This window comes from Schistocerca gregaria, chromosome 7, assembly GCF_023897955.1.
Source record: "Schistocerca gregaria isolate iqSchGreg1 chromosome 7, iqSchGreg1.2, whole genome shotgun sequence".
In the NCBI taxonomy this organism is placed as follows: domain Eukaryota; kingdom Metazoa; phylum Arthropoda; class Insecta; order Orthoptera; family Acrididae; genus Schistocerca; species Schistocerca gregaria.
Genome location: NC_064926.1, coordinates 347,094,827 through 347,205,653, shown reverse-complemented (window position 1 = coordinate 347,205,653; position 110,827 = coordinate 347,094,827). Strand labels below are relative to the sequence as shown.

The 110,827-nt window shown below is 38.7% G+C and overlaps 2 protein-coding genes and 1 long non-coding RNA gene across 3 annotated transcripts in view; 2 read left to right on the top strand and 1 right to left on the bottom strand.

Annotated features, from left to right (window-relative positions):
- LOC126281402 (ethanolamine kinase 1) overlaps positions 1-1,416 on the bottom strand; it is a 150,680-nt gene extending 149,264 nt beyond the window's left edge. The window contains exon 1 of the mRNA XM_049980335.1: positions 876-1,416. Within this exon, the coding sequence (XP_049836292.1) occupies positions 876-1,001 (126 nt within the window). The 5' untranslated portion in view covers positions 1,002-1,416. The remainder of the gene's footprint in view (positions 1-875) is intronic.
- A 115-nt stretch (positions 1,417-1,531) lies between these two features.
- LOC126281413 (uncharacterized) lies at positions 1,532-4,746 on the top strand. Its single transcript, XR_007551262.1, has 2 exons — positions 1,532-1,921; positions 4,377-4,746. It is a non-coding gene; the product is annotated as an uncharacterized LOC126281413 (long non-coding RNA).
- Positions 4,747-15,700: 10,954 nt separating this feature from the next.
- On the top strand, positions 15,701-93,241 carry LOC126281403 (nischarin). The gene is made up of 6 exons (XM_049980338.1): positions 15,701-16,390; positions 30,282-30,500; positions 43,342-43,550; positions 53,840-54,159; positions 62,693-62,925; positions 91,734-93,241. The coding sequence occupies exons 1-5, from the start codon at positions 15,950-15,952 to the stop codon at positions 62,899-62,901; spliced, it is 1,398 nt and encodes a 465-aa protein (XP_049836295.1). The 5' UTR covers positions 15,701-15,949; the 3' UTR covers positions 62,902-62,925; positions 91,734-93,241.
- The last annotated feature ends 17,586 nt before the right edge of the window (positions 93,242-110,827 follow it).

Genomic DNA, 110,827 nt, shown 5'->3' with positions numbered 1-110,827 from the left:
GTAATCAGTAAAATAGTGTATCATACGAGGGATCACCAGTTTAATATTGGAGGCAAGCGTGGAGGGTAAAAAATCACAAAAGGAAACCAAGAGGTGAATACGCTAGGTAGATTCAGATGGATGGTGGTTGCACTACTTAAAGATGATGAGGCTTGCACAGGATATAGTAGCATGGTGAGCTGCAGCAAACCAGTCTTTGGACTGAAGACAACAAAACAACATGCAGTAGAAAAATTTAATTTAAGAGGTACGCTTCAGCAGTTCAGACATAGTTCACACAGCCTAAATAATAGGTTTCTACAACTGAAATCTAGAGGGGCTTCGGATAATCCAGCAGTTTGCATTTGGAAATGGCAATGAAAAGAACGTTATTTTCAGGTAAAAAATGCTAAGCCAGAACAGAAAAAAATTATGATTAACGACCACTTACAGCCATTACGTGCCTCTAGTATTTGTTTCAGTAACCCAGTGGCTCGTTTCAGTCATGCACACAACAATACTCCAAAAATTCAAATACTAGAGTGGCCCATGGGCGTGTAAATAGTGGTAGAATGCGATTGCGAAGTAAAACCAAACCGCTCATGTTGTATTTAACGGATTAAACAAAATTTCAAATGTCTTCGTATAGCACTGTACAGTTTGTGAGTTCGGAAGCTCGGCAGGAGCATCATACCCGCAACAGGCGTCGATAATTTCAAACACCAAGAGTATGTAGCTCCATCAATGAATTCCGTGATTCATAATGGATCAGATGAAATTAAATATGCGATTGAGGACGAAACAAGAGCTTATATAACTCCGAAAAAAAAGCGAAGAAAATGTATAAACTATGCTATGAAAGGGACTTTGGATAAAAACAGGAATAGTGTAAGTACCTTGAACTTTGTTTTGTCTCTGCTCCATGATGAACGAATATGTTGCAGCACGGAGAATGCTCCATCGATGAGATGATCCTCGTCAATCGTGATGGGGATTACCAGGGAATTTTGTTCGAAGGACATCTCGAGCTGTCCCTTCACGCACCGGCAACTTAGTGTAACTGGTGGGGCTCTTGCGCCGATCGCAGCTTATATACTGCAGCACGACCCCCAATAACCACCACTCCTCTTCGTTCGAAGTTGCAACATAAAATATAGAATTAGGGCAGATTTCATTTCTGCACACTTTCAGTTCCCGGTCATAAGAAAACAGAAGACTCGTCGTAAACTGCTAATGTGAAATTAAACACTTTCAACATTATGTGAAATCAAACGCTGAATTACATTTAATAAGATCTATAATTTCAAGCGTTTCATTCTAACACAGAGATAAACACACGAACGTTCTAGATACGCCACTATACGTCAAAAATTCTCTCTCGATACTAAAACAGCTGAACCATCAACCCGGCAGTTTCACCGTATTGACTTGACAAGCGGTTGAAGCCGGCGGAAGTTTATGGTCGACGAGGAAGTAATCGACACAAGCCTATCGAAAAATGAGTGGCGATAAATCGTATGAAACTCCCCAAATAATCAAATATCCATATTCTGAATTTCTCAAGCGCAAGCGCAGCTGTGGAATTGTGACAGCGTTTGCTCGAATGTCGGTTATAAGGGATGTCCTCGCTGCATGGGAGAAAACAACTATTTATTTTACATACTACAAAGACTGTTCTTTTTTCGTTGGTGAATGAAATATATTTTCGGAATAAATATTTGCCCACGATGACAATTAAACAGCCCGATTCCTTAGTATATTTGGCTGTTCGTCAATGGGCTAGTGTGCCATAGAGCCGCTCCCTCTCCCCCTCTACTTCCTTACAGCTCTTGGTTATAATCACAAGACTGATCTGTAGCGTAGCCTATGGTCTGGGTTAGATGGGAAGATGATATTGGTTCCTGGCGAAGCCAACGAATGTGAACGAGAAATAAAGACTGTGGTAAGAGATTGAGGTCTAGAATGGCCTGTTATCTATGTAAATGTCATAATTAGTGTACCCCGAATATTTCACACTTTTTTTTTACTAGTACCGAAACGTAAACACAGAAAATCCGCATTGCATATGGACATTTCCTCGACGAATTTTTTGATGCATTATACCATGAAAATTGCAAGGGGTCACACTAGATAGCTTTTCCCATCTCTGACATACCTGTGAATTATTTATTTGTTTAAATACCTCAAGTATGAAAGTTTTACAAAAAATGAAATTATTACTACATAGAACACCAACTTCATAGACGAATGCCTTTGTAGAAAGTATATATCCAGTTGGGTTGCATGTATTAAGATTTTGTAATCATACAGTTGAGCAAATAGCCAACTTGAAACCATTTGAGAGAAAAATGAATTTATCCCTAACCTAGTGATACATTCCTCCTGATGTTCCAAAAAAGTTTTTATGAGATATCAAATATATTTTTTTTTGATGGCACACTTTCTTCAAAAATAAAAATTTATCAGAGTAATGGTAAAAGGGTGCCACATTACAATAAGTATTTTTGTTTTCACTCTCATTACAGTGACTTATGTAACATTAACAACTTATCATTCCAAAAGTGGGTATAGAATCCATCTTCACTGAAGGAGACCTTTCATATCGTAATTGAGTTTCTTCTTGTCACATTACCGATAAAGTCAGATTCCAGCCCCTCTTGTAAGATTTTTGTCAAGAAATGAGGCCTGTTTGCATTAATTACATCATAGAAGTACCCGTGATCTAACAATGATTCTAATCCAATGGGAAAAGAAACAGCTCATACCGATGGTGTGACAGGGGTGAATTAGATTGGCCACACCAAAAGTAGGTTATCAGGTTTCTTACATCTATAGCAATCAATATTTGCAGAAAACATAAAATTAGCAATATGGAAGCCAAAAAGATGTTTTAGAGCACAAAAGAGTTATAAATTCTCCACCAGTCTATTGTGGTAGAAGTAACATAAGACACCTTGCAGAATACTTTTGGTAGTGATCAGTAATTTGACAAATACTGGTACTTTAAGTTTAATTTTGGCCCAAGATCATGTGGTAGTTTATTCATCCAGAGACAATGTACATTGCATGGATTTCGTCAAATATATATATATATATATATATATATATATATATATAAAACAGAAAGAAACTTCCACATGGGAAAAATATATTAAAAACAAAGATTCCAAGACTTACCAAGGGGGAAAGCGCCGGCAGACAGGCACATGAACAAAACACACAAACACACACACAGAATTACGAGCTTTCGCAACTGGCAGTTGCTTCGTCAGGAAAGAGGGAGGGAGAGGGAAAAATGAAAGGATGTGGGTTTTATGTCTGCTTGTGTCTGTGTATGTGCGGATGGATATATGTGTGTGTGTGTGTGTGTGCGCGAGTGTACACCTGTCCTTTTTTTCCCCTAAGGGAAGTCTTTCCGCTCCCGGGATTGGAATGACTCCTTACCCTCTCCCTTAAAACCCACATCCTTTCATTTTTCCCTCTCCTTCCCTCTTTCCTGACGAAGCAACTGCCAGTTGCGAAAGCTCGTAATTCTGTGTGTGTGTTTGTGTGTTTTGTTCATGTACCTGTCTGCCGGCGCTTTCCCGCTTGGTAAGTCTTGGAATCTTTCTTTTTAATATATATATATATATATATATATATATATATAGGGTGAACAATACTATTCAAAATACAGATGTGCATAGTAGACTACATAACATCAGAGCACATTGTAATAGTATGTACAACTTTGATTATTTACATTGATGTATGAGAAAGACTTTTTGCATGGAATACACAGTTGATATTTAGGTATAACACATACAATTCTAGCACTTTTGTACATATTATTTATCTAGATCATAGCAACAGTCGGATACAAATTACTATTGGCACAGAGTACATAAATATAATTGTTTAGTATAAAGCTATTCCAGGTATTCTTTTACACTATAATAGCAGTTGGTCATTAAAAATTTGAATACTGCTTCTTTAAATGAAGACAATTTTTTTATTTCTTTTATCTTTACCGGTAGTTTGTTATACAATCTGCTTCCTTGAATGTTTGTTTGTTTCTGGTGTTAAGCAAGCTTGACAACCATCCATTCTACAATATAAGAACTGGAGATTATGTCATAATCATGACGGAGAAGGTGCCTCAAGAATTTTCTACAGTCCAGAGGAAACATTGTTTTGTGCCTCAATCAAATGTTCAGTAAATAACTGCTGAGAGTGAAATAGTCAAGTGTACACATGATATATAATGTCATTAACTTGTCAGTATTACATGCTGGTTCCATGTAAATCACACAGAAGTACAAAAACGTAGAAAACACACAGTATTTTTTCAGAAGTACTGCATTCTAAACAATGGTACTCTGGTCTCCTTGTGTCATTTAAACTTAAATGTGTTCCAGGGTAAAGTCAAGTGCCATCATACTGTTTGGGAATGCTAGAGCAGAGAGGGCTGTGAAGAACACATCAACCAACTGCACATGGACCAGCCCCTCTCTAGGATGACAACCTGACAGCAGCAGCCTCAACATGAAGAGGACGTAAATGCCACACCACACCACCTGGCAATGGCCCAGTTAAAGACTAGCCAATTCTATGAGTTCTACACCAGTGAATTCAAGCATAACACCGAGACTAATCATTTTGCTTCTACTATGCAGCATACTGAAGGGATTTCTATTTTGTCTGTCACTTTTTGCCTGTGACACATTTGTATTTCACAAAGTTAAGTATTGTAATCATTTCCTTTGGTAATAAACTCCATTAATACAATTTGCTTGAATTGTTGTCTAGCGATCCGAGACAGCAGGTTTCCTAGGAACCCCATATTTGACGAGTGGAAAGGAGACAACAAAATGTAACCTCCAGTTTGAAAGACTAAGTGAGGTGATGCAAAGTCACTTTTGGGAGGACAATGGTTCAAATCCGCATCTGGCCATCCAAAATTAGGTTTCCCTTGATTTCTCTAAATTGCCTTAGGCAAATAGCAGAATGGTTCCTTGGAAAGGGCACTGCTGATTTCCTTTCCTGTCCTTGAAACAGCCAGAGTGTGTGCTCCATCTCCAATAACGTTTTGTTGATGGGACATTCAACACTAATTTTCTTTCCTTCCTGTTTGAGAGTAATATGGAGATTGCTGTTGTGAGAGTTTAAAAGCTTCGAAACATGTTATTGTGACACTGTTTACCACAGGGCCTGCAATAAGAGAACCATTGGTGAAATGGAGGCAGGTCCTACTAAAAGTGCTATCAGAGATCTTAAATGTAGTTCATGGGCTGTGGCAGAAATTTCCAATAAAAGGTTGTGACGTTCTTCACCTGTACTGATGAACACTTTGATACATGTCGAACTTTGGTAAATAGAAAAAATACAAGAATCTCCAACTGCGTAATGGATAAAAATCCTAATCTTTAGTTTGATAGTGTAAAGCTGGGGTGAAAGTTCACAGGTTAACTTCTTATGTGTTTATTTCATGACCAAATGTCACAGTTGCATTGCAAGACAGCATGATAAACTAGTTGTCAACCTAAACTTACAAATAAAAATCATCTTGCAGACAGCAATAGCAACCCAGATCTGGTTTATGTGAAAGCTCAGCAACTTTACCAACAGTTATGACACGTAACAATGATTAATGGCTGATGTCATCAATAGGGTTATATCACTGAGTACAGTGTGCTGAAGGCTTAGAAGAGGTGGCACATAAGCAAAGGGTGGCCACATGTGTATGTTGTGTAACAGTAAGCAGCATTTTCTGCAGGAACCCTAATTAATACTTATACAGGACTGTCTATAGTGAAGGACTATCCTTTTTACAGATGATTCCTGGTTTTAGCTTGAGAAGTGGAAAAAAAATGTGTTTCAGATTGAGGAGAGGGCAAAATGCATTATCAGCCTTCAAACGTCTGTAAAAGTTATAACTTGAGACGTGACAGTGCCTATGTCTGGTGTGCTGTATTCTTAGGCAAACATGTTCCAAGTGGTAAAGTAACAGTTATACAGAGATGACGTCCTTGAAGTTTATCCCTGTCCTTATGCTGGTGCAAATGTGATTAGTTACATTGTTATAACAGTTGATCTTGCAGGACTCATTTTGTGAATGAATATCTTCAGCAGAAAAAGTTTCAATGCATGTAATGGCTGGTTCACTCATCCTACCTGAATCCCAGAGAGCATTTCTGGGATGCTTCTAGAAAGCATGTTTCTACTCAATATACACATCCTCAGACCATTGATATCCTGGGAACACCTCTGCAAGAAAAGTGGCATTCACTTCCTAAGGAGCTCCCATATATGCCCTTAAAGACACCCCACACCACTGGATGTGGTGCACTGCTGCTTGTGATATCTTACCCTGTTTATGTTAATTTTCAACACCAAAATGACACATTTGTGTGCTGTCTATGTTTCTGAGTTACAACATAACTCACCATATAGCATTGGCCTACAAGGCCTTTATCAAAAATACACTCACACATACACACGAGATCACAGTCTCTGGCAGCTGATGCCAGACTGCCAGTCTTGCTTCAGCTACCAGAGACTGATCTCGTGTATGTGAGTTGCATTAGCATGAGATAGAGAGTATCCATTCTGGATTTTCCATTGTTTGATTTTACAACATAACTCTTTATATGATCTTTGTTTTTATATTTTGTTTAGCCTATATGTGCATTCTGTATGTTGGATATGTTTTATCACATGTTCCACACGATTTGTCAGTTATATTTATATTTGGATTTTTCCTTGATTTATAAAACCCAGTGTTAATATCATTGTTGGGCCCCCAATGAAACAGATAGAAGGCTGCTTAAAAAGCTAATTAGGTCTATTGAAAACATTAAATGTGACAACAGTAAGTACCCTCAAACATCTGCAGTTTTGAACACCTGCATAAAGCTTTCTCTCTGTTAGAAGAAAGGCAAAGTTAAAGTATAAATGGAAGACTGAGTACAGTTGACACTTTAGACTACAAAACATAATATTGGTGACTTATCATGCTTATGTAAATCAACCATACTTTTAGAATACGTACGCCACTAGCCATTAGAAATGCAACACCAGGAAGGATAGCACATCATGAAATTTTACTTATTCCATGTATAAGTACAGTAGAAAGAATATATGATTAAATTTGTTGGTAATTTAAGAGTATATAGGTGCAAAATTCAGTAGAATAGGCCAGCCACATCTGGAAGCAACAGTGGCTCTGACCTGTCTTTGATGACAGGTATGGGTGCGTAATTCCATGTTGCTTCAAATCAATGATGGAATGCATCAACTGCAATGGGTGGCAGTAGTGGCATGCCAGTTTCTTGGCAATCCATACTCAGTTGTCTTCAATGTGTTGGCCAAAGCAACAGTCAGACATCCTTTGTATTTACTTAGGCGAGGACATCATGTGTTACCTTGTTGACAGAAAAGATCTCAGAGACCTCAAAAATAGGTTGCATCTGCCATTATTAATGTCAAACTGCAATGGGTGCTGTTAAAACTATTGGCTGTGCAAACAGATATGATCATGTGGTTCTTGAAGTTTTTCTGGCATACTTGCCTCTGTCTAGCCAAAGTATTGTGGCGAGAAGTCAACATGTTCTGACATCAATCCCTGAATTTAATAGAATAGAGATGGTTATGTTCTGCAGCCAGTGGCACTCCATACTGTCATGCACCCAGTGCTGGGCCAGGTCATTGTTACAGTGAGGAATGCAGCCTGGCAACATTCACTCTCCTGAGAGCCTCCCCATACAGATATGACCATTTTGAACTTATCTGAAAGGACAATATGGCGTCACTTCTGTTTCCAGTATAGTTGCTATGTTGACAGTCTATGGTGCTCCAGATGTCTGTACAGAAATTTGTCTCTTTGCAAACAAGTCCATTTTTGGATATAAGACAGATGATGTGGCTGTATGGCCAGCATAGCAAGTGAACAATATGCCTCTCCTCTCCGGTGTTAGTCACTTGGGGATGTTGAGATCCTGCATGGTACTGATTGTGACCCTCCTGAACCCTTTGATACAGTCTCGTGACAGTTGTTTATCCTAATCAAAACAAGCAGGAATATTGTGGAATGATAAATCACAGCCATGACAGGCTTATGATCCCGCCATTATTAAATTCTGGTGTGCTGGTAGATGTTTCTCCTTCTTACATAAAATGACACTGCCTTCTAACAAACCAACAGCATTCAAATGCGATTTCTGAATGAGTAACCCATGGCATAATCTTTCCTTACATACAGAATGTAGAGATCATTACTCTTAACTACATTGTACAATTGTGGTAAAATTCTTATCATTTGTATATCCAAGCATATTGTACATGTCATGTCATTTCAACATTTGTTGCATGTCATTCAAGGTATTGCAATTTTAATGGCCAGAAGTTAAATACTGATATTAAAGTCTTAAATAAGTGGAGTAAGTCTGACTTTGTCTCATGAGAAATATATGTGATTTGATAGATGATCCACATACATAATTGTACATGTACCTTAACAAGGAAATTAACAGTTATGCCTCAATGCAAGAATGTAGGAACTTTAGGTAAAGGAAGGTAACAAAAAGCACAAAACTTGCAAGAGAAAGGCTGATAGAAAAATATGTATCAGAGAGGTTACATGTGTGTACTGCTAATACCATGAGATACAGGCATAAAATATATTACTGCCACTATATCACATAGATGATTTGCAAATGTATATGTCATCTTCAATGAAAACTGCATACAAATTAAAAGACTGCATGTAGAATGTTATAAGCTTCTAGACCTTGCTTTCACTGAATCAACTTTAAAAAATAACTGACAATTCAAACATATATAATTTATATCCAGTACTTTGCTCATCAATGCAATGAATTATGGAAAAAAATCTGTTTATAGGCATTACAATTTGCAGTGCACTTCTGGAAAACACCACAGTATTCCGTGTGCACACAGAATATTTTAATATTATCCGATAAAGAGTTCTGTACATCAGTTTCAGTTGGTTATTGTCTGATGATTGTCCTGTAATCTGAAAACTGGATCAAAAATAAACAAATATTGAAGAACATCAACAATTTGTTTTTCATTGTTAATACCCTGTCACTTGGAAATTATGCGTTTACAAATGATAAAGGAAATCTCTGTGAATCTCTGTTAGATATTTTAGATAATCTGCAACCATACCAGTGAAAAGAAATTTTTCAGTTAAATGAAATGTGTCATAAATTTTGGTTTACTTTGAGATAACACTATGATATCAATTGCACCTTAGGAGAGACTAAAACCAACACAAATACAATGAAATAGGGTAATGTGTAACCTTTGGCTGTGTAATGTTATAAGAAGTTGTGTTGTACTAAAGAATAGCAGATCAAATGAATGGCTTATTTCAATAGTGGTACAAGTCCATTACCTCCACTTTTCTGCCTATAATGCATCTGAAGTCAATGATCCAAACAAACAGAAAGAAAAGTTCATCTCTAGCAAGAAGCTGTATGCTTGAATATTTCCAGTATCCCAACAGCAGATTTTTCAGTGCTCATTTAACTTTAGGACTCTGTATCTCACAATGAACAAAAATGGACGTGTATCACTATTGAAATGTGCCCTTCAAATAAGAAACTGAAAAAGTTTAGAATATTATAAAAATGAAATAAAATATGCAAAGCATGCACAGAATATTTAATTTGCTCTTTGACCTTTGAGTCCATCAGTACAAGACATCTCAGAGACATTATGTATATAATTTGTAAATACCATAGTGATGACATGTTAAGTTGCAGACAGGCTCAATTAAAAGAATTTACACATACGCTTTCAGGCACAGTCTTTGTCACAAAAAGAGGAACACACACCATTCATTCACACAAACAAGTACACATCATGCAAATATGACTGCCAACTCCGGCAGCTCGGGCCAGAATCCCGCTATCCTGTGGGATGAAAGCAGCAATCTGGAGGGGGCAGAGGGGGGGAAGGGTTGATATTGGGTGGAGGGAGAAGTGTTATCTGGTGGAGCGTGCAGGGATTAGAATGCCAACTGGAGGTTGGAGCAAAACACAGGATTGGGAAAAGAAAGGCTGGTGCATTGGCAGAGTGTGGCAAACAAAGAGGGTGAGAATTGGAAGGAGGTGACAGGACAGAGGGGTGGAAACTGTTGGGTGGAGAGTGTCGACAGTATGTTACCATAGGCTGAGGCCAGAATAATTACGGAAGTGAAGAATGTATTATAAGGCTAAAGCTCATCTGCGTGGTTCAGAAAAGCTGGTGGTGGAGGGGAGGATCCACATGACTCTGGTAGTGAAGCAGCCATTGAAATCAAGTTCAGCTGCATTTTGCCCCAAAAGGTGGTCTACTTTGCTTTTGGCTAAAGTTTTACAGTGGCTGTTCATCCTGGTGGACATCTGGTTGGTAGTCATACCACTATAAAAAACTTTGCATTGATTGCAGCAGAGCTGGCAAATGGCATGACTGCTTTCACAGGTGACCCGGCCCGGATGGGATAGGATAAACCTTTGACAGGACTGGAATATGAAGTGCTGGGTGTGTGGAAGGGGCAGGTCTTGTACCAAGGTTTTCAACAGGGATGTGATTCTTGTGGCAAAGCATTGTGATTTGGAGTGGCATAGGGATGGACTTGATGTTGTAGAGGTTCGATGGGCAATGGAACACCACTTTAGGAGGGGTGGTAAGGATCTTAGGTAGGATTTCCCTCATTTCAGGGCATGATAATAGGTAACCAAAGCCTTGGTGAAGGATGTGGTTCAGTTGTTCAAGTCCTTTACAAATGTCTGCTTGTGACCGTGTATGTGCGGATGGATATGTGTGTGTGTGCGCACGCTCGCGAGTGTATACCTGTCCTTTTTTCCCCGTAAGGTAAGTCTTTCCGCTCCCGGGATTGGAATGACTCCTTACCCCCTCGCTTAAAATCCACATCCTTTCGTCTTTCCCTCTCCTTCCCTCTTTCCTGATGAAGCAACTGTTGGTTGCAAAAGCTTGAATTTTGTGTGTATGTTTGTGTTTGTGTGTCTATTAACCTGCCAGCGCTTTCGTTTGGTTAGTCACATCATCTTTGTTTTTAGATATATTTTTCCCACGTGGAATGTTTCCCTCTATTATATTCTTATCATAAAGTAGTAGTTGTATGCATATTTATGCTGATTTGTTTTTGTATTATAATGCTTGAGTAATCTTAACCCGTAACACTGATACAGTCTATTCAGTCTTGATTGGTGAATAACATAGCTATGGTAATAATTCCAGACTTTAACCTTAAGTCACGACATCTAATGTTTTATTGCAAAACTTCAAGCAATCTATTATGATAAAATGGCTTGCCTAAATCTCTTGACAAACAAATCAGTTCTTTCATATTAATAAACTGTAACTGCTTACCATGAAGCATTCTTCGTGAAAAATTAACCAATTATCTAACAAAGCTACTTTGTATTCCATTAACAGCAACTAAGTATTTGCTAATATTGTTACACTATTTCAAACATTGAGCCCCAAATGTTGTAACATTGAATGGTGTTTTCAAAATCTGTGACAGACATTATCTATGTCATTCAAGGCGGCACTGTAGAGAATCATTATACTCCGCTCTATCAGAGACAGAGCTTGAAACAAAATTTATCTCTGTGTAATGATTTAATGCTTTTGATTGTATCGTTTTACCTCTTTATTTTATTTTATTTCTTTTTTTAAGAAAAAGTGAAGAATTATAAGTCTTCTTCTTTCCACTGTCATTGTTCTGATTCAGACCACCATGCTTTATCTTCTGTAATCTTACTTGAATAATAATGAATACAAGTTTAACTATGTTTTTATTCTCTAGTAATATGATTGATCCTTTTTACTACTATTGTATAAAAATTGTGTAAATGGTTCAACACTATCAGCATGTTATCGTTATGAAGTTTCATTTCTACAAGTCAACTCTGTAGTTTAATATTATTTACAAAGTACAGTTATCACTGTTATTTTCATGCAAATCATTTCATTGCATTGAAACTAAACTTAAAGACGGTTTTGTGTCACCAAACTTTTCTGCTCTCCAACAGTGACTTCTGGGTCTAATGGATCATTGATAAGAAGATAATAGCTATTTAATCCATTAACAGAATTAGACAAAGCAGAAGAACTTGAGTATAGTTCATTAATTCTGAAAGTTAGGTTTTCAAGACTTATGCTATCAATGTGGTGCAGCCTTGTTTCACAATCTTTTTACTTCTAATACCAAAACCTGTTTAAAAAATCCTCATTGGTTGAAACAAAGCTAATGTTGCAAATGCTTTTTTCTAGTAAACATCTTCTGTCTGGATTTTGGAGCATCCAACATACTTCAAAATACTGGAAGGATGGCTGGAGTCATGGTGATAGCTCAGATTGGGATATGAATAGTAACTGCATTTGTAATGGTGTGTTGTGGAATGTTGTCAGGATTTTATAAGATGGACTTGTGGCTTTCAAGTAGGATACTAGTGTGGATCTGGACATGATGAACATTCTAATTTGTGTGGAAATAGTCTGGATTGGTCTGACGTGTAGTATCAAATCTGGAGAAAGACAGGTATTGTGTGTTAAATGTAAGTTTGTTGATTTCAGTAAGGTTGAGTGAGGGGCAGAGGAAGCAAGCATGACCCAATATAGACCACAATTGGGTGAGGATCCATGCGCAGAGAACAAGCCATGCTGCTGGAATCCTAAACTGCACTTTTTGCTCCTGCGAAAGTAGAAGTCACACACGGAAATAAAAATAGCTTAAATGTTGTTCATAAATGAAACTGTCTCATATATTGGCATGTTTAATATAGATCTTAATCGCAGCAATTAAAAGCACTTTGGAAGAAAAGGGAACAGTACTAAGTACAATGAAGTACAACAAAGTAATACTGCAGTCAACATGACTACCTCACACAGTACTGTCAGTTAAGTAACTTGGCTGTAGCCAAAAACAATTGCCTACTGGCCGTATCCTTCAGGTGTCTACCAACTTCTACTGATTCAGAATGAAGGAGCAGAATGGCCAACTTGTAGCTGATCACTCCCTGTTGGAACCAGGATCTCTACCGTAGTTTGCCTCGCAAGATTTGGGGAAGCATTAATGGTGTCAGCAATTGTATCTGTGCCATATCATGTGAAAGCAGGGTCAAGGATACCCATATGAAAGTTTGAAGGGAGAGGGGGCTGGACCTGGTGGTATGGAGTATTTTTGTATTTTAGAAAATGAATGATGACTTGTAAATAGCCACAAGAAAGTTCCAGTTCTGAATCTTAAAAACATATGTAATACTGACTTTTAAATAATTTTCTTGAAAGAGAAACACTTGACTATACCATGATTTTTCCTTTCCCTAGGAGTGGGAAACGGGGGGGCCGGGGTTGGGAAGAACTTTAACCGAGGTATGGCCAGGGGTGCAGATTTCATGGCCATTGAGGATGTCAATAAAAATGATGCCACTACTGTTCTGCTGTTTTTCAGATTGGCTGGTTAGAGTGCATGTAGATAGTGGCAGGGTTAAAGTGTATTCTGGAAAAAAGTTGGTGAAGATGAGGTGCTCAGTTGGATTATTTGGAAGGGGTAGGTGGGTAGAAGAAAGAATCATTTCAAAGATGACAATAATAACTCTGCAGAGGCTTTGTGATTGTCAATACAGTGTAAGGTGTAAGGAAAACACATATGGCAAGAAGTGATTGGGAGGAAGGCATTGGTAAGGAGGAATAGCCTATATGGATTTCTTCTTTTCTGAGGGTATGAGTAAGGAAGCATTATTTAAGTGGACGGAACATTTTGGTACATCTGCTGCACCATTTCAGTGTGTTAGATGCTAGAGGTTATATTTGAATGAGTACTGTATTTAGACCGTAAAAGAAGTGGGCTTGACTTTCTCATAGGTGACGTGTGTATTAAGATGGAAGATGTGCAGGCACCAAGGGTTTTTGTTGTACGAACTGATTGTTTCAAATGAGTTAATATTTCAGAGTACTAAGGTGACAAAACGGATGATATCTTCGATTATAGGTAGCTGACACAGAGAGTTAGGGTATTTAGTAACTTATCAACAGTTTGTATGGGGTCAGTGAGACATGGATTTTGTGAGGGCGTGGTTATTGCTAGTCTCCTAGCCTGCCAATCAGGAAATTTAATCAGAAATTGTCAAGTGGCAGGTCGATGTTGTATACTACACTAAAGTGCCAAAGAAACTGGTATAGGCATGCATATTCAAATACAGGGATATGTTAACAGGCAGAATATGGCACTATGATTGGCAGCTACTATATAAGACCACAAGTGTGTGGCGCAGTTGTTAAATTGGTTACTGCTGTTACAATGGCAGGCTATCAAGATTTAAGTGAGTTTGAACGTGATGTTATAGTTGGCGCATGAGTGCAGAATATATGAGGTAGTGATATGGTGGGGACTTTCCCATACAACCATTTCACAAGTGTATCGTGAATATCAGGAATCTGGTAAAACATCAAATCTCTGAAATCACTGTGGCTGGAAAAAAAACCTCCAAAAACGGGACCAATGACAACTGAAGAGAACTGTTCAACATGACCAAAGTGCAAGCCTTCTGTAAATTGCTGCAGATTTCATTGCTGGGCCATCAACAAGTGTCAGCATGTGAACCATTCAACGAAACATCATTGATATGTGCTTTTGGAGCTGGACACCCACGTGTGTATCCTTGATGACTGCATGACAGAAAGCTTCATGCTTTGCCCAGGCCCACCTACACTGACATTGGACTGTTAATGACAGTAAACATGTTGTCTGCTCAGATGAATCTGTTTTAAATTGTATCGAGGAGATGGACATGTATGAGTGTGGAGACAACCTCACGAGTCCATGGACCCTGCATGTCAGCAGGGGACTGTCCAAGCTGGTGGAGGCTTTGTAATGGTGTGGGGCGTGTGCAGTTGGGATGATGTTGGACCCATGATATGCCTAGATACGACTCTTTTTTACTGGTGACGTATGTAAGCATCCATTCACGTCTATTGTGCATTCCGATGGACATGGGCAATTCCACATTTGCTACAGAGTGGCTCCAGGGACACTCTCCTGAGATCCAACACTTCTGCTGGCCACAAACCTCCCCAGACGTGAATATTATTTAGCCTTGCAGCGTGCTGTTCAGAAGAGATCTCCACCCCCTCGTACTCTAACGGATTTATGGACAGCCCTGTAGAGTTCATGGTGTCAGTCTCCTCCAGCATTACTTTGGACATTAGTCGAGCCCATGCCACGTCGAGTTGCGGAACTTTTGCGTGCTCGCGGGGGCCCCACACAATATTTGGCAGGTGTACCAGTTTCTTTGGCTCTTCAGTGTATATGTAGAAAGATTATTGATGCGGACTGCTTCAAATTCCTTTGTTAAAGAGGTCCTGCTGGGGACGATGACGTGGGGTGGAACTGGAAATATCTTTAAAGTGATGTAGTCTACGGAAAATGACTGATCCCTCCAGGGATACTAATCGGAAAATAGTGTGTTACCACTCTAGTGTGCGGAGTTACGAATGCAAAATCTCACTGAATCGATCATTGTAAATAAATTGAAAAAAATTGCATGCAAAGTGATGAAATTTTAGTTAAAACGATTCTTTTTTGAAAATAAATTTCAGTTGTATTCAAAGGATAATTTTGTCATTCGAATGATGTGAAATCACGGATAACTCATTACGCTGCATGGTTGCCCACATCTGAAAGCGCACCTGCAAAGAACTCCGAGTGTATTAACATCCTAGAGTTGGCGATCGTGTCAAAACAAGTGATGACGTTTGCTCTGATGTGAGCGTAAACAACTTTCCTGTTGATGTGCAAATGTCAGAGCAATACATATAAGCTATGTTGAATATGACAGTGGATGTCCAGAAGAGTTGTAATCGTATGTTAAGTGAAAGACTGTAATTTTGCCCTTCGTGGTATTGCAACGCTGTTGTAACGAATGAAATCTGTGATTACGATAAAGTATCTAGGATGGCTTGTTTTCTATTGAATGGTTGCAAAACAACTGTAAAGATCCCGTATGTTGAGCAGACAGAGAATTACACTGTTTACCACATTAATATCAAAGTAGGGGACATTGAGTGGAAAGTTCAACACAGATACAACGATTTTGTGGAATTGCATGAAAAGCTTGTTACAGACAACGGGGTAGCGAAGGACATTTTGCCACCGAAGAAAGTAATTGGGAATAGAGACCCAGCTTTTATAGAAAAGAGGAGAGATGGCCTAGAGAAATACTTAACAACAGTTATTCATTTTCTACAGAAAGCAATGCCCAGGGAACTTGCTTTGTTTCTTGATTTTCATCTTTATGACATTTTATTTCTTCTCCAGAACATGGCCTTACAGTTTTTCATTGAAGGAGACACATTACTGCAGAATTCGAGGCATTACACCTTCTCACCTTTACAGGTAAAAAAATAATGCAACACTCCATTTATTTCATTATAAAGCAGAGGTTTACGAAAATATAAATTGCGTATTTTAAATATGGGGAAATACAGACCGAAATTGCATTGTTAAGTGCTGCAGTGCCGAAACCTCTCAGTACTACTGTCTATTAAGTATTGAACCTGTCTATTGCTTGCTATAAATCGAATAGGCCTAACCTCATTGTGATGATTAACATCAAGTATGCTCAAATAGTTCATTGTTGTATGTTCTCGCCAACTTTACTAATAAAAAGGTGGACACCAATTATTTTTGACAAAGACACATTCTTTTTAGCATTACAGTGGCAAAAATTCCGATAATTTTATATGAAACTGTAACCTACGTCCAGGTTTTTCCATTGTTTGTCGTAGCCCACCTATGATACATTACAGGTATCTTTTCATACATGTTCAAAATTTACAAAGTGGAGTTGGATTGGACAGGAGTTATGCACGGGAAATCAGCTGTGGACTTCACACTGCAACAGTCACAATTTGAACCTTTAGCAATTAAAGAACTACAGAAAACTGATGACTGGATGGATGGACTTAGTTTGGAACCCCATTCCTTTAAAAGTAGAGTCCAGTGCTTAATACTGAGCCATCTGACATGGCATTGTTTTTGGAAAAAAAAGCAGCAAATGATGTCACACATATCAGAAGACTACAAACAGCCTTCATTACGCACAAGATTTATTTTCGTGGAACACCTTAACTTTATTCTATTGTGCTTCCAAACATATACACATGAACTCCAGACAACAATACTTAAGTAATAACACTTTACTACTTTTCTTATATGAGATCCATTTTGTTGTGTTAATGCATATGCAGTTGCATCTGGAAAACACACACACACACACACACACACACACACACACACACACACACACACGTGTCTTGATAAGCTGACACATTCACTTAAACTGAGTAAACATTTCTGACATAGATATATTTTTGTTTATGGAAGTTGAGTGTGAGCAAGGCAGTGGCAGAGGAGATGAGTTTGACACCCACACTGTGTGACATCATACTGGAAGGAGAGCAGATTGAATGTGTGAATACTTTTAGTTTTCTGGGTATTGTCATATCAAGTTATGGAAGTGCCTAACTGGAAATTTTAAACAGAGTAGCGAAAGAATCCATCTTCTTTCACCAAGTATGAAACAGAATCTGGGACAAGGGAGTCCCTATAAGAGCTAAATAGACCACATATAAAATCTATCTCCTGCCAATGTCATATAGTCTTAGGCCTGTGTAATAAATAAGAGAGAATAGAGTCAAATACAAGTATGCGAAATGAAGTTCCTTAGATCGGCTTTACGTAAAACCAGTAGAGACGAGTCGGGATTAAGTATGTAGGGAGAGACTTGCACCTGACCGTGACCATGGAGGAAAGACTGAATGCTGTGAGACTGAAGTGTTTAGGTCATGTGAAGCAAAGGCATCTAACTCAAACTCCACGTCAGTATTTGGAGAGGGAGGTACCAGGAAAAAGATCGATTGGGTGGCCTAGGAAGAGGTGGGCAGACAAAGGTCTCAAAAGGAGGGAAGTAATGTGAAATGCAGTGGAGAGATGAAAGCTATTCCAGGACAGAAATCAATGGAGGCTTATTGTTCGCAAAGTTCTTACCTAGGACACTGGACAAAATCCTGGTGATGATGATGACGACAACAACAAACCACATCTCCAGGAGTATAGAAAGAATGGAAAACATGAAAAAAATTACAAAAATTATTAAAAGGTTTTTAACACTGCTGTAAAGCTTTTTTTCCTCCTTCAACCGCTTGATGTATGCTGACAATGCATTATAAAATATGACATTGCGTGGCTCATATGTCATGGGTTTTAGTTGTTCTTGCTTGCTCTGTGTGAGGGGATGCAGTTGTGTGTCGTGTAGTTATGATAGTTGCTGTGAGTTTGTAGATCATCAAGTTGAAATCTGATCATCAATACATATTTGTTTACATATAGAAATATCTGGTGTGCCCTTGTAGAGCTGTGTGACATGACTCGAATAGCACTATTGTGTTATGTATAAATTTTGTTGAAGCAACTATTAGTTTTATCCCAGAATACTATTGTATACTGTACGGTGGACTGGAAGTACTCAAACTGTACAGCTTTGCATATCATGAAATGATTGCCATGGCAAAATCTGCTGAATTGGGTATCCGGAAAAGTTTCATTACTTGGTCTTAAAATTTCTAATTTGATCCCTAACAGTTTTGTAGATTGTACGTTTCTTGTTTCTGTGCCCCCAACACCCCATCACCAGTTTAAGATGTTGATATTAATTCATTTTCCATAGAATAGCCTACAATTTTTTCCCTTGCATTTTCAACTTGTTACTAGTGTGCTGTGAATGTATGGACGTGAACAGTAAATATAAACATCAAAGATTCCTTTGCACTGCTCACTATAATCCTGGTCATCTGTGAAGTGCATGATCATAGCTGCCATGTCTGAAGTCTGTAGGTAATTTATGTATTGGGATACATGAGGGGACCTACCACACTACCTTTTGGTGCACCTACTTTGGCTTCCTGTATTTCAGATGCCGGTGCCTTTAAATTAAATCAGTTGATGTCAGTCCACGATACATGCTTTTGTGGCTATGATTTGAACCACATTATTTTTCTACCCATCAAATACTTCCACTTTGTCTAAAAGAATTGTTACTAACAGAATCAAAAACTTAGAAAGATATAAGATGATCCCTACAGTACTTTTGTTATATTCTGGGTTTCAAATTATTAAATCTGTATAGGACACAATTACTGTCTCTGTGCTTGTACTTGTTTGAAAACCATGTTTTCTACTATTGAGTAATTTGTGGCTGTTTATGTTTTGGTGACTTCCTTTTTCATTAATCTCTTACAGAAGACTTCAAAGCATGCTGAGAAGAGTCAGTAGTTTTCAGCCGAGTACCTGTTGGTGCTCTTGAATTATACTATAACTTTTGAAATATGTACTCTCTGAGAAAACAGTACATCAGTAAACTGTAGATTAACAATGTGTACCAAAGGTTTTTGTGACCTGTAAAGCAAATTTGGTTCTAAGTGACAGCAGTACTAGTTTTAAGCCTGGTGACATTTTACATTTGGACATGTGCTGCTTCCTGTACACTACCTGGAATTATCCCCAAACTACAAACTGGTCTTGAATTAATCTATGCTATCAACATACCCAATGTGGCCTATTATAATTAGCAGGTTGTCTCCATTCTGACCCTCACAGTAATAAAGATGACATCTATGATGGTTTTTGTGCAGCCTCATGTAAATGTAGTGTTCAAATGTGATTTCCATTCAGTGCTAAGTTTCTTGGCAGTTTTTTATCTGTGAAACATGGTGATACTTCGAAAATCTGCTCCAATCAACAAATTTTGTAGGTGGTTTTTGCCTATTTAATCTTGAACTATACTTCACACCAAGTAAAGTAAACCTGAAGATTGTCTTGAACACAATAGTTCTTTATAGTGTGTTGGACTATTGAAGTGGGTGTACCCTTGTTATCCTCTATAATGAGAAGCTGCTTACATAGACAGTGAAAATGGAAATACTGTTTAACTTTGTGAAGGATAGGCATCATTGTATCCTGCCACACATGTAATCACTTGGAAGGGGCATTGATCACTGTTGCTAACCACACGTTTTTCTCAGTTTACTACTCAGGGGCGGTAGTTCTCTCAACTAATCAATTAACTGTTGACTAAAGTTTCACTAGATTGCATGAGAATCACTGTGCAGTACTTTTGCCATGTGTTTACAACACAAGCAGATATTTCATGTATTATCTGTGTTGTTCATGGAAGTGTCATGCATTTCTCTCTATAGCTCTTCTTCATACAGCTGTTGTTGAAAGTATTTGTTTATATTTATGTGTTGACCTTCCATAAATCTACACATGACATTACTTTTTATTCAAATAGAATTTCTGTGCATCACAGGTGATTTCTGACACCAACCATTACCCTTCTTCTCCATCTAGAATGCCTTGCCGAAAAGAATAACAGAGGAAGAATGTTATCAAATATTATTTGATGAAATTCTTTCTAGTAACAACAGTGTTGACAGTGATAAAAGTAATGACAAAGACACAACATTCACCTTTGCGTCAATCCATATGAAGTGGTGCAGTGATGGTTGCTTGAACATTTTCAATAGTGTAATTTTTTATATGTGATTGCCCTATATTTGAGAAGTTCAAAACAGTTTTATAAAATAATTTATCTTGCACCTTTACTGGATGGCGGCCATTTTTATTTGTAGGCGCATAACAATTTTTCAGTCTGGAGACATTGGTGAAAATTTGAATACCTCTGCTCTGGGTTAAGTTACAACATTGCAATTGACATGATTGTTTTTAGAAAAGCGCCCTCTACAACACAGTCTGCTATGCAAAATACCCTAAATTCATAAATAACCAGTCAAAATGAACTCCGAAGTTTGGTATCCAAATCTCTAAAAATCCACTTTTTAGGCCAAAAAATAACAAACAAGGAGTGATTTATGGCAGTCTATTTTTTCCCTATAGTTAGATATCATACACTACTAGCCTCATATAGAGCAAGAACACTTACAAATGTTTCCTTAATTTTTTGTGAATTTATGAAATTTGAAACTTTTCATTTTTTCTAAAGTTTGGGGTTAGTTATGTCATGTGGGACTGAAAAATATGATTTTTGCACAGTTTTTACACCTATATGACAGCAACATACTGTAAAAATTTCAACATTGATATCTGACTGTGAACAAAAATATGAATCTTTGGAAGTGAGGAGATAATGCACATTACTCTAGAACTGACCTTATGGCTGTTGCATATTCATGTGAGATATTGGCAACATTACTGAAATTAACATTTATATTATTTTGAAATACTCAAAATAAATATTTTCAATTAACATTCTTCGAGATGCGACTGTTCCTAAACCTGGTGGTGAATGTTAAGAACACATTTCTTCAGACAGCCTCTGTCATAAATAATAAGACCTCCAGTTGCTGTGGCAAGTTCAAGCACTGAAAGTTTCCTTAAAACATTTTTTATTGGTATCCAAACTTTGTCACTAGTGGATTTCTTGAATGATGTTCTTGGGGCAGCAGGGTAGTAAAAATGCACAAAAACATCATTGTTTTCAAAATATATTCTTTCAACCTCTGCAAACCACCTCTGTGCTTCATACACACATGCCACTATGTCATTCAACGTTAAAGACAGAAATGTAATTTTACTGACACAATGATTCTAATAAATTTCGGTTTCTGATGTTACGTAGCATCAAACTAAGTTTTCTGCAATGCCAAGGAATTTGGGGAAACACCATGTTCCTTTTATTGCTTTACAGTTTTCAAGTGTTTTGAAGTGGTGTTATCATATAGAGAATCACTTCTTCTTTCTTGAACAGAAATTTTATAATTTTTATTCAGTAGATGGGTAAAAGTGTCTGGAATGAGGATTTGCTGGTGGGTCAGTCATGGCCTGTTACCTTGTATGGTGAGTCATCTTCAGATGTAGAAGTAACTTTGGGTATACAACATGAAGTGTGTTGGGACTTTTTCTGTTCATGTTGTATATCAGTGACTTTGCTGACAGTATTAATAGTAATCTCAGACAATTTGCAGATGATGCAGTTATCTGTAATGAAGTACGGTCTGAAAGAAGCTGCATAAATGTTCAGTTAGAAGTTGATAATATTTCAAAGTGGTGGAAAGATTGACAACATGCTTTAAATATTCAGAAATGTAAAATTGTGCACCTCACAAAATGAATGAAAAAAAAAAAACAACCATGATATCCTATGACATAATATCAATGTGTCGTAGTTGGAATTGGCCAACTCATACCTGGGTGTAATACTCTGTAGGAATATGAACTGGAATGATCAAATAGGCTCAGGCATGGTAAAAGCATTTGTATGATATAACCTAGAATGTTACTTAAGTGTGTAGGACCCATACCAAATAGGACCAACAGGAGATACTGAACGTATACAGAGAAGGCCAGTATGTAAGGTCACAGGTTTGCTTGATCAATGGGAGAGAGTTACAGAGAAGCTGAAGAAAGTGAACTGGCAGACTCTTGAGACATAAATAATCGTGAGAAAGCCTATGTACAAAGTATCAAGAACCTGCTTTAAATAATGACTCTAGGAATATACTGCAACCTGCACTTATTGCTTCCATAGGGGTCTTGAAGCCAAGGTTAGGTTAATTACAGCATGCACAAATGCATTTGAACAATAATTCTTTGTTCAGTCCATACATGAATGGAAGAGACACTCGCAACTGGTACAATGGGACATACCCTCTATCATGCACTTCACATTGGTTTGCAGAGTATAGATGTAGATTTAGAAGTGATTCCAATACATGTGATTGTGTCTGGTCACAGACCATTTCTTCATGCATGGGGATGGTCTGTTTGACTGATACAGGCAGCGCTTCAAACAAAAGAATGACATAAGCCATTGTGCCAAATTATGAGTTTTGAAAAGGTATAAAACATTACTAATGTAAAGACTTGAGAGTTCTACCAGCTCAAAACTAGGGAATCCACTGGGAAATAAAAGTTTCCCATTCACCTGCCTGTGCTCAAACAATTCCTTTTCACACATTAGTTTTCCTATATTTTTTAAAATTTTAACAATTTTGTATTCTATTTCAGGGGTTATTGTCATTTCTTTCATAGCCATATGATTGATGTGTTTTTGAACTTAAGCTTTCTGCTCCGGTGAATTGAATACTTCCTGTTGGTATTCTTTTTCTCTATCTTTAGTGATTGATATATCAGAACTGCTGTCAAACCTCTTCCTTTCTGTATGTTTCAGTAAGAGTTTTTTTTGGCATTCCATATTACATGCTTTATATTGCTACTTTTACTGTTTGTCAATCGTTGCTATATTAGTGAGTATATAAAACAATTATGTTTTAATTTACAAGTATATCTGTACTCCACAAATAATCATATTGTATTCGACAGATGGTACTTTGCGTAATACTAAAATTTCCTTTCTTCCATGTTCTAGTCACAAGTGGTGTGTTTCAAGAATGACTATCAGAATGTCTATCAGCTCAAATTTTTCCAGTTTTAGTGTTTCGTATTTTCACTAGATAAGTGTAGGATAGTTGGAACACGTGAGGCAATACTGACCCTACGACTTATCTTAGAAAGGAGATTAAGGAAAGGAAAACCTACATTTCTAGCATTTGTAGACTTAGAGGAAGCTTTGGCAATGTTGATGGAATACTCTCTTTCAAATTCTGAAAGTGGCAGGGGTAAAATACAGGGAGCGAAAGGCTATTTACAATTTGTACAGAAACCAGATGGCAGTTATAAGAGTCGAGGGGCATGAAAGGGAATCAGTGGTTGGGAAGGGAGTGAGACTGGGTTGTAGCCTCTCCCCGGTGCTATTTAATTTGTATATTGAGCAAGCAGTAAAGGAAACAAAAGAAATTTTGGAGTAGGCATTAAAATCCATGGAGAAGAAATAAAAACTTGGAGGTTTGCTGATGACATTGTAATTCTGTCAGAGACAGCAAAGGACGTGCAAGAGCAGCTGAATGGAATGGACAGTGTCTTGAAAGGAGGGTATAAGATGAACATCAACAAAAGCAAAACAAGGATAATGGAATGTAGTCGAATTAAGTTGGGTGATGCTGACGGAATTAGATTAGAAAATGAGACACTTAAAGTAGTAAAGGAGTTTTGCTATTTGTGGAGCAAAATAACTGATGATGGTTGAAGTAGAGAGGATATAGAATGTAGACTGCCAATGGCAAGGAAATTGTTTCTGAAGAAGAGAAATTTGTTAACATTGAGTATTGATTTAAGTGTCAGGAGGTCGTTTCTGAAAGTATTTGTATGGAGTGTAGCCATGCATGGAAGTGAAACATGGACGATAAATAGTTTAGACAAGAAGAGAATAGAAGCTTTTGAAATGTGGTGCTACAGAAGAATGCTGAAGATTAGATGGGTAGATCACATAACTAATGAGGATTTACTGAATATAATTGGGGAGAAGAGGAGTTTGTGGCACAACTTGACTAGAAGAAGGGATTGGTTGGTAGGACATGTTCTGAGGCATCACCAATTTAGTACTGGAGGGCAGCGTGGAGGGTAAAAAACGTTGAGCTAGACCAAGAGATGAATACACTCAGCAGATTCAGAAGGATGTAGGCTGCAGTAGGTACTGGGAGATGAATAAGCTTGCACTACTGGGAGATGAAGAAGCTTGCACAGGATAGAGTAGCGTGGAGAGCTGCATCGAACCAGTCTCAGGACTGAAGACCATAACAACAACATGTGTAGGATGACATAATATATTAGTCGGAACATATGCTCTTGAAATTTCAGCAGTGAACCATATGGCCTTGTAGCATTTGCTCCAAGAATTGAATGAGAGTTTCCATGATACTCGTGCTTATTTGTTGAACCCAACACAAAACACATCTCCTGTATATTCTCTATTAATGCTACCTGGTAAGAGCCCCAGGCTGATGAGAAATACATAGCAAGTTGGTTGAATGAGGTTTTGCAAGCCACGTTTTCTTGGGATTCTTCTAATAGTTTTCAGTTTGGTGCCTGCCTTTCATATTGCTTGGTTTGTATATAATAGCGCAAGCTTCCTGGCCAGTGTCAAGATTATTAAAATTCTTGTGTGTGTTGTAACATGTCTTTGTATAAAATAGAAAATATTTTAAAAACAAAGATTCCAAGACTTACCAAGCGGGAAAGCGCCTGTAGACAGGCACAATAAATAAAACACACAAACACACACACAGAATTTCTAGCTTTCACAACCGACAGTCGCTTCTTCAGGAAAGAGGGAGGGAGAGGGAAAGACGAAAGGATGTGGGTTTTAAGGGAGAGGGTAAGGAGTCATTCCAATCCCGGGAGCGGAAAGACTTACCTTAGGGGGAAAAAAGGACAGGTGTACACTCGCACACACACACATATCCATCCGCACATAACGAGAAGAGAGGATATATTGAAGGGCAAGCTCCCATCTCCAGAGTTCGGATAGGTTGGTGTTGGTGGGAAGTATCCAGATAACCCAGACGGTGTAACACTGTGCCAAGATGTGCTGGCCGTGCACCAAGGCATGTTTAGCCACAGGGTGATCCTCATTACCAACAAACACTGTCTGCCTGTGTCCATTCATGCGAATGGACAGTTTGTTGCTGGTCATTCCCACATAGAAAGCGTCACAGTGTAGGCAGGTCAGTTGGTAAATCACCTTCCGGCTTACAGGACTGGAGTAGGTAGTGGTGGGAGGGTGCATAGGACAGGTTTTACACCGGGGACGGTTACAAGGGTAGGAGCCAGAGGGTAGGGAAGGTGGTTTGGGGATTTCATAGGGATGAACCAAGAGGTTACGAAAGTTAGGTGGACGGCGGAAAGACACTCTTGGTGGAGTGGGGAGGATTTCATGAAGGATGGATCTCATTTCGGGGCTGTTCATGGACTGTCTGGCTTGTTGATTATTGACACCGGTCTGCAAATCAACACTTTGCTTCTGGTGAAATACTTTTTCCCTGGTGTAAGCAGAAATGCTCTGACAGTTCCTATATAGCTGTTTGTTTAGGCTGCCGTGTCTGTGCCCAGTGAGGCTTCATCCCTACACTGCTGACTAAGATAGTTGCCAGCCAGTAACTGAAAGCTTACAGCTGTCCTCTCTATCAGTTTTGTCAGGCTGCTTATTAATGCCAGTTTCCTGATTTGCAGACAGGTGCCAATCATCAACAAGCCAGATTGTCTGTGAATAGCCCCGTTCCTACCCTCTCCCTCTTATCATGATTAGCCTGTCATAGTCAAGGGCCAATAAAGTTCCAGAAATATGACATACTGACATTGATAGTTTGCAATAAATAAGGGCAACTTTTCTTCAGTAAAACCAGTCTTGCCATGACGTGAAGGCCATTGCAAATATGGCTGAAATATCAGTTTTGTAGTTTAAATATTTTAAAGTGTATTAAATTTTATACAATGATGTTGTCCTGAAAATCTTCATGGACCTTCTAATGTAATATATCAAGTCATATGCATGTACTGTAAACAGTATCCATCTTATAAGACTTACTGGGGTTATTTCTGAGGCTATTTTAGCATTTTAAGAGGAAGAAGTATCATTGAAAGATTTATTGATGGTCAACACGTGCTCCATTGACAAATTTCGCAAAAGAAGCAGTTGATGTATAATAATATGAATGTTACATAAAGTCTGACTTTACCACATGTTCAGTGCAGTACTTTGATAAACGTAAATGAGCATTATAAAATGATTTTCTGTTGGGTACGATGCATGACTACAATAACCTAAGAATTATTATACAGGATGGTCCATTGATTGTGACCAGGCCAAATATCTCATGAAATAAGTGTCAAACGAAAAAACTACAAAGAACTAAACTTGTCTAGCTTGAAGAGGGAAACCAGATGGTGCTATGGTTGGTCCGCTCGATACACTGCCATAGGTCAAACAGATTTCAACTATGTTTTTTAAATAGGAACTCCCATTTTTTTATTACATATTCGTGTAGTACTTAAAGAAATATGAATGTTTAAGTTGGACCACTTTTTTCACTTTGTGTTAGATGGCGCTGTAATAGGCACAAACATATGGCTCACAATTTTAGGCGAACAGTTGGTAACAGGTAGGTTTTTTAAATTAAAATACAGAACATAGGTAAGTTTGAACATTTCATTTTGGTTTTTCCATTGTGATACATGTACCTTTGTGAACTTATCATTTCTGAGAATGCATGCTGTTACAACGTGATTACCTGTAAATACCACATTAATGCAATAAATCCTCCAACCTCAACGCATTTGGCAATACGTGTAACGACATTACTCTCAACAGCAAGTGGTTCACCCTCCACAGTGTTCGCACATGCATTGACAATGCGCTGATGCGTGTTGTTGGGCATTGTTGGTGGCTCATGATAGCAAATATCTGTCAAATTTTCCCACAGAAAGAAATCCGGGGACGTCAGATCCGGTGAACGTGCGGGCCATGGTATCGTGCTTTGACGACCAATCCACCTGTCATGAAATACGATATTCAATACTGCTTCAACCGCATGTGAGCTATCTGCCGGACATGCATCATGTTGGAAGTACATCACCATTCTGTCATGCAGTGAAACATCTTGTAGTAACATCGGTAGAACATTACATAGGGAATCAGCATACATTGCACCATTTGGATTCCCATCGATAAAATGGGGGCAAATTATCCTTCCTCCCATAATGGTGCACCATACATTAACGCACCAAAGTTGCTGATGTTCCACTTGTCGCAGCCATCGTGGATTTTCCGTTGCCCAATAGTGCATATTATGCTGATTTACGTTACTGCTGTTGGTGAATAACACTTCGTCACTAAATGGAAAACGTGCAAAAAATCTGTCATCATCCCGTAATTTCTCTTGTGCCCAGTGGCAGAACTGCACATGACGTTCAAGGTCGTCGTGATGCAATTCCTGGTGCATAGAAATATGGTACGGGTGCAATCGATGTTGATGTAGCATTCTCAACACCGACGTTTTTGAGATTCCCAAATCTCACGCAATTTGTCTGCTACTGATGTGCAGATTAGCCGCGACAGCAGCTAAAACGCATTCTTGGGCATCATCATTTGTTGCATGTCGTGGTTGATATTTCACATGTGGTTGATCACTTCCTGTTTCCTTAAATAACGTAACTATCTGGCGAACGGTCCGGACACTTGGATGATGTCGTCCAGGATACCGAGCAGCATACATAGTACACGCCCATTGGGCATTTTGATCACAATAGCCACACATCAACACGATATCAACCTTTTCCGCAATTGGTAAACGGTCCATTTTAACACGGGTAATGTATCACGCAGCAAATACCGTCTGCACTGGCGGAATATTACGTGATACCACGTACTTATACGTTTGTGACTATTACAGTGCCATCTATCACAAAGCAAAAAAAAGTGGTCCAACTAAAACATTCATATTTCTTTATGTATTACACGAATATGTAATAAAAAATGGGGGTTTCTGTTTTTTTAAAAATGCATTTGATATCCGTTTGACCTATGGCAGCGCCATCTAATGGGCCAACCATAGTGCCATCTGGTTTCCCCCTTCAAGCTAGATGAGTTTTGTTCTTTGCTGGTTTTTCGTTTGATGCTTATTTTGTGAGATATTTGGCCTGGTCACTACCAATGGACCACCCTGTATAATTATTATATGCACCTCAATGTATTGTACACTTGTACATTTGTTATTTCCTCTTAAATGAAAATATGTTTCAAGTTTTTTGGCTTATTCCACATCCATGAATACTATTTCATTTAAGATCTGTGGAACAGATTTTAGCATACATAAGTATACACTGATAAGCCACGACATGATGACCACTCCCCACCGTGATGTTGGATGCCACCTGGGGTCATTGTTGGCATGTGATGCTATTAGTGGAGATATAGGCTGCAAATAGGGAAACCCATTGAGATAAGTGGGTAGATTATTATTAAACAGAGCCTGTAAACGAGTATGGTGAAGCTAGTCAAATGTTTACAAGCTAATGTGGAAAGAGGTAGAAGCACAGTGAAACTACCACTAGGTGCTAACTGGTTGGACATCTACGACTCTTCACTGAATGTGGGGTTCCAGGCTTGTGTGCTCTGTAAAGTAGGATAGGTGATGATCTGTGGCATTCTACCAAATGAGCACAATGCTGGTGCATGAACAAATGTTTTCAGATCACACTATTCATCTTACATTGTTGAACATGGAGCTCCACAGCAGACCATCACTACATGTTCTCATGTTGACCCAACGACATAGTCAGTCAGGATTGCAGTGGGCACAGGACCATGAGGTTTTGAATGTTGATCAATAAAAATGTGTTGACTCTTTGAATGAATCACATTTTTGCTACACTAGGCTGATGGTCATTTCCACAACTAGGTGAATGGCAGCTCAAAACGTGCAGCGCACCATGGACGCGGGCTGGTGGGAGCAGTATTGTGGTATGGGAGACATTCTCCTGAGCTTGCATAGGACCTGTGTGTTAGTAATCCGAGACAGGCTGACAGCTGCGAACCAGCTGCATCTCTTCGTGCTTGATGTCTTCCCCAATGGCGATGTCATATTTCAGCCATATAATTGTCCATGTTTGAGGAGCATTATAGTGAACTCATGTTGATGTTTTGGTGACCAAATTCACCAGATGTAAATCTTATGGAACTCACGCGGATCACTATCGGGCGCCACCACTACGGACGCAAATTAGCGGCCCGTTATCACACGTATTACCTGACCTGTCTGTAGACAACTAATGCCAAAACCCCCACAAACCTACCAATAAACTGTTGGATCCCTGATATACAGGATCAGTGATGCATTTTGTTCCAAAGATGGACAAACAAGTTATTAAGTAGATGTCATAATGTTTTGGCTCGTTGGTGTATGTATTTTCTCAACTGCCTTTGCCCACAGTCTGTGTTTTCAGCCAACACTATGTAACTGTCAATACAGTGGCATAACATTGTAAAAGTTATCCACAGATGAATAAAATTACTGCTACCTGTTATATCTTTACTTATAAGTGACATGGGAAAATTGTCACGAGCTACAGTGATGGTTGTAAGTGTGAGCTTAACTGCGTCCTTGTCATAATTTTGATTTATTATTATTGTTGTTATTGTCAAGGATATATTGTCATTAGAGATTTCACATCTGTTCAACTTTTTAAAATATTCAGTATAAGTGTCTCAAGTAAATATTTAAAAAAAAAAAGTTTCACTTGGCTGTATGATTTAAGACATTAGTTACTATCAATTTCAATACTGTGACCACTAATGTATCTGCGCTTTTGACAGCTCTTTGCCATCAGCGAAAGACTAAAGCAACCAAGACCCGCACCAGAGCTGTTGGATAGGCGTCTGGATTTCAGCCATGTGCTAGATTTCTGCAGCCAGTTGACAAGCATTAAAGTACTTGGATCACGTGCAGCTGTTGGAACAAGCAACATAGTGCCCAGTAGCCTGCCTTTTGAGCTGTCTGTTTTCCGTTCATTAGAATCTCTTGAACTGGCAGAGGTATGTTTTTTATTATTATTTGTAAGTATTTTTATTTCAGATAACAGGAAATTGCCTGATGCTTGCCATTTGGAATTGACATGTTTATGCCTTCATGGTAAAAAAAAGTCATCTTGATAACCATCAAAAGTGGTGTTTATGATGTTCATCACAGAAAGTTGCCTGTGCATGTAATTTTGTGTACCCTCTATGTAAATCTTATATTTTTTGATTCATTTGTTCAGTCATTCTTTCAGTCGCACTCTGTCTTCCACACTTCCCAGCATGAAGATAATCTTCAGGAATGCAGAATGATTATAATAATACATCATTCAGAGGGGCATCACTTTCTTTATGCTAAACTAACTACTATCCTGTTTGTTTATGGGATACTATTAAATGTTACAGTTTATTTTTATTTAAAATGCTTCAGACAATTTTCAAAATCACAAAAAAGGGTGACACTTTCAGAAGAGCTGCAGTTTTTCCAGTTATGAGTATTAGCTGCTGCATGCTGCACATTTATGAAAGGATGTGTGTTATTGCCCAAGGGGATTAATTACTTCTGTACTGATACATACTGGGGTTATTTTATTGTGACACTAACTGCATCACTAATAAGGTTCTTTAATTCCGGGATAAGGTAATGAGAACTCATTACTGGAGTGTGTAAATAAAATATTATTTTAATTATTTGTAAGTTTTTGAATATTTCCAGAAAACATAAAATCTAAACATTTATTGGAGAATTCATATCAGTTGTCAGTACTGCAACACTTGTAAAACCATCGTGATAAGAGTTGTCAGCTTCACTTTAACATGTGACACAAAATGATCACTCGTCTGACAGCAGTGGTATGAGTCATGTAATCGCCTAATATCACTTTGGAAAATTTCAAATCTGCCCAGTGGATTGAAAAATATACACCAGTAACAGTCAAGGCACCATATCCAGCTTGTTCTCTGCAACTTCCACAGAAATCCCTTCAGAGACAAAACTTGATAACAGTTCAAAGCTAGATAACTCAATAAATACGCCAAAATCAAAACAATCAAAGTTTAAACATAATCAAATACAGTTTATTCACACCATTTAATGCTGACCAGTTCCATCTCTTCTCCTATCAACACGTCCAGGTAGCTAATAGCCTCATTATGTATTACAAGGCCTCCACCAACTGACTACATCTGTGCACACTGTCACAATACCCATTAAAAAAAAAAAAAAAGAAGAAGAAGAAGATACTACACATGATCACAAACTTACAAATGCTTGTAAACTTTTCATATATGAAGAATAACATTGTTAATTACTAAAAATTACTAATTTCTGGCTTCAGAAACTTGTAATAATTTTACATCACCTCGATCGCAGAGACTAACTCATGTCGTACATGTGTAATGGCTGACTGACGGATTCCCAGACTTCATGAGCTCCAAACAAGTCATAAACTGTTTAAACATTGAGACACTTTAGCCAGTCAGCTAGGAGATCCAGAATGGTTGCCTTTTGACATGGAAATGAACATTCTCATTGGCCCTCTGTGTTCTCCCTCTAATACCACTACTGCGGCAAATGCTGTCTCCTGGCAGTAATTCTTGCATTATTTAGTCCCACTTAATAAAGAATGCCTAGCATCAACAAAACGTTTACTACTTTTAAGCAGATGTAGAGCAAAAACAGCAAAAAATCATGCCAACTCAGTTAACAGCTTAGGGAAGGCCTACGTATTAATTCCTGCGTGCAAATGAAAGTAGCGCCCACAGTGTGTGGATCTCCTGGAAACTTTACCAGACTCTGGCTCTTGACCCACTAATAAATAAGACCACATCCCTGTATATGGCTGTCTACTGGTTGGATTCAAATGAATGTAAAATCCTTGCCCCATTTGAAATCCTTTTTGGATTCACGTTCTGGCCAAGGATTTGCTATACTATTCTCATTGATTACTTGAGCAGCATAAATACTTCATTTTTTTCTGTATTTCCCATCAGATTATACTCCGACATAGTACTGACCAAAGTTATGAAAAAATATACTAGAATTTTTGTCTGTAGATCAGTATAATTTTAGAGACTTGCATGTACCATACATAACGGACTAAGATTTAATTTTTGAAGAATTTTTCAGAATGATTCAGTTGTAGTTCATTATTTATCTAAACACGTAGGCTTTTCATACATGGGCCTATCTTTTCAACTACTCAGCAGTTACTGAAATAGACTTATAGTCCATGTACATATTGCCAATATCTTCAAACAACTTAGTCCAAGTTTCCTGAATTGAAACTGTCAAAAAATTATCTCCATGCAAAACAGCAGCTACATAAAAAAGGTTGTACTATTTACTAGCATTTATAGCATGGCAGAGGGAAAATAGGAAAGGGTTAAGGAAGTGAAAATTGAAAAAGATTAAATAAGAAAGTTGCGTACTTGAATTGAATTGAATTGAATTTTATTTGATCCTGTAAGATTACATTGTGTACAGTAAATGTATGTGTAATATAGGACATGTCAAAGTATTACCGTTCATTATCACTTATTTTTCTACACCTTTAGCTTACATTTTTACATCATTGGTAATGAATAACAATATATACAAATTTAATGGCATAAGTATTCTGCAACACTGCAAAACTCTTTTTCAATGAGATAGTCTTTAAATTTCTTTGGAAAGTCATTGTGAAGTACACTATCTTGCAGGTTTTTAGGCAGACTTCTTAGTAGTCTGACATCAGAGTGCTGGGGTCCTTTTTCTAGCATTGCCAGTCAGTGGGGTATGCTCTGTACTTCATTCTTCCTTCTTGTATTGTGGGTGTGTACATTAGCATTTGTAATCCAGCCGTCACTACCTTTTGTGATGTACATTATTGTTTTGTATATATACAACGATGAAAAAGTTAAGATACCTAAATTCTTGAAACAGTTTCTGCACATTTCAGAGGTCTTTCCTCTTAAAATGGTCCTAATTGCTTTTTTTTGTAATGTGAACACTCGTTTTGTCTCTTTTTTTTGTTTGAGTTTCCCCACACAGTCACTCCATACTGTAAGTATGGTTCGAAAAGTCCATGATGCACTGTACGCAGAAGGTTCTTGTCTGAATACTGTGATAGCTGCATCATTAAGAATATGACAGAGCTCAGTTTCTTACAGACATTATTAATATGTTTTTTTTTTTCCATTTCAGTTCATTATCCACAAGAATACCTAAGAATCTAGCAGATTCTATTTCTTCCAGTTTTGTTCCACCAACCTCTAAGTCCATGTCTGCAGCCTTTTCCTTGTTTTTAAACACTGCATACATAGTCTTTTTTAGATTTATAACCAGTTCATTTTCCAACAGCCTTTGAGCTGTGACATTTGCAGATATGTATGCTCTTCTCTCAAGCTGTTCCATATTTTGGTCACATTTAATTGTCATGTCCTCAGCATACAATTTTTTTTTTCTTCCTCCTTAACACCTATATCATTAGCAAACACATTAAATAACAATGTCCCCATTACCGAACCCTGCGGCACTTCATATTTGATGGGTTTGGTTTCTGATTGGTATGAGTTTCCTAATGATATATACTGCTTGCGGTTTCACAAGTATGGTTTTATCCATTCACCTGGTTGCCCTCGGATGCCATAGTTGCTTAATTTTTGTAACAGCATTTCATGGTCAATGGTGTCAAATGTCTTTGAAAGATCCAGAAACAACCTTTTTCTCATCTAAGGACTGGAAAAAGTATTCTGTTAGACTGGCAATTGCTGATTCTGTAGATTTGCCCTTCTGAAACTGTGTTGTGACGGTATGAGAATCTTATGTTTGTCCAAATATTTAATTAATCTATGATGATGTAAATAAAATAGAAAGAAACTTCCACATGGGAAAAATATATTAAAAACAAAGATTCCAAGACTTACCAAGCGGGAAAGTGCCGGCAGACAGGCACATGAACAAAACACACAAACACACACACAGAATTACGAGCTTTCGCAACTGGCAGTTGCTTCGTCAGGAAAGAGGGAAGGAGAGGGAAAAATGAAAGGATGTGGGTTTTAAGGGAGAGGGTAAGGAGTCATTCCAATCCCGGGAGCGGAAAGACTTCCCTTAGGGGAAAAAAAGGACAGGTGTACACTCGCACACACACACACACATATCCATCCGCACATACACAGACACAAGCAGACATATTTAAAGGCAAAGAGTAAGGGCAGAGATGTCAGTCGAGGCGGAAGTACAGAGGCAAAGAAGTTGTTGAAAGACAGGTGAGGTATGAGCGGCGGCAACTTGAAATTAGCGGAGGTTGAGGCCTGGCGGATATCGAGAAGAGAGGATATACTGAAGGGCGAGTTCCATCCAGATAACTCGGACGGTGTAACACTGTGCCAAGATGTGCTGGCTGTGCATCAAGGCATGTTTAGCCACAGGGTGATCCTCATTACCAACAAACACTGTCTGCCTGTGTCCATTCATGTGAATGGACAGTTTGTTGCTGGTCATTCCCACATAGAAAGCATCACAGTGCAGGCAGGTCAGTTGGTAAATCACGTGGGTGCTTTCACATGTGGCTCTCCCTTTGATCGTGTACAACTTCCGGGTTACAGGACTGAAGTTGCCTTTCCGGAGGTGGGAACTCACTCACCCTCCACAACCTTTCCAACAAACCTCAACCTCCTCTCATTGCACACAGACCCAGTCTCTCCCATCTACTCAATCTCCCACTTCCAGCTCCACTCCCCCCAACACCTCAAAATTCTAGTCAACACAATCTGGAACCACAACACCCCAATTCAGTAGTTAACCTTTCCTCCAAACCCCTCTCCCAATCCGAAACCTCTGTCCTATCCAAAGGCCTCACCTTCAGCCCCACTCCCAGGTTCAACCAAACTGCCCTTGTCAAGGATTTACTGTCCTACTCTCGTAGTCTCTGCTGGAAATATCACTTTGCCACGAAGAAAAACAATCCTGATCCCACTCCTAATGATCCAACTCCCCAAGACACTATCCAAATTGAACCCTGCCTGCAACAGTTCCGTCCTCCATCACAGCGGGACCCACCTCCTCTTCCTCAAAATCACCCTCTCCAAACCTTCCAGGAATTTCTCACTTCCAGCCTTGCCTCTCAATCTTTCTTGAAAAACCTTAATCCTACTCCCAACATCACCACAGCCGAATCCCAGGCTATCCGTGATCTGAAAGCTGACCGATCCATCATCATTCTTCCGGCTGACAAGGGTTCCACGACCGTGGTACTTGATCGTCGGGAGTATGTGGCTGAGGGACTGCGTCAGCTTTCAGACAACTCTACATACAAAGTTTGCCGAGGTAATCCCATTCCTGATGTCCAGGCGGAGCTTCAAGGAATCCTCAGAACCTTAGGCCCCCTACAAAACCTTTCACCTGACTCCATCAAACTCCTCACCCCACCGACACCTCGCACTCCTACCTTCTACCTACTTCCTAAAATTCACAAACCCAAACATCCTGGCCGCCCCATTGTAGCTGGTTACCAAGCCCCCACAGAACGTATCTCTGCCTACGTAGATCAACACCTTCAACCCATTACATGCAGTCTCCCATCCTTCATCAAAGACACCAACCACTTTCTCGAACGCCTGGCATCCGTACCCAGTCTGTTACCACCGGAAACCATCCTTGTAACCATTGATGCCACTTCCCTATACACAAATATCCCGCACGTCCAGGGCCTCGCTGCAATGGAGCACTTCCTTTCACGCCGATCACCTGCCACCCTACCTAAAACCTCTTTCCTCGTCACCTTAGCCAGCTTCATCCTGACCCACAACTTCTTCACTTTTGAAGGCCAGACATACCAACAATTAAAGGGAACAGCCATGGGTACCAGGATGGCCCCCTCGTATGCCAACCTATTTATGGGTCGCTTAGAGGAAGCCTTCTTGGTTACCCAAGCCTGCCAACCCAAAGTTTGGTACAGATTTATTGATGACATCTTCATGATCTGGACTCACAGTGAAGAATAACTCCAGAATTTCCTCTCCAACCTCAACTCCTTTGGTTCCATCAGATTCACCTGGTCCTACTCCAAATCCCATGCCACTTTCCTAGACGTTGACCTCCATCTGTCCAATGGCCAGCTGCACACATCCGTCCACATCAAACCCACCAACAAGCAACAGTACCTCCATTATGACAGCTGCCACCCATTCCATATCAAACGGTCCCTTCCCTACAGCCTAGGCCTTCATGGCAAACGAATCTGCTCCAGTCCTGAATCCCTCGACCATTACACCAACAACCTGAAAACAGCTTTCGCATCCCGCAACTACCCTCCCAACCTGGTACAGAAGCAGATAACCAGAGCCACTTCCTCATCCCCTCAAACCCAGAACCTCTCACAGAAGAACCCCAAAAGTGCCCCACTTGTAACAGAATACTTCCCGGGACTGGATCAGACCTTGAATGTGGCTCTCCAGCAGGGATACGACTTCCTAAAATCCTGCGACGAAATGAGATCCATCCTTCATGAAATCCTCCCCACTCCACCAAGAGTGTCTTTCCGCCGTCCACCTAACCTTCGTAACCTCTTGGTTCATCCCTATGAAATCCCCAAACCACCTCCCCTACCCTCTGGCTCCTACCCTTGCAACCGCCCCCGGTGTAAAACCTGTCCTATGCACCCTCCCACCACCACCTACTTCAGTCCTGTAACCCGGAAGGTGTACACGATCAAAGGGAGAGCCACATGTGAAAGCACCCACGTTATTTACCAACTGACCTGCCTGCACTGTGATGCTTTCTATGTGGGAATGACCAGCAACGAACTGTCCATTCGCATGAATGGACACAGGCAGACAGTGTTTGTTGGTAATGAGGATCACCCTGTGGCTAAACATGCCTTGATGCACGGCCAACACATCTTGGCACAGTGTTACACCGTCCGAGTTATCTGGATACTTTCCACCAACACCAACCTATCCGAACTCCGGAGATGGGAACTCGCCCTTCAGTATATCCTCTCTTCTCGATATCCGCCAGGCCTCAACCTCCGCTAATTTCAAGTTGCCGCCGCTCATACCTCACCTGTCTTTCAACAACTTCTTTGCCTCTGTACTTCCGCCTCGACTGACATCTCTGCCCTTACTCTTTGCCTTTAAATATGTCTGCTTGTGTCTGTGTATGTGCGGATGGATATGTGTGTGTGTGTGCGAGTGTACACCTGTCCTTTTTTTCCCCTAAGGGAAGTCTTTCCGCTCCCGGGATTGGAATGACTCCTTACCCTCTCCCTTAAAACCCACATCCTTTCATTTTTCCCTCTCCTTCCCTCTTTCCTGACGAAGCAACTGCCAGTTGCGAAAGCTCGTAATTCTGTGTGTGTGTTTGTGTGTTTTGTTCATGTGCCTGTCTGCCGGCGCTTTCCCGCTTGGTAAGTCTTGGAATCTTTGTTTTTAATATAGTTAACTAATCTGGTATACATAAGCATTTCTAGGATTTTTGAAAAACCTGATATCAGTGAAACTGGTCTGTAGTTGTTGGGATCATTCTTATACCCTTTCTTACACACTGGCACTACCTTCATTGTCTTCAGTTCTTCTGGAAAAATTGCATCTCTGAAAGAACAGTTTGCTATGTTCAGCAGTGGTGTTATTATCTCCTCACTTACCAGCTTTATGACATGATTTGATATTTCATCATCACCAGCTGATTTCGTGGACTTCAGTTTCTGTATAGTTTTTCGCAATTCATCTTCCGTGACTGGTCTTAAGAACATAGTACTGCATGTTCTTTTTGGTACCTTAATACCCTTCTGTTTTTGACTATTTCTTTCCAGTTTTAAGTTTTCTACTGCACTAGTGCGAAGATGCAGGATATAATGAGATGAAAGGTATGTAAAGCAATAAGGCATGCTGAAGTCTTTTGCTGGCTGGTGGGAACAACTCACACTCAGATTCACTTTTCATCTTGACACTGTCAGTTAAGGATGGTTTTGTGATTTGTGATCATCTCACCAGCAAATATGTTAATTTTTTTACAGGTGCCAAAACTTCCGTACTAGATCTTTTTTTATAACAGAAACGGCCTTGTGGAGTGCTGTAGTTTTATACTTCTCCATTTTAGGTTCTGTTTTGAAGGTGTGATTCAGTCCATTAATGTGACAGATAGGAATCCATTTGTATGAAGGGCGTGTTATTAATACTATAACATTGTAACTTTGCAAATAAAATTTTTTGATCAAGGTATTCAAAGGATTTGGCAAAGCCACAGAAAATTTTATGTGCTATTTGTTAAAGCAGTGTGCAGTATGTTGTTCTTTCATTAATTCATTCTGTAGTTTTTTCTGTTGTGATAATAAGTCCTAACTTCTTTAGACTGATAGCTTGCTGTTTCTGTTTTCTTTATTTCTAATCTTTCTCCAGATCATCGAGGTGCTGAATCCTGTGCCTTCTGGGTTTTCTTATTCTCTTCACATATATCTTTCTAAGAACTAGTTTTATTGTGCTATTTCTTCATAGTAGATCCCAAATCCAGTGATTGCCTTTCTTTTCCCTCTCTTCTTAGCACCTCTCCATTTCTCACCATTTGTCTTCCCAATTTTTATCACATTCATTCTTCAATAGCTTTTTCATGTCCACCTTCATTTGGTCTTTTTTCCATTGGTGGTCTTTTTGGGTTAACTTCCAGCAACTAGATTCAACTTGACATAATATTTCAGTGGTCCACCTGTCTGTAATCTTCAGCTGAGAGACTCTCGCTGAGTTTCATCTAACTTTTTCAGGTATGTCATATCTTCTTTTCCTTATCAACGGCTAAGTTGTTTTGGACTGTTTTGCCAATTATTTATTTCAAGCAAGCTCACCTTACCTTTGCAATGTCTTGTCAAGTCTTCTGAGCATTTTTCTTCCTTCCTCACTGCTTCTGTGTTTTATTTGCACCTCCATCCTTTGTTTTACTGTGTTAAAATGCCTAGCGAAGTGATGCAACAGTTAGGACACTACCCATATGTTCCTCATTGTGGCATCCTGATTTACATTTTCCAGTGTGTCCCCCTATTGCTTTTACTGACTGCAAATATAACTCCATTAAAAAGGCCATCACCATTTCTTTCCCCATTCATGTCTGATATTAATGAAGTTATCTGTCTTTTTTGACCTCATCGCCGGCAGAACATGACTCCGCCCTTTTTTCCCACATAAAAAAAGGGAGTTTTATTTGTATGTCTTTGTTGTCTAAAAATATACAAAAAGGTTTGTTTGTTAGGCTGTTGCAATAACACTCTTTTACTTACTGCAATTACTGTTTTGCATTGGCAGCAATATATAATGCCATAAATGTTGCCAGTGTTATGAAAAGGCTTGTCATATAGCGGAGATCTTTAGTCGCAGGCAGGCACAACAAAAAGACTACTAAACATGTAAGCTTTTGGCCAGAAGGTCTTGTTCTGAATTAAACAAAACACACGCACACGCACGCACGCACGCACACACACACACACACACACACACACACACACACACACACACACACACACTTACAAAAATGCAGCTAACACACAAGTTATCACTATCTCTGGCTGATGAATTATCTCAGAATATGATGCCATATGAATGCAGTGAAAATAGGCATAGTAAATTAACTTACTGATATGTTTATTGCCAAAATTTGCAATAAACCTAATAGCATAAGTAGCTGAACTCAAACGTGTCAGCAGATCATCAGTGTGTTTCTTTCTGTCCAATCTCTCATCAATGCATACACCCAAAAATTAATAATTTTCTGAAAGATGTTATTCACAGTTTTCTATCTGATTCTTGTTTGTTGAGTGTGGGTACTATGCTTGTATCATTAGCAAAAAGAACTAGCTTTGCATCTTTGTGAATATAGACTGGCAAGTCATTAATATATGATAAGAACAATAGGGACCCAAGAGTGAACCCTATGGGACCCCTATTCTTGATGCCTGCTCAGTTTTAGGAATCTTCTAATTTTTGTCCATTATGTGAACTGTTTATTTCAACCTTCTGCACTCTTCCAGTTAACTGTGAATTAAACCATTTGTGCACTGTACCACTCATACCACAATATTTAAGCTTATCTAGAAGAATTCCATGATTTATATAATCAAAAGCCTTTGAGAGATCACAAAAAATTCCAGTGGGTGATGTTCGGTTATTCAAAGCATTTAATATTTTATCATTGAAAATATATATAAAATAGAAACTTCCACATGGGAAAAAATATATTAAAAACAAAGATTCCAAGACTTACCAAGCGGGAAAGCGCCGACAGACAGGCACATGAACAAAACATACAAACACACACACAGAATTACTAGCTTTCGCAACCGATGGTTGCTTCTTCAGGAAGGAGAGGGAAAGACAAAAGGATGTGGGTTTTAAGGGAGAGGGTAAGGAGTCATTCCAATCCCGGGAGCGGAAAGACTTCCCTTAGGGGAAAAAAAAGGCAGGTGTACACTCGCGCACACACACACACACACACACACACACACACACATATCCATCCGCACATACACAGACACAAGCAGACCAGACACAGCTTGGTCTGCTTGTGTCTGTGTATGTGCGGATGGATATGTGTGTGTGTGTGTGTGTGTGTGTGTGTGTGTGTGTGTGTGTGTGTGTGTGCGCGCGAGTGTACACCTGTCCTTTTTTTCCCCTAAGGGAAGTCTTTCCGCTCCCGGGATTGGAATGACTCCTTACCCTCTCCCTTAAAACCCACATCCTTTCGTCTTTCCCTCTCCTTCCTGAAGAAGCAACCATCGGTTGCGAAAGCTAGTAATTCTGTGTGTGTGTTTGTGTGTTTTTTGTTCATGTGCCTGTCTGCCGGCGCTTTCCCACTTGGTATATATATATATTAAAAACATAGATTCCAAGACTTACCAAGCAGGAAAGCGCCACAGATAGGCACAATGAATAAAACACACACACAGAATTTCGAGCTTTCGCAACCGGCGGCTGCTTCGTCAGGAAAGAGGGAAGGAAAAGGAAAGATGAAAGGATGTGGGTTTTAAGGGAGAGGGTAAGGAGTCATTCCAATTCTGGGAGCGGAAAGACTTACCTTAGGGGGAAAAAAGGATAGGTATATATTCGCGCGCGCGCGCGCGCGCGCGCACACACGCACACACACACACACACACACACACACACATCCATCCATACATTCACAGACACAAGCAGACATATATAAAGGCAAAGAGTAAGGGCAGAGATGTAAGTCGAGGTGGAAGTGTGGAGGCAAAGATGTTGTTGAAAGACAGGTGAGGTATGAGTGGCGGCAACTTGAAATTAGAGGAGATTGAGGACTGGCGGATATCGAGAAGAGAGGATATACTGAAGGGCAAGTTTCCATCTCCGGAGTTCGGATAGGTTGGTGTTGGCAGGAGGTATCCAGATAACTCGGACGGTGTAACACTGTGCCAAGATGTGCTGGCCATGCACCAAGGCATGTTTAGCCACAGGGTGATCCTCATTACCAACAAACACTGTCTGCCTGTGTCCATTCCTGTGAATGGACAGTTTGTTGCTGGTCATTCCCACATAGAAAGCGTCACAGTGTAGGCAGGTCAGTTGGTAAATCACGTGGGTGCTTTCACACGTGGCTCTGCCTTTGATCGTGTACACCTTCCGGGTTACAGGACTGGAGTAGGTGGTGGTGGGAGGGTGCATAGGACAAGTGTGTGTGTGTGTGTGTGTGTGTGTGTGTGTGTGTGTGTGTGTGTGTTTTATTCATTGCGCCTATCTACCGGCACTTTCCCGCTTGGTAAGTCTTGGAATCTTTGTTTTTAATATATTTTTCCCATGTGGAAGTTTCTTTATATAATGATGTAAATAATGATGTAGGTAGCCCTTTACTGTCATTCCTGGGTCTCAGAATCATATCAAGTGCCTTTGTATAGTCAGTAAATAAAATGTGGGTTTTTAAAGTTGATATCTTATAGATCAATTGTTTTAATGTGAATACACAGTTACTGTAAGAACATACTTTCCTGAAGAAATGCTGCTGTTCTCCTGAAAGGGATGTATTAATTGTGTGTAGCTAACTTGTAATAATTTTAACATAGACTTTATATTCTGCTATTAATAAATTTCAAACCAGTGTAATTGCCACATTCTTGGATTAAGTTTCTTCATAGCATGTAAAATACTTGTTTGCAGTTCATTAAATGTCTCTCAACACTTAACACTGCACACTCCTCATACACTTGCAGATGATTTCAGAGCCACAACTTGCTGACACACTTCCGTTTGTCTCCATGATGAACTGTATTAGGCATTATGTTATTATGTAACTGGAAAGACAGAATAAACAATCTGCTATAAAATCAAAACCTGTTATTATGTAACTCGGAAGACAGCATAAACAATCTGCCATAAAATCAAAACAAGATTAAAAGAATTTATTAGACACATCATTGTAAGTAGATTGAATTAGACCACCGCTTTTTGTGACCATAAATATCTGTATTGTGAGATATATAATCACAGCATAAAAACGGTCATTCAGTTGGCTTTTCATTATGCTTGCAAAGGTTGCTGGTTCTATCATTAAACTGTGCTGATGGTTGGAGCAGAATTAGAACTTGTTACAAGAAGCTCTGGTTGCCAATTGAGTTTGACCGCCCTCGTACTTGATATATTACCTAGTTTTAATCTGTCACAAATATCCAGTAACAAAACAAACCAGTTCAATTTATCTACTGGGTCCGGAGAAAGAGATTTAAAAATATGACTAACAATAGTTAATCACAAATTGTACATATCTTCGCATAATGCTGCCATCATAGAACAAAGGTTCCTTCTCGAGATACTTTCTAAGTCTTCAGTATAACACTGACTTTGCTGCCATTGCAGTTTATTGATATTTGTTCTTATGCAGGTACCACCAACAAATGTCTATGGACTTGGTGCTCTGAGATCATCTCTGGAAAATCTGTCGGTGAATTTTTCAGGACTGGAAACTCTCTCCTATGCACTCCTTTGTGATCAGTTGCACCGAGATCCATCTGATGCCCGCGATGATCAGCATGCGTGGAAGGCTGTAAATAGTGCTAATTTTAGCCATAACCTCCTCACTTGTGTGGATGAGTGAGTATTACAAAATTCCAATTTGATTTGTTACATTTGTACTTTAACATATATTATTACACCCTTCTCTTAAGAAATTGACTTTTGAGTGGTTTGAAGTTCAGTTTGTCTTCTTGTTCAGCACTTATATTATATTCTTCAGAATATTTGCCAATGGTGTCAGCAAACAGACACCTTGTATTGGTTTGACCATCACCAAAATTGACACACTCACTTCATTGATGTATACTCTTACGAAGGCGTGAACTAACATTGATATAGACTTCGAGTCTCATCTATGAAATTATTCAGGAGAGCAGGGCTCTAACATGTGTGTAAGCATCTTCGTTTACTTTTACCACGTTTACTCTAAAAACATTTGAGGCAAATGCTGAGGTGGTTTTCTTCTCCATTTTACCGAATCCAGAGAATAGAAATTCTATCTTCATTTTTCTTTACTACCCACAAATAACCAGTGGCAGTGGATGGTATTGTGGCAGTGTTGCACAACTCCCAATAATTGTGCGCTTCACATATTTCCTTTTCTTATAAGTGTAATATATACTATGAAATATGTTACAACTTCCTGTGGTCACCCAACATCCTCATTCTGGACTGAAAATCGCTGCCAGGCTCAAAGCAAACTCATGTGGTTTTCACTCTTACTTCAGCTCACTGGTGGATGACAGCACGGCCCCTTGTAATTTGAGCAAGGACGTATTGAGGCCTGTCCGTAACATCAGGTAGCTTGCTTGCCCACAGGGTGTTGCGTCACAGGGTGTTGCAATCGGCCTGCTGACTGCTTGGCTAAAAGCTGTGTCAGATGCACTGTTAAGTAGCACCACTCCATGAAGAACACTTCACCCAGCTTTCTCTCTTCCTGCAACATCAATTTCTTATGCAACCTGCTAGGGTATGCTCTTCTGCCATCCATACTATTACCAATATTGATATTTCAGTGGCAATCATAACAACATTTTTATTCGCAAATTTGTTTTGAGAATAGAAATTAAGAGGAAATGTTTTCCCAGCACTTAACTAAATTTATATTCTTGTCAATTGGGCTTAGATTTAATGCTAACATTGTGTCGTTCAGGAAATTGGTTAGAATTGTGCTGTTGTGGGGTGTTACTGCAACCTAAATGTTTATGGAGCTTATTGTAGATGACTGCCCACAGCTGTTGGATAAGTTAAAAAAAGTGTATTTGTGCCTTAGTTGTACAATTGCATGTTTATTCTTTACCAATTTCAGTTATTACAACCATCTTCAATGAAGAAACCTGTCATCCACAATAAAGTTGAATCTAGAATATACACGAGTGTAATAGAAAATGAAGGAATTAAAAAAGGTCACCATAGTATGATTTTAAAAATGACCTTTTTTAATTACTACACTTTCTATGAGGCTTTGTGTATCCTATATTCATCTTTAAAAACAAAGATTCCAAGACTTACCAAGCGGGAAAGTGCCGGTAGATAGGCACAATGAATAAAAAAACACACAAACACACACACAGAATTTGAGCTTTCGCAACCGGCGGCTGCTTCGTCAGGTAAGAGGGAAGGAAAAGGAAAGATGAAAGGATGTGGGTTTTAAGGGAGAGGGTAAGGAGTCATTTCAATCCCGGGAGCGGAAAGACTTGCCTTAGGGGGAAAAAAGGTAGGTATATACTCGCGCGCACACACATACACACACACGCATATCCATCCATACATACACAGACACAAGCAGACATATTTAAAGGCAATGAGTATGGGCAGAGATATAAGTCAAGGCGGAAGTGTGGAGGCAAAGATGATGTTGAATGACAGGTGAGGTATGAGTGGCGGCAACTTGAAATTAGCGGAGATTGAGGCCTGCTGGATAACGAGAAGAGAGGATATACCCTTCTATAAAAACAGAAATGAAATTCAAACAATTTGAAAGGCTGCTAAAATGCTCCATTCGAGTCATGTGATGCCTATGTCATCACTGGCTAGCTCAATGCTCCTACTGTCATTATGCTAATTCACAGTGCTGTTCTGTTTTGGAATTTACATTTCAGAAAATGGGTTACAAATGGTGTGTAGTAGCATAATGAACAAATACTTCTATAAAAATTCCTGAAAAGTTGTTTTTGAGCGTGCCAGAGAAAATAGTCGTTTTACGCAACTACTCCTCAGTTGTTCAGTAGTTTAGTTTTTAGAGTGGTAGACCATCAAACTTCACAAGTTGATGTCCATTGATGGCTGGTTCGAATCTAACCCTAAAGAACATTTTAACTTATTTGTCAAACAACTCAAAAGTCCTCTTGTACGAAAACCAAATCACAATCACAAAACTTTGCCATACTGAGCAGAAACAGATTATTATTGTGTTTTCCTTGCTGTTTGCATGCACTTACATGTGCAGTCGCTGTTCACACACATTAAATTCAATAAGATATTTTCCAATTAATGTGACCACAAACTTTTTACTTTATTGGAAATAATTTTTTTATCTTCTATTGTCCATCGAGGATTCTTATTGCTAAACTTTTGCAGTTTTGTCATCTTACATAAAGATGAAGTAAGTCTGCTTCAGATACCAACATTATTTTACACTCACAAACATCACAGCCCTTCTGTTTGCGTCACCTACATGTTATACATGCTTTATATCTCTCCGTACAACGTCATCGTCCTACACCTCATTGTATTGTGGGAATATAGTGATAACCTTACCACTAGGAATGGTTTCCAAAAAGTGAGCTGTTTATTCGTGAAGTAAATGCATTTACCCTCTGTTGTCCATTTCTTATACTAATACTAATGTGAAGCTCTATATATAACACCTCCCACAATCAAAACAACTGCTACAATCATCCTTGCTAATGAAACTTCCTGGCAGATTAATACTGTGTGTCCGACTGAGATTCGAACTCGGGACCTTTGCCTTTCGCAGGCAAGTGCTCTACCATCTGAGCTAGCAAAGCACGACTCACGCCCGGTACTCACAGCTTTACTTCTGCCAGTATCTCGTCTCATACCTTCCAAACTTTACAGAAGCTCTCCTGCACTCCACTGCAGAGTGAAAATTTCATTCTGGAAACATCCTTGCTAATGCTGTTTATGTATTTCATTTAAAACTTTAAAAATATGAGACCTTTCCAGGATTCTAACAAGTGACCTCTTGATTTTCAGATGTATAGTTATCCATTGTACCATCGAACGCCTACTCTAAATAGGTTTCTGCTGAGTGTCTTCTACAAAGAAAATCAACGCTAAGTTTTGCCAAGCTCATGACTAATAGTTGACTATCTAGTTATAATATATGGACCCATTTGCAAAAGTTCTACACTTCCTTAGTGAGTTTAATGATATGCAGGGAGCAGGGAAAAGAATGTCCATCATTGCATATATCACTCTATATGGGTGAAGTACAAACACAGCAAATTTTGCAAGGCTCCCACTATCACCATTCACATTATATAGCAACACTGTTTGCAGAAAAAATCCATAAAAACCTCCTGATTTCAGCTAATGCTCCCATAACACATTTATAGCTTCATCTTACTCCTAGCATGTGATGTCACCAGAGCATCAGCCAGTAACAGAGCATTTTCGATCACATTACCAGATCTTAATAAGCCTTAATTACATAAAAATAACAGAAATCTTGTGAGAACATTGACTGTAATGTTATTTAAATGTTATCAGTCAGAATAACAATAACCTGAACAATATTTTTAACTTCGGAAAATAGCCTATTGTGGAATAATTTGCTTGTTCCAGGACTTTACAGAACACGAGATGGGGTTGGCCAGGCCCATTCTCAATTAATTCTCATAGAACTAGGTTAGCAACATAGCAGTCCATTGTATGAGTTGTTTCGTCTACAGATGTCCATATGTTTGAAGTCCCCAGGTCTTTGCGAATTTTGTCCAACACCTGGTTAGCAAAACAAGAAGTAATTGTATGTGTGTGAAAATAGTTTTTTTTTATTTGGCAAGTATGTTATGTTGGCCTACCTGGCTATAAGATTTTTGGAACACAATTTTTCCTCAGTTCTAAGGGATCAGGGACATCTTTTGATGTATACCTCTCCAAAAAGCCCTTAAGAGTGGGGTTTCTGAGGTTTTCAAGTGGTAATTTGCTCCTACTAAAGCATCACACCTATCCATATAAAATTTTATTTATATCCATGCGAAATTCATTTGTCTTAGGCATGAGAGCAGTATAAACAAATGGATCTGGTGTATTGCAGATTCTTTTGTTTAAAGTATTCTCGCAATACATGACATAGACATGATGTGCGGTTCAACTTGAAATTTTCTAGTACATTTTATCTGAAAATATAAAAGATCTTTTCATTATGTGGATGTGACTTTTTTTTTTTTAAAAAAAAAGACAATCTTATTTATTCAAGTATTTAAAATAATTTTGTAATATTTTACAAAGGACAAGCGCCTCAGAAAATTTTCCAAAACAGAATAGCTTACTGCTCACTACAACAATCCACCTTTCCTTTTATCCATTGTCAAGAAGTACACCAGGAACTTATTTATTTTTATTTATTTATTTATTCTCTGTCCATATAACAAAAAGTTTTCGGACATTGCCAGGAAAATTTAGATTACATTACACATATACAGTAAAATATTTACATTCGTAACAACATATGGATCAGACAGATGTCTGTACACATTATTTTTCAAAAGGGCACTACAAGTAGATTCCTCTATAGTGAAACACAATTTAGCATATATTTATAGTAGTTCAGTACATATAATAAGTGTATAATTACATTCTTTCATACCACTGATAGATCAGAGACATTGTCTAATACACTGTTTTCCAAGATGGCACTACAACTTAAAGTCCTCTATAGAGTAACAACACTTCTCTATTAATAATTGCTTCAGTCTACTCTTTAGCATATTTAGATTTACTTTTCTTGAGTTCACAGGGTAATGCATTATAGAAAATTGCTCCCATTCTGTGTGGGCTGTGGTCCATTGCCTTTTTATTGGTTACAATTCTATGAAAATTTTCCCTTCCCCGTGTATCACAGTTGTGTACATTACTGTTTCTCATATTAAATTCAGGATTTTGTTTCATGAACATGACTGTCTGCAGTATTTACATGGAGTAGATTAGAATTTTATATTTTCTAAAGATGTCTCTACAAGGCTCTTTCTTCTTTACCTTGGCTACCATTGTTACTGCCTTGTTTTGTAATCTAAAAGTCTATCTATATGAACTGCTGATGCCCAACCCCATATCTCAATACCATACTGAAGGTGCAGATGAATTAAACCAAAATATATTTGCCTTATAGTATCATGGTCCAAGTAGGCTGAGACCCGCTTCAGTAGATACACATTTCTATTGATTTTAATAAAACAGAAAGAGACTTCCACATGGGAAAAATATATTAAAAACAAAGATTCCAAGACTTACCAAGCGGGAAAGCGCCGGCAGACAGGCACATGAACAAAACACACAAACACACACACAGAATTACGAGCTTTCGCAACTGGCAGTTGCTTCGTCAGGAAAGAGGGAAGGAGAGGGAAAAATGAAAGGATGTGGGTTTTAAGGGAGAGGGTAAGGAGTCATTCCAATCCCGGTAGCGGAAAGACTTCCCTTGGGGAAAAAAAGGACAGGTGTACACTTGCACACACACACACACACCCAGAGGCAAAGAAGTTGTTGAAAGACAGGTGAGGTATGAGCGGCGGCAACTTGAAATTAGCGGAGGTTGAGGCCTGGCGGATATCGAGAAGAGAGGATATACTGAAGGGCGAGTTCCCATCTCCGGAGTTCGGATAGGTTGGTGTTGGTGGGAAGTATCCAGATGACTCGGACGGTGTAACACTGTGCCAAGATGTGCTGGCCGTGCATCAAGGCATGTTTAGCCACAGGGTGATCCTCATTACCAACAAACACTGTCTGCCTGTGTCCATTCATGCGAATGGACAGTTTGTTGCTGGTCATTCCCACATAGAAAGCATCACAGTGCAGGCAGGTCAGTTGGTAAATCACGTGGGTGCTTTCACATGTGGCTCTCCCTTTGATCGTGTACACCTTCCGGGTTACAGGACTGGAGTAGGTGGTGGTGGGAGGGTGCATAGGACAGGTTTTACACCGGGGGCGGTTGCAAGGGTAGGAGCCAGAGGGTAGGGGAGGTGGTTTGGGGATTTCATAGGGATGAACCAAGAGGTTACGAAGGTTAGGTGGACGGCGGAAAGACACTCTTGGTGGAGTGGGGAGGATTTCATGAAGGATGGATCTCATTTCGGGGCAGGATTTTAGGAAGTCGTATCCCTGCTGGAGAGCCACATTCAAGGTCTGATCCAGTCCCGGGAAGTATTCTGTTACAAGTGGGGCACTTTTGGGGTTCTTCTGTGAGAGGTTCTGGGTTTGAGGGGATGAGGAAGTGGCTCTGGTTATCTGCTTCTGTACCAGGTTGGGAGGGTAGTTGCGGGATGCGAAAGCTGTTTTCAGGTTGTTGGTGTAATGGTCGAGGGATTCAGGACTGGAGCAGATTCGTTTGCCACGAAGGCCTAGGCTGTAGGGAAGGGACCGTTTGATATGGAATGGGTGGCAGCTGTCATAATGGAGGTACTGTTGCTTGTTGGTGGGTTTGATGTGGACGGATGTGTGCAGCTGGCCATTGGACAGATGGAGGTCAACATCTAGGAAAGTGGCATGGGATTTGGAGTAGGACCAGGTGAATCTGATGGAACCAAAGGAGTTGAGGTTGGAGAGGAAATTCTGGAGTTGTTCTTCACTGTGAGTCCAGATCATGAAGATGTCATCAATAAATCTGTACCAAACTTTGGGTTGGCAGGCTTGGGTAACCAAGAAGGCTTCCTCTAAGCGACCCATAAATAGGTTGGCATAGGAGGGGGCCATCCTGGTACCCATGGCTGTTCCCTTTAATTGTTGGTATGTCTGGCCTTCAAAAGTGAAGAAGTTGTGGGTCAGGATGAAGCTGGCTAAGGTGACGAGGAAAGAGGTTTTAGGTAGGGTGGCAGGTGATCGGCGTGAAAGGAAGTGCTCCATTGCAGCGAGGCCCTGGACGTGCGGGATATTTGTGTATAGGGAAGTGGCATCAATGGTTACCAGGATGGTTTCTGGGGGTAACAGACTGGGTACGGATGCCAGGCGTTCGAGAAAGTGGTTGGTGTCTTTGATGAAGGATGGGAGACTGCATGTAATGGGTTGAAGGTGTTGATCTACATAGGCAGAGATACGTTCTGTGGGGGCTTGGTAACCAGCTACAATGGGGCGGCCAGGATGTTTGGGTTTGTGAATTTTAGGAAGTAGGTAGAAGGTAGGAGTGCGAGGTGACGGTGGGGTGAGGAGTTTGATGGAGTCAGGTGAAAGGTTTTGTAGGGGGCCTAAGGTTCTGAGGATTCCTTGAAGCTCCGCCTGGACATCAGGAATGGGATTACTTCGGCAAACTTTGTATGTAGAGTTGTCTGAAAGCTGACGCAGTCCCTCAGCCACATACTCTCGACGATCAAGTACCACAGTCGTGGAACCCTTGTCAGCCGGAAGAATGATGATGGATCGGTCAGCTTTCAGATCACGGATAGCCTGGGATTCGGCTGTGGTGATGTTGGGAGTAGGATTAAGGTTTTTCAAGAAAGATTGAGAGTGTGTGTGTGTGCAAGTGTACACCTGTCCTTTTTTTCCCCAAGGGAAGTCTTTCCGCTACCGGGATTGGAATGACTCCTTACCCTCTCCCTTAAAACCCACATCCTTTCATTTTTCCCTCTCCTTCCCTCTTTCCTGACGAAGCAACTGCCAGTTGCGAAAGCTCGTAATTCTGTGTGTGTGTTTTGTTCATGTGCCTGTCTGCCGGCGCTTTCCCGCTTGGTAAGTCTTGGAATCTTTGTTTTTAATATATTTTTCTATTGATTTTCTTGCAAATATTATCTACATGGTCTTTCCATGATAAGTGTTCATCAACAATGATGCCCAAAAATTTATGTGAATTTGCGTATGGAAGACCCAATGGGAATGTAAATACAGTGTCAGTTAAGGCAGCATTATAACTGTGGATGAACTTCATTATTACCGTTTTGTCTTTATTTACAAGAAGCTTGTTTGCTGTAAGGTATGCGGACAGAGTATTGAAACTGATCTCGGTACTGTTAGCTGCAGACTGCATATCACTGCCACAGCTTATGAAGGATATGTCATCGACATAGTTTATAACCATGCAAGTTTGGGGTTCAAATAAATTATTTACATATACAAGGAACAGAAAAGGCCCTGGTATGCTTCCTTGAGGCATGCCACATTGAAGTGTCCTGAAGTTTGATTTGGTTGTTACGAGCTGCTCATTATTTTGATAAGTTAACTTTACACCTTGTTTCCTGTCTTTCTGATAAGTTAACTTTACACACTGTTACCTGTCTTTAAAATAGGAGGTAAGTAGTTTCAAGGCTACTCCTCTCAAGCCGAACTCTTCTAGCTTACACAGAAGAATGGTAGGATTCACAGTATCATAGGCTTTACTCATATCTAGGAAAGTGCCTATTACCTTGTCACTTTTGTCCAGCTTATTTAATATTTCATGTATAAACGATGCTACTGCTGTTGTAGTAGATCTCCCATTTCTAAATCCATGTTGTAGGTTGTTTAACAGATTGTGTTTGGTGAAATATGATTCAACTTGATTTAGTATTACTCTCTCTAACAATTTTCCTAGTTCTGAGGTTAATGATATTGTCCTGTAGTTTTTAGTGTCAGTTTTTAATCCCTTTTTATGCACTGGTATAATTTCAGTAATTTTCAAAGGGTCAGGGAATGCTCCATTTCTGAGGGAGGTATTTATCAAGTGAGTCAGGGGTTTCACTAATTCATCCCTGCATTCCTTTAGCAGTTTAGGTGAAATTTCATCCCAGCCACAAGACATTTTTGGTTGAAGTGCTGATATGATTGCTAGGATCATTGCTAGAATCACTTTAGTTGGAAGCATATTAAAAGCACATTAACACACAAACACAATTACACAAACTTACAAGGTGCATGCACGTGTGCTGCCCACCCACACACACCCTCTCTGCAGACACAGTTTAGGGAACAATTCCAGTTTTAGAAGAATCAGAACTGCTATTGAGATTTGTTCAAATTCCACAATACCATGTTACAGCTTCTTTACTGTACTGGTACCTGACTTCAAAGGCTAAATTTCCATTGTCATGAGGTCACAGGCTTGCGGAGAAATAAATCTGTTTATGATACATTTCTCTACTGCGGGCTGTCAATAAAGTTCTGGGAAAGTCATTGTATCATGAGAATCTAAAATTTCTGTTCGTGTTGTTCCCCTTTTTTTCATTGATCCTTTTTCCTTAAGCAGAAATAAGAATCATAAAAAAAAACCTGAGTTGTCTGCTCCAAATCATTAAAATATGCATTTAAACTGAAAATAATATCTATTATATGTATAATTAAACTAAGAATGCCTTATATACACACCATACATGTTTTTATCCCCAAAAATGTTAGAATATCCAAATATACAAGGAAAAAGTATTCATACTTGAAATCAGAAAGTAATGAAATGGATAAGTACTAAGTTTGAGCCATATTCAGTGATCCTACAAAAACATGCATTTGCATGGGATTCTCATCTTTAGTGATGAACATATCCACAAAGTTTGACAAATATCTAAAAGGGTGCTTTGTGGTGTAACACTTAACAATGTAATTGAAGTCATGCTCATGAGATCACCCAGTAATGTTGTTATAGTTTTTCTGTTTCTGCAAAAATGAGTCCTTGCTTGAAAGTAAGTTTTTGCAGCTATGAGAAGGAGCAACTGCTGATGAAGGAGAAAGAAACTGTAAATTATGACTGTCTCATGTATTTTTAATTAGCAAACTTGAAAGATTGTTTTCAATCATCTCTTATACATAATTTTTTCTGATTAATGCCAGGGTATGTTAGAAGAATGGTGCTTTATTGGCATATTTCAATGTAAGGTAACTATTTAGAATGAAAGTATTCTGGCATTTTAACAAATATCATTTAATATTGCCAGTACTTATGATAGCAGTTAATGTGTCTGCAGTTACTTTTTATATACAGAGTCCTTAAGAGAATTGTTTATGTGCTTCCCAGGTAAATTTTACAGTCGTCATGCCAATTCTGTGACCGATTGTTTGACAGATTAATATACTGTTGAAAAAAATAACTGTACTACAGCACTGATCAGCTTTTGCTATATTTGCAATGCGTTTCATAGTTGGTTCCCATGTGTGTGTTTTTGTTGACTAGAATAAATTTTAACTTTATGTCAGCTTGTGACTTAATCTTACTCTTTTTCTTTTAGGTCTGTACGGTTGCTGCCAGCCCTGGAAAAATTGAATCTTAGTCACAACAGGATCACAGATGTAAACAATCTCACATTGCTGCCTCGCCTTTCTCATCTTGATTTGTCTGTCAACCAGTTATCTGAAACAGGTCCACTGCACATGAAAGTTGGGAACATTGTTCAGCTAAACTTATCACAGAACTGCATTTCTTCGTTGGCTGGTTTCTCACGTTTGTACTCCCTTGAGGACCTTGACTTGTCGGACAACAGAATTGAACATATCCATGAGATATCTCACATATGTGCACTTCCATGTCTTGAGAATCTTGTGCTGATAGGTTAGTATATAAATTAGCTATTCATGATCTGTTAACTTTTAAGTATGCAAATGTTTACACTAATGTATTTTGTAACCTGTTTTGTAGAGTTATTCATGACAAATTTCTCTTAGGTGGACTGACACTAGGGCTATGTGGCTTCTGTAATTATTGTACAATGTGGGTTACAGGAGGAATACATGTAAAACAATATCAGTAATCTCTCTTTTCCATTGTTATGTTATGCTGCCAGAAGAAAAATGTATGGTCCTTTCATTAATTGATCTAGCAAATATCTGATATCTTCCAACATTAAATAAGACGTGTCTCTCTCAATCAGGTGTCTTTACAAAACTCTCATTTTTTCTATTTGTTTGTGGTATCTCCAATTTCAAAAATGTGAAGAGCATGGTATTACAATAAAACACTATTGAATATGTGTTCACATAGAGTTTGCATAGAAGTTGATGTTAATCTGTTGTAGAATTATGGATAATATTCCATGCTGAAACATTATGGTGTTTTGGAGAGTGAAAAACCCCTGTATAAAAATGAACAAGGTTTTTGTAAACAGTGATCTTGGGAATCACAGCTCTTTCTGTTTTCCACAAAATCCAAAACATCATAGATGACACGAAAGTTGATATGTTCTTTGACATGTGTAAGGCATTTGATATTGTTACACATTGTTGTTTAGTGAAAAAAATATGAACTCTTCTGGTATCAGACCAAATTTGTGGCTGGATATAGGACATATTAGCAAGTAGACCTCAATATGTTGTTGCTGTTGGTGGTGGTCTTTAGTCCAAAGACTGATTTGAAACAGCCGTACATCTGAGTATATCCTGTGCAAGGTTCTTCGTCTCTGCTTAACAAGTGCTATCTATATCCTTTTGAAACTGCTTACTATATTCAAGGCATGCTCATCTACAATTTTTGCCCTCCAGATTTACTTCCATTCCAAAACTGGCAATTCTTTGACACTCCAGGATATGTTCTATCAACTAATCACTTCATTTCATCATCAAATTGTGCCACAAATTTCTTTTTGCCCCCAATTTGATTCAGTATTTTCTCAATACTTATTCAACCTCCCCATCTAATTTTCAATATTCTTCTGAACACCACTTTTAAGAAGAATCTATTCTCCTAGTGACTGAACTCCTAATTGTCCACAGTTTACTTCTGTATAAGACTAAAGCCCATGCAAGTATCTTCAGAAATGACTTTCTAACAAGGAAATTTATATTTAGTATAAACAAATCTGTCTCTTTTTATAAAAAGATTTCTTGTTGTTGCTAGTCTGTATTTTATTCCCCTTCTACTTTGGCCATTATCAGTTATTTTGCTGCCAAACTAGCTGAACTCATCAACTACTTTTAGTGTCTCATTTCATAATTTAATTCTATGAGGATCACCTGATTCAGTTTGACTACATTCCAGTACCCTTTTTACAATTGTTGGTATTCACAATGTAATCTCTTTTCAAGACCATATTCATTCTGTTCAACTGCTTTTGTAAGCTTTTTTGCCATCTGTGAGGTCTCTGTAGAAGTTGTAGATAACTTTTCATTATCTTCATTTTACTGCTGCCAGCTTCAGACTTTCAAAGAGCGTATTCCAACATTGTCAAAAGTGTTCTCTAAATCTGCAAATGTTATAATCCTAGGTTTACCTTTCTTCAATCTATCTTCTAAGATGAGTCATAGGGTCAGTATGGCCTTGCTTCTACTGGCTTTTCCTTTATTCTGTAAATAATTAGTGTCTTTATTTTGCAATCATGATTTATTAAACTGATGGTTCAGCATTATTCATACCTGTCTGCACCTGTCTCAGATGTAATAAAAAATATTGCATTCTTCTTTAAGTCTGGAGGTATTTCACACATCTTATCTATCTTTCATACAATGTGGAATAGTTTCATCTGACTCATTCTTCCAAGAATTTCAGTACTTCTGAGGGAATTTGTCTTCTCCAAGGACATTTGTTTTGACATAGGCCTTTCAGAGCTCCCTCAATTTCTTCTCACAGTATCGCGCTTCCCCTCTCACCTTCATGTATTACCGCCTACATATTGCTTCCACCTTTCAGCCTTCCTCCCTTTGCTCTTATGAGCTTGCTGTCTGAGCTCTTAATGTTCATAGAGGTACTTCTCTTTTCTGTAAAGGTCTCTTTAATTGTCCTATAAGCTTCATCTTTCTCTCTCCTAGTCAAGCATACTTCAACATCTGTGCAGTTCTCATTTAGCTATTCCTGCTTTGACATTTTGCTGACATTTTGCACTTATTGTCAGTTTCAGTTTCTATACATCTGTATTCTCTTTTGCATGTTTCATTTTCTGCACTTTTGTACAGGATGTCCATGTCCGTAATACAGTACCTTGAGAAGTAATTGAGATATTTATTGATGGTATGATTCCATGAATACGGTTACTCAGAGTGTCACTTTACACCTCAAATGTGCACCATTAGTGGTGTGACAGACATCTGATCTGTATTTTATTGCTTTCCAAGTGTCTTGCAGTCCTGCAAATTTAAAATTTGAACATGGTGCTACAACTTGATTGTTGATAAACCCTCACAGAAAAAAATCTAGTTGTGTGATGTCTGGACTTCTAGGCGCCAAGCTGTAGATGGCCTACCTCTCCCATTCCAGCAATCTGGAAACTTCTGATTCCTCACACAGTTCGCTAAATGGTGTAGTGCATCATGTTGTTGAAAGATCATATCATGGTGAAGCGGCAGCATAGTGCACAGCTCCAACATGTGTGTGTGAGAGAAAGCACATAGAACACTTTCTTATGTGGAATCCACAAGGCTCTCGATGTGCATTTACGTGAACAAAGCAATTGCATGCATTCACATTGTAATTCACTTTCCTCGCTGTTTTTTAATCTTTCTGATTATTTTGCGAGCTGGTGCAGTAATTTTGAAAATGGGTTTAATTATAAAGTCGCGTAATAAGTCTCACTGTGAAGCAACATTGCAGCAGTAACAGTATACACAAGTAGAAACTAGGTCACCGAATATTAAGAAAATATAAGTAATATTTAACACTAGACTGGCTGCAACAGTGAGAAAAGGCGCGTACCTTCACGAGTGAGTGGTCTGTCTAGTAACTGTTACATTTGGGGGCGATGGTAATAAATCACAATTATTATAAAAGTCAGTCACATATGATGAATATACGGGAGAGATAGTCGTACATATTTTTGTAGATTTACCTTTCCTTGTGGCCTGGTTGCAAATAATACTGGTTACAGTGGAAATAAGAGTCAGACAAAAATTATAACAAAAGGAATCAGACTTCATTATAAAAAGAGAAACGATGAAGATTGCATGTATTAGTGTCGCGCCAAATGATCAAACTAAAAAAAGTGAAAATGGCTGTCACAAGGGAAGAAAAGGTCATGTTCACCTACCTCCATTTTTGTAATGTGCTGCTACGAAGATCGCCACTTCTATCTGTATCCATCTTGTATAAACGATAATAATGTTGGTCCAGGAGAATGTCATATTAGGCTTCCATAAATAATGATAAATGTGGAGATTTTGTTTTGACTTAAACTGCTGATTATTCAAATAAACTTTCATAAATATAATACCAGGTTTTACATATACATCTACAATTTATGATGAACGGGAACAGAACAGAAGCCTGCTATGAAAGCTGGTAATTGAAGAGTGTAATTATACCATGTCCGGCCTCGGTAGCTGAGTGGTCAGCATGACGGAATGTCAATCCTAAGGTCCCGGGTTCGATTCCCAGCTGGGTCAGAGATTTTCTCCGTTCAGGGACTGAGTGTTGTGTTGTCCTAATCATCATCATTTCATCCCCATCGACGCGCAGGTCACCTAAGTGGCGTCAACTCGAAAGACGTGCACCAGACGAATGGTCTACCCGATGGGAGGCCCTAGCCACACGACATTTCATTTCATTATGTCATTGTCTCTCAGAGTATATCAGTGCTCTTACTTACCTTTGATTGGCCGAACAGTATCTGGCAAATATTTTACATTTTGGTTTATCAAGAAATATTGGAAAATATCTCCAAAACACACAATACTAACTGCTTCAAACACACGCACACACACACACACACACACACACACACACACACACACACACACACAAAAAACATTTTGAGTCACCATACTTGCAGAAGCAAACTACAATAAATAGCTCAATTGTGTCTCAAGTGATTACACACACAAACACACACACACACACACACACACACACACACACACACACACACACACAAAAAACATTTTGAGTCACCATACTTGCAGAAGCAAACTGCAATAAATAGCTCAATTGTGTCTCAAGTTATTACATTTTATGTTGTGTTTAATGCGACCACCCTGTGGTTTATTGCTGTTCTTAGTGGGGTGAAATCAACACATGTAAAAGTAATTTCATGTGTATTCTAGAGCTATTACTGTTTACATTATGTATAAATAATCAAATGGATAACATCAGAAGCTTGGTGAGGCTTTTTGCAGAGGATGCTGTTGTCAGTAGGAAGGTTGCAGTACCAGAAGACTGTAGCGAAACGCAGGAAGACCTGTAGAGAATTGGTGATTGGTGCAGGGATCGGTACTGACCCTGAAAGTAAATGATGTAATGTGATGTACTGTAGATAAATGGATGGAAAGATCCAAGTGACCACGTAAAACAAATTGCAGGAAAAGAACATGCCAGTCTAAAGCTGATTGTAATAATGTTAAGGAAATGTAATTCATCTACAAAAGAAGTGACTTACAAAACACTTGTTCGACTAGTTTTGAATATTACTTGTGCGTGGTGCCCTTGCAGGCTGCTGTAGCCGAGCGGTTCTAGGTGCTTCATCCGGAAACACGCTGCTGTGGTTGCAGGTTCGAATCCTGCCTCGGGCATGGATGTGTGCAATGTCCTTAGTTTAGTTAGGTTTAAGTAGTTCTAAGTCTAGGGGACTGGTGACCTCAGATGTTAAGTCCCATAGTGCTTAGAGCCATTTGAACCTTTTTTGTGGTGTACTTAACTGGATGTATTAATAGAAGAGATAGAGCAGATCTGATGAAGAGCTGTACACGTTTCATCTAAGGATTGTTTAGTAGGTGTGAGAGTGTTACTGAGATGCTCGACAAACTCCAGTGGCAGTCACTGCAAGAAAAAGATTTAACTGTAAAGATGAGTGAAATAATTATCATTAAAATGGAAGACAGCTTCAAGCCCAGGTGGAATCCATCAGGTTGTATATTGACTTAGCAGCTTAGCTAGCCCCTCTTTTAATCATAATGCACCTAGGATCTCTTGAACAAAAAGTGTGCCCAGTGGATGGAAGAAAACATAGGTCTGACATATAACAAGAAGGGCAGCAGAAGTGACCCATGAAACTACCATCCAATATCCTTGACATTCATTTGTTGTAGGATCTTGGAACTTATTCTGAGCTCACATATAATGAGGTATCTTGAACAGAATGACCTCCGCCATACTAGTCACCATGGATTTTGAAAACTTCAACTATGTGGAATCCAACTCTCACTTTTTCATATAACATACTGAAAGTCATGAATCAGAGCAACCAGATAGATGCAGTATTTCTTAACTTCTGACAATCCAGTGACTCAGTCCCCCACATACTGTTACTGCCGACAATATGATAATAGTAGGTATCAAGTGAAATTGGTAACAGGATTGAAGATTTCTTGGTAGTGAGGATGTAACATGTTTTGTGGATGGAGAGCCATCAACAAACATAGAAGTAACTGCAGGTATACCCCACGGAAGTGCATTGGGATCCTATTCATGTAGTATATTGATGACCTTGCAGACAATATTGATATTGACCTCCGAGTTTTCACAAATAATTCAGTGATCTATAATAAAGTACTACCTGAAAAAAGCAAAGCTGTGGAAATATCCATTCAGATTTAACAAAATTTTGAATTGGTGCAAAGATTGGCAGCTAGCATTAAATGTTGAGAAATGAAAAATTTTACACTTCACAAAACAAACAAACATAGTACTGTATGGGGTACAGTTGGAATTGGCCAACTTATATAAATACTAGGGTGTAACAATTTGTAAAGATGTGAAATGAAACATTCACATAGGCTCAGTCATAGGCAAGCTGGTGGTAGACTACAGTTCATTGGTAGAATGCAATTAGTTTACAAAGGAGATTGCGAACAAAACTCTCATACAACGCATCTTCGAAGATTGCTCAAAGTGTGAGGCCCTTACTGGATAGGACTATCAGGGGTATGAACAAGAAGTGCTGGATGGTCACAGGTTTGTTTAAAATGTGAGAGAGTGTGAGGATGATGCTGAAAGAACTGAACTGGCAGAAGTGTGAAGATAGATGCTAACTCTGCTCTGAAAGCCTAGTAGAAAGTCTCAAGAACCAGTTTTAAGTGAGGATTCTAGGAGTATGCTGCAACTCCCTATGGAATGGTTCCCGTGGTGATCGAAAGGACAAAACTAGACTAATTACAGTGTCACTGAGGTGTGTAAGCAATCATTCTTCCCACACCCCTTATATCAATGGATTGATTAAAGTTCCTAATAACTGCTAAAAGTGGAACTACTCTCGGCCACGCACTTCACAGTGGTTTGCACAGTACATATATTGATGCAGATCAAAACATTTGAATGCATATTGTTAGAGAACATGAATTAAAGTTTAGGTTCATAATGAGACACATTTAATATACATATAGTTTAATGTCTACAAAATACAATCAGTAAAGGTAAAAATTTGTTGTCTTCTGTTAGGCAGTGAGGAACACAGTGGGCACACACCTTCGAATACCCCAACCAGTGGACAAATGTGTCAGCATACCTACAGACACATTCAGTTGGGCAGCAAGGTGTTTTATTGTAATCCGTCAATCACCTCAAATGAGTGTGTCCGCACATTCCAACATTGCGGGAGTTATAGCTACATCTACATTTATACTCCGCAAGCCACCCAACGGTGTGTGCTGGAGGGCACTTTACATGCCACTGTCATTACCTCCCTTACCTGTTCCAGTCGCGTATGGTTCGCGGGAAGAACAACTGCCGGAAAGCCTCCTTGCACGCTCGAATCTCTCTAATTTTACATTTGTGTTCTCCTCGGGAGGTATAAGTAGGGGGAAGCAATATATTCGATACCTCATCCAGAAACCCACCCTCTCGAAACCTAGGCAGCAAGCCACATGGCGATGCAGAGCACCTCTCTTGTAGAGTCTGCCAGTTGAGTTTGCTAAACATCTCCATAACGCTATCATGTTTACCAATTAACCCTGTGACGAAATGTGCTGCTCTTCTTTGGATCTTCTCTATCTCCTCCGTCAACCCGACTTGATGCGGATCCCACACTGATGAGCAATACTCAAGTATAGGTCGAACGAGTGTTTTGTAAGCCACCTTCTACGTTGATGGATTACATTTTCTAAGGACTCTCCCAATGAATTTCAACCTGGTACCCACCTTACCAACAATTAATCCACCTTACCAACAATTAATTTTATATGATCATTCCACTTCAAATCGTTTTGCACACACACTCCCAGATATTTTACAAGTAACTGCTACCAGTGTTTGTTCCGTTATCATATAATCATACAATTAAGGATCCTTCTTTCTATGTATTCAAAATACATTACATTTGTCTATGTTAAGGGTCAGTTGCCACTCCCTGCACCAAGTGCCTATCTGCTACAGATCTTCCTGCATTTCTCTGCAATTTTCTAATGCTGCAACTTCTCTGCATACTACAGCATCATCCTTGGAAAGCCGCATGGAACTTCCGACACTATCTAGTAGGTCATTTATATATATTGTGAGAAGCAATGATCCCGTAACACTCCCCTGTGGCACGCCAGAGGTTACTTTAACGTCTGTAGACGTCTCTCCATTGAGAACAACTTGCTATGTTCTGTTTCCTAAAAACTCTTCAATCCACCCACACAACTGGTCTGATATTCCGTAGGCACTTACTTTGTTTATCAGGTGACAGTGCGGAACTGTATCGAACACCTTCCGGCTGTGTGCAGCCGGTTGGCACACAGGAGATCAGAGAGCTTTGCTCAGCCTTGTTGCAATGATGACAAACACCTTGTCCAGTTACTCACCATGCTTTTGTTCACTGCCAGGTCCCCATAAAAATTTTGAAAGAGCCAATTAATATCTGTGATGCTCTGACCTTGTGCCAAAAGAAACTCAAAATGACACTCTGCTTGGAACATCATTTTGAAGGCTACATATAGTGTCGTCACCTACTGAAATGTCATAAGACTGTAGGGATTGAAACAGGAATATTCCATGATGTCCCACAACAAATTATGCAATTTTTTCAACTGAAATTAGCTGAAATAAAAAATATGTTGCGTAACTTATTGAATTAATAGAGAAGGTAGTGCAACACATACTGTACTGTAGTAACCAACTTTGTAGCATAGCAACTTCAGTGTTTTCTTTTTTTTGTCTTCTTTATGAGAACAACTGCTGTAGTAAAATAATAACCTATTTGTTGTAATTGAACAGTCTGTTCAGTAAACTGAAAAGTAATAACTTGTTTCAGGCAATCCCGTATCTATAGAGGTAGACTACCGAGTTCGGGTGTTCGAGCAGTTTGGTAGCCGAGCGTGTGAATTGTGCCTTGATAATGAGAAAGCAACATCAAAGGAATTGGATACAGCTGCAGTATTACAAGCTCTGCGGATTGTGAAAGAGGGACGCACACCAACACTCTGCATCAGAGAGCTGCCTTGTTTCCCAAATTCTCCATAGTGATTCAAAATTTTATTGGAAAAGGTGAGTATTTGCTGATTATGCTTAACTAATTTAAAAATGATAGCTGGCATATTAGTTACACTGTTACCATTCCCCAGAGCTGTGCTAATACTGCATAAGTTTAAAATTGTGGAAACTGCTTCAAGATTTTATGTGGTCACTGTGTGCTTTACCATTTTTATTTCCAATTTGCTATCCTCACTGATTTCATGATCATTTTCAATTAATAAAATGCCCTAGTTAACCATTCTGTTTGCTTTACCACCAGACCTACTTCCTGAATATTGCAGCTTGAATTATTTTAATGTTTTCTATCACCACACTATCGTTCCCAGTGATAATTAACTTTTCTCAAAAAACTGTAATCACAGACATAGTGTGTGTGTGTGTGTGTGTGTGTGTGTGTGTGTGTGTGTGTAGGAATGTATTTATTTCCTCTTTTTGTGATTACTTGATGCTTTCTTTTTAATTTCACAACAGTGGCAAAATACTGTTGAAGAACCCGTAGGCCATTTATTGTGGGATGTTACCATTATTCTGAGTTCCAGCACTATCTCAGCCTAAACAGTCTGTGTATGTTGAGTTGGTGTTGTGGTGAGTTTTTTATTTATTCGTTCATCTTTAACTATCTTCATGCATTAACATTGTCACTATACATACAAATAAATACAGCCTTGCCTATCAATCCTTCTTGAAAACACATATCCATGGAATGGATATGTGTGTGTGTGTGTGTGTGTGTGTGTGTGTGTGTGTGTGTGTGTGTGTGTGTGTATACCTGTCCCTTTTTCCCCCTGAGGTAAGTCTTTCCGCTCCCGGGATTGGAATGACTCCTTACCCTCTCCCTTAAAACCCACATCCTTTAATCTTTCCCTCTCCTTCCCTCTTTCCTGATGAAGCAACTGTGGGTTGCAAAAGCTTGAATTTTGGGTGTGTTTGTGTTTATTAGTGTCTCTATCAACATACCAACGCTTTCGTTTGGTAAGTTACATCATCTTTGTTTTTAGGTATATTTTTCCTTTCACCCAAGCACAACTCACACAGGCATGACCACTGTCTTTGGCCACTGAGGTCAGACTTGATTTCCTTGATACATCTATTGTTTCCCTCCAAAAAGCTATCAAGCCAGTTGAATTCAGTTACACCCTCGAGTAGCTCACTGCTTATTTATATGTTAGTCTCAGTTCCACCACCTTCCTAGTCTGTAACTGTGTGTTGTGTCTTCTTGGTATTTATTTTTAATTTTAGTTTTGTTATCTCTTGATTTAAGACATTAAACATTAGTTAGATATTTCTCTTAGCCTGCTACTATTGCAGTTTCATTGGCTAATCTAGTGTTCTATTAATTTGTACAGACCTTTGTATTTGCTGTCTTGGCTAATCCAATAGTTCTAGTTTTTGCAAAGTCATGACATTTAGGTATCACAGTAAATAATTTACTTTTGATGTTGTCACTAATCTTCTGTAGAAGTTCAGCAGGGATGTCATCTGGACCAATCACTTTGTTTGATTTTAATCTATTTAATGTAAGCAGGAACTCTTCTTTTGTTATCAGTGGTGCCATGTTATTTTCATTAATTAGTTCTTGTCATCAGTATACTTGTCTAAATTTCCAATTACAGCACCACTGTACAAATCTTCAGTACACCCATTCCATACCACTTACATCTTCTATGACAAATAACAGTTTCCCACTTTTATTATCTTTCATTATGTTACTCTTGGTTCTCTGTGTTGCAACAGTGTAATCTTGGAGTAAGCTTCATCTTGTTTTCCATATTTAAAATCATCTTGTATTTCTTTATAAATTTTCCCAAACATTGTTCTTTCTCTAAATGGCACATTGTTGTTATCTTTTTTTCACTTTATACTGATCAGAGCTTTTTTCTGTTAGTCTATTACTTTTGTCAATAAATTCCAGTACTTCAGGGGTCATCTGAGGTTGCCTTCGTTTTATGTAATATGTCTGTGGCTGCATTTGTTTTATTTGACTTGATAACATCCCAATTGCTTTCATCCCTGTCCAATTCCATTGTTTTGTGCTTGAATTCATGTACAAACTCTGCATCCTTCAATTTATCTAGTGCTCATTTCTTTGGATATTTCAGCTGTGTTTCTTACATGTGGTATTGCACTTTTCTGCAACAAGTGTATGGTCACTATCTGTATTAGCAGCTGGGTAACTATGACTTTGTTTCACTTGGTTCCTGTACATCTGCTTTACTATTATATAAGTGATCATATATCTGCCACTACCATCAGATGCCTTCCACATGCAGCATCTTCTCTTTGGAGCTTCATAATGTGTGCCTGTTACAACCATTTCATGTTGTTCACAAAATTCTAATAATTTTTCTCACCTGTTGAGCTCATTCTTCTCAATCTGAACTTCCAAGCACATTTGTGGTTCTCTTGTATTCCCTCTGACATATTAAAAGCTCCCATGAGAATAACATTGTCTTTTATGTTTATCATTTCCATTAATTACTTGGTGGAGTCATCATTTTTTTTCAGTTTCTTCATCATTACCCTTTGTTACTGGTAAAAAAAACTTGAATTATTATTATGTGAGCTGAGCTAGCTTCTAACTTTATTGTCAATACCCTATCAATCACATGGTAGCTCCAAAACCCATGACCAGTAAGGATACATATATTGTTAGATTCTGCTATGGTTGCTACATATGGGATATCCAAATGGATCTCTAATGTGGTAATTTCATGTTGCTTACCACATCTCCTTGATGGGTCATCTGCCTCCAGGGATAGTTCCTCATTCCAAGGCAAGGAGGTGCTCTACCTCCATCTGCTCCTCTTTGCTCCTTGGAGATCATTGGCACCTTATTCCAGACTACATTTGGTCCCCACTTTTGTTGGGTGCCTAAAGTGTTGCCCAGTCCCCATCAATAGGAGGTGTAGGTTGGGTTTTTAACTACATTGAGGATGAGACCATAAGGCATTTCTCATTGATCATTACATAGTGACATATTAAGTAGTGGTGTTCTTATACAAGGTGTGACAATAAAGTAATGAGACTGATGTGAAAAAAAAAAAAAAATGTTGCTTACCGTTTTAGTCAAGTTTAGTGTTGTCTCCTTCAAAGTAGTTCCCTTCTGATTTCACGTAATTTTTCCATCACTTCTGCCGTTGATGGTAATATTTCTGGAACTCATCTTCTGTAATATCTCTCAAGACCCTCGTCACAGCTTTTTGGACATCTTGTGTTGTTTGAAAATGTTGTCCCTTGCCCGCCGTTTTGACTCTTGGAAATAAAAAAATGTACACGGAGCAATATCTGGTGAATAAGGTGGCTGTGGTAGTACTGAAATTTGTTTTGAGCTTAAAAATTGCTGTACTGATAGAGCAGTATGGGATGGCGAATTATTGTGATTCAGAATCCAATTATCAGCAATGTTGGCACTGACATGAAGAACTCTTTTATGAAGTCTTTCTAAAATTTCTTTGTAATAATATTGGTTAACTGTTTGTCCAGGAGGCACCCACTCTTTATGAACAATTCCCTTGATATCAAAGAAGCACACAAGCATGCATTTCACTTTTGACTTTGACATGCAAGCTTTTTTGGTCTGTGTGATCCCTTTGAGCACCATTGCGAACTTTGGCGTGTTTTCTCTGGATCATACTGAAAAAACCAACTTTCATCACTAGTGATAACATGGCTCAACAATTCTGGATTGATTTCCGTTTGCTCTAACAGATCGGCTGCCACATTTTTCCGTGTTTCTCGCTGTTATGTTGTGAGATTTTTAGGGACAATTTTTGCACAAATCTTTCTCGTACCAAGATCTTCAGTTATTATTAGATGAACTGTTTCTCAATTGATGTTCAGTTCTTCTGCAATCATTTTCACGAATAATCTTTTATCAGATCATACGAATTCATGCACCCTGGCCTGGTTGACATCCATCGTGAGGTTTATGGTCGTCCACTGCGGTCTTTATTTACAGCATTTGTTCTGCGTTCACTAAACATTGTATGCCAATGAAGAACTTGAGCTCTTGACATAACCTCCTCTCCAAAAGCCTTCTGAAGTTTACCATAAGTTTTAATTGCATTTTCACCCTATTTAAAGCAAAAAGAAATGGCATACCGTTGCGCAATATTATGCGGTTCCATTTCTGTGATGAGAGACACAAACACGTGTTAACTTATTACAGCAAAATCACAACTGAGCAGTTGTATCGATATGCTGCTTGGACTAGAAGCAGGTTATAGACCAAGGTCAAAGATATTGTGCCTACACAAGCCTGCAGGGTTGTCACATCTTGCAAAGAAAATCAATCTCATTACTTTATTGTCGCACCTCATATATGTATAACTATACTGAGTGGTTTGTAGTCTTGCAATTAGGAAATAAGTAGCAATTAGGAAATCAGTCATCTTCATTTAATGGGTCATGCTTATGTATTTATGTTCTGAAGGTTGTTATTCAACAAACAACTAATGGTATGAAGGGATGTAATAGTATTTGTAGTTTTGTTAAAATATGGTCTGCAGGACTTGTTGTTTGTCAGCTCAGAGACACACCTGACTGCCTCCTCCTCCTCCTCCCCCTCCTCCTCCTCCTCCTCCATCTTCTTCTTAATGCAAATTATTTTTGGCCTTTGTGATGGTGCAGAACAGTACTCCATAGGTTAGATGACTGTCTGAGAGAGATATGATAAGAGTTCATTTACAGAAGTTCCATGTTTTCTTAGCAAATAGGTAAATTGGGCTAAATTCATACAAAATATGTAGTTTATTTGACTTTTCTATGTTATTATTATTCCCACGTCAGTTTTTGATCAACATGAATGCCAAGAAGTTTAGCTGAGATACTATCATTGTCATTACTGCATAGATTAAAAAGAAATTTATGATTATAGACTGCTTAATTTCCAATTTATTTGCTCCTAACCTTATACCAGGCAGTGTGCGGAGTCTTCGCTCTTTTTACTTTTGTGCTTCTTTGCTTCTTCTAGCAGAATGAAGACACTTATAATGTTTGAACTCCTATTATTAAAATGTTCCTGGTGCTTATATAGCTGATAAAATGATAGCAACAGAGTTTTTTTTTTTTTTTTTACAGAATTCTATGGGTGAAAGTTGTAAATTTACTGAGGCTGATCAGTGTAGCATTGACAAATAGTTTGGATTTAACAAAGGAAATGTGATGGAAATAATATTTTCAACTCTCCTCAGAGCTGATAACCCAGCTTTGAATCTCAACTGAAAATAATTGAGACTCCTATTTACTTGTAAATGATGATAGATTTCGAGGTGCATGTAGTGCTGTACTACCTATAGGACTAATATTAAGAAAATGGGGCATCAGTTACTAGAGCAAGATTTGTCGCCTTTTTGTGTAAATTGTAACCAGTGTCAGCTTTAAACAGAAGAAAAGATTCCATTTGCAAGTACACATATATGAGCGAGCTTTGTGCTACAAGTCCCTGTCTCTCTCTCTCTAACAGTGTGTGAAGCTAACTTATCAAAATAGTGAGCAGCTCCTAACAACCAAATCAAACTTCAGGACACTTCAATGTGCCATGCCTCAAGGAAGCATACCAGGGCCTTTTCTGTTCCTTGTATATGTAAATAATTTATTTGAACCCCAAAATTGCATGGTTGTAAGCTATGCCAATGACATATCCTTCATCAGCTGTGGCAGTAAAATGCAGTCTGCAACTAACAGTGCCGAGATCAGTTTCAATACTCTGTCTGAATACCTTACAGCAAACAAGCTTCTTGTAAATAAAGACAAAACGGTGATAATGAAGTTCATCCACAGTTATAATGCTGCCATAACTGATACTGTATTTACATTCCCATTGGGTCTTGCATATGCAAATTCACATAAATTTTTGGGCATCGTTGTTGATGAACACTTATCATGCAAAGAACATGTAGATAATATATGCAAGAAAATCAGTAGAAATGTGTATCTACTGAAACGGGTCTCAGCCTTCTTGGACCATGACACTTTAAGGCAAATATATTTTGGGTTAACTCATCCACACCTTCGGTATGGTATTGAGATATGGGGTGGGGCATCAGCAGTTCATATAGATAGACTTTTTAGATTACAAAAAAAGGCAGTAAGAATAGTAACCAAGGTAAAGAAGAGAGAGCCTTGTAGAGACATCTTTAGAAAATATAAAATTCTTATGGTGTACTCCATGTATATACTGCAGTCAGTCATGTTCGTGAAACAAAATCCTGAATTTAATATGAGAAACAGTAATGTACACAACTATGATACACAGCGAAGGGAAAATTTTCATAGAATTGTGACCAATAAAAAGGCAACGGACCACAGCCCATACAGAATGGGAGCAATTTTCTATAATGCACTACCCTGTGAACTCATGAAAGTAACTCTAAATATGCTAAAGAGTAGACTGAAGCAATTATTAATAGAGAAGTGCTGTTACTCTATAGAGGACTTTAAGTGGTTGTGCCATCTTGGAGAACAGTGGATATAGACAATGTCTCCGATCTATCAGTGGTGTGAAAGAAGTAATCATACCCTGTATCATGTGTACTGTACTGTACTGTAAATATAAGCTAAATTGTGTTACACTATACAGGAATCTACTTGTAGTGCCCTTTTGAAAAATAATGTGTACAGACATCTGTCTGATCCATATGTTTTTATGAAAGAATGTGAATATTTTACTGTATATGTGCAATGTAATCTATATTTTCCTGACAATGTCCAAAAACTTTTTGTTATATGGACAGAAAATAAATAAATAAATAAATTTTCTTTTCTTTTTTAATTACAATGTTGGATAGGCCATAAATATCGTCTAATTTTGAGGTGCTCTACATTTGCATGTTTTGCAAGTGATTTTGTGATATCACTTCTCTTCATTGTATTTCAAAATGTTTTATAGAGTTGTTAGCATAATTTGTGTCCTGAATGTTGTCATATTTACAGTTTGACTGGCCAGAGTGGCTGGAGACAGTGGTCACGTGCTTGAGGTTTGCCTGCTTCTGTGAATGTGTGTTTGTTTTACTTTCTCTTCTGAAGAAGGCTTTGGCCAAAAGATCAGTGTGTAACAGTTGTTTTGATGTGCCTGTCTGTGTCGTCTTTACAGTGAGTAGCAATCTGTCCTTTTCATAATCGATGATAATCCATTGTTTGATTTTGCCTTATGGTTTGAGTTGCACTGGTGCAGCTCATGTAACCAGCACAAATAAGTTGAACATTAAAGCAATCAAGTGTTTAATTAACATTGTTTAAAGCCATTAGAGATCATGACAAATAACTGTGAGACATACATGGAAGCTTTTTGCATATTAAAAGCATTGCATTATTTCTCTATGGCCACCTGGTTTCTCTTTTCTGTCCAGCCACTCTTCTGCTTTTGCTCATTGTGGAAGTTCTTAAAGTTATTGATCAGTGACATGTACTTTCAGCAGTCAGAGCTCTGCTCCTAGTTCAGTCCACTGCTCTTGAAATTCTTCCTTACTTTCTCGAACCATTTATAGGATCTAATTTCTGGCTTGTTTTTTCTTTTTAAAGCTATCAGACAATGGAAAATCCAGGATGGAATGTAATGATATTATGAAAAGGAAAGTTGCTACTCACCTTGTTAACGAGATGCCGAGTTCCAGATAGTCACAACAAAACGACTGTCACAAATAAGCTTTTAGCCAACACGACACACACACACACACACACACACACACGTGCACACAAAAATGCACTCATGTAATGCAGCTCGCACACACATGGCTGCAGCTGCCATAGACTGCAGTCGTGTGTGTGAGCTCTGTTTGCGTGAGTGTGTGTGTTCCTGTCGTCTATTTTTGACAAAGGCCTTGTTGGCCACAAGCTTATTTGTGACAGTCTTTTTGTTGAGGCTGTCTGCAACTCAACATCTCTGCTATGTGGTGAGTAGTAACTTTCCTTTTCATAATATTGTTACTTTTTAAATCTATGTATTTTGTTTTCCTGCATCACTGTTTATATATTTGTCACAAGAAATCATACTTAAGATTGTGAATAAATGTAGGGTGGTTGTGAATTATGCATAATAGGCATGAAGTGACATTTACTGTTGATTGAGGAGCCTTCGTTTCAATGCCTCAAGGTAACAGATTTTTAAAATGTTTAAAAATACATTATTAAATACTGTAAATGCATGCTTCAAATTCGCACTTCAAAGCAAGATGTCATTCCACTTAATTGTTTGTAACAGAGTTCTGTAGTTGTCAATGGTTTGATCAGTCAATACTACACTAATCGTTAATAATTTTGGATGTATACTTGTTAATTTTTATTTTTGACAATGTATCTTCCTGGTCTTGTAGGAAATGACTGTTGAACAACCCTAGCTGATGCTGTTTTCTTTCAATATTGCTAATGACAGTCAGACCAGGATAAATGTCTTGTGGGATTGTTTTATCTCAGTACAGGTTGTGTGACATAAACATGATGAACAGGGAAAGCTGCTTTAGGTGACTGCAGCCTAGCCAAAGTTTCTATATTAAAAAATTATTTACTTAATTTTTCACAATTGTTAAATCGTTTCTCTGTGGCCTGCATAAATGGTTCACTGTCACTATCTGGAGCGTGTTACATTGTAATGTTGAAACCACAATCAAATCCAAATCTGAATGTAGGTTTTTCAGATAAGCGTAATGCTGCTTGGAACTGAAGGTATGTTTATTATCAACGTCAGTGTAATGCCAGAACAGAACTGAAATCATGGATGTAGATTACTGCTATTTATGCAAACAGAATGCTGATATTTATATAAATATCAAATATACCAGAACATACAAACATTACAAACATAAAATATTTCAAGAACTTTCCAGAAATGATAAATTCCTGGTAGTCTGCTTTAAGCTGGTGATCTGCAAAATGCCAGCCAGCTACCTGCTGTTTCAGAAATTCTCATTGGAACAAACTACAGCATTGTGGAACTAGGATCTTGTTAGTGTTCTTCTGTATGGCAGGGCTGGTGAATCTTTGCATTTTGCTCATGTAATTGCATCTTCTTCACTATGATGAGCACTGAAGGCAGTTGCTTCTGTCAAAGCTTTGTGATCATTGAGATCTTCAGCTTCCTTGAACCTCCCATCATCGATCTGCACCTCTTAATGGTAGTACGGCTTCATAGAGAGGACATGGACAATCTCTATGCAACTTTGACTTCATGACTGTTCATAATTTGTGACTTTATACATGATGTCAGACAAGTGAAAGATACAGTGTGACTCAAAGTAGTGCTTTAGTAACTTTTCCAATAGTCCAATTTTTTGCCCGGGTATAAAAATCCAAACCAAGTCATCTGGGCTGTATCTCAATGGTCGATGCATAGCATTGTAGCTGTCTCTGTCCCTCTCCTGGGCACCTAGGGTCCTTTTGTGAGCCAGCTGTCTTGCTTCTTCGATCCTGGTGATGAGGTGTTGCAGATAGTCATCTTGAGAATCATCCAGGCAAAACAGGAACAGAGTATTCATTGTCCTTTTGGCCCTGCGACTGTGGAGCTGAAAGAAGAGTGTGAAGCCCTTAGTGTCTTGCTTCGCTGTATTATGTGTGAATGTCATGACAGGATCCCAATCAGTCTGTCTGACAATATAAATTGAGATCATATTTGTCAGAGTCTTATTAAAGCATTCTATGAGGCCATTAATTTGTGGGTGATAAGCATTTGTCATCCTGTGGGTGATGTCACAATATGAAATTAATTTGGATACTAGTCTTAATTAGAAAATTTTTCAACAATGAGAGGTCATTGCGCAGGGATCTCAGTTCATTAAAATAATGTCTCCTGCAAGAAACTGTGCAATTTCTGGAGCTTCAGCACCCTGCACAGGTTGTCGATTCTTGTTTGTTGACTTTGAGAACCTCCCCAAGATGTCAATTTCAGTACAGTGAAATGATCCTTCTGTAGATAGGATTGGTATCTGTTGCCACAGAGATAACTGCAGCACATGGCTCCTGTCATTATCATTCCTTACAACAGCTCACATAGTGTCAGTGCATCTGTTGAGACTTAACCAGTCATACCCTTGTTTGATTTGGTCTAGAGTCTTCACGAATCACAGGTGACAAGGTTTTTGAGTGTTATGGAAATATTTTGGGATTACTGGCTGTAGATGAAATTTCATGAAGAGCAATTATTTCTGCCCCATCATATCATAGTTTCTAATACACAATGTTATCTTTAGTAAGTGGATTTCTCCTTTAGTCAATTCCTCCTCCTTCAAGGCTCCTATGGTTTTCAGCAATGCTGGATCTTCCCTCTGTCCTACAGCAATGTCATTTAATGCAGTGCTGACTGAGACTTCATCCACACTGGTGTGTCCATCCAAAGGAGACCTTGAAAGGCAGTCAGTGTACTTGTGCTTATGTCCACTTTTGTATACGATTGTAACATTGTACACCTGAAGCCTCATTGCCTGTCTCTCTGGTCAATCCAATAAATCTTTCATGTTAGTCATCTAGGACAGAGAATGGTGGTCCATCACAATGATGAATGGTTTGCCAAATAAATAGTGATGGAAATTTTTCATGGCCAAAACAACTGCAAGGAACTCTTTCCTGTTTCTAGAACATTTCATCTCAAATATGGAGAGTTCTCTGGAAGCATAAGCTATTACATTTTCAGCACCTTCCTGAACAGGCACCAGGACTGCCCTTATTTCAAAACCAGTAGCATCAGTTGGAATTTCTGTATTGGCATTCTTGTCATACTATTATATTATTAGACTGTGGATGATGTAAGCATCTCTTTAAGGACAAGGAAGGATCTGTCTTGTGGCTCGTTCTAGGAGAAATTTGTCTCTCCCAGAATCAGTTCGTATGAGGTTCGTGCCTTGACAAAGAAATCATTTATAAATCACTGGCAGTATGAGCACACTACATGAAAATTTCTTACAGCACAAATGTGTCAAGGAGTTGGAAAATCTGTGACTGCTCTTATTTTCTCTAGTATGAATACAAAAAAAAAAAAAAAAAAAAAAAAAAAAAAAAAAAAAAAAAAAAAACTGCTCACATCACAAGTGTGGCAAGGAATCAGAAAATTTGTGACTCCTCTCATTTTCTCTGAATCATGATGGACTCCATTGCTATTCACTAAGTGCCCCAAAATTTTTAATACTTGTGTGATGAAGAGGCATTTTGTTTTGGATTCTGGCAGTAACTTGTAGTCTGGACACACTTCAACACCTTTGTCAGTTAGCTTAGATGTTTTAAGAAAAAGGACAATTGTGACAAAATGAAACACCTACAGCCGTCCTTATGATTTTATTTTATTTTGTTGCTACCAGTTTCAACACTTCAGGCTGTTTTTGATGCAGTACAGGTTGATATGAGCCCCATACATAACACACCAACACCAGCATTACTGGATATGCAGAAAATGTGTCAGCACTCCAACCATGATGGTTGAAGTGGTAGCAACAAAATAAAATAAAATCACAAGGACAGCTGTAGGTATTTTATTTTGTCACGATAGTAAACGGCCGTCGTCCCAGAGACCTTCTGCCAAAAGGATGGACATACAAAAGAAAAGGACAATGTCATCCAGATAGCATAGCTACATGGTCCGTTTGAGGTGTCTAGCATGTTGTTGATCATATGTTCAAAGGTGGCTGCAGTGTTACACAGTTGAAATGGCATAACTTTAATTTGGAGAGGCCGTCAGGAGTTATGAAGGTAGTCTTTTCCAGGCTGCCTCATTGACTTTGATTTTCTAGTAGCCTGTCCATAGCTGAGAACAACTTTGCTCCTTTCAAGCAGTATATGGTGTCATCAGCACATGGCAAGTGGTGCACATGTTTCTTTGTGTGGACATTGGTGTTCAATACAGAAATGCCATGTGCCATCCTTCTTCTCCGCAACGACCACAGATGATGACCAAGGAGTCCATGAAGGTTCAATGACATCATCTTGCAGCATCTTCTCAAATTCCTCTTAGATTATCCATTATTCAGCCAGTGGCACCATGTCTGATCACTGGCTAATTGATGGATGATCCCCAGTGTTGATAGGGTGTTTTACCATGGGCCTCTAGGTCTATCTTTTCTCCACTCTGTATTTGAAAGAATCTGAAACTGATGCAGATTGACTGTCACTCATTGATGTTTCTTGGTCAGGTCAGATCATATTGCCAATTTGATATTAGCTTCCTCCCTTGCATGGTAAGTTGGTGGTATGATGATAACATTTTCAGTGGCAATCAATCACCCAGTCCTATCTTTGTTATGTGTGTTTGTCAGAATAGATTCGTCAGTCTGAAGCTCCAAAGTTCCACAGTCTGTGATTGCTTGTGATGGCAGCAAGAAGTCCCATGTGAGAATAACATTATGATTGTATTCTGCTAAACTGACAAATTTGAAAGACTGCATTATGTTATTGATAGTTATTCTTTCAGTCGATATTTCTATCAGCTGGACATATCTTCCATTTGTGATCTTCAGCACAGTTGCATTTGTATCATGGTACATAGTCCTCTGTAGCTGATTATGATAAGCATTAAATACCTGTTGTACAGTGTTAATGTTTGAGGCTGCTGTCTCTCTTGTACTTATTCCAATATTTCTGGGTGCCATAAACTGCTTTATCTCTTCCCTCACTATCTGGCGTATGAGAGATGGGAGGTCATGGTGGTCTTCCACAACTGCCATAGGGCCCACATTTCAGAAAGTCCAGGCTGGAATAGAATACTAAGGAAAGGATAGATGCTACTCACCAAGTAAAGGAGGCGTTGAGTCACAGACAGGCACCATGAAAACAAATACTAGAAATGTTCAGCTTTCAGACAAAGTCTTTCTTCAGACTTAGAAAACACACACACACACACACACACACACACACACACACACATATACACATACACACAGTGCAAAATCTGTGGTGACTGTTGTCCTCAGTGAGCTGACTGATCAAAGCAGATATGATCGCAGTCAGGCCTTAGCATCTGAGAACAACAGTACAGCGTGTGTGTGTTGTGTATGTGTTTGCATTTGTTTGTTTGTTTTCTAATTGTGACAAAAGACTTTGTCCAACAGCTGAATATTTGTAGTATTCTTTTTCATTGTGTCAATATGTGGTTCAACACTTCCTCAATGTGATGGGTGAGTAGCATCCATCCTTTCCATATTATTGTATAGAAAACTTATTTGAAGTAGCTGCTATGTACTGCCCACATTAAAACTTAAATAGTATTCATAATATTATGAGCTATGACACATGCAGTGTGACATAGTGATTAGCATTGTTGGTTGGCATGCTGTGCTTCACCAGTTCAAACCCAACCAATAGTAATTATTTAGTATTTTTTTGTATATTCTGTAATATTCAATGTTTGTACAAACAGGTGTAATCTCTATCCTGTATACTCAGTTCAGTTCTGGCAGCACATTTTTTTTTTTTTCTTCATCAGTCTACTGACTGGTTTGATGCGGCCCGCCATGAATTCTTTTCCTGTGCTAACCTCTTCATCTCAGAGTAGCACTTGCAACCTACGTCCTCAATTATTTGCTTGACGTATTCCAATCTCTGTCTTCCTCTACAGTTTTTGCCCTCTACAGCTCCCTCTAGTACCTTGGAAGTCATCCCCTCATGTCTTAGCAGATGTCCTATCATCCTGTCCCTTCTCTTTATCAGTGTTTTCCACATATTCCTTTCCTCTCCGATTCTGCGTAGAACCTCCTCATTCCTTACATTATCAGTCCACTTAATTTTTAACATTCGTCTATAGCAACACATCTCAAATGCTTCGATTCTCTTCTGTTCCGGTTTTCCCACAGTCCATGTTTCACTACCATACAATGCTGTACTCCAGACGTACATCCTCAGAAATTTCTTCCTCAAATTAAGGCCAGTATTTGATATTAGTAGACTTCTCTTGGCCAGAAATGCCTTTTTTGCCATAGTGAGTCTGCTTTTGATGTCTTCCTTGCTCCGTCTGTCATTGTTTATTTTACTGCCTAGGTAGCAGAATTCCTTAACTTCATTGACTTCGTGACCATCAATCCTGATGTTAAGTTTCTCGCTGTTCTCATTTCTACTACTTCTCATTACCTTCGTCTTTCTCCGATTTACTCTCAAACCATACTGTGTATTCATTAGACTGTTCATTCCGTTCAGCAGATCACTTAATTCTTCTTCACTTTCACTCAGGATAGCAATGTCATCAGCGAATCATATCATTGATATCCTTTCACCTTGTATTTTAATTCCACTTCTGAACCTTTCTTTAATTTCCATCATTGCTTCCTCGATGTACAGATTAAAGAGTAGGGGCGAAAGGCTACAGCCTTGTCTTACACCCTTCTTAATAAGAGCACTTCGTTCTTGATCGTCCACTCTTATTATTCCCTCTTGGTTTTTGTACATATTGTATATGACCCGCCTCTCCCTATAGCTTACCCCTACTTTTTTCAGTACCTCGAACAGCTTGCACCATTTTATATTGTCGAACGCTTTTTCCAGGTCAACAAATCCTATGAACGTGTCTTGATTTTTCTTTAGCCTTGCTTCCATTATTAGCCGTAACGTCAGAATTGCCTCTCTCATGCCTTTACTTTTCCTAAAGCCAAACTGATCGTCACCTACCCCATTCTCAATTTTCTTTTCCATTCTTCTGTATATTATTCTTGTAAGCAGCTTTGATGCATGAGCTGTTAAGCTGATTGTGCGATAATTCTCGCACTTGTCAGCTCTTGCCGTCTTCGGAATTGTGTGGATGATGCTTTTCCGAAAGTCAGATGGTATGTCGCCAGACTCATATATTCTACACACCAACGTGAATAGTCATTTTGTTGCCACTTCCCCTAATGATTTTAGAAATTCTGATGGAATGTTATCTATCCCTTCTGCCTTATTCGACCGTAAGTCCTCCAAAGCTCTTTTAAATTCTGATTCTAATACTGGATCCCCTATCTCTTCTAAATCGACTCCTGTTTCTTCTTTTATCACATCAGACAAATCTTCACCCTCATAGAGGCTTTCAATGTATTCTTTCTACCTATCTGCTTTCTCCTCTGCATTTAACAGTGGAATTCCCGTTGCACTCTTAATGTTACCTCCGTTGCTTTTAACGTCACCAAAGGTTGTTTTGACTTTCCTGTATGCTGAGTCTGTCCTTCCGACAATCATATCTTTTTCGATGTCTTCACATTTTTCCTGCAGCCATTTCATCTTAGCTTCCCTGCACTTCCTATTTATTTCATTCCTCAGCGACTTGTATTTCTGTATTCCTGATTTTCCTGTAAAATGTCTGTACTTCCTCCTTTCATCAATCAGCTGAAGTATTTCTTCTGTTACCCATGGTTTCTTCGCAGCTACCTTCTTTGTACCTATGTTTTCCTTTCCAACTTCTGTGATGGCCCTTTTTAGAGATGTCCATTCCTCTTCAACTGTGCTGCCTACTGCGCTATTCCTTATTGCTGTATCTATAGCGTTAGAGAACTTCAAATGTATCTCGTCATTCCTTAGAACTTCCATATCCCACTTCTTAGCGTATTGATTCTTACTGACTAATGTCTTGAACTTCAGCCTACTCTTCATCACTACTATATTGTGATCCGAGTCTATATCTGCTCCTGGGTACACCTTACTGTCCAGTATCTGATTTCAGAATCTTTGTCTGACCATGATGTAATCTAATTGAAATCTTCCCGTATCTCCCGGCCTTTTCCAAGTATAGCTCCTCCTCTTGTGATTCTTGAACAGGGTATTCGCTATTACTAGCTGAAACTTGTTACAGAACTCAATTAGTCTTTCTCCTCTTTCATTCCTTGTCCCAAGCCCATATTCTCCTGTAACCTTTTCTTCTACTCCTTCCCCTATAACTGCATTCCAGTCGCCCATGACTATTAGATTTTCGTCCCCCTTTACATACTGCATTACCCTTTCAATATCCTCATACACTTTCTCTATCTGTTCATTTTCAGTTTGCGACGTCGGCATGTATACCTGAACTATCATTGTCGGTGTTGGTCTGCTGTCGATTCTGATTAGAACAACCCGGTCACTGAACTGTTCACAGTAACACACCCTCTGCCCTACCTTCCTATTCATAACGAATCTTACACTGTTATACCATTTTCTGCTGCTGTTGATATTACCCGATACTCATCTGACCAGAAATCCTTGTCTTCTTTCCACTTCACTTCACTGACCCCTACTATATCTAGATTGAGCCTTTGCATTTCCCTTTTCAGATTTTCTAGTTTCCCTACCACATTCAGGCTTCTGACATTCCATGCCCCGACTCGTAGAACATTATCCTTTTGTTGATTATTCAATCTTTTTCTCATGGTAACCTCCCCCTTGGCAGTCCCCTCCCGGAGATCCGAATGGGGGACTGTTCCGGAATCTTTTGCCAATGGAGAGATCATCATGACACTTCTTCAACTACAGGCCACATGTCCTGTGGATACACGTTACGTGTCTTTAATGCAGTGGTTTCCATTGCCTTCTGCATCCTCATGTCGTTGATCATTGCTGATTCTTCCGCCTTTAGGGGCAATTTCCCACCCCCTAGGACAAGAGAGTGCCCTGAACCTCGATCCGCTCCTCTGCCCTCTTTGACAAGGCAGTTGGCAGAATGAGGCTGACTTCTTATGCCGGAAGTCTTCGGCCGCCAATGCTGATTATTTATCAAAATTTAGGCAGTGGCGGGGATCGAACCCGGGACCGAAGACGTTTTGATTACGAATAAAAGACGCTACCCCTAGACCACGGGTACATTATTATTAGTGATAAATGTGCTTTCAACTCTAAGTGCTGTATTGCATTGATGACCTGGCCTTAGAATTTGGACTTGGTTGTAGTTTCAGTGTGACATTGTTTCATGGAGATGCTGTGTACCTTAAAACACCTACACCTCCATGGCTCCAAATGTAATAGCCATTCCTTACCTGTACAGGGACTGGAATATGAGCAATACATCATTCTCAAGGTCTGTATTTTCAGAATAACAATGGATTCCAGGTCAGCGGTAGGTCAGCTGCACATTAGGCAGCCATCAGTTTTTTTCTGGAGACACTGGCCAGACCTGACAAAATGTCTGAAAGGATTTGACCAAGTTGTTAAATACAACATGTGGGATAACATGATGTGTGTGACAATTGTGTTCTTTTTCTTAGACAGCAGAGCCCAGCAATGGTTCAAGAACAGTGAAGACAAGCTCAGTAGCTGTAAAAAATGTCAGGCCAAACTGAAGAGAGCCTTTTTGGTGATAATGGACAACAAGTCTGCTTTACAGAAGAAAAATTGAAGAACAGGGCCCAGTATCTTGGTGAAGTGACACAGTCATATGTACAGAATCTTTGGTTCTTTGTGACATTGTGAATCTGAATATGATAGAAGCTGACAAAATCTTACTTTTGATGAAAGGAGTCCCAAAGGACATGTACCAAGCTCTTCTTATAAAGCATCTCACATCGTCAAGAGAATTCATCAAGTGGTGTCAGCACATTGAGGAAGTGCAGCAGAAAATAGTTGGATGCAAGAAGTATGAACACCCTCCAAAAATGATCCCTATAGCAATTGCGGAAGGCCTGTCTCATATAGTAACAGAAGAGATACAGCAGTTTATGGCAACCAGAATGGTTGGACAAAGTACACAAAAGATAGAGGCCATGGGCATCAAACATATATGATAGGAGATAATAGAGGATCATGAAGAAGAGGTATATCAATCTTGGGCATAATCTATGCCACTAGTCGAGTGCACCATATACACGGACTTGTCCAACTTGAACTTATGCTGCAACAGTCAAACAACAATTCGGCATCCAGCCAAAGCCAGTATAATCAAAATATCTGGCTAGTACAGTGCCCTGCAGGCAAAGAAACATTTGGAGGACACATAGTACACTATTTCCGAGGGAAGACAAGTGTTTGATGACTATTGTATTGCAGAACACGAACCATCACAAGAGTCCTTTTCATGTGCCAGCTGCAAATGCTGACACGTGGCATGAAGCTAACTGTTGTACCCTGGATGAGGTTGCTCCAGACAGGTCATAGCCATTTCCCATTGGCACACCTGCTCACCTAGCTGTTGAATTCAGGAAAACTAAGCAATGTGACCATGTGAGGAGGTGAGACTGCTACAGATGAAAATCCTCCTTAAATGTCATTACCAAGATGACAGGAAATGCCATGATCGTATGATCGTCATCAATGGCCAACCAGTCTGGGCGGTAGTTGAATGGGGGCTGCTTATTGCATATCATCATAAGCTAAAGAGAAGACCAAAGTGATTGCGCTGAAGATTGCATTGAGAAATATGTCCAGCTGACAGGAACATGTATTGCAAGATTAACTGTCAATGACAGAACAGTGCTCTTCAATTTGTGAATTTGTCATTTCAACAGAATTTAGTCATAAAGTTATTTTGTGGTGTGACTTCTTGTGGGCATCACAAATAAATCATAGACTATGGATGATCAGGGCTCCAGATTGACGAAGCTATTCCAGCAAGCACACATAACAAAGATTGCTCTGAATGGTTGCTTGCCATTGAAGATGATGATAGGAATAACATCAATGAGACACGTTCCAATCATCAGTTGAGATGCAAATTTAAACTGTGAAGCTTCCTATTGACAGCAAAAAGCTGCTCAGGTCCACAAAAGAAAGGTACATGCCTGTCACGATCATAAGCATTGTGGGTTGTCAAGGAGAACTTTGTATCACTAGTGTCACAAGCAGCCACAACTAATCCCTAAAGGAATATACATAGGGAGGAGCAGTGTCAGGAAGTAATAGTCACTCTGCATCAGTTTTTGGATGTTTTAACAGTGGATGATCCAGGAGGAATTGAAGAAGCTGCTGCAAGATGACATCATTAAAGCTTCAGAGAGTCCTTGGTTATCTCCTGTGATCGTTGGGGAGGAGGGGGATGGCTCGCAGCATTCCTGCATCAATTACCAATGCGGGGTGTATATGACCCGGGACAACCAGAAGATCCAGGAAAAACGCAGGAATTTTTTCATCCAGGAGAAAACCAGACATTTTTTAGAATCCTGGGAACTTCTCATTGTTTTAGTTTACAGCTAAATTTTTGTAATTTTGACTGGTGAGAACCAGTACTCTAACAAAGGACATTATTGTATCTCGCTACTGCAGAATAATACTGCAGCAATAAAACATGAACGAGAGGGGGGGTGAAAATAAAACTTTAGTTGCAAAGGCAAATGCACCACATACAACAAATCACAGTGTTCATACAAGCGTCTGGCCAAGAGCAAAATGTGTCAAACGCTCTAGGAAGACTACGCAGTGCTTCATAAAAACAAATTGCCTCCGATGAGTGTGACATCACAACTGTTTATAGTAGATTCGTTTGAGCATTTGCAAGTGAGCTAGTACACATGCACAGTTGAGTTGTGTGTGAATAGTATCTTCTCCTGCTTCTGGCTACAGAAGTGTGGCTGCTAGCTGTATAAGCAGTAGCAGCAAGCAGCCATACTACCCGGAAAAATTTTACTGGCACTCCCAAGCTGCCAGATTTATGCTTGCACAACAGGCCTAGATTTAGGGGGATGGGGGATAACAGGGGTATCTTCCCCAGGCGGCAATTTCAGGGAAGGGAGGAGCGCCAAATTCATATTCTTGAGGGAGAAAAACATAGCAACCAGCGCACATTGGTCTATCGATTATTCATATGATTTTGAAACGCATCCCTGTTGGTTTTGAACACATTCTAAGTTGATTTCCGAATGAATCATAAGTTGATTTTTGAATGCATGCATAGTGTACATAATGAGTCTGCCAGAGGAATCCCCGTTGCATCTAGAAATAAACTTTCTAGCAGACAAAAGGGGACAGGGCTATAAAACCTTAGCAGAATAAAGCTGAATGGGTGAATGTCAATTGCTGTTTATGTGGTTGGCTGGGTTTGCGAATGATCAGTGTTGTTATTATTACTAGCAAAATTCATAGATTCAGACTACCAGAATGGAAATAAACAACTAACAGGAATAACATGTAAGAAAGTTTACATATTATCTTATCATTGTATTTTAAAAAAACTGAAATTTTGACAGAAAATTTTTGGCCACACCAAGGGCCAGTTGTACAATCCTCAGCTAGCAGCCCCTAAGTTCTATTCCGGGAGCAGCATGGAAAATGCATCGTACGAACATTTAATAACACCTAACCGGAGAATAAATGGGGGTAACTAAACCGGTGATTGTGGCAGGCTTATCGTACGAACATTTAATAACACCTAACCGGAGAATAAAGGGGGTAACTAAACCGGTGATTGTGGCAGGCTTAGTAAAGTCAACCCGAGAATAAGTTTTGGCACTGGAAGGATTAGTTACAGAATTAGTGATGATAAGATTGTTTATTGGAACAAGGAAGGAGATGAAATGGGGACATCATACAAATTATGGAAGAATATAATGATTCCAAATTTATATAAAAATTTCTTACTACTACTTTTCAATCTGATGCTTGAGAAGTTGGAGTGTTTGAATGAACTGTGAAACTATTTCCTAACTTAAAGCTTTTTGCTTGTAGTAGGCCTAATAGATATTTCATATTGGTACTTCATGAATTATATTCTATTGTGTTATAAAAATGATGATTTGTGCCAAAAAAGTCTTGTTTATTTGGTGTGTGTTGTAACTGCTGTGATATTAGGCAGACCTATTTCATTTTATCCAGCAGACAGTGACAAAATACACTTAATCAAATCAAGAAACCACACCTGTGTTGGGTACCATTTGTATTAACAGCTTTTTCAGTATTAGAGAATGACATTTCATTTTTTCATGTAGCAAAATGTTTGACGAACTTTGATGAAGTAATAGATTCTTTTCCAGAAAGAAAACCTTGCCGTGTAAAGTTGTAGCAAGATTGAAGAGAAAAGACTGCTAGGTCTTAAGGATTGAAGAAATGTGTTCAGTCTTGCTTGTCTCTTGTCTTTACTGGTTCTGTGTACACTATACTTAATTTTATGATGTAAATAAAATAGAAAGAAACTTCCACATGGGAAAAATATATTAAAAACAAAAATTCCAAGACTTACCAAGCGGGAAAGCGCTGGTAGACAGGCACAATAAAATAACACACAAACACACACACAAAATTTCTAGCTTTCGCAACCAACGGTTGCTTCTTCAGGAAAGAGGGAAGGAGAGAGAAAGACGAAAGGATGTGGGTTTTAATATCTGGCTAAGGTGAAGGCATGTTTGCGGAGGGAATGTAAATAACATTTAATGGGGTCTTTGTAGGGATGTTGTGAGGTTGACATGGTATTAGAAGGTGGAAAGGGTAACATGAGGTTAAAGTGAAAATAATTTTCACTTATTGTATGTGAAACTTTTTTTCTTATCGCAGCACAGTGTACATTAATTTTAAAACCATTAACTTTTATTATTTGTGTGTTCATGCTGCTTAACAGTGATGTTGCTATTGGCTGCCTACATCACGTGTCTTATGCTTTGAATATCCGCTGTCATCGGCTGATGAGATCACATGACTTGAGTTATGACTGGCTTAAAAAAGCGCATCACAGTCTTGATTTCAATGCTTTGGAAAGTAACATGCGATGTTTGATGGAATTCGAATTTATACTTTCGTAATACGAAAATATGTAGTGTACATGTTGGTGCACATTAAAGATCTTTCCAAAATGTGTTTTTTTTTTTTCTTCCCCTCTTGAGTTTTGTTTTCTCAAGTGCAGGGAAGTTCTACACCACTGCATAAAACTATAACCATTTAAAGGATTGAGAAGTTTTACAGTTACGAGGAAAAGTATACTGTCACTTAACATGGAAAAGGTGTATTTTCACGTGGGAGAATGTGTATTTTTAGCTGGGAAATCAGGGAAAAATCCAGGAATTTTTTTTCCTTGTCCGCGTGTATACCCTGCAATTGATCTCATCCTTGACTGTTCAGAGGGAGCAACATATTTCTCAGCTATGGGCTTGGAGACAGGTTACTGTCAAATTGAGGCTGATAATGATGACTGGGAGAAGATTACCTCCATACTCCCTCCGACCTCCATGAGTTCAAAGATATGCCATTTGGACTATGTAACACTCGAGCCACCCTTGAATATATGATAGATAGCCTGCTTTGACACATTAAATGGATGACATGACTATGCTATATGGACAACATCATTTTTTTCGAAGATGCTTGAAGAGTATCTGAGCCACCTAAGAAAGGTGTTGAAGTGTGTTCAGGCTGCAGGCCTCCATCTGAAGTAAGAAATGGACCTCTCTGCTGCCCAAGAAATAGTGAACTGCAATGAAGGCCATTCTGATCCAGAGAAAATTAAACAGTTAACAGATTTTCTGACTCCATGGCATATTTGTGATGTGAGACGTTTCTATGGAATTTGCTTGTTCTATTGGCAATTTATAAAGGATTTCTATACTGAGGAATGTCTCTTGCAAGAAATACTGTAGAGAGACACCAAATTTTTCTGGAGCAAGGTGCAAGAGAAATTCTTCATTGTCATTAAAGAAGTGCCAACATCATCTCCAGATCTAGTATATGAGGTGTTATGCTATGTTCTGTGATATATTCACGGATAAACTTCGAGTCACTATTAATTAATAATTCAGACTGCTTGTGTTCAAACTGCAATGTTGGAATTACCGTGCACATCTTTGTTAATGTAGCCTTCATCTCTTCCTGCGATTTCTACGCTACTGGAAGCTGAAAAACTCCTTCAGGAGAGTGACATAGAGGCCTTCTTCCTTTTATCAGTATATTGAGTGATTCACTACAATAGCTGAACACATCATACAGTACTCTACGACACGTGACTGTATCAGTACATGTGCTCAATACAGTTTCAATAGATACTAATTTACGTTCATCCTCTCTCGACTGACAGCTGACAGATTGATCTGTAAGTCTCTCCTAGATATCAGTGATGTCACTGTGATTGTCACTGTGTTTGTCACTTACATTGTCCTTCCATGGCAGGATCCAACAACAGGGAATAAACCATCAACTGATAGATACTACAAAGTGTGGTAAGAAGAGTGCTCTCATCGACACGGCTTGCAGATACATTGTGTCCACCCAACTCCAGATTACATGCACAGAAAGAAACAAAACTTGTGAATTGTATTTTATGCTAAATTCGGTACTTAAATCAATCTTTTATGATAGCAATTATCATTCTTCATTTTGGTAAATTTTGTACAACACATCATTTCACCAGGGTGATATGTTACAATCAGGAAGATGCTAGAAGTGTGATATCTTATGCTTCCAGAGTACTCTGCAAGCCCAAGATGAACTCCACTACAATTGAGAAAGAATGCCTTGCAGCTGTTTAATCCACCAACAGATGCCTTGCAGCTGTTTAATCCACCAACAGGTTCTGACTGTACTTATTCACCAAACCATTCCCTATGCTGGCTGACTGGCCTGAAGGATCTTCCAGGTAGACTGGCATGATGGGCACTAAGGCTTCAGGAGTATGACAACACAATGGTATGCACAAAACAGATGTAAACGCAGGGTCCTAAGGCAGAAAACAGCAGTGTAGAAGAAATCTCAGTCATTGCTGCATTGGACGACATTGCTGCTGAACAGAGGGAAGACCCGGTATTGCTGAAAGCTGTAGAAGCCTTCAAGAATGAAAAACTGACCAAAGAAGGAATCCAATCAATAAACATAACATTGTATAAGAGGAACTACGATTTGATGTTTATAAGAGGAACTATGATTTGATGGGGTGGAATGGTTGTTTGTCATACCAGCTTACCAATGGCCAGTGCTCCTGAAGTATTTCCTTGATGCTTCCAACATCTGGTCATCTGGGATTTGTAAAGTCTCTAGACCGTATCAAACACATGTCTCAAAAAATCTGTTGGGTGGGGTAGCTGTGCTGTCTGAGGCGTCTTGTAGCAGTTCACGCTACTCCCTCCCTCTGTTGGATGTTCGAGTCCTCCCTCGGGAATAGGTGTGTGTGTTGTCCTTAACATAAGTTAGTTTAAGTTAGATTAAGTAGTGTGTAAGTTTAGGGACTGATGACCTCAGCAGTTTGGTCCCATAGAACTTACCACAAATTTCCAATTTTCAAGCAATCTGTTAGGTGAGCCACTGTAAGGAACGCCAATAACTTTGTGTCACCAGGTACCAATCTCATTCCACTGAACTGAAATTTCCTTCTTTGGAGGGGGGAGGGGGGGGGGGGCAATTCCCAAAGTTGTCAAAAGAAAATTGATGGATAATAGTCTACATTGCCTAACTCATATGCTGTACTTTTGCCAAAGCTGTGCCAACTGCTGGAGCTCTGGAAATTGTGAAATACCTTGTAAAAGATGTGGTTTTGAAGCACGGAGCACCATGTGTTGTGATGTGTAATCAAGAAAAAGTTTTCTTGTCAAGACTAGTGTCAGAAGTAATTTCATTTTGGGACGTCAGCCACAGAACAACTACTGCCTACCGTCCACAGATGAATGGCCTCACAGAACTCTTTAAGAGGCCAGTGGTAAATATGCTTTTAATGTATGTTGAGGTTGAACAGCCAAACTGGGGTATGATACTGCCCACCATGAGATTTGCATACTACACAGCAAAGCAAAGCACTGCAGATGTCACACAGTTCTTTCTGCTCCACCACTGTGAGGCCTGAAAGACTATGGATATACTGTTCCCGTTTCAACTGTGCTGTACTCAGGATGACTCATCACCAGGGCTGAAGAAATAAAGCAGTTGGCTTGCATACGGACCCTGGACACCCTGAGAGACTTGGTCCATACACCTGTGCAGCAAGTGGGACTTTTGAAAATATTACTAAAGCAGTACTTTTGGCCATATTGTATCCTTCATCGCTTGTTGGATGTCACAGATTAAGTTGAGGATTATGACTATTTACCAGGAAGACAGGACTCCTTATCGTGCTCTACTAGAGTTGAGAAGCACGAAATTAGGTTCAAGAAATTGAAGACCCACTCAATGATCATGAAGCATAGACAGGCAGGGCTACCTCAGTGTAGTGAAGAGGATGTAACAACACTACTAGAATGCAAGGATGCATGAGATCTGCCATACAGAGGACCATTGTAAGATCTAGATCCAGGGCGTTGTAATGAGCACCAATGAGAACTTCTGAAACAGCTGGCTGCTGTTTTTCCAGAAGACAGAACCAAGAGTTGTTGTACTTACAGTGGAGTGTAGTGGCTAGCACCACTGGCTGGCATGCTACAGGTTGCCAGTTCAAACTCAACCACCAGGGCTGAAGAAATAAAGCAGTTGGCTTGCATACGGACCCTGGACACCCTGAGAGACTTGGTCCATACACCTGTGCAGCAAGTGGGACTTTTGAAAATATTACTAAAGCAGTACTTTTGGCCATATTGTATCCTTCATCGCTTGTTGGATGTCACAGATTAAGTTGAGGATTATGACTATTTACCAGGAAGACAGGACTCCTTATCGTGCTCTACTAGAGTTGAGAAGCACGAAATTAGGTTCAAGAAATTGAAGACCCACTCAATGATCATGAAGCATAGACAGGCAGGGCTACCTCAGTGTAGTGAAGAGGATGTAACAACACTACTAGAATGCAAGGATGCATGAGATCTGCCATACAGAGGACCATTGTAAGATCTAGATCCAGGGCGTTGTAATGAGCACCAATGAGAACTTCTGAAACAGCTGGCTGCTGTTTTTCCAGAAGACAGAACCAAGAGTTGTTGTACTTACAGTGGAGTGTAGTGGCTAGCACCACTGGCTGGCATGCTACAGGTTGCCAGTTCAAACTCAACCACCAGGAATTATTTTTTATTTAGTACTTTTTCTGGAAAATTCTTGAAAAATCTCTTGTTTGTAAAATTTGTATACTGTGGAATATTGATGTTTGTATAAATAGCTATACTCTCTGTGTGGGAGATCAGTTATGTTCTGGCAGTACACTATTGTTTATAGTAAATGAGCTTCCAGTTCTAAGTGTTGAACTTCATTGATGACTCTGGCTTTGTACTTGGTTGTGGTTTTGATGTGACAGTACTATTGTCAACAGCAGACTGTAAATTATGTTGTGAATAAAAAACTTAGTGAAATACTTCATGAATAATAATTTCATAATTTTTTATATGTATAGCATATGCATTATTGTTCATCCTCTTCTGGTACAGTTTCCAGTCACTGGCCAGTCTGTCTGGAATCAAGCCTCACCATTGACTTCTGAGGTTCCACCATCACTGTCTCCACCTCAATCCAGTCTTCTCCTCTATATCACATGCACTCACATGCACTTTTTCACTCCTTTCAACCGTTTACCTCTTGGTCTTTTTTCCTTCCTTTTCTCTTTTGGGACATCCTCTTCTCCTCTATTTGCTTAACAAGTCCATAACATCTAATTGTTGGTTCCTCTGTCCTATCCACCTCCACTAATTTCCTGATCATTAATATGAGCATCTTTGTAATTCCAACACGATTTCTCAAGAATTGCCAATACTATTTCTCAAGAATTGCATCTCACTAGCTTGGGAATTGCATCTCACTAGCTTGGACTTTGCTTTTCTCTCTCCCTTTTATTATCTGTATCACTGTGTAATGAAATGAAGAAAGAGAAGCAAAATGCAAGCTATTGTGAAGAAATTTTTGAAAAATAGTAGTGCATAATATGCATTAATGTATTTCTAATACTAGGAGAATATTAAAAGAAGCAAAAATTAATATTAGCATCATGATTGGTACAATAACAAGTTGGATAGTTGTGCCTTAGTGTGTCACAATGCACTGAATTGGCAAAAATTGTCGGATACCTCCTAATATTGTACTGGACCTCATTTTGCCTGGTGTGGTGCAGAAACTTGACATGGCATAGGCCCAGCAAGTCATCCTGTATAAATACTGTGCCATGCTGCCTCTGTAGCCATCCATAGTTATGCAAGTGTTGCTGGAGCAAGATTCTGTGCATGAAATGACCTCTCGAATATGCCCCTTAAATTTTCATGGGATTCATGTTAGGAGATCTGGGTGGCCAAATCATTCTCTTGAATTGTTCAGATTGTTCTTAAAACCAATCATGAATGATTATGTTATCCATAAAAATTCCATTGTTTGGGAACATGAAGTCCATGAATGGTCACAGATTGTTTCCAAATAGCCTAACATAACCATTTCTAGTGTATGATTGGTTCAGTGGGAGCTGAGGACCTAGTCTATTCTCTGTAAACACAACTGGCATCATTATGGAGCCACCACCAGCTTACACAGTACCTTGTGGATAACTTAGACCCATGGTTTTGTGGAGCCTGCACCACACTCAAACCCTACCATCAGCACTTACCAACTAAAATTGTTCCTGATCTGACCAGGCCATGCTTTTCCAGTTGTCTAGGGTCCAACCAATATAGTCATGAGCCCAGGAGAGGCACTGCAATCAATGTCGTTATGTTACCAAAGGCACTCGCATCAGCTCTCTAACACCAAATGCCCCACATTGATTTCTGTGGTTGTTTCATGCAGTGTCACTTGTCTGTTAGCACCGACAACTCTAAGAAAATTCCACTGCTCATGGTCATTAAGTGAAGGATGTTGGCCACAGCATTGCCCATGGTGAGAGATAATGCCTGAAATTTGGTATTCTCAGCACACTCTTGATACTGTGGATCTGAGAATATTGCTTCCCTAGCGATTTACAAAGTGGAATGTCCAATGTGTGTATCCGCAACTACCAACCATTCCATATCCAAAGTCTGTTATTTCCCATCATATGGCTATAATCACATCGGAAACCTTTTCACATGAATTACCTGAGTACAAACGACATCTCTGCCAATGCACTACCCTTTTAAACCTTTTTAGATACTGCCACCCATATACATGGCATATTGCTACCCAAGACTTTTGTCATCTTAGTGTAAGCTTACTGTTGTTGGCACTCATCACATTCTAGCCAATAATTTTAAGGACTGATGTACATTATGATGATTTAAAATACACTGAATATGTTAAGAGTTTAAGATTCAATGTTTATGACAAAATCACATAAATGCTCACTTAGACTGATGTTGATGTTTCAACTGTATTAGACTTTTCTTTGCTGTAGTTTAGTCACTTAAGTTTCTGTGCAATCGCCCCACCTGGATATATTTGGCATCTTGATGCTTGTAAATCATCTGAATTCTTCTCATTGTCACTGAAGCTGACAAACTAAATACCAATTCTTTTCGACTTTTTAGTTGGACATCAGTATTTTGTATGTGGAAGGGATTGTTGTTTTTTATGAATTTCCTAGTAACTGTCCTTCAGCGTGACAGTTATTGCTGTGTCTGTCATTTTTTCTTGTTTTTTGGTTGATTGTTCTCTTGTTTTGTCTTTGTATTTATTTTGAAAGCAGTGAAATACTGGGGCTGATTTCAGTTGGTTCCTCAGTTCCTGACTCAGGCCATTGACAACTTTTTTCTGTTTTGATTACTGTGACTGCTTTACTGCAGAATGTTTATTTATAGATCAAACTCTTTATCAGCATCAAAACAGTCTGCTCTTTCTTGACATTACTCACTTACAGAGAATGATGCTCCCTTGTTGGAGCTGATTCATTGTATCACCTCAAGACGACCTGAAACTTCATTTGGAAGTCAGCTTTCTTTGTGCTCCTCTGGCAGATTACAAGAACAAATACCAACTAATATGAGTAATGAACTGAAAAGAAATATCTGAGGGAGTGCTAACATACAGTGTATGACTTTTCGCACTTGTTTTATTACAAAACTTACTTTCTTCATATTCACTGAAAAGTTATTTGACACTCCAAGCTGAAATAAACTGTAAAATGTAACATGATTGTAGTTAAAGTGTACAAGAAAAATGTTAGCCTGAGCTATTGGAACATGAATATAATTTTTTGTTCACAGGTTCCGCATTCAGAACATACCAGTGCTTGGAGCTCATCACAGTTGTTACAATTTAAAATTTATATTTTCTGTATTGGTTGAAGACAGCAACAGTGATAGAGGACTGTAAGGTTTCACATTCAAGTGGTTGGATCAGATATTGGTGACATACTGTTTCTGGTTCAAAGAACAAGTCTTGTTGCATTGTGATTCATTCAATTATATGGGGAAAAGGTACTGTGTTACTATCAGGATATCATGTGATTAAATTACACAAGCCATGAAAGGCAAATAATTTGCATTAGCACAAAAATAACAAAATATGTCTTACGATTAATGGTGAACAACTGTGAAACCACTTACATTGTAGTTAGAGTTGCAAGTGAGTAGGACACACAAAAGAGGAAGAGATAACTGTAACTTTGGAATTCACTTTTCAGTTGTTTTGTATTAAATGTCAAGGTTATAAGGGCACATTTTGTAGTCAGTTATCCTACATAATTTTGTACATTATATCAATTATTTGATTATGTTGGAATAATACAGAAAGGTGTCTTTCATTGTCATGGAATTTGAAAATAGACTGGGAAATTCTAAGGCTACAATGACAATCATCTCTGTCCCAGCACTCATTTGCACTTTACCTTCAGTGTGAGTAATGTGTGTGTAATGTATTCTTTTAGTAATTAACTTTTATAAATACTGAGGCCAGTTTTAATGTTTAGAACCAACAGAGCGTTATATTTTGCTGAATGTTATGTGCTTCTGTGTTTATATTGCTGTGAATGAATGTATGCTTACATATGTTTATAAATGTTTGTACATTAATACACAACTTGTAGCTTTGCTATGTGATCTGTGTATCAAATTAAATATACAGTAAGTTTGGAAAAACAAATTACATGTAAAATATTCTGTGATATTTCAACAGTATACTTGTAAATAATAGTGAACAAATGAGAATATATATATGAGTCAGAGGTGGGGTGAGGGAGGGTGGGGGGGGGGGGGGGGGGGAGAGAGAGAGAGAGAGAGAGAGAGAGAGAGAGAGAGAGAGAGAGAGAGATTTAAATTAAATGTATTTTGAAAATGTTAATTTTTGTAACTTATTTTGCACATTGTGTGATTCACAATGCCCAATAATCATCATAATATTAAAGGCAATAATTTTGATGATTTCAAAACTCAATAAAAGAATATAATTGTTCTTGTCTAAGCTTGCTTGCTTCAGTTTTTTCCCCATGAATTATAAAATACTTGGAAAGACTTAATAGTATCCATCATGATAATGATCAATAAATAAAATTATTTCAGATATTAAGGGGGAAAAGCTAATGCATATTATAAATGTGCTAATTTGTTGTAAACTGAATTGGGGCATTCTCTTGTGGTTATACAATAGTTTATGTACACAAGAGCAGTAAGGAATATGCAGATATTACACTGGTGTGATTCATGCTGTAACTGCAAGACTCTAAATCAAAATGTGTGGGGTTGAGTTCACAATTAGTCCAAATATGGTTTTTGGTCACTTATTGATTTTTTTCACCTATGGCAGTACTTTATTAAAATGAAAAATAATAAGTTGGATTGTAGTTCATAGTCCTTGTTAAAGCCAGTTCGAAAGTTGGACGAAGACAAGGACATATCCCCTCCAATACGGCCTTGCTTAGTAGAGCTCTGTGGTATGCAAACCATTCTTCAGGTTAACTGGCATGTTTCCGCTGTTTTCAAGAGCAGAGCTTTGACTGGTGGTGAAGTCATTGCTCCAGTACAGATACTAATGTAGCAGCACTGTATTTCATCTTATTTTGATGAATGTTAATTTGATGCCACTGTGGTTGTAGCCTGTCCGTTACCTGTAAAAATATGCCCACAGTAGTTGTGCCTCCTTCAAATCTGGCTGAAAAGTTGGTAGTTGAAAGTATCAGTAGACTGTTTTAAATAATACTACCCACACCAAGATTACAATTCAGACACTTGAATTGCACTTTTATTGCCAAGTGAGTTAGTGCTTATGAACAGCTTGAGTCTCATTTACTTAAATTATGCACAGATAAGCAGATCTCCACATACTGCATTTGGCTGATGGTCGATAATGTGATTGTTTGAGTGCATTAACCTAACACTGAAGTAATTATTCACAAAAGTACAGTGTGGTAAACTAATATTTAACACTGTCACAGAACGATACTCTTAATACACTATCTTTCATATCTAACAGCCAAATTAGTATGAACATGATGCACACAGTAGTAATCATTGGGAAATAACACAATTCACAATCTGATCCTATTGTCAAGTGATCAGTAAACGTTATTATAAGATTAACACAGTCCAGGAGAAGGTACCTGGATTCGCTTAAGAATGATTTTGAAGTAATAGATTTAACATCAGAAGAGGCACCAATGTTAGCACTGAATAGGGGATCATGGAGGAATTTTATAAGAGGGGCTATGCTCCAGACTGAATGCTGAAAGGCATAATCAGTCTTAAATGATGATGATGATGATGATGATGATAATGATGATGAATGCAATTACGCATTCACAGTCCAATTAATTATTTAAAACAATCTCTGGGTTATTGAATAAACCCATGGACAGAAAATCTAGATAAATTCTTGTGCTTCTTGTGACTTGTAATTTATACAACAACAACTGCAGTATATTTCCCCGTATCGACAAACATAGGTTCTATTCATTTCAGACTGACTTAGTATGGCTCCCAACATGCCTCTTTTGTAAGTTTACAATAATTAGAACAGAATCTAGTTATTGTTGTTTGCCTAATTTTCATAAATTACAAGTAAAAATATATATTACTGAGTAATGAATGGTGGAAGAAGATTCACTTGAATGTGGACTTTCAGAAACAGAAATAATGTCTATTGAATTATGTTGGCTAATTTGCCTGAATATGAGATCCTATTTCAGTAACAATGTTTCTTTTTTTTAAAAAAATCAGGAATGTTAATTACTCTGAAACTAAATGGGTGCAAATGTTGCTACCATATTTTTGTCATTGATTGTATAAATACAATAGCTTTGTCATCTAGTTTATCTTGAAGTTGACAATTGGGTGTATGTTTACATATGAATAATGATGATGAAGTCTGAGATTACTACTATTTTTAATTAGCATGATTTTTACAGAAACTAGCTAGTCCATTAAATCCTGATAACAAAAAAAAAAGCAATAGATAATAAAATTTATTTGTATATGCCCTGAGTCAATATTCAGATCTATTGAACAGTACTGTGAAAAAAGCTTTCTTTCCACGGTGATAGATAGCACTATAGCCTAATGCACACTGTGCCAGTAGTGCAAGCATTATGGTAGTGCACATCTCACCAAGTATGGGTGTCCACATGCATGATGTTTATCACTTGTTGTATGCTCATAAAAAGATATTTTACATAGGCACAACACGTGTGTGTGTGTGTGTGTGTGTGTGTGTGTGTGTGTGTGTGTGTCTGTGAGAGAGAGAGAGAGAGAGAGAGATAGTGTGCACACGCGTGTGCAGTAAAATCTAGTCTACAGCATGACAGACATGGGAGACAAGAAAAAAGAAGCAGCTGAATGAACATAAAGATTATGAGATGGCAATCCAGTGTTAAGCAAAGAAGAAAATGCTGAAAAATGGGAGTAAAACTTAGAAGACCAATACAAAAGAAAGAAACCAAAGGCTAGTATTATGTGAATGAAAGAGGAAGAGGATGAAATTGAGATAGACACAATACTGTGTGAACAAGTTGACAGAGTAATGACTTGAACTGATACAATGCTCCAGGAGTAGATAACATTTTCTCAGGATTTTTAAGGTAGCTGGGACAACCATGGCAAACCTGTTCCACTTTGTCTGTAGAAGATACGAGACAAACATAAAACCTATTACGTAAAAAAAAAAAAAAAGAAGAAGAAGAAGAAGAAGAAGAAGGAGGAGGAGGTTGTTGTTGTGGTGTTCATAGTGAAGACTGGTTTGATACAGCTTTATATCGTGGTCCATTGTAAGCAAGTCTTTCCATCTCTACATAACTACTGCAACCTTCATCCACTTTAAATGGATAACTGTAGTGAAGTCTTGATCTCCCTCGATAGTGTTACAACACCCCCCCCCCCCCCCCCCTCTCAGCACACTCCCTTCCCCACACACACAATCATACTGTCCTCCATTATCAAATTAACTGTCGCAGGTTCGAATTGTGCCTCGGGCATGGATGTGTGTGATGTCCTTAGGTTAGTTAGGTTTAAGTAGTTCTAAGTTCTAGGGGACTGATGACCACAGATGTTAAGTCCCATAGTGCTCAGAGCCATTTGAACCATTTGGAAAATATAATAAATGTATAAATCAGACATGTGCCAGCATAGGATTTCTCCCTGTTCATTCTCTCATCAGCGTACAACACAAAAATAACAGTACCACAACATACATACCTATGCAGCAATCACAGTCATGTATATTCAACAAATACACTTTAACACAACTCTCAGTCTTCATGAAGGAATGGTGCCAGTGTGTGAGAAGGAAGAGCTTTTCCAATTAGGAGGGTGAACCCACACCTTTTGGTCTCTCATCCAATCATCCCATATGACTTTACTTTTCCTTTACCTGATTAAATTTCGCTACATTCTATTACCTATGTTCTATATTATTTTGTCGGCGTTTACATTATAGCTTCTTTCCAGGTTACTACCCATCCTTTTCAACTGAACTTCCAAGTCCTGTGTCAACTTTGACAGAACGAAAAGGTCATTCACAAACCTTTGAGTTTTGTGTTTTTTGAAGTTCCAAGCAGATCAAATATTCCATCATTTTCCAGGCGTGTATCCAATATCTTTTTTATTTGTGTTCTGATATTTTTTCTCCCTGGACTTTAATTCACTTTACAAATTTCTCCTTGGCTACTACTTATTTAGTGTATATATTGAATAATGTGGGGAATAGTCAGCAACTCTGCCTTACTCCACTCTTAATTACTGCCTCCATTGCAGGGTTTGTGGGTTGTGGGATGTTAGGGTTTTGGTATCAGCAAAGTTTTCTATCCAGCCCATGGCTATACCTCTGATTTTATGAGCATATTTCCTGAAACTTCTTGGCAGATTAAAACTGTGTGCCCGACCGAGACTCGAACTCGGGACCTTTGCCTTTCGCGGGCAAGTGCTCTACCATCTGAGCCACCGAAGCACGACTCACGCCCGGTACTCACAGCTTTAATTCTGCCAGTATCTCGTCTCCTACCTTCCAAACTTTACAGAAGCTCTCCTACGAAACTTGCAGAACTAGCACTCCTGAAAGAAAGGATATAGCGGAGACATGGCTTAGCCACAGCCTGGGGGATGTTTCCAAAATGAGATTTTTCACTCTGCAGCGGAGTGAAAATCTCATTCTGGAAGCATATTTCCTGATTGTGAACTTCTTTAACTTTCTGCCATACATCTATCACATTAGTACTATGGTTGGTTGGACAAGGTGCAGAACGACTTCCAAACATTACTAGCTTTGAGAATCATTTGATCCTGACCTCAATGCATTTGTATTTTAGCTACATTTCCAGTGAACAATTTTCCCTTGGAATTACAGTTGCAGTTCTTTCCAATGAGATGACAAACCATCATGTGCCAAACATTTGATGAGAAAAATGCTTATTTTCTCTTTCACACACATTGAATAACCTTCCAGTCATGGAAAAACATGAACCTGCAGATGCAGGAAGTTATATGTCAGCTATCCTGTGAAATCTCTCTTAAAAACTAGTATTAAACATGGAATTTACTCATCACCTCCTGTTGGGACCATGAAGGCAAGGTTAGATCAATTATGGTGCACACAGAGTCCTTTAAGCAGTCATTCTTCCAGCATTTCATAGACAAACTGAATGACGAAAAACTCTAATTTGTGGTACAATGGGAAACACCATCTGCTGTGCACTTCACAGTGACTTGGAGGACATGGATGCAGACATTAATATAAATGTTCCAATTGCCTGTTAATGCTATCTGGAAAGGGGAAGGGGGGAATAACTTGTTGTCAATGAGATCAGAAGAGGACAATGATTCAATCACATGTTGTCTTTCAACGCTTCCCAGTTTTAAAAGATCAATTTGGTAGTTTTATATGGGTCGCCACAAGCAAACAGAGTACCATTAATTGTTGGTAACTAAATTTTCATGGGTGAATAGGATGGTACAATATTTCCTTAAATCCAGTATTCTCAGAGCATGTTACATCTGGAGAACAAAAGCGAGTGTTTGGCTTGAACTATGTCTTTGTAACCAAGAAGATGATGCGTAAATGGTATGCATCATGAAAAGCAGGCTTTCTGTGTTATATCTCCCTGTTTCTGCATTTCTTTGGTAAAGATGAATATTGTATATGCGTGAAACTATTTTGGATGAGTGTCACAGCATTTAGATCCAGTTTGTCAAGGGCAACTTGATGTATTAGTGCTAAGGCAAAATTTCATGTCTTAACAATGAGCTCCTGCATTTTATTTTGGACCACATTGTTATCCAATATGTTCGCTTGATCTGTATAGTGAGGTGTGGTAGGTTGTGCCATTTTCTGTGTGATTGGTAAAGAGAGGTTTTCGACAGTTGGAATCAACATAAATTGCTGGGAATAGATCAAGTGAATGTTGTGTTGGAAGTTACTTGACACCATATAGATCTCTCCTACAGCCAATTCATAAGATTCGCTCATGGCACATGGAAAGGCACACCAGCACAGGTAAATACAAAGTGTAACAGCTGCATTTTTGGGAACGGTGCTGACACTGTATGTCTGATGCGGCAGTTGATATTTGCCTGTTAGCTGTGATGATCAGAGGAGGTAAGTAACATTGAACACTCATAACTGCTTTAGCTTATGCACAAGTATCCAAGGATCTTCTTGTAATGAGATGTTGTGAATAACATTTAATTCCTGAAATACGTTTCAATTGTACTTGTGGTCCAACTGTAGCAAAATGACTATTGCAGTTTGTACATTTAACATAAGAGGCCTCACACGAGTTAACTGTATGGGAACGAACTCATTTAGAACACCTATCTTGGCTCATGTATTGCTCATCAACATTTCTGGAGTGTACGCATTAAAAGCACTGCCTTTCAATGGTGCTATATCCAGTGCATAATGTAAAACAGATACCAGAATGGCTTCTTTGTAAAGGTTTAACTCAACTAAACTGGTGTGGCTGATTTCCATCCTCAGCTGTCAGCAATCGAAGCTTGTCTTCCGTCTAGAATGACCTTGATGTCAGCAGGACATTATACCCTAACCTTCCTTCCTTCCTTCTCTGAACAATAACAGAAGTTGGCAAATCTTGAGGGTGAATGTCAGCAAGCTAGTTTGAAATCAGTAACACAGATTTGTTTATTTTCTACCATCTTCAATTATGCTTCTATCAGTCTTCAGGATGACTCTATGACTATGAACCTTGTGCATAGGATTATAGACATCCAGATGGTTTTCTTAATGTACACTTGTGTTCAGCAAATATTGGAATTTTTGGCTTATTTCAATTCTTTTTGAAATTTCTTCTACTACCATTACAAGCAGCAATGGCATTATTTGCAGATGGTGACTTTGCGCTGTGAAGTAGTTTTCAGATAACTGTAGGGTGAAGTGTTCCTAAATTCTTTCCTTCCCCAAAAATCTTAAAATGTTCTTTGTCTGCAGCTGTTATGAAGCACCCCCCTAACATGTACCACAATAAATGGTACATTATTTCTTCATAATAACTTTGCTACATAATGTCTCTTGTGGGTTACTAGTTGGTTGCATTACATTAACCTGAGAAATTGTCCTTAATTTTTTAATATAGGTTCAGCGTCTAGGTCTCTGCTTCTGCTGCATAATATTCCATAAAAAGAGGTCCTGGGTTTTACCATTAACTTTGTCTGAAGAATTAACAATTTTGTTCATAATCAGTGTTAATTTGCCTCTTCACATCTGAACAAACGTGCTTCATAATTACTACACTTTTTGAAATACACAATGTATAAAATATTTCTTTATCATATCTTTCACAAACCTTCATGCAAAACTATCTGACAGCAAGCTACGAGTACCCTGGATCAATTCCATGAAGCACAAAACCAAACTGTAACTCTGCTAATTCAACTCTGCTGCAGTTGGTGCCAAAAATTATTTAAGAACCCTTGAGAACAGGTAGTCAATCAAATTGACATTAAGATAGCTCTTGTTATTGAAATTGCTTCTCATTTTTAATTTATATGTTGCTTTCTGAAAATAACTCTTTACTTAAGACGTGTACCCCAAGTTTTGAAAATATGAAAAATAGAAATTTCCTGTCATATTATAAATTTGATTTCATTACCAACAGTAATGTTAATAAAATTATAAATGGAGACAGATAATGCTTGCATATAACATTGAAGAATAAAAATTATTGCTTCTAATGTAGACTTCTTTTCAGATGACATTCTTTTAAAATTTTGACTGCTAATTTTCATGTTGTGAGATCCATACCTGAAAATATATTGATTTATAAATAATAAAAAATATTGATGCAACAATTGTATTTGACAGTCAGAAATCTCTATGGACATCTACAGATAAGACCTATGTGATTTATGTAAGAAAACTAACTCAAGCCTGGCTAAAATTTGATGGTATTGAACGATTCAGTAATATAGCAAAGGTTCCAATAGGATTAGATTTATTATGTGCATATGCTGCTGAAACACATTCACAGGATCAGTATTTGATATGGGACTTAGCACCCTAGTCACTGCCGCATTCGGATTTTGGGTAAGGTATTGCTGGAAATAATTTGTCAAACCTTTTGTACCTCCAAGTTTCTTGATTCTGACTTTGTCACTCATCAGCCTCCACATTTGGTCATTTTAGATTTTTGCCACTGGTCCTTGGCTGAGTAATGAATGTATTCTGTTGCAATCATTGTTGTCATAGCCCTCTGTTATGTCATGTGCTGGTCACCTATGAGTTGCAGATGATCCTTACTGTCAGTAATGTAACTGTTGTATATTTTTACACTGTGCACGTTTTCTGATCAGCAGATTTATTTATGCAACATTATGCCTAAATATAGCCATGAAAATAAACAGCAAAGCGACATTTCTAACTGAAAATTTTAAGTTGTCTGCTCACTTTTTAAATGATCAGATAAATTTGGATGCTCGGCATGGGAATATTTCAAGAAAGAGAATGCATTTATTTGAAGTTCCATAGACCCATGCATGAGCAGATCAGTGGGTATAGAGTGAGACAGCTTTTACATTTCTTTTTTTTAGACAATAAGTGCACTGAACTTATGATAGTTCCAAATATAAGCTACCATGCATTACTTTACTAAGAATACACAGAAATATATAAATTTGAGTTTAAGTTACTCTGTATGTTAGCAACTAATGATGAATACACCATATAGGCCACAAAAATAGATTTGAGCATACTAAGGAGAAATGCACTGCGGTTAAGAAAGAAAGTCGTCTTTAATATAAAATGATCCAGCTAGAAGTAACTGTCTTAGTTTTCTTCAAACTTGCCCATATTCCCTACCACATCTTCAATTTGTGATACTTATGCAGGATGGTGGTGGCTTCTAAAAAAGTCACTTGGAGAATCTTTGAATGCCTTGAAGAAATGTAGGAATGTGCAATGACAGTGTGCAAAGCAAAAGTTATACAGAGTCAGGAATAATTTGCTCATATAAGTTAAGGACACCTTATTAAAAAGATGAACACAGAATAAGTAACAAACTTGGATACATATCAATAAGAAGCAGTTTTCTGAGGATATTTTAAAAATAAGAACATCCAACAATTAAAAAAAATCAAAAAAACTTTGTTGTTTTTTATAAGGCCAGTTTATTCAGTGGCAGTAAGACTTCTCACAAGAAAATTAATTAATGTCAGAGTTACTGTGGAATATGGTGACATGACTGCTTGGTGCTATTTATTTTTAAAATGGTTCAAATGGTTCCGAGCACTATGGGACTTAACATCTATGGTCATCAGTCCCCTAGAACTTAGAATTACTTAAACTTAACTAACCTAAGAACATCACACAACACCCAGTCATCACGAGGCAGAGAAAATCGCTGACCCCGCCGCGAATCCAACCCGGGAACCCAGGCGTGGGAAGCGAGAACGCTACCGCACGACCACGAGCTGCAGACTATTGATTTTTAAGACACAATGTTAAAGTACAGTTCTAACGTGCATCATAGCTGAATGGAATATGGATACAAGCCAGTCATTCTGTGAGGAAAACTGTATGGCTGTATACTTATAATTGATGTTGTTCTCATGGCAAAGGACATGCTTTTTGCAGGCTGAAACTGCTAGTGGTTCCACGTTGAACTCGCTGGGCATACAACTCTCGGGAAACAAGCAACCATCACCAACAAAAGTCATGACAGTTTTTGTAATTGGATGAAGGGAAACTAATGGAAAACATAAACAAGCTGTGTTGGTTATTAAAGGTGGTGATGATGACGACAAAGAAAAGCTAACATTGTTGACTCTATAAGGGATCACTTTTGCTTTTTCAGTATGATACAGGAAGACTGAACTTGTGGCTCTTGTAAAACATAAACCACATTTGTGACGTGAAAACAAAAGTGACTACTGGTTGTCAAGCATCCTCCACACCACGGATATTTTAACACAAGTTACATTTGCAGGCAGTGATGGCTCATGCAAAATTATACCAATGTGTTACAATGTGGTGGCCTACAGCCTTTTAACTTATGTTGGTAGTAAACGTAACTAAGTGCATATAGGCCTATCAATTTTACATATGTAAATTGAACTGTTTAAATATAATTAAATTTTATAATTAATAGTTCAACTCTTCAAGGAATAAAATAGAATGATAAAAGTTGGTATCAGCAGGACTCAAACTGGGGTCCTCAAATTACCTTTCTGTGCTTTAAGGCCACTCACCAATGGAGCCACTGTGACAACCATCCTTTAAAATGTTCTCATACTGTATGCTTGTACTTCATGCTACACCCAGTTTTAAAGGAAAATACTGACCTGGCGCTGTGAACAACATAGGAGTCATAGTACCGTAAGAGATGGTGTTACATCAAAGCATGCACAGCAGAAAACAGACAGCTGTGTAGCTTCTCTGAGTTGACGGTCATTTCAGCACTTGACACTGGTTTCCAGTTGTCACAGAGAGAGCATTACAAAACATGTTTTCATCTGTTTTATTTGCATATTAGCACACATTTGAAGAGAAATGGCATAATTTTAGTGCAATTTCTGACTCACATTTGAAGAGAAATGGCATAATTTTAGGGTGATTTTTGGCTCACATTCAAAGTGAAATGGCATAATTTTAGTGCGATAATTACAGTGCACTGTAGCACATTAGCACATGGTAACGGGCCTCTGCTGTTCATAAGCAGTTCCACTAACTCTCTCACAGAATTGTTTGTTTCTGCTGTGTTTTCAGTCATGGTTTGTACAACTCACACGTTGTTAGGACATACCCCCTTTGTGCAAGTGTGATATTCTTACTCACACACTGCTGTCAGCAGCAAGATTTAAATTGATTGTCTTACTTTGTTATGAGTTGTTGCATTCACAAGCAGAGCTTGTGGCATTCTTATGAAAAACTTGAGATCCTAAATCATTTTGTTGACATATATAAATAACAGGAAGATGGAATCATGTTGTTCACTGGATAGCATTTGTTAAAGTAGAAAACTGTTATACTCCTTCTATTATTTACAAATGTTGCATATTAATGGGCAGCATGGGATCATATTCTGTTACAGTGGTAGTTACTGTGCTGCATGGTTTGAGGCGCCATGTTGCGAACTGTGCATTCCCTCCCGCTGGAGGTTCGAGTCCTCCCTCAGGCATGGGTGTGTGTATTGTTCTTAGCATAAGTTAGTTTAAGTAGTGTGTAAGTCTAGGGACCAATGACTTCAGCAGTTTGGTCCCTTAGGAATTCGCACTGATAAGAAGTTAGGGCTGAATGTAGTTGTGAGTTCTGTTGGAGGCAAATCCATAGCTAATGATGAAAACTGCAACACCACAAGGGATAGCAAATAATAAAATTATACTTATTCTGCATGTGCATTATAGTACAAAGAACACATTAATACATTTGTAGCTGATTTGAGGATCCATAGAAACAGCAGACTGACATTTGTATATACAAAGCTGAAGTACACACAAAGGTTCTGAAGCTGAACCACAGTTTTCAGAAAAAGAAACATCACCAGAAGAGCCAAAAAAGGAAGTGCAGACAGAAGGACCAAAATATTGGGAACACTGCTTTGAAGAAATCAGTCTACTGCCTACTGTCTGAAAAAAAGAAAAGGTGGTAAAGAAAAGACATTTTAAACTTTGTTTTGTATCAGGAAGTATTATTTTCAAGAAAAAAGACTGGTTTCTCACTTCCAAAAACTTCAACATTGATAAGATGGACATTATACTCCGCAGTTGATTTCCTGGTGTCTTTGCTGATGTTTTTCTGTTAGTAGAACCATAGGAGTGCACCAGAGGTTTTGAACAGTTGGACGGCGTGGAATTAGTCTCGTGGGCGGTTTCCAGTTTCAATATAAACTGATTGTCTAAAGTGTTTTGGTTCAGATTTATTTTAAATGAATTTAATGGTTCAAAGAGTGCTTTAAAACAAAGAAATATTTCTGAATACCAAGTTGTAAATACAAACATGGCAGCTGCTCTGAAGTGGAAGTACTGTCATTTGCACTCATCATCCACTAATAAATTCCAAACAGATAATTTATTTCCCTGAAATAATTTTTATGGGAAAATATTGCAATAACAGTTAGTTGTTTGTGTCTACAAATTGCACACTGCATGAGCTGCTGTTTTGCTTTTGTTCCTATGATGACATCACTCAAGCAGACAGTCACACTTAGTTTCACTGCAGGCCTAACCTTTCTTTCTCACACACATTGAATCTCTCATTTACTGGCTGGTTTGATGTTATCCATGATTTACTTTTAATCTGGCACAAAGTCTTCATCCTTCCACAATAAATGCTGATATTTCTAAAAGCTACCAGTTTGTTGGCTATTTTGATATAATTTTCAATCTCTTCCACTTTTTGCTAATGTATCCATCTCCACATAAATTCTATACACAATGCAGTTAGCATATGTTTTGCATGTTTTAAACTTTTTCTGCCCATTTCTGGATGCCATAGTAGAAGCCACATGAATCTGCTCCTTTTTCTGGTAATCATTTTCCTTGGACTTCTACCTTCAACTATTCTTTTATAGTACTTCCTCATTTCTTACTTTACCTGTCCATTTAAAGCCAGCCGATGAGGCCAAGCAGTTCTAAGTGCTTCAGTCTGGAACCGCACGACCACTACGGCCGCAGGTTCGAATTCTGCCTCAGGCATGGATGTGTGCGATGTCCTTAGGTTATTTAGGTTTAAGTAGTTCTAAGCTCTAGGGGACTGATGACCTCAGATGTTAAGTCCCATAGTGCTAAGAGCCATTTTTGTCCATTTAAATGTTAACAGCACTTTATAGCTCCTATTATTATTTTGTTGTTCACCATTTTTGAGTGCTGTCTCCTCCCAGAATGTTGGTAGCCATCATGGAATATTCTTCTCTCCTCTCCGGTATTCTAAGCAAGTTGACACTATTCAAGATGTTGAGTAGCTCTCAAAGCTTCTACAACTTTGAAACTCTTATGTGCCCTTACCTGCATTTTCCATCTATCTTTCCTCCAATGATGAGTTGTAGGAAACTGAACTTTTAACTTCAAAAATATCTCTAAAATACGCCCTTTTTCTGTATTTGACGGTAATTTGGACTTTTGTTCAGTGTATTCCTGGAGTTATAAATGTGGTTGAACACTTTCTTAATGATGTTGACATTTGTGTCTACAGGGTGAATCTGAACTCCAGCAACAACATTTGGAGGCTGTTTAGGAATATTTTTTGAGTGTTTTGGTATTGGGGGCCAGTGGCCTCCTGTCGTTTCCTTCAAAGTAAGTGCATTTCATTTGTGATTTTACCCTTGTTTATGGTATAACTTCAAGTTGAACAAATGTATTTCAAGGGAGATGCAATACATGGAAGTCACAGACCAAGTAAACAAAGTAAGAAGTCAAATTATAACTGAGTCTGAGTCTAGCAGCCTCTGGCTGGCTGGCCGCTTAGGTGGCACTGCTGCTGCATGGCTGGCAGACAGCGCCACATGTAGAGGACGTGCGTAACTGCGCGGTGGCACTTTGAAAGATCGGCGAGTCACAACAGTTTATCTTCGGATCTGTGTTGTGTCAGAAATATCTACACAGCAGTGAAAATATCAACAGTATGTGCTTTGTGGGTCTTGTTTTGAAACTAACTCAAGGTAATTAATCTTACCAACAGCAAAGACACTTTATCCTTGTCCTCAAGCTAGTAATTAGTGCTGCTTGGTTTCATCTTGGATTATTTCTCCAGCAGTGTTAAACGTACAGCAACAGTATCGCACAGTAATATGGTTTAGGTGTCTCACTGGCAATGGTTTTCAAGCACAAGTTGAAATTAAAATGGATTTATGTAAAAGAATTACTTTATTGTTTTGTATTTTGACATCATCAGTGTCCACTGATATAAATTTCCTGCATGCTGGAGGTAAGGTTTTAATTTAAAAAATATATACTTTGAAATGACCATTTGTAGGCATCTTATCTTAAAAACGGTAAAACAAAACTTTCAGCCAAACAGGCCATCATCAGAATAGACAACATAGACACACGCAACACACACACACACACACACACACACACACACACACACACACACACACACACATGCAACTAATGCACACATGACCACAGTCTTTGGCTGCCAAGGCAGTACCACAAGATGGGAGAAGCTTCTTGTTCGTCATTGTCACCCACAGTATTTTTACTTCTCTCCTTTTCACATTCACCCCCCACCCCCCTGCCTTGCCCCCAACTCCTGCGTCTAACCTCCTGACTGTACCTAGCTGCACTAACCTCTACCCACCTCACCCTGTATGCTCCCAAAAGCAACACTTAGCCATCCTCCACCCCTACCCTGCTATCCCTCCTTGTCCCCACTCCAGTCTTCTCCTTACGCCCAACACGCAGCTGCTTCTCCCAACATGCGCTGCTGATCGCTGTCTGGTCTGAACAGCCAGAGACTGCAATTGTGTGTGTGTGTGTGTGTGTGTGTGTGTGTGTGTGTGTGTGTGTGTGAGAGAGAGAGAGAGAGAGAGAGAGAGAGAGAGAGAGAGAGAGAGAGAGAGAGAGTTCCATTTGTGTGTGTGTGTGTGTGTGTGTGTGTGTGTATTTTGTCTATTTTTGTCTATTTTGATGAAGGTCTGTTTGGCTGAAGTTTGCTCGACAGTCTTTTTGTAGTGCCTATCTGCGGCTCTGCAGCCCACTATATGGTGAGTATCAACTATCCTTTTCATTATGTTATCATTATTTCATCCTGGATTTTCCAGTACAGTGTGGAACAGACATGACCCCTTCTTAGCACATGCTATGAACAACTGCTACTAAAATGAACAAAAACACTTGCAGTACAGCGATCTTACAAAATATCACTTTTACGTCCAGAGAGCTTACATTTACGTTTAATTGTTCATTTCTACAATTGTTTTCAGGATAAATTACAAAATAGCAGTAATAACAATAATTTGAATTTTAATTACAATTACAATATTAAATTGGGAATATGAAAAATAATTATGTTTGATCCATCATTTGTACTCAAATTTTTTATTTTTGAATATGAATAGAATAATGTTTTACTATTTGATCATTCATAAATGAAAATTTATATGATTTCAGAAAAATGTTTTATGTATCAGATAGTCTAGTTCTCAAAATATATTGGTAAGCACAAAATGTAACAAAAATAGGACTGTGGATCACTTTCATTACCCTAGGCTGGAGAACACTGTCACTTATTCTATCTCAGTGTCTTTCATGACTCTGATGTTAAGAAAGTCACCATTCTCCTTTCTGGTGCTTAACACTACTTTTGTCTTCACTTACCAGTAATTTATGCTTGTATGATACTTCATGCAAAATAATGCTGTCTGTTTCATTCAAGCACTTTTCTAAATGTTTATTATTAGTGCCAGAACTACAAAGGGCATTCAATAAGTAATGCAACAATTTTTGTGCCCAACTACAGAAGAAAAAATGCAGAATTTGGTGTGGGACATAGTGGACTATTCCTGCTTCAACCCCTGTAAATTCACAAAGTTTCAATAGGTGGGGCTATACATAGCCTTCAAAATGGCATCTGTAACAGAGGTGCATTCCAAATGGAGAGCTGCAATTGAGTTCCTTTTCATGGAAAACCTGAGAATTGCAGATATCAGTAGGCACTTGTAGAATTTCTACAGAGATGTGGCAGTGAACAAAAGAACAGCGAGTCAGTGGGCAATGTGTCTGTTATCATCACAACAAAGTTACACAAAACTGTCTGATCCCTTGTGTGCCAGCTGGCCACACACAGCTGTAACTCCTGCAATGTTGGAATTTGTAGACACACTCAATCAAGGTGATCAATGGATCACAATCAAACATCTTGCTGCACATCTGTTAGTGACACCCTCATCCACCAGGTTCTCAAAGGTGTGTGCTTGCTTTCCTCACTATGATGAAATCACTTTGAACTGGAGACAAAATGACAATCCATAGAGTGGCGCCATGGCACAGTTCCCTGAAGATAAAGTTCAAAGCCAAACCCTTAGTCAGTAAAGTCATCGTGGCAGTCTTCTGGGATTCTGAATGGGTTTTTCTGTTTGATGTCCTCCCTTATGGTGCAACAGTTAACTCTGAAGTGTATTGTACTACTTTCAGGAGACTGAAGAAATGACTTCTGCATTTTTATCACCACAAAATGCAAACAAACTTCTCCTTCTCTATGACAACTCACGGCCTCAAGAAAGTCTGTGCACCTGAGAGGAGCTCACAAAACTTCATTGGGCTGCTTTTCCTCATCCACCATACACTCTGAATATCATGTCTTCCAACTTCCATCTGTTTGGCCCAATAAAGAATGCATTCCACTGGAAGCAGTCCATGGATTATGGGGAGGTTATTGATGTAGCAAGATGTTGGCTCTAAAGTTGGCCAGTAGCATGTTCTTTTTTTCTTTTTTTTTCACAGTTGACTGTTGCTCAATAAGATTATGATGATGATGATCATGATGATGAGGTCCCATACTCCAAGGAGCGTAGAGCATGATGTGGGAGACCCGCACCACTATACTAGGCAAGGTCCTAGTGGAGCTAGTTTTCCATTGCCATCCTCCGACTGTAATGGGGATGAATGATGATGATGAACACAACACAACAATAGGGGACATCAAACAGAAAAAACCCATTCAGAATCCCAGAAGACTGTCGCCATGGCTTTACTGACTGAGGGTTTGGTTTTGGACTTTTTCTTCAGAGAAAAGGTGGCATGGCACCACTCTGTCGACTGCCACCTTGTTTCCAGTTCAAAGTGATGAATCCATGTATCATCACGTATCTGACATTCACCTACTTTATTTCTTTATTGATAGTCCTTGGTGTCAATGTACCTTGTTGCTGTACTGGCTGAAAAATGGGGGTGACTACTGTAAATGATGTAGCCCGCAGTTGCACAGTTGCATTCGTATTTATTTACTTTCACTGTTCACAACCCCCCCCCCCCCCCCCCCCCCAATATTACACAGTTAACATGGACAGTGCACTACTGATTAACTTTCAATAAGCCTCATTAATAGTTTGCAGGCAAATATCAGCATTCTGCTACAATAGTTTACTGTTGAACATCTATGAGCAGTAAAAACCTAATCACACAGTTCTTGCAGAATAATATGGTATGTATTCAACAGACACTGTCATTGTTTTAACACATGGCCTATTTGTGTTACACTTATTTCACAGTTAACTTGATGCATTGTTGTTGTTCTAACCAGCGCTGTTTCCTCGTCTGAAAGTCAGCCATGGACTGACCAACTTTTGGGTTAATGATAGCTTTAAATATTTTTAAAATATTTGACTTCCTTATAATATACGAAGATAACTTCTAATAAAATTTTATTTTCAGGAATTAAGTACTGTCAAATACTTTGTATCTCAACATTTGAGCCATTACATGAGCAATATAATCAAGGAACTAAGTCTATCTGAGATAGTTCACTCTCCTTAACTCCATTCACATACCAAGGGTTATATCACTGTTTACAAATAACAGATCTCATACCACATATGACTACTGGAGATACTGAATGTATACAAATAAGTGTGACACAAATGGTCACAGGTTTGATTGAATAATGGGAGAAATCACAGAAATGTTGAAAATCTGAACTGGAGATATCTACATCTACAGCTACACTACAACCACAGTGATGTGCAAGGCTGAGAGTACTTTCTGTTGAAGCAGTTATTAGGGACTTTTTTTCCTGTACCATCCACCTATGGATCGCAGGAAGAATTGATTGCTTCAGTGCCTCTGTGCATGCTGTATCCACCTATCTAACTTTGTCTTTGTGATCCCTGTGGGAGCGTTATGTAGGGGGTTGTAGTATATTCTTAGGTTCAACTCTTGAAGTGGGTTCCAGAAACTTTCTAAGTAATTTTACATTTGATGGCTTGCACTTTATCTACAAGTCTCTGGCAGATCAGTTCTTTCTGCATTTTTGTGACATTCTTCCATGACTCAGGCAAACCAATGACCATTCATGTTGCCCTTCCCTGTATACATTCAATACCCCCTTGTTAGTCCTATTTGGTATCGGTCCCATACATTTGAGCCATATTTTAGGGTGGGTCACATGAGTGTTTTGTCTAGAGTGCCATTTGTAGATTGATTGCATTTCCCCAGTATTCTACCAGAGAACTGCAGTCTTCCATCTGCTTTACCGGCAACTGAGCCTGTTTGATCATTCCATTTAATGTCCCTCCATATCATTACATCCAGGTACATGTACAAGTTGTCCAATTCCACCTGTGAATCATTGAGACTATAGTCATAGGGTATTACATTTTTTTGATTTTGTGAAGTGCAAAATTTTACATTTGTGAACGTTTAAAGCAAGTTACCAACCTTTACATCATTCTGGAAACTTATCAAGATCTGACTGAATATGAGGTGTGTTC

Bases quoted from the DNA above. Each gene is read 5' to 3' on its own strand.
- LOC126281403 (XM_049980338.1), top strand. From the start codon at position 15,950: ATGGCTTGTTTTCTATTGAATGGTTGCAAAACAACTGTAAAGATCCCG. The intron at 30,501-43,341 runs GTATGTTTTTTA...GTTCTTATGCAG, and splicing joins AATCTCTTGAACTGGCAGAG to GTACCACCAACAAATGTCTA. The intron at 54,160-62,692 runs GTTAGTATATAA...AACTTGTTTCAG, and splicing joins TGAGAATCTTGTGCTGATAG to GCAATCCCGTATCTATAGAG.